Here is a 143287-nt window from a genome sequence, read left to right as displayed (position 1 = left end):
TGCTCACGTGGACTCAGTGCTTACCTGCATGGCTGGGGCAGCAAGCTAGCTAGGACTGGGGGTGGTGGGGACCTTAATTTCCCCAACAAAGATGGGTGCACACAAGTTGAGCTTCTCAGGAGGCCGGTGGTGTCCTCCTTTTGACAGAGGGCACTGTCACATCTCACAGGTTCCAAGATACCCAGAGTCAAGGTCATTGCTTTCCTAGGTAATTCTAGTAAAGAGTCGATGTCTCTCTTCTAGTCTGCCTGATGACCTAAAACTTGTGTATTTCTCCACTGGCATGACCACGTCTCATACTTGCGCTCTAAGAATGGAGAGCAGGGAGGGAGGGCCCCACGTGGGTGCAGAGTTGGCTCACCATTCACCATCCCAGACCCCAGAGATGATAGCGAGGCCAGGTGAGCACGTGTGCATCCGTCTTGCTGACCTTGGCCTGTGGGGGTGTTCCCTTCACCCATCACTCTTCCTTAATCCAGGCCATGCCACATTATGGAATTTGTCCCAACTCCTTGCAAGACAGGTGGCTGCCCTGAATTGATCCAGCAGGTACAATCGTTTCTGACAAACACACCTACAAAATTAATGAGAAGCTGGGGGAACTCTCCTGGTCACCAGGTGGGGAGCAACGCCTGCAGGGGCATCTTCCTCGGCCCCAGGGTCAGGGAAGCACCTGGTCTTGGCGCCACTAGAACCCGACTTCTAATTCTAGCCCTGCTACTCGTTGCCAGCTAGGCCACCTGGCTTAGCTAAAGGCCAGTTTCCTTAAAATTGTGAAAATGGTTTGAAATGATTGCAATGCCTACTTCCAGGGTCAGGAGGGACTTGCTCTCAACCTCCTACAAGTGCCGGGTCACCCCTTCCCTGCAAGCTGCCAGCCTGTGACTTGTACTATCCTCATTAAATGAGAAAACAGCCTTTCGTGGTTGATATCGCTATCATCTCCAATGAACAAGGAGGAACTTTGGTTTGGGGAGGTTTTGCAACTCACCCAAACTCACACAGCTGGTGGACCGCAGGGTTGGGACTCCAGCCCAGCCTGCCCGAGGGCAGAGTCCTCACCAAGTTCAAGGTCAGTTTCTTGAGGCTCCTGAACAGCAGTGAAGAGACAGCAAGAGGCACAGCTTGTCTCCACTGGGTCTGAAGCTGAGCTCCTGCGGTGCACAGAGAGAAGTGACCTGGGCCGGGCCAGAAGGGGGAGTTGGGGCTCCAGGTCAAAGTCCTTGAGGTAAATCTTACAAGATCAGCACTGCCCCACTTTTAACCCCGCAGCCACGCGGGTGGTCAGGACAACTGAAGCTCTCCTGGATTGGATTCCTACCTCCTGCTTTGCTTTGCCTTGGCCATCTGCGTCTGGGGTGACAAATGGGTTTCCAAAATGCAGAAGGAAATGGGCTTGATCCTCCCCAGCCAGAGGGGAGCCTGCACGACCTCTAGCTTCTGCCTCTGAGTCCTGGAGTCTCTGAGCAGGACGTGAGGGGCCGGCTGCACCGGAAGAGGAATGTGCAGGTTCCCCCAGGAACCTCCCAGCCAGGAGTTGGGCTTCTGCTAAGTTCTTCCTTAGAGCAGGGGAGGGCCTGGCTCTCAGAGGCACACTCCTGGCTTCTGATCGGGGAGTCAGGTGTTAAAAATGTCAGTCTCAGCACTGGGTGGGCCATAGGAGAGAAAGCTCAGGAGAAGGGAAGTACCAGAAGTTGCTCTCAGAGTCTGTGTCAGGGGCTCAAGAAACAAGCAGGAAGTGAGTGCCCTCAGTGCCCTCAGATGCTCGCAGCCCTGAGAGTACCAGTTAACCACTGCGGGAGCACCATGGAACATTTCCGGGAGATCCATTGTACAGGAAGCCTTAGGCATACAATCTTGTGTAATCTTGTAAGGAGGACACTTATGATTCCACTTCATAGAGTAGGTAACTGAGGCCAGAGGGAAGTACGAGGCTCCTCAGTAGAAAGCCCAAGATGTACTAGTCTGGCATCAAATTGCCTTTTCCACTGCATAATCGGCTTTCAAACTTTTTTTTTTTTTTTAAGTAAGAAACTCATCTGTTAAATGTCAATAAAATGCAGTATGTAAAGCAAATCAAAGTGGAGCTGGAGGGGCAGGAGTGAGGATGCCAGAGCATGTCCCCATCCCCACAACCCACACCCAGAACACGTTCCCATCCCCACAACCCACGCCCAGAGCACGTCCCCACCCCCACAACGCACACCCAGAACACGTTCCCATCCCCACAACCCACACCCAGAGCATGTCCCCATCTCCACAACCCACACCCAGAGCACGTTCCCATCCCCACAACCCACACCCAGAACATGTTCTCATCCCCACAACCCACACCCAGAGCACGTTCCCATCCCCACAACCCACACCCAGAGCATGTCCCCATCCCCACAACCCACACCCAGAGCACGTTCCCATCCCCACAACCCACACCCAGAGCACGTTCCCATCCCCACAACCCACACCCAGAGCACGTTCCCATCCCCACGGCCCACACAACTGCCCCTCTGTTGACAATTGAAATGTCCTTCCCAAGACACAAAGAGGTTCAGGCAGGTTCTGAACGGTTTGTCTGGCCGGAGGCTTACCCTCTGGGACAGATGTGTTCCCGGAGCTTCCTGGAAACTCAAGCTATTCCAAGCATGCCCTCAGGGTGCCGTGTAGCGCTGCTTCACTCCTGGTGGTGCACTCACTCTGGGCGGGCATGGATGCCTAACTCTGGCCACAGTGGTGGGTACACCTGGCCCCTGCCCTCATAGAGCTTAAGTGAGGAAGACAGCCTTTAGCTAATGTGTTCCTAAAAGATAGATCACATGCTGTGATCAAAGCTATGAAGGAAAAGATGGAAGTCAGGGAGGAGGACCTGACCTGTTCACATCTGGAAAGGGCACCCGTGAGAAATCCAGGCCCCCGGGCAGTGAGACCACTGGGAGAGGGGAGGGCTGGCGTCAGAGGGAGGGAACAGGACATGAGGAGTCGTGGGCCCCGCCTGCCCCCCAGTTATTCCCAAGGCAGGCAGAAACAGTCAGCTGCCCCCGGCACCAGCTGGAGGTCCCTGGGAGTCTTGATTTTCCTCAGTCGCCAAAGGAGTAAAGAGAAATTCTTCTAAAGGTTGGATTATCGCAAATCTAGGGCTCAGTGCAACGAATAATGAATAAGTGAAATCACGATGAAAATCAGAAATCATGATGCAAATTTCACGTGTCCACATAGGATTTAATCTAAATTCACCTAGGGCTGGTCTATACGTTAAAAAGATCTTTCTCCACTCCCCTGCTCTAGGCTTGGCTCTGCTTTCTTGGTCGTTTATTTTTAAAATATTTACCGAACACCTGGGTTGGGCAGAATGCTGGTTTCCCGGCATGTGCCTGGCGCAGAGCCAGGGCTGTGTAACCACTCAGGGCTCTCTGTGGAGCCAGGAGCAGCATCCTGCCCTGGTGCCCGCCCTGTCACCTCGCACATGGGTCCGCGGAAACTCGGCACTGAAGCGGGTCCAGGGAAGTCCAGGTGGCCACTCGGTCCCCAGCGCTGGTCCCCGGGGAGCCCTTTCTGCATCACACAGATATCAGTCTCTGGGATTCTGAGTGGATAGACGGGGCCTTCCTGACCCACCGGCTGGATACTCTGCAGAGGTTGAGGCTTCTGCCAGTGCCAACCTCATTCTGCTGCCCAGCCCCAGGGCACCTTCTGGACTCGGTTGAGATGACGCCTTTGGAGGAGCCTCTTCACCTGCCTGGGCGTCTCTTCTCCGATGCCTCCCTCCGTCTCAGCACCAGCGTGATGTCCCCATGCTGTCTGTGGGGTCTGTGTCCCCACCAGCATGCACGTTTCTTGACAAAGGGCCTGAGTCTTATTCATCCACATGTCCAGTGTCTAATGAGTGTGGTGCAGAGTAGGTGCTCAATAAATAAGTGTTAAATGAATGATTGTAGGTAAATATGCAGAGGAAAGTATCTTTATGCTCATTTATTCAAATAGCCATCCACCGTCTGTCTTATACACGCACCTTCTTGCACAGCCTCTCTCTCCCTGACCGGCCTCACCTGCTCACACTCACCCCCACTTGCTGCGTTAAGTCCTTCTGAGATCTCTCCCTGTTCTGATCCTGCCTGGAGTGTACAGACCCGCCTGAAGTCAGATACATGAAAGAATTTGTGAGCCTGGATGGGCAGAGGGGATGGTCTGGTCCCCTCTGCAGACCCATGCCCATCTCAGTCCTTGGCGGCTCCTTCATGTGGGGTCCCTGCAACATACCCTGTAAAGCAAGCCCATGTCTCAGCTTCCCTGGATCCTTGCAACAAGGCTGGGAGGTAAATGGGTTAGGTTCATTTTACAGGTGAGGAAACTGAGGCTCAGAGAGGCTGGGACTTGCATAAGGAACAAAACTGGAGTTGAGACCTAGGCTTCCTAAGTCCAGGCCAAAGCTCTTTCCATCGCGTTCTGGGAAGTAGAGACTGGGATAGGATGCCGCACACCACCCGTTACCCCCGAGAGCCAGAATTGCCGGCGTGAGAAGAAAACGCTCCATTTGTGGCAGAGGATTGAGTAGGGGTGGCACTGAGTAATCCTCTAAGCTCTCTGCTCTCTCTGCTCACCCCAGTCCACCCTGCTTGGAGCCCCTAGTAATTCTGCTTGGCAGCCGACTCTCAGTTTTGAGTTTTCATTCCACCTGGGGTTCCAGGAGGGGCAGTAACCTGTTTCACAAGTGCAGTGGGGGACAGAACAGGAGCGATGAAAGGAACAGAGAAAAGAAATAAGCGGAATCTCACCATCCCTCCTCCTGCACCCGCCTTACCATGACGCCAGGCTGGACCTGCCGGGCAGCCTTGACCCAGGTCATCAGAGAGGCTGATACACAGCCTTGTCTTCTCCCACTGTTGTTTTCAAAACCCCCATCAAGGGCTTGTGGGCCTCGCTCCTTCTCCACGTACCCTGTCTGCTGCTTCCCCAAAGGCTCCTTCCTCCTGAACGAAGGGCATGAATATTTAAAGACATTTTTTCAGCCAGTGCAGTCACATCACACTGCTGCTCTCTCTTCAAATTCTACCTCCAGAAAGTTTGCCAGACTGTCTCTGAGTGCCTGACACTCGCTGGTACAGAGTGCAACAAGGGGCCCCAGACCCAGGGATGCCCCAGAGAAGTTAGCCGCACCTCTGTGTCCTGAGGCTGAATGGCACACACGGAGCCCTGATTCTGGTCCACAAGCACCCTTTGCGGGCTACCTGGGCAGTCAGACCTGAAAACTCCCTCCATCCCAGTTATTGGGGCATGGGCTTAGGTAGGAGACGCAGAAGGACGAGGGATCCCAAACCGTAAAGAAATGATGAACGAAGCCCCAGAAACGCAAGACCCTGGAACCCAAGAGGAGAAAGCTCTGGGCACATCAGACCCAGAGCCAAAATAGATCCTATATTCACCAGTGCACCATGGATTCCAGCCTCGTAGCCACTTCTGCTGGCTCCCTCCAGCGTCTCTGATCTGCAGAATTACTCACAGCCCACCGCATCAAAGCTCTCTTTTATCAACAAAACACAACACTCCTCCGTGGATAACTTCTTGAAACTAGTCATTCTAAATGCTCTGGGAAGGGTTCTATCCCTCTGCCTGCCTGTAACCAATCAGCCACATACCACCAAATCCATTTCCAAAGTTCCGGGCAATTACAGCCTCTGGGCTCCCTGGCCTGGTGCCCGCCTGCTCAGAGCCAGGACCCAGGTTGTCAGCAACCCTGAAACCCAGCCACCAGTTTCTCCTCCATCTTCCTCAGAGACCCAGGTGCATCGAAATGCCACACTTACTGCATCGAGGCACTTGGACCGGCCAGACCACACCAAGATAGAAAACGCGGGTCAAGGCCAGGCTCCCTACCTTTGCTGAGGGTCCCCGTGATGAGCTTAAAGATGGTCTGGGCAAATTTCACGAACCCAAGCTTGCATCTTTTGGAGCAGCCGCTCATGGTGGCAGAGGAAAGGCAGGTTGTGTTGTCAGCGCCCAGAAGGGAGGCACCCACCTTGCGTGCCCTGGAACTTGGAGCCTGCCAGGTCGAATCCTGAGAGCTGGATGCACCCCAGAGGCTCCAGGAACAGCACAGCTGCCTCTGCAGTGAGTCCGGCTTCTGCATCCAGAGAGCCCACAGGCACGGTGTCTGTTCCCTTCCTTCCTCCCCCCAAGCCCCTCCCGCTGTCCCCCGAGTCCTCGACAGGGGAGGACCTCCAGATGCCAGGCTGGGCCAGCACCTCCAGGGCAGAGGGCGCTCCGGGGGGATGGAGGAGGAGAGGGAAGCTGAGCAGAGCAGGGAGGGAGGAGCTGGAGCTCTCCCAGGCTTTGCTGACTGTCTTTCTTACATGGCAGTGGTAATGTAGCAATTAATACCCAAGTCAGAAGGGAGGGGACTGCTATGCAAAAACGCTCCGCTCCACAGCCTCCCGGCTCGCTCTCCCGCTCTTTCCTTCCTGGTTAATCTAATAGATCAATTCTCTGGGCTGTGCCTGACTGGGACCTGGGAAGACTCCCCCCAGAGCAGGAGATCGCTGCTTAGCGCTCAGTGGAAAGTTTGCAGGCAGCCTCTGAGTGGCCTGGTTTGCATCACGGAGAAGTCGGGCCATGCGGGGAGCCCCGAGGGAGCTGGGCTGTGTGGCTCCCTGGCACCGGCAGCAGGCGCTGTCAGCCTCCGTGACTTGGAAAGTCAACGCCTTGGCTGCCTCCTAGCTCCAGGTACCTTTTCACCAACACCCCGACACACACCCACCCAAAGTCTGCTGTTCAGCTCCAGCTCCCACCCCTACAGAGCAGGTAAGAGTCTACCCTCTCTCATCAGGGCAGCAGAGGAGTGCAAATAGGGCTTTTCTGGATGAAGAAAGTATTCCTCAGAGGTGCACAGAGGCATGACTGAAATTCAAACAATTTGACCACAGTACAATACTCTTAGAAGTAAAACTGCAAGGTAGATGGCAAATGTGAACTCCAACTATGGCTTAACAAAAAGTCTGGCTGCCATTCAGCACCATAGACTATGTGTCTATGTTTCTACACATAAGGGGACATCTCATCCCACGCTCTAGACATGGCATGAACCTTCCCCATGACACCCCCACTTTACTTTCTTTGGTTATTTAAAGGGTTCCCATGGGCCACCACCATGGGTACCACCCACCAATGCACTGTGGTTTCATTTGAATAGCAGACATGAAATCTTCCTAGAGTTGAACTAAGCCACGCCTTGCGAATGTCTTTCTCCTCCTCGCCATCAGCTTGACTATTATCTGCTTCTCTGGGATGTTTGAGAGGATTAGATTGCTTAAGAGCCAGAGAAGGGAGAACACCCATTGATAAAATGCCATACATGCCAGAACTCAAGCTCCATGTCTAGTTTCTTCCCCATCTTCTTCAAGTTCTGGGAAAGTGAAACTTGAAATGAGCCTCAGCCCTCAGGGAAGTCACCAACGAGTTTCAGAGAGAGCCCGGTAGCACAGAGCCTTTCTCCCAACCCAAGTGCCCTGCACTCCTGACAAGCTGGCACAGTGTGACTCACACACTGTACAGAAAAGAGCCTCGGTGGAAAATACCCCACTGCATCTGATGTCATAGGGCAGGGGTTCCCAACCCCCAGGCTTAGATAGGAACCAGTCTGCACAGCAGGAGGTGAGTGGTGGGCAAGCCAGCAAAGTTTCATATGTATTTACAGCCGCTCCCAATTGCTGGCATTGCTGCCTAAGCTCCGCCTCCTGTCAGATCAGCCATAGCATTAGATTCTCATGGAAACATGAACCCCCCTATAAACTGTGTGCATGAGGGATCTCGGTTGCACGGTTCTTAGGAGAATCTAACGCCTGATGATCTGGGGTGGAGCTGAGGTGGTGATGCTAGCCCTGGGGAGTGGCTGCCACCATCTCCCATCACCCCCAGGAAAACAAGTTCAGGGCTCCCACTGATTCTGCATTATGGTGAGTTGTATAATTATATCATTATCTATCACAATATGATAGTAATTGAAATGAAGCTCACAATAAATATAATGCACTTGAATCATCTGGAAACCATTCCCCCTGACCCTCAGCTTATGGGAAAGTTGCCTTCCACAAAACTGGTCCCTGGTGCCAGAAAGGTTGGGGACCACTTGTCCTAAACCTTGAAATTGCTGTGTTGTTCAGTCTGTGTCTTAAAGTGAGGAAGGTCCCAGCTAAAGTGCACACGGTATCTGGAGATGTTAGTGGCACTTAGTCTTCCATACACTTGCTCATAAATCCAGTACTTGCCGATCTTACAGTCTGCAGTGTTGGGCTGAGCAACCAGGATGCAGGAAGCACTGAGGGCCCAGGATGCAGAAAACACCAAGCCAGGCACATTGCACGCACACACATTTGGTGCCCTCTGGACCTAGCGGTGGAGCAGATGCATCATGAGACGTGAAGCCCTTGTCAGGAACCATTTATCCAAAGAGTTCTGCTCGTTTTGCAGAGTCTTAGATCAGATGGAGATGCAGGGCAGGTTAGTGTGGAAAAGAGGAGGAAAGAGCTAGGGGGTGGAACAGCATCTACTAGGCAAGGAGCTGGCCGAGGGCAGCACTACCTGGGCACCAAAAAGAAGAAAGGTTAGAGAAAGATTAAAGGCGCATATGGTACCCATCTGATTGTTTTGCCAAGGAGAGTACTGGTCTCTGGATGGAGAATTCACTTCAGAGGACAGGGAACTCTCAGCTATGCCCAGCTGTTTCTCTCTTCCATCCCACAGAAGGGGAGGACATTGAAAACTGAGAAAAAAAAAACCAACCAACCATTAAAAAATAAAGCCTGTCACTTCACTGACATCAGCTGACCCTGAACTTGATCTTTCCGCTGGAAACCTGGCCAGGAATCCGGCTGGAGCAGGGAGTCCTGGAAGGCTGTCACCAGCATCTAATTGGGAATGATACGAGATGTCCGGGGAATCACATGGGTGTTTCAGCTTCAGCTCAGGAATCTGGAACCCCAACCTCTGAACACACAGGAGGAAAGAAGCAACCATACCCATTGTTTGAAGGGTCAGGACAATCTTATAAACAAGTACCTCATAAGTCCTCCAAGAAAGACAGGTAATGGTTAAGTCGGTGGATTTTGCACCAGGTATTTAATCATTCACCTGTTCATTCCACACCTATATATACTGAAAACATACTATTACCATGGCCTCGATCCAGGCACTGAGTATGCAATGGTGGGCAAAACACACCAAGTCCTGGGCTTACCCAGTTCCCATTCAAGTGGTGGAAGGACAAACATGTCAACCATCATGTGTATATATGAGACAGTGATTCAAAGAAAAAGAAAGCTGACTAAGTGGATGCTCCTATTTTACAGTGCCATCAAGGAAACTTTCTCTCTATTAAAATGACATTTAAAAAGAGATTCCAAACCAAATGTAAAGCTCCCTGGGGTAATAACCAACCATTGGGGCTGAGGAACAGCAAGTGCAAAGCACAAAGACAGCTATGAGATCCTAAGGTTGGCAATTCAGCAATTATCAAGTGAGCCAATGAGCCTCAGTTTTTCCTTCTGTAAAATGGGAAGAATAAGTCTTACCTCCAAAGCTTTGGAGGAGATTTACATGAAGTCAATGTGATTAATTTAGCTTCTGGCATAACAAACCACTTTGTTAGGGGCAAAGGTCATTACTGAGGTTCCAGCTGCTGCCACTCTGGTTGGTGGTGCCACCGCTCCTGCCCTGTTCCCTATAACAACCCCTCACTCTGTAGGTGAAACATCATGGTCACTGGGAATCATGGAGCCAGGCTCCAGTGTTTAATCTCCCCTAGTAGTAGCTCAAATACTAAGCATTTCAGATCCTCCTCTGAACACAGCAAGGCATCAAATACCTGAATCCTCAATCTTAAATAAATGACTCAGGCCCAGAGAAGGTCAGCAGCATCTAACACACCACACGGCAAAATCCCCAGGAATGTGGGGAAGGCGTCCGGTGTGCCAATCACATCCCCAGCAAGGAAGGCAGGTTGTGCCCGTGAGAATTCATGATGGGAGAGTATACAGAGGATCCTTCTCTGCTCAAAAAACACGCTATTCTGCAAAGAAGGAACAGGAGAGGCCACATGGAATTCAGATGGCATCAGGGAAATTAAACCATCAGCAGGCTTATAATTAGTCAGCCTCCCCCTACAGATGTGCCTTAGCCAAAGGAAGACAGCTATCTCTCCACCTGAAATTGTTTATGGGGATCTTCACAGGCTAGTTCCAGGGGGAAGGAGAGGCAGACGGTGGCTCCAGATGGTGTCTGGGCCAGGGAAAATGCTCTGACCTCTCTGAGTGCAAGGCTGAGAGAGGACAAACATACTGGTCTTTAAAGGGTGGAAAGGCTGTCCTCAAAATGATAATGATGACAGTAGGGCTCGTTGAGTGCCTTCTAAGTGCGGGGTGACTACTCTAAACACTCACTTTCCACATAGCTGATCCTTAGAACTCTATTACATTTCCTATTCTACAGGTGAGGAAATGGGCCCAGAGAGGGAAAGTAACTTGTGGGTGGTCACACAGACATCCTGAGTCAAGACCATCTGACTTTAAAATTTGTAGGAAGTTATTTAGTATCTCATCAGGGTTCAAAATTAAAGCGACTGGCAGTGTGAAGGAGACATGGTTTGCCTCATTATTAAAAGAAAAAAGCAGCTCTCCATTAAAATCGTAAAGTCCCCATCCCTGGAGGCATCACAGAGAGCAAATGGAGACATTTGCCCTGGAGGGAATTCCCTCCACCATGGTCGTGGGGGTGGGAGGCAGGCAGAGAGTAGGCACAGATTCAGTCGCAGAGCGTCCAGGAGACATAAGCCACACCAGCTATTTTAAAAGACAGCATTTCCTATAAAGACGTGTTCAGCAGGTATCGCAGGACGGGAAAGGCAAAGGGAGCCAGCGAGAATCCCCAGAGGTGGTAACTGCAGGAAGCAGCTTCTGCTCTAGTGCTGGGAGGGGTAGGGGGCGACCAGCAAAAGCACTGGGGTGCTCAGGACCGAAGCCTGGAGGAGGTACTCGGTGACTGTGAGATTCAGACCTTTGAGGAAGGGGTGCCCGCTGACTGGGGCTGGCATCTCTGAGGGGAGCTATGAGGTTGATTCTGGGAGAGTTTGGAAAAAGCATACTGGACGCTGGAAGCTGCTGCCACCTCTAGTGGACGGTAGTGTTGCCCTGGGACACGGATGGAGGCAGGAGCAGACTAGAAGGGATAAACACCCCCTGCCGCTTGCAGAGTGCAGCCCAGCACCAGGCAGCAGGGCAGGGAAGGGAGCCTTGAAGCTGGGGGTCAGTAGCCAGTTGACACAGTCCAGGTACCTTCCCTTCTAAAATTCTAGAACCCCACTAAGTGCCAGGCATTGAGGATGCACCAGCAAATAAGACAAAATCCCTTCCCTTGTAGAAATTGTGCTTTTGAGGTGCAGTGGGGGAGGGGTGCTTAGACCATAATCAAATTTATAAGGTAGAGAATTTCAGAACATGAAAATACTCTAAAGCAAATAGTGATTAGTGTATGTTTCTCTAATCAGCAGGACTGTCATTGAAAAGCTCATAACAGAACAACCACTAAGAGGAAAACAGCAGATTCCACTGGGGTCAGGATCATCAATAATCACTTGTCTCTCTGTGCTGGGTGTTGTATTTGGATTATCTGGGTTTTGTCACAAATTCATGATATTGGTAGTGTGATTTATTATACCCATTTTACAGATGGGGAAGTGGAGTCTCAGACAGACTTGATGACTCACCCCAGGGGAGGACATAGAGCCAACGGAACTAGTGACTGACTGGAGTCTGGGGAATGGGAGGGAGTCAAAAGCCACATGTATGTCTAGAAACAGAAGCAGGAAATGTACAAAAAGGATGAGGTTTGGGAAATGAAATGGTTACAGAGTCCGTTTGTTTTGGGGAGAGAAACGTCTAGCTCGCTGATGGAAATGAAAGTGAGGAACTCAGGAGAGAGGGTAGGACCTAGAATTCTCATAAATAAATGATTTTTCTTGCTGCTTAGGAAGAAAATAAATGTAGCATCCCAGTAGGCCAAAAATATTAGCATTTAAATACAGGCTTACACAGGTGGGGAAAAAGGCAACTTCCTTAGAATTAAATCAGAATTTTTCTTTCCTCTGAGGCCCAGAAAAGTCCATTCTGCTAAAGTGTGGTCTTCAGAGTGTTGCTCCATGTTCTCAGTGGGACTCCTGTCCCCTCCCCATTTTCATCATGAGAAAATGGTGCCTAAGAGTCGATGGAAATTCCTCAGCGCTGCTGGCCGGAAGTCTCTCAGGCTCATTTGTGTTGAGGGAGGGGCCCCTCACATTGGAGTCTCTTGTGTTAGAAGTCTGCAGGGCCCGGTGGGGGACTGAGGAACCACGGTTTTGCAACAGAACTGGTGAGAAAGGGGGTGTGCAGGGGCTTCTAGGGAAAGGACGGGAAGAGGCCAAAGGGATCCTTGAAGTTGCTCCTTCTCCATCTGTTGCCCCTAAATGCTGCCCCTTTGCCACGTCATTGACACATCTTGCCCAGTGCTGTCTTCCCCTGTCTGCTCCACCCTTGCTCACTATGCTCAGCTGGGCTTGGGGCCCCTGTCTTGTGTGATCACGGAAAGAGAAGAGCTAGCTTCGGTTAGATACCAAAGATCCCAGGTGTGGCCTGGCTGCCCCAGGCTGACCTCAGATAGCCATGCAAGTCAGGCTCATTACGTCTCACAGTTGCTTCCCCTTTGCCCCCCAGAGCCCCGGAAAGTAGGACACAACTCCACAAAGTTCAGATTTGGGGGCTGGGGTTCCAATTCCTAGATGCAGCTGATTCTGGATTCTTCTTTACTCTTACTTTCCTGGATCCTCTGGATCTTGCTCTTTGCATTCTTTAACTCAGCAAACCACATCACAGTCTCCCAGGACACAGACGTCACAAGGGCAGGAGTCATCCTTGGTTTCTCCCCATCCTCTCTCCCTCTGTATCACTGGCAGGATGGTTCCTTCCTGAGGCTCCTTGCCTCCTCCCAGTGACGGCCGACATTCCCCACCAGTCCTTGGCTTGCAGACACATCCCCCTCAGCTTGGCCTTGATCTTCATGTGTCCCTGTCTGTTTTCTCTTCTTATAAGGACAGGTGTCACTGGTCAATAGTCCCAAGTCATATGACTCCAGCTTAAATTAACTAGTTACATCTGCAAAGACCCTATTTCCAAATAAGCTCACCTCCTGAGGTTCCTGGTGGACACCCAGCTGGGGGGACACTGCTCAAGCTTCCCCTCTTTCCATTTCAGTTTCAGCTCCATCCAAGCTGTTGCCAGTTCGTGTCCCTTCTGCTTCCTTAGTGTGTCTGCAAGTGGCCCACTTCTCCCAGTGAATCTGCTCAGTCAGCCCCTCATTTACATTCCGCTGATGCCTTCCCACTGCCTCCAAAATCACACCCACGCTGCTCAGCAGTGCTTTCAAGGCTCTCGGCAATCCCACCACTGTTTATCTCCCCCAGCTAGTCTCTCCTAGGACGCACGACTATATTGATTCGCATATAAATGTGGACTCCTTTGTGTGTCTGTCTATTTGTTTAATGACAGCCTCTCTCCCTGCATGTAAGCATCTCAGAGAACAGGGAGACTGGCTCTCTTGTGCGCTTTTCGAGCCCATGCCTGACACGCACAGTGAATAAACTCCACGCTCCCTCTGGTCCCAGTACAGTGCTGGGCAGTGCTGAGAACTTCGATGGTCCAACAGAAGGCTTCTGATCCTGAAGTGATGCTGAGACTTGGGAAGACGGACCAGAGGAGCTGAGCTACCCAGCCAGAGACATAGGGGAAGGTGGTGCTCCCCCACTTTGATGGCCCTGATGAGCCGTCTGGCCAGGGGGACCACAGTCCTGGGGTCTTTGGAGACACTGCTGCTGTGGCTGAGAGGCTGGGGTTGGGGGCACGGTGATCTTTGCCACCTCTAGCCCCCAGTCGTGTCTTTCTTCCATCCCAAGCCCTCCTGTAACCTCCTCGAAGGTCCAGGGTTAACGTCTCACCAGCCCCTCCCTCTCTCACTCTTTCCAGCTTCACTGGCTCCCTGGCTGTCCCTTACACAGGCCAAGTGCGTCTCAGACTCAGAGTGTTTGTGCTGTGTTCTTTGGCCCGGAACACTGTACTCACACAAAATCCTTCTCACCTGATTCAGGTGTTTTGCTCACATGTCATCTCTGCACAGAGGTCCCCCCAACAACTTTATTGGGAAAGTGCCCCTCCCACCACTGATTCTCTTACCCGGTGGTGCAGAGTGTATCTTCCTTTAGGGCACTTGCCCTTTCCCACCTCTGTGTTATATGTGTCCCCCTGATGTCTATCCCACCAGCCTGCAAGCTCCCACACACAGGGCCAGGTCTGTTTTCTTCTGCTCCATCCACAGAGCCAAGGAAGAATCCCCACGTCCCCACAGTTCAGAGACAAGCTCCCTCTCCTTGGGGTTCTCGAGCTGCCATGCTCTTTTGAATAAATTCACCAGAACATGCTGGAAATTTTGGTCTGGTAGGGATCTTGCCTAGTTTAGAGCACCCATGGATAACATGAGTTTGGAGCCCATGAGACTTGAACTCACCATAATCACTCATTAGGTGTGTGCACTTAGCCAATTATTCCAACTCCCTGAGTCTCTGTTTTCTTATCTTTAAAATGGGCACAATCAGAATCGATTCTGGTGTTAAACAGATGGGGGCGACTATCTGTCCTGGTTTCCGAGGACTGAGGGACTCCTGGGAGCGCGGACGCGGTTACCTTCAGTGCTGAAATCACAGTAGTCTTGGTCACCCCTGGGTCCTGCACAGATAGAGAAAGACAATGGCTCAGATGGCAAAGATCTGCCTGAAGTGAGGAGACCTGGGTTCAATCCCTGGGTGAGGAAGGTCCCCTGGGAAAGGGAATGGCAACACGCCAGTGTTCTTGCCTGGAGAATTCCATGGACAGAGGAGCCTGGGGGCTGCAGTCCATGGGGTGGCAGAGAGTCAGACACGATAAGTGACTAACACCTTCACTTCCTTCAGTGAGAGGGCAGAGCCTGCATTTTTAACCCAAATTCTACACTGTCAGATTTTGGGTCACTTGATTTTATATTTACTCCATATATTGTCACAAATGACCCAAATCCTCTATGGCACCAAGGAGGGTGTCAGAAATAATAAAGAGGTAATCAGTCGTGGGTGGCCTGTACCCTTTGCCTCTATGACTGCCCCCCTCTCCTGTACCAGTCACAGTCCTGTCCCCTCAGATCCACTCATGGAGAATAGAGGGGTTGACCCTGACAAGACCACAGCCAGACCAGATACCCAGGTTCCTTCTACCTTCAGGCCACCCACCAAGGAGACAGGGAGAAAGGTCACGTGACCAGAGCCAAGCAACAAGTCAGACCCGTCCTTCCAGAAACCCATCCGGAGGCAGTGATGGAGGGAACCTGGAGGGGAGGCATTTACTAGTTAAATGAGTCTCTTGGAAGACTCATCTTCGTATTGGTAATTATATCTGTGCCCAGTGGGGCCGGCAGGATCCTGGGAGGTGGTGGACCGTGGGGCACGTGCATAGGCGGGGTGCCGAGTAGGGGCTGTGTCCCATACCCTGGTAGTGCTCACTGCAGATCCCAGAAAACCACCCTTGTCCCTGTGCCCAGCACCTCAAATGGCGAAACCAACTAAACTCGTAGAGGAATTCAAGCTCAGTGCCAACCTGGCATGTTCCTGGAAAGGCAGGAAGCAATGGCATGCCAAAGGGGATGTGAAGGCTTTCGGGAGTGGTTTGCCTTGTTTTTCTCCACCTAGCACCTAAGCTTGCCCACCTAAGTGGGGAGGGAGAGGCTCACTCCTTTAATACACACCCCACCCCTCTCCCCAGGTTAACTTTCCACTGCAGAATGCCAACACCTTTTAGTTTGGCATCGCCCTCACCTTCTAGTGAGCAAAGCAGAGGTGGACGTCGTCACTTGTCTAAGCCTCCTTTCCTTGTCTGTGACATGGTTGTAAACTAGCTTCCAGATTGGCAATATCCAGGTGAGGAGTAAATAAAATAATACCTAAGAAGTTCATTTCTAAATTGAGAATACAGAGTAGGATCATGTGATGAACCTCCTAGCTATGTCACCTTTCAACTGTTAAAAGTGAAAATTAGGAGAAAAGATTGAATTGCAAAGGAAAGCTCTTAAATCCCAGTTCTTCCACTCCTCACTCTGTAAAATGAGGCTACCTACACCCTGTGATTACTGTATTCAGTAAAATGTGTATAAGGACCCGGCACATGATAAGCACTCAAATAAGGGCAGCAATTAGCACTCACAGTTGCTGTTGTTGCTATTGTTATGATGTTGACCACTGTACAGATGAAAATCCCAAAGCCATGGCTGTCCTTCCAGGATGTTCTGATTTCTCGTGGAGTGCTCTGGAATCTGGAATGACGGTGAGTCCCACTGCCTAACCTCTAAGCTCCATCCACATCCCTTGACACTGGCCAAAGGTCTGAGAGCTGGGTGTCCCTGGGCTTCAGAGGTTCCAGAGCAGGAGGACAAAGGCCCGGACACAACGGGTCTGGAGTCATTTCTAGGGCCCTTTTACTTCTGTGTCTTCGGCTGAGTTGGAAAGTGTATAGGTCCTGCCTCCCCTAACATGTCAGTAAGCTAGGTCATCCCAGGACAAACCTTCATTAGATGAGAAAAAGCTTAATTAAGTTGGATTTCCTGACTTGAGGAGCTGAGACCCCTCCCTTTATGGGGACGGAGCTCTGTGCAGCCTTGGAGCCTCTCTCGGTGGCCTCCACACACCCCTCCCTGAAGAAGCATCAACCCTCACTCTTTCTCTTCCCTTACACACTTGAACGGGAAATGCAGAGATAGACACAAGACGAGGAGAGAAGGAAGCTATTATCCTCTCAGCTGGCACCCACGTCCGTCTCAGGGAAGGGAGTGCCTTTGTGGAGGTTTAGGTCCCTGAAGAAAGATCTAAACTGGGGGTGGGAGAGAGCTGAAGAAGGCTTAAGGGAGGGGAGACGGAGCCTGGCCCCAGGGACTGGGAACAGCCGAGGGGTGTTTAGGGAGACATCTGAACACACCTTTCAGTCATCTGTGGCCACGAGACACACTTCCTGTCTCCCTACGCTTCCTGCGCAGGCCTCGGCTACACACCAGGGGCCTGTCAGAACTGTTAAAAGTGAAAATTAGGAGAAAAGATTGAATTGCAAATTCTGATAGATTTGATGTGGAATAGGATCAGGGCACCTATGAGACCAAGCGGGGCCCTAAGCTGGCCTAGTTCAGGGTCAGCAGCTGCTCAGAGGCCCAGGGGTCTGGGAACACCCCGCCCTCCCTTTCCCCCTCCCCCGCCTCTTCCCCTCCCTCCAGCATCTACGTAATGATGAGAGCTTCGGAATGAAAGGGACCGCCTAGGTGGTGGTGGTGAAACGGAACATCCAGAAAAAGCCAGTGGAATCTTAAAGGATAAGGCATCTCAGCTGATTTCCTGGCTTCAAACATAGCGATACTAATATCAGCTTGTGCATTTATTATACTTTCCAAAGTGCTTTCCCTCATTTTGTCCCGTTTAACCTCAGCGTTTTGTTTCAGTTTTCAGACAAGGAGACTGCAGCCCTGAGAGGTCACGTGACCCATTGGAAGCGGCATTGCCCAGGGTCTGCTCCCTACTGCTGTTGGGACCTGTGCTGACTCAGCCGAGCCCAAGCCTCTGGTTGCAAGTTTGCTAATCGTTACGATGTTAAGTGACTCCAAAAATACTATGGGGGTGGCTTCCAGGAGGCAAAGCTGAGCCTGAAAATGGGGTTCAGGACCAACCTCTGTTATGACCCACCCCAACTCCCCACCCCCAGTCGGTAGGGAGCAGGAGGGTGAGCAGCCAGGGGCAAGCCCAGCTCTGCTGCCCAGCAGGGGAAGAAGTGCTTGTTTGGTGTAGCGAAGAGGATGGTGAGGAGCCTGAGGAGGGCTACAATGGGGCTGGAACCCAGAGATCTGTGTGTGCACAGCTGGGGGAAGCTTGGGGGCAGAGACAAGAGCCTCAGAAGAGAGAGCAGTTGTTACTGTGTTGGTTGGCACTAGAGGGGCTGTTTTTGACCAAGACTCGCTCAACCCCACCGTTTTCTTGATGAGGAAAGTGAAAGTGAAAGTCGCTCAGTCATGTCCGACTCTTTGCAGCCATTGACTGGTCCATAGAATTCTCCAGGACCAAATACTGGAGAGGGTAGCCTTTCCCTTCTCTAGGGGATCTCCCCTACCCAGGGATCGAACCCAGGTCTCCTGCATTGCAGGTGGATTCTTTACCAGCTGAGCCACAGGATAGCCCAAGAATCCTGGAGTGGGAGTGGGTAGCCTATCCCTTCTCCAGGGGGTCTTCCCGACCCAGGAATCGAACTGGAGTCTCCTGCATTGCAGGTGGATTCTTTACCAACTGGGCTATCAGGGAAGCCCCTGCTTGAGGAAGTCACACAGGCTGCTCTGTGGCTAGCGTGGGTCCCCCACTGTCTCACTAGAGGGAGCCCAAGTTCCTGCTCCCTGCTTGCAGCCCACCTGGCCAGAGGTGACCTTCCCTGGGGCTCCAGGGAAGATGCGAGTCAGGGGCTCGGGGGAGGAGCCACTCTGCCCCCTAGTAATGGGGAGATGTCAATGGACATTGGAAAATGTTTTCAGGAAGCAGCAAAGGCTAGATTTGACTGTAAAATGAGTGCGTTTCTACTCAGAATTTGTGAGATCCTACACCCCTTCCCTGGACCCTCAGTCGGCTTTCGCCCCCCCAGGACCAGTGGTCTTCTCAGCACGTCCCACCAAGGACAGGGTTCCAGGACCCAGACACAGTGACAGGGGTGGGAGAGGCTTGGCTGTGTGCGTAGTGAGGATCGTGAGACCCACCACCTATCAAGAAGGCAGTTTGAGTGGTGGTCAGACTTGTGGGCTCTGTAGTCAGACGATTTTGTCTCCAAATCTCCCCTAAATAGACATGACCGCCAAGGTACCAGGAACCTCTTCTATCTTGTTTACCACAAAATTCCCCAGTGCCCGGAATAGAGCCTGGCACACACAGAGAAGTCAATATTTTATGAATAAACCAGCGGCTCCAGTCTTACTGCTTCTTTAACCTTGCACCAGTCACTTCACCTCTTTGGGTCTCAGTTCCCTCCTCTGTTAAACAGGACAAAAGCCTGCTTACCATGTATGTGTGTGCGCTGAGTCCCTCGGTCGCGCAGTCATGTCTGACTCTGCGATCCCATGGACTGAAGCCCTTCAGGCTCCTTGGTCCTGGGGATTCTCCAGGCAAGAATACTGGAGTGGGTTACTATTTTCTCCTCCAGTGATTTTCCCTGGCCCAGGGATCGAACCTGAGTCTTTTGCATCTCCTGTATTGCAGGTGTATTCTTTACTGGTGAGCCCCCCGGGAAGCCCCATGGTGAGGATTAAAAGAGAGAACCCAGCTATGGCACTCAGCACTGTGCTTAGTGTGGAGAAAGTGTTCAATAACAGCAGCTAGTTCATAATTCGTATGCACCTGACACTGTGAGGTACTGTACATGCAGGCACACGCTTTTCTGCATGCATGTTATGTGTGCATTGATCAGCATGCATACATAATCTCAAGTTATCCTCCCAGGAGATGGTTCTATTATTATCTTATTTTTACAGTTGAGGAAGCTGAAGCCTGGAGAGTTGCTTCAAGAGACAAGTTGCTTTGCTGGTAACTGGTGTGGAACCAGAATTTTAAGGCCCAGCATCTTTGTTCTCACACTCAAAAATGTTAGCTTAGACTCCTTCTGGATTGGATACTCTGCAAACAGCAATGTACTGGTTTGGGTCGCTCAGTGCAGAAGACAAAGCAAGTCTTCAGCCATCCTTTTCTGCATATATGACACTTACTTCCGGGTGACCAAAGGTACCCAAGAAGTGATGAGCTGAATTGCCCAAGGATGCAATGATGGGTCATCAGGTATCAGACATGGGGCACAGCCTTGCATCTTGCTGCCTTGGGGAAACAGGATGCTTTCAAGGAGTTTACAGCCCAGGCTGGTGGGGGTGGGGGGAGTGGATCTTAGTTTTCGGCGTCTCTGAGCATCTCCCAGGTCACTAGCCACGTACAGATGCCAGTGTCAACCCACAGGCAACAGAGGCTGATACTGTAGGTCTCGGGTGAGACTTTGGGGCCTGAATCTTTGACAAGCACTCTGGATAATTCTATGCAAGTGTGCTTTCTGCTTTTGGAAATTTGGGGGGAAAAAAAGATCTATCAAATAGGTTTGTTCCCTAGAGTTATCTGTTAACCAGGAAGGGAGAGCAGACTTGGAAGCTTTTTGAGAAAGGAGGATGTCAAAGAGATGTCAGTTTCTGGGTAACTCCCCACCTACCACCACTTCCCTCCCCTCACCATCCCCCAAACACCATTCCGGTGGCCGCCCTCCAAAGAAGCACTGAGTTGGCTCCCAGGCAGCCACCCAGCCTTGCCAATGGGGCAGAGAACATTAAGCCCAGAGAAAGGGGAGGAATAAAGAATCAGCTCCTCCTTGTGTCCTGCTCCTCCACCTCCCCTTGTTTCCACTGGAAAAAAGAAAATTGCCATGTAATTGGTCTTCGACAACCCCTGCTGGTCTCGGTCCTTTCATTCTTGCTGAGATTATAATTAGGGACTCAGTAAATTTACATTGAAAATCCATGAGCAGCGCAGAGCCTTCATCTTTCAAGTGTTGTTTCAGGCACCTGCAAATGGTGCATGTGTGCATGCTCAGTCGTGTCTGTTTGCGACCCCATGGACTGTGTCCCTCCAGGCTCCTCTGTCTATGGAATTCTCCAGACAAGAATACCGGAGTGGGTTGCCACTTCCTACTCCAGGGGGTCTTCCTGACTTAGGGATCGAACTTGTGTCTTTTGCATCTCCTGCATTGGCAGGCGGATTCTTTACCACTGAGCCACCCGGGATGCCCCAGTGGTGCTCCCAACCAGCATGGGCAGCAGTGGCTGGTGAGTCCAGTGGGGACTGGGAGCACAGCCCCTTGTCTCCTGGCAACAGCACAAGAGCAGCAGATGGATGAGCCCTCGCTACGCCCTGGGGGTTCGGTCTGGCATGCTTTCTAAGCCTTGTTTTACTACATCCACCCGTGGAGGTAGCACTAGTTCTATTCCCACTTTATAGACAGGGAAACTAAGGCTCAGAGACAGTGATTTGCCCAGAGTCACGTAGCTGGGAGGGACAGCCAGACCTGAAGCCCACATGTCTGAACTTGCAACCCATGCGTTTTACCTAAGATTTGTCTGCTCAGCAGTGGACCAGGGGCCTAAATCCCGGATCCAAGTACATTTCAGGTTCTGGGGTCCTTGTTTCTCCCCTACTAAAGTCTGGGTGCAGTCGCAGCCTGCCCTGTGCCCTGAGGGGCTATAGGTCTGAGGGAGGTTCCGGGTGGGGCTAAGAAAGAGGAAGAGAACTCTCCCGCCCTGGAGCTATGGCTTCTCTCTGCACTGATCACTCTGCCTCCTACCCCTGGGTCCTTGAAACAGTGTCTGGGCAGGAGCACCCATCTCATCACCTCCACCTCCATTCCTCTGAGGAGGAGTCAGAGACCTCAGAGAGGTAAAATGACTTTGTCCAGGATGTCTCCGCCAGCTCTTGGCTGCTGGAGTTGGGGCTGGGAGCTTCCCGATGCCCAAGGCCGAGCTGCTTCTCTGCAGCTCTGTAGAGCTGGGCTCTGGTTCCAGGGAACGGGCCTGTCCAAACAGAACGCCAAACCAAGAAAGTAGGCAAGGAAGGAAAGTAAGCGCCCGCGTCTTGGCCGCCTACGACATGTGGGCTGTGAAAGAGAAGGGTGTTGGGGCCACCCTGTTGACGGGAACTATGGCTTTGCCTTTCTCAGTGTCTTGTAAACAGAATGTCTGTGTCCTTACCTGGTAGAGGGGATGTGGGGGTCAGCTGGGGTGACTGATGTACCACATGCCCCCAGTGCAGTGCTTAGTAAAGGTTGGTACAAAGCAAAACCATTCCTTGTTTCCTTGTTCAAAAGTGTACTAATATTATTAATAATTCTTATAATAACATTCAGTTCAGTTCAGTCACTCAGTCGTGTCCGACTCTTTGCGACCCCATGAATCGCAGCATGCCAGGCCTCCCTGTCCATCACCAACTCCCGGAGTCCACTCAAACTCATGTCCATTGAGTTGGTGATGCCGTCCAGCCATCTCATCCCCTGTCGTCCCCTTCTCCTCCTGCCCCCAATCCGTCCCAGCATCGGAGTCTTTTCTAATGAGTCAACTCTTTGCATGAGGTGACCAAAGTATCGGAGTTTCAGCTTCAGCATCAGTCCTTCCAATGAACACCCAGGACTGATCTCCCTTAGGATGGACTGGGTGGATCTCCTTGCAGTCCAAGGGACTCTCAAGAGTCTTCTCCAACACCGCAGTTCAAAAGCATCAATTCTTCGGCACTCAGCTTGCTTCACAGTCCAACTCTCACATCCATACATGACCACTGGGAAAACCATAGCCTTGACCAGATGGACCTTTGTTAGCAAAGTAATGTCTCTGCTTTTTAATATGCTATCTAGGTTGGTCATAACTTTCCTTCCAAGGAGGAAGCGTCTTTTAATTTCATGGCTGCAATCACCATCTGCAGTGATTTTGGAGCCCCCAAAAATGGCGTCAGCCACTGTTTCCATTGTTTCCCCATCTATTTCCCATGAAGTGATGGGACCAGATGCCATGATCTTAGTTTTCTGAATGTTGAGCTTTAAGCCAACTTTTTCACTCTCCTCTTTCACTTTCATCAAGAGGTTTTTTAGTTCCCCTTCACTTTCTGCCATAAGGGTGATGGCATCTGCATATCTGAGGTTATTGATATTTCTCCCAGCAATCTTGATTTCAGCGTGTGCTTCTTCCAACCCAGCGTTTCTCATGATGTACTCTGCATGTAAGTTAAATAAGTAGGGTGACAGTATACAGACTTGACATATTCCTTTTCCTATTTGGAACTAGTCTGTTGTTCCATGTCCAGTTCTAACTATTGTTTCCTGACCTGCATACAGGTTTCTCAAGAGGCAGGTCAGGTGGTCTGGTATTCCCATCTCTTTCAGAATTTTCCACAGTTTATTGTGATCCACACAGTCAAAGGCTTTGGCATAGTCAATAAAGCAGAAATAGATGTTTTTCTGGAACTCTCTTGCTTTTTCGGTGATCCAGGGGATGTTGGCAATTTGATCTCTGGTTCCTCTGCCTTTTCTAAAACCAGCTTGAACATCTAGAAGTTCATGGTTCACGTATTGATGAAGCCTGGCTTGGAGAATTTTGAGCTTTACTTTACTAGCGTGTGAGATGAGTGCAATTAAGGAATATTAATACCGCCATTCTAAAGATGGGAAAACCAAGGCTGACAAAGATTAGGGGACTTAAGACAAGCATCTTGAAAGAGGCAGGTCCTGGGTCCAGCAGGAGGCTGTTCGATCCCTGGCCTGTTCCCCCCCGCCCCCCACACAGCATGTCATCTCTAATCTGAGGGGGTGTCAGTAGGACAGGTATATCAGTGGTTGGGGTCTCTGGTCTCCCCAGGCAGACCAACCCGTGACCTGGCTCTCCAGGACAAGCCTCGAGGGGTGGGGTGCGGGGGGCCTGCTGTACATTTCAACCATCCAGCGCCACAGAGCAGTGAGGGTACAAGTTGCCTTGTAGGCCAGGAACAAAGGCTTGGGGACCTTGGCACTTAACTGGTCCTAGTCCTTCTTTGATTTTTTAAAAGTTTTATTGGAGTGTATTTGCTTTACAATGTGGTGTTAGTGTCTGCTGCACAGTGGAATCAGCCACACATCTATCCCTTCCTTTCTGAATTTCCTTTCCATTTAGGTCCCCACAGAGCACGGAATCAAGTTCCCTGCGCTTCACTGTTGGTTCGGTCCTGGTTCCCGTGGAGTCTTCCCTGGCTGCCAGTCACCTGCTGTGGGGCGCTTTCATTTAGTAAATAAGGAAATATCCCCTTTAACCTCTTTTCCTTGTCAAGGAAGGAACGAAGGGATGGAGGGAGGGAGGGAAGGAAGGAAGATGAAAGAGACTGTGGTTGATGAAGCGTATGTGCTAAAGTAACAGTTGGGACATTTGTATGATGGGAATATGAGTATATAGAGATTTTCTATTTTGTTTTTCTTTTAATATTATTGCAACTTTAATGTAAGTTTGAAGAGATTTCAAAATAAATTGTGAAAAAACTAAAACATTTCACCTGTCTTCAAATATTATTTGTGATTTTTAAACATATTCAAGAACGGTCGCTCTTCTTTCTTGCCCTTTGCCCTTTGGTGTTTTGGCCTCCCCGTCTCGCTCTGTCTTACTCTGCCACCCTCTTTCCCTCTGTGCTTCTGTCTCTGTCACTTGGCTTGGGAACATCGCAAAAATTAAGCTTGACATCAAGGCTAGCTTAGCCTTCTTCCTTTCTGACACTCCCCTCCAGAAGCCCCTCTACTCCGAATTTAGTGGCCGCCTGAATCAAACAGCAGCTCAGCACCTTGGCAAGGGTATCACTTTTTAAAAAATGCTTTTTTTAAGCCATGCCGTGAAGCTTGCGGGATCTTGGTTCCTTGACCAGGGACCAAACCTGTTCCCTTGCATTGGAAGCTCAGGCTCTTAACCACTGGACCACCAGGGAAGTCCCCAAGGGCATCACCTTTAAGTATCACTGTAATTTTCTCTGGTCTTAGAAACTCCCAGCTAAGCCTCTCTCCTCATGTTCCTAAATGTAAATAAACACGTCCCCAGCTGGGAAGGGCAGCATCATAAGCTGGCTGTGTTTGTGCAAAGCAAAACTTCTTAACCAGAAAGTGGCATGCTCCTCTTTCTGCCTGGGGCGGGCAGAGAGAGGACAGAGGACAGAGGAGAATGGGAGAGAACAAGCAGAAGGCAGGGGAGAAAGAGAGCGGGTGATTGAGGGGGAGGAGAGGTTGCAGAAGTACCCACCTCTCTCACAGCATCAGGGAAAAGCTGAAAATGACAGAAAAGCTGAGGCTGTGGAAAACCGTGTCATTACAGAGAGAGGGCGGAGTTTTCTGCACCATTAAGAGTGGCGCAGCATGCGCCGAGAGAGAGAGAGAGAGAAGGAGTTTCTGAGCTCCCTAAACCCCAGGAACTGTAAAACCACATTCTGCGTCCTCTCTCCACCCACGGCAGAGCTGAACTGGCCTCTGAGTCCAAACCCCTGTTCTGCTGATCTAGCTTTGTCTGTGGCAAATGCATTTGGGGCTTCTGCAGTTTTCCTGAGAAACAGCACATTTCCTAGGGAGTGAACACTACCACTGACACTGGTTCTTTTCAGCTCGAGGGACCATCCCAGGAGCAACACCTGGACCCCGCTCTCCTAAGGAGGAAAGGTCATGCAGTGATGTCAGAACCTCAGCAGGAAACATCCCCAGACAGGACCTCAAAGGTTCAGAGAAGCCTCACGCTGTTTTTTCCAGCCTCACCATAAAAGGGACGGGGGTGAGCCCAGGGTGACAGAGACGTTAGCCCCCTGAGCACACGCCGTGCTCCCACACCCCTGATGCTCGGAGCAGTAACATCAGGATCTCCGTGATTCCTGGGCCAGTCGGGGGCTCAGAAGGAAATGAGGCTTTCTGCCTTTCCACCCTTGGAGAAAAGCCACATTTTTGCTAATGCTCACCTTCTCTAGTTTGGACCTGGAGGCGGGGAGGGGAGAGAGGAGAGCGATACTACCCTGCCCTCTGCTGGGGGAAGCACAATGAAACCACACTAAATTCAGGGGCCAAGGAGCTTGGGTTTCAGGTTATCTGAGCGGAAACCCTCCTTCGCTCCACTTCCTGAGACTGTATGCTGGCCGGCAGAGCAGAGGCCACGGTGGACTCCTGGCGCTGAACTTGGGGAAACCAGGGCCCAGGACTCTGGACTCAGAATGGCCCTCCCCAGGATGCATGCTGTAAAACGCTTTCTTTTCTGATGAACCCTTACTAAGAACATATTTGACATGTTCCCCTTTCACCTAAGACTCAGACGTGGGCGTCTGCCTCGTCTGGGTTCAGTGAGGTGTCTTCCGTTTACTGAATTTCTCCTCTTCCTGTGGTTTGGCTGGGCAGTGCCATTTTGCATCAACTTGTTGTCTGGGATTTGTACCCTCCCACCTGCCCACTGGGCGTCAAGGGTCAACAGAAGCCCTCTGTGTCCTGAGATGGGCGCAGGCCCCTTTGGTCACCAGAATGTCCCATGGCAGCCTTCAGAGGCTTGGGATGAAAGGGCTTCAGGCAGGGTTGACCCCTGGGGCAGAGTTACCAAGCAGACCTATGGCTGCTTTCTCTTTTGTTGCTTTGATGATAATTTTGATTAATTTTCTGTTACACAGATGATACATTCATACATTCATCCTTAAAAACCACAACACAATTAGCCTCCAGCTAATAAAAATAAATGAAACAAAATAAAATAAAATCTGCAAAATGAAGTAGATCTTGCCTACCTTGTAGAGATGCTATAAACATTAAATGATGTGAGTTTAATACTTAAAAAAAAAAAAAAACCACAACACAGAACATTAGCAACAAAAGACCCACAGCCCAAATCATTTTGTGCCTTTTTAAAAAAATTTTTTTGCATAATATTTCATCTTCGCCAGTGACATTTAAGGCTTACTGGCTTCATTTGGTTTGTCTCCCTCCTCCCTGTCCCTATCAAGGATGGGGGCAGCCTGCGGGTGGTGACAAGAAGCGGTATGCATCATTTCCCCCTGAGAAAGGGCAGGAAACAAAAGATGCCAGAGGTGAGTCTTCCTGAAGACTCATCTTCCCCATCCCCAAGGAGCCGTGGAACAACTCTCACGGATTCAGGGAGGGTCTGGCCCTCCATGCAGGGCTCTTCCTCTCCTGCCACTGTGATGCTCTCGGGGGGAGGGCCACTGCCCTTTTCTTTGCTTAGTCTGAGATGATTTGAGGAAAGAAGGAATATTGTGTGAGCAATGGACCTGACCATCCTTCCTCATGGATCAACAAGGTAGAGGGAGGAGCGGGTGGGACTTCTTTATTCCCTCCCCAAAAGCAGCAGCAGCTAAAGGAAAGTTTGAAAGCCCCAGAAGCCAGCTGTGGTGCCGGATAGTAATGACCTCTGCTTCCTCTCCTGTTTTTCCCTTTGTACATAAGTGTGAACATACACAGGGCTTCCCTGGGGGCTCAGTGGTAAAGAATCTGCCTGCAATGCAGGGGATGTGGGTTCGATCCCTGGGTCAGGAAGATTCCCTGGAGAAGGAAATGGCAATCCCACTCCAGTATTCTTGCCTGGGAAATCCCACAGACAGAAAAGCCTGGCGGCTACAGTTCATGGGGTCACAGTAGTTGGACACAACATAGAGACTAACCCACCCATGCACCCCATGAGTTATACACACCCTCCCCCATCATCATGTGACCATGGGCAGACCCCTCGAGGAGCCTGCAGTTCACATTAGCCTTCCTTCCCCCACTGTTCCCCCACCACCTGCACATCCCCCAGACCACAGCCCTCGACCAGGAACACAGGCCTTTACCAGGAACAGGGGCCTCCGTGACTCTCAGACAGTTGAGCAGAGAGACTGTGCTCTTGCCCTGCAGGGTACAGATGTGGGAATTTCCCTCTAGATAAGGACCACACCTCCTTCTCAGCAACCGCGTGTGGCCCCAAGAGCGAGAGGGAGGTCTTATGCCCCCAAAGAAAACGGAATTGCCCGTGACTCATACCAGGCCCTGCTGGTTGAGAAATCTGCTTCCTGGGGTTGGGGGTGGGGGGGTGGAGCAGAACTGGGGCCAGGGGAGGGGTGTGTGTGTGTGTGTGTGTGTGTGTGTGTGTGATCTGCAGTTGGCCTTCTGGCAAAATATGGCAACGTTGAACTTTCCTGGGACCAGGGCTTTCAGAAAACCAGCTTCCAAACCATCGAACTATCCGTTCCTAGATGATCCTGTGGCCCAAAGTCTGTTTAGACTTTGTTTTAAAGAGCAAGACAAAAAGGACTAAATGAGAAGGAAAAATAATTCAGCCATGTGAATTATTCCTCCCACAATAACTAATTGAGAAGTTGAATGATCTGCTCCCGTGCGAGGTGGGGACAGGGGAGGGTGTTGTATGAGGTGGGCTTTCAGAGGCCCTTGGAGGCTGGGTCTGACGCCTACTCCCCTGGTGCCCCAGCTTTTGTCCTGTTTCCAAGCCTTGAAGAGACACCTTCTTGCCTTCTGAAGACTCCACTGCTTGTTTGATGTGCAGCTCGGCCTCTGGAGGGCAATTGGGATTGTCGTGTTGGGTCTTGAGGGAAGAGGAAGTGAAGCAGTTTCGACTTTTCTTTCTTTCTTTCTTTCTTTTTTTTGTGCTATTGTGGCAAATGGGAAATATCAACTTGGATAAACAAAATGGGGAAACAAGGTCATTCATGTAGTGATGAATGCTTGAGAAAGGATCCAAAATCTTAAAAAAATGTTTTTATTGAGGTATAGTTGATTTACAGTGTTTCTGGTATACAGCAAAGTGATTCAGCTACACACACACACACACACACACATGTTATTTAGTTGTTTCAGTCATGTCCACTTCTTTTACCACCTCACAGACTGTTGCCCACAAGCCTCCTCTGTCTACGAGATGTTCCAGGCAAGAATATTGGAGAGGGTTGCCATTTCCTACTCCAGGGGATCTTTCCGACCCAGGGATCAAACCCCGGTCTCTTGAGCCTTTGCTTGGGTTCTTTACTGTCTGAACGACCAGGGGAGCCCATATGCAGGAGACCTGGGTTCGATCCCTGGGTCGGGAAGGTCTCCTGAAGTAGGAAGTGGCAACCCTCTCCAGTATCTTGCTTGAAGAATTCCATGGACAGAGGAACCTGGTGGGCTACAGTCCATGACGTTGCAGAGTCGGACGCGGCTGAGCACCTAGCTTTTCTTCCATGTATATTCTTTTTCCATATAGGTGATTACAAAATACTGAGTAGCGTTCCCTGTGCTATGCAGTGGACCCAAAGGATCCAAAACGGGCTTTGACTGTTGCTAAACTTCCTGGCTTTCCCTGGTTCGCGCACGGTCTCTGGCCCTTCCCTCCACACTCATCTGTTACTTTGCTCTTCACTCAGGGGCCCTGAGGGACGGTGATCAAATCAGTCCTGGACTAGGAGGTAATATCTAGCCCTGGGCTGCCCTGGGCGTTTCTGGGCAAGGCTATTCACTGTCCTTCTGCCTTGGTTTGAAGACGGGACGTGGGGCCAAGGTGGCCACCTCAGTTTGTCCAACAGCAATGTGCCTGGTGCTCAGGACAAAGCTTGTCTCACCTGATACCAACCAGGTGGTCAGAGGAGGGCTCAAAGCAGAGACCCCGCACAGACAAACTGCATCTGAGACACGCTTGTGTCTCGTGTTCGTGTCTTTACTCACTGCTTCACCCACGCAGTCACACATGCCGCTAACTCGTTCACGGCCTGCAAGAAGCTGCACGATCTCATCCCCTGGGTGACCCCAGCCTCACCTCCTGGCCTCCCTCCTGTTGGCTCTACTCTTTCTACTCCTTTCTGTTCCTCAAATACCCAAGCTTGTTCACATCAGGCCTTTCTTCTCCTCTTCGCTTGGCTGTTCCTTTCTCACCGTTTGGGTTTCACACAAATACCACCTGCTTGTAAGGGAACTTGACTATTCCTTCTAAAGTAGCACCTCAGTGACATCACTTTGGTTAATTGACTTCGCGGTACTTCTCAGTTACCTATCTTGCTTAGTTCTTTCCTCCATCTGGCTGTTCCTAGTATATCTTTTTTATGATAAACTGATGAGCCAGTAAGTGAAATGTTTCTGTGAGTTCTGTGAGGCACTCCAGCAAGCTACTGGAACCTAAGGAGGGGGTGCTCATCTACAGCCAGCCCGTCAGAAGCGCAGGTGACAACCTGAACTAGAGGTTGGCCGCTGAAGTTGGGGGCGGGGGTGGGAAGCCTCTTGCAGCTGAGCCCTCCACCTATGGGATCTGAGGCTGTCTTCAGGAAGACAGTGTCAGAGTTTGAATTGGGTTATAGGACACGCTGGGATTCCCAGGGGGCAGTAAAGAACCTGCCTGCCAATGCAGGAGATGTAGGAGTCGTGGGTTGGATCCCTGGGCTGGGAAGATCCCCTGGAGAAGGAAATGGCAACCCACTCCAGTAATTTTGCCTGGAGAATCCCATGGACAGAAGAGCCTGGTGGGCTACAGTCCATGGGGTTGCAAAGAGTTGGACACGACTGAGTGACTAACCCACACACACATCGTACATCCCGATGGTGCCCAGGTGTTGCTTGGCGTTATGGGAAAACCCCCTCACACCACACACATACACGCAGACACACACACACACACACATTGGAATTGGGTCCACTCTTAGTACACAAGAATTATTTCTTGGAAAAAGGAACAAAAGAAGAACAGAGTGAGAAGTAAGCCTGACAATGTCAAGCAGAGTTGGGAAATGCTAAACTGAAGGATTTAGACCTCAGCCCCTTGTGGCTCAGCTGGTAAAGAATCCGCCTGCAATGAGGGAGACCTGGCTTCAATCCCTGGTTGGGGAAGATCCCCTGGAAAGGGAAAGGCTACCCACTCCAGCATTCTGGCCTGGAGAACTCCATGGACTGTACAGTCCATGGGGTCACAGAGTTGGACACGACTGAGCTACTTTCACTTCACAGAGAATGATGAGAAGTCATGGAAGAACTGATGAGACGTGTGTGTCTAACAGTCACCCTGCTGCAGCACCAGAAACATGTTGAGAAAAATTCAGGCTGAAGCTTCAAGACTCTGAACCTCATTTTGTAATCACTATTTTCATTTGCTTTTCTTTTTCTTAAAGAGTTCCTCTCTGCCCAATTGTAAAAGCAAGTCTGGAGCTTCCTCTAAATATGCAAGGTGGGGAAAGAATATGCTCTCCATTTGGGGCATGTTGACTTTGGGGCCAATTAAGGAACTCTAGGTGGAGATGTTCTGCAAGGAGAGTAGTGTGTGGTTAGAGCACAGGCAGGGTTCAAGGCTGTGTGAGCTTGGGCAAACCGTTTGATCTCTCTGTGTTCCATAAAATGGAATGATAATCAGAGTACCACCCTCCTACGCTTGTTGTAAAGATCAGATGAGACGAGGTATGGAAAATGCTTATACAGTGCCCAGCATATGGTAGGTCCTCAAAAGAAGCTGCACGTCAGCCCTTTGTATTGTGTGGGAAGTGTAGATGTGGGTGTCATCAGAGAGATGGAGACCTTGAGAGGAGTTGGATCATGCAGGAAGAGTGTGTTAAGGCATGATAAGAAGGTCAAGACAGAGCTTTGATATTTATCAGGGTGATCAGAGAAAGAGGAACCAGCAAGAGATGCTAACAAGGATTAGCCACAAAGGTGGGGGGAGGAGAGGGAGAACGCCACTGCTGACAGCCAGGCTGCTTGGGTGGACCTTGGAGAAACACCAGTGACCTGGGCAGAGGGCTTCAGCGAGAGTCGGGCACTAGGGATGAATGTGTGTGCAGATGGCAAGTGTGGACAGTGGCCTGAGAACCCCGACTGTGGGAAAAATAGAGGAACCGAGGCAGGGGAAGATTTTTTGTGTTTGATTCGTTTTGCCTCTAGAGAACTCAGTTCATCGTTTAAAGATGAAATTCACAGGCTTGGAGGGAGGTCTGTGAAGAAGAGTTGGTGGAGAGGATATGAAGATTTAGGAAAGCAATAAAATCGTGGGTGGAAAGTGTGACTGCTGTGGAAGAATTAGGGAGGGGAGGCTGGAGGGCAGAGGGCGGAGTCAGCCCTAAACAGCTCTTGAGACTGGAAGGAAGGGGCGAGGGTGGGAAGGTTATAAATAAGTTTGTAGGTAGGAGGACAGGAAGTGGGGGAGCTATACCTGATAGTCTGCTTTTGTCTGTGAAGTAGGATACTAGGTCATCTGCAGAAATATGTTAATATAGAGCATCTCTCCAACTGTGGGGCATATAGAAGCTGCAATTAAGAATCTTAAAATCTCAAGGCTGGGAGGTCCAGGGTTGGAGGAACCAAATTTGATGGGGAAATTATCAATATTTTTACAAATCACTTTACATCAAGTCATATAAAGCAATGAACATAGCACATCAAGTGAGGATGAGACCTCAGAGGTAATTTGCACATCTTTATTAGTACTATACAGTTCATTTTAATTTACGACTGTTTGCTTACTAGCTGCTTGAAGCATTTCGAGATCTTCCTATCCTGCAGTTTAAACAAAATGCTCACATATTAACTTGTAAAATTAGGAGTAATTTCAAACACACAACAAAGTTGGAAGAATTTCACCCTGCACATCAACATTATTCACCACCTAGCTTCTACCATGAACATTTTTCTAAGTTATTTATTTAAACAAACTTTAAATTTTAGAACGTTTTAGATTTAGAGAAAGCTTGTGATGATAATTCAGAGGTCCCTTGCACTGTTTCATCCGTGTATTAGCATCATGTATCAGTATAGTACATTTGTCATCCTTTTTTTCCTGCATGTGCTGGTTCATTTGTTTTTGGCTGTGTTGGGTTGTGTTTGGCGTTTACTCATGTCTGGTCGTGTTTGGTGTGCTGCTGCATATGGCTTTTCTCTGGCTGTGGTGAGTCGGGGCTGCTCTCTAGTCAGCGCATCCGCCTCTCACTGCAGCGGCTTCCCACGTGGAGCACAGGCTCTAGGGCACGTGGGTTCAGTAGTCGTGGCTCACAGGCTTAGCTGCTCCTCAGCATGTGAAATCTTCCCAGGTCAGGGATCAAACATGTGTCCCCTGCATTGGCAGGTGGATTCTTAGCCACTGGACCACCAAGGAAGTCCCACATTACATTTTGTTGTCTTCTCTCCTTAAGCTTGTGCAAGGTCCATCTAGTCAAAAATATGGTACTTCCAGTGATCACGTATGGATGTGAAAGTTGGACCGTAAAGAAGGCTGAGCACAGAAGAATTGATGCTTTTGGACTGTGTTGTGGGAGAAGTCCAAGGGACTCTCTACTGAGAGTCCCTTGGACTGCAAGGAGATCCAACCAGTCAATCCTAAAGGAAATCAACCCTGAATATTCATTAGAAAGACTGATGCTGAAGCTGAAGCTCCAATATTTTGGCTACCTGATGCGAAGAACTGACTCATTGGAAAAGGCCCTGATGCTGGGAAAGATAGAGGAGGAGAGGAGAACCACAGGAGACAAGATGGTTGGATGGCATCATGGACTCAGTGGACACGAGTCTGAGCACACTCCAGGAGATGGTGAAGGACAGGGAAGCCTGGCGTGCTGCGGTCCATGGGGTTGCAGAGTCGGATGTGACTGAGCGACTGAACAACTCCTTAAGTTTCTCTTGGCTGTGACAGTTTCTCAGACTCTCTTTGTACTTGATGACCTTGACAGTTTGAGGAATAATGATCAGGTACTTGGCAGAGTGTCCCTCAGTTGGGAATTGCCTGATGATTTTCTTTTAAAAATTAATTATAATTTATTTTTTCCAGTTTTATTGAGATACTGAAGTGTGTGAGTTTAACAGAAACAGACTCACAGACTTAGAGAACAAACTTATGGTTCCTGCGGGGACGGATGGGGGGAAGGGATAGTTAGGGAGCTTGGGATGGACATTTACATACTGCTATATTAAAACGGGTAACCAGTAAAGACCTACTGCCTAGCATGGGGAATCCTGCTCAATGTTATGTGGCAGCCTGGTTGGGAGGGGTGTTTGGGGGAGAATGGATACACGTGTATGTATGTCTGAGTCCCTTTGCTGTCCCCCTGAAACTATCACAGTATTGTTAACAAGCTATACTCTAGTGTAAAACAAAAAAGTTTAATAAAAAGATGTGTAAGTTTAAGGTGTACACTGTGATTATTTGATACACTTACATGTTGTGAAATGATCTCCACCTAGGGTTAGATAGCACCTCTGTCACCTTACATAATTATCATTTCTTTTTTGTGGTGAGAATATTTAAAATCTACTCTGTTAGCAGTTTTCAAGTATGGAAATACAGTATTATTGACCATTATTGCCATGCGTCATAATAGATCTCCAGAACTTATTCATCTTATAACTGAGAGTTAGTGACATTTGACCAACATCTCCCCATTTCCCTATCTTTCACCATTCTACTTTCTATTTTTATGAGTTCAGCCTTCTTAGATTCCACATATAAAGGATATCATACCACCTGTATCTTTCTCTGCTTGACTTATTTTTTAGTGTAATGCCCTCAAGATTCATCCCTATGGTTGCAAAATGGCAGGATTTCCTTCTTTCTCGTGGTTAAAGTAGTATTCCACTATATATTCCCTGTCTCTTTATCCATCCATTTGTAGAGGAATACTTAGATCGTTTCCATATCTTGCCTGTTGTGAATATGATGATTTTCTCATGACTAGCCTGAGGTTATAAGTTTTTGGAAGAAAGACTGTAGAGGTAAAGTGCCATTCACATCACATCACATCACATTAAAGGGATGAACTATCCTATCCCGTGCTTTACCACTGCTGAAGCTGGTCTTGATCACTGGCTGACACAGTCTTTATTAGGATTTTTCACTCCAAAGAGGGAAGTTACTCTTTCCCCCCAATTTCCACATATACTTATTAGAAGGAAGTCATTATGCATAGCCAACACATAACAGACTGGATATTTATGCTTCATCTTCTTGAGGACCTAAGTTTGTTTTTATCCTATATCGGTCCAGCAATTAGCCACCCTTCTATCCATCCATCCATTCATATTTTTTATACATCTCAAAATTAATTTAAAAATTTTTTTCTTTTGTTGCAAATGACACATGTGGAAAGGGACATTTCTTCTATGCCCCATCTAGTCCACACTCCAAGTTTTGATTGTATTCTATTTCTGACTGCTCTCCATCCCCCTGGGATGCCCAAAGCATGAAAAGCTCTCAGTCACGAAAAGGAAATAAGCCTGGGGTGATTAATCCATTTGTCCACCTGCTGGGCAGACATCTCCCAAAGCCCTTTGCAGGTCTCCAAGATTATAGTTTTGGTTCAGCCCCGGTAACACCTTGCTCAGCTTGTGTGGGCAGCGCCGCCCCCACCCTCTTCCCTACACTGTCTGAACCAGCCTCTCTGGCCTGTTCGTCCACCTCTTTTAGGGCTTCAAGGCAATAAATAATAAATAAATAGAATACATAATCCACTTCTACCTCTGCCGACCTTGTCTCAATTCTCAGCCCCAGTTCCCACTTTTACTCATTACCCCCTTCAAGAGGGACACAAAATTTACACATTGAAGGGAAACTCTCCATTTCCCAATACATATGCATACATTAGACTTGCATGTCGCATAAAATGAACTTGGAGTTGACAGATATGGTGTGTTTTGGAAGATATATACAAAACAACTGCTTCACATTTTGCAAATATGACAGATTTTAGATATTTTGTGCCAATGTTAGGGCTTCCCAGGTGGCACTAGTGGTGGAGAACCTGCCTGCCAGTGCAGGAGACATACGAGATGTGGGTTCGATCCCCGGATCAGGAAGCTCCCCTGGAGAAGTAAATGGCAACCTACTCCAGGATTCTTACCTGGAAAATCCCAAGGACACAGGAGTCTGGTGGGCTACAGTCCAAGGGGTCGCAAAAGAGTCAGACATGGCTGAGCAACTAAACAACAATGAAAAACAATCTTTGATGGCTGACCACCTGCAAAGTATACTGCTACTTCCAGCATTTAAAAAGCTTTGCTTTTTTAAATTAAGATATAGTAAAATTGATATAGTAAGATATAGCAAAATTGGTGTGCAGAATTCTATGAGTTTTAATGTCTAGGTTTGTTTGTATAACCAACCAACCACCACAATCAGGATACAGAACAGATTCCAACACTCAAAAAACCATCTTCTGCTCCCCCTTGGTAGTTGTCCTCTCCCAAGTCTCTAGTCCCTGGCAGTCACTGTTGTGTTCTGTACCACTGTGGTTTTGCCTTTTGCAGAATGCTATATGTAAGGCGTCTCATAGTATGTAGTCTTCTGAGACTGACTTCTTTCACTCCAAGTGATACCTTTGAGATGCATCCAAATGGTTGCATGTATCAAGAGTTCATTGTTCTTTATTGCTGAGTGGCTTTCCTTGGTATAGATATACCACCATTCTTGTACCCATTTGCCAGTTGGAAGATATTTGGGTTATTTTCACTTCTTGGCAATTATGATAGAACTGCTGTAAACATTCATGTACATTTCACTTCTCTAGGGCAAATACCTAAGAATGGAATGCTAGTTCAGAGGGTAAGTGAATATTTAACTTGATTACAAATGACCAAACTGGTTTCCAAAGTAGCTGCACCACTTTGCATGGTTACTGACAACAGAGGAGAGAGTTCAGTTGCTTTGCTGTACAGTCCCTGATGATGAGGGGCTCAGGGCTGGAGCTGGGACTTCACTGCTCCCCATGATAAACCTGCGGGGCAGGTCCCCAGGCCTGGAGCTGGCCTTCAGTGTCGGAGAGCTCTTGCGCTGTGGCCCCAGCTCCCTTACCCCAGCTTCAAGAAAGCCTGAGCTCCTGTGGAAGCACCTCTGGACCTCTTCTGGGTCTCTGGACGGGCTTAGCGCTTCCCTTTCTTACTTGGCCGCCACTTTTTGAGCTCTTCTCTGTGGCAAGCACTTTGCTGAGACCAGTCTTATTTTTAATTATTATTGTTAAACATTTAAAACATAATATAAGCACTTTCTTTTTCTTAATTATTATTGTTAAATATTTCAAACAACATAAATAATGATAAATCCCAATGTACCCCTTACCCCAATTTGATAAATTCATATTTTGCCCCCTTAGCTTCAGATTCTCTTGTTTTAAGAATTAAGACTTTACAAATACATTGAAGTCCTCCCCTCCCCAATCTCATTTCTCTCTCTCCCTTCCTAGAGACAATTGCTTGCAGAAGATTGGTAGATGTCATCCTCCTATGTTTTTATACACTTACTACCAATGTAAATATTCATAAAGAATATATAGTATTTTTTGCTTAGACCTTTTACCTTTTTTATTGTGATGGAAAACTTAACATGAAATCTATCCTCAACAAATTTTTAGAAGTACAATACATTTATGTTTGGGCTTCTCAGGAGGCGCAGTGATAAAGAATTCGCCTGCCAATGCAGGAGACACAGAGACGTGGGTTCGATCCTTGGGTTGGGAAGATCTCCTGGAGTAGGAAATGGCAACCCACTCCAGGATTTCTGCCTGGAGAATTCCGTGCACAGGGAAGCCTGGAGGGCTACAGTCCACGGAGTGTCGAAGAGTCGGACAGGATTAAGTGACTCAGCGCAGCACAGTCATCTCAGCTGTGTGCGTGCTTTGCTGGGCAGCAGCTCTCTGGAACTTTTCCAGCTTGTGTAACAGAAACTCTAGAACCCTGGAACAGTAACTCCAGATTTCCCCTTCTCAGCCGCTGGCAGCCACCAGCCTACTTTCTGCTTGTGCTAAGAAGTACCTGACTACTTTACCTACCTTGTGTCAGTGGAAATCAGGCAGTATCTATCCTTCTGTGACCAGATTATTTTATTTAGCATAAGGTCCTCAAGGTTCATTCCTATTGTAGCACATGACAGGATTTCATTCTTCTTTAAGGCTGAATAATTTGCATCCCCATGTCGATTACTTACAATAGACACATGTGGAAACAACGTAAATATCTATCAAGGGTAAACTGGTGAAGAAAGTGAGGTATATACATACCAGTGAATGTCACTAAGCCTTTTCCCTTTCTACACATTGTCTGTGTGCATACTACTCTTCCCACTTTACAGATGAGGAGATTAAAGCCCAGTCGAATTATTAGATGAGGGAGGCTTGCAAATTCCTGGTTGGCTTGCACACTGTCTCCCACACTCTCCCGAGACACACAGAAAGATTAGTGCTCTCCCACTCCTTTGGTCTTATGCAACCAGGCCCTCTTCACCAACACCAATAAGCCTTAGGGGACAAAGTAAGCCTAGTCTCACTCAGGAGAGTGGGCACTGGGGGATAGACAACTGTGGAATGCCAGCTTGCAGCAAAGTGTCCAGCATCTGAGAAGTGGGTAATAAATTTGCCCTGAATGCTGGAAGAAAGCAATGAGCAAGTAAGTGGAAGGTGGCTCAGATCTGAACTTCTCCAATGCCAGGGGGACATGCTTTGCCCATGCCCTCGGGTTAACACCAGTCTTGAATTTCCAGTCCACGGGCTTCCCAGAACTTCCCTTTGTATAGACAGAAAACTTGCCTCTATCATTTGCTCATTAGACACTGGATAAAGAAAGCCTATCTCTGTCACCCAGGCTTGGTTTTGTTGATACTGGCAGATAAAAAAATGGATGGCCAATAACAAGCAGAAGTTTAAAGATCATCCATCTTAACAGAAGAAGTGGTACCAAGAAGCTACCTCCCTCGGGCTGGCACATTAGCGTCCGGTATCTGGTCCAAGACTCTCCCCAGAGGTTCTTCCCCCTCCACTGGAGCCTCCAATTTCAGAACTTCGTGTCTTGACATCATGTCTTTTTGTTGTTGTTGTTTTGTCTAAGATTAAACACAATTACTTCTTCATATTTACCATTTTATTTTAATTCAATTAATTCTTAAAAATGTTATTATTGTGGTAAAAGTCATTTAATACAAAACATCCTGCATTAACCATATTTAACTCTACAGTTCAGGGGCACTGAGTACATTCACCTTGCTGTGCAAATCTCACCATCATCCGCCTCCTAAACCTTCCTCCTTCCTGAACTGAAACCCGTCCCCATCCAACACTCATTCCACCTCCCCCCGCCCCATCGTCACCCACAGCCCCTGGCCTCTGCCATATATACATTCCTATGTATAACACAGATAACTAGTGAGAACCTAAAAAGAAGACACAATCTGTTTGTAGGGCACATACCAAGTTAGCCTTAAAAATACATTCCAGTATGCACGGTGCTGTGCCGTTCTGAGTCGCTTCAGCCATGTCTGACTCTTTGCGACCCCATTGACTGTAGACCACCAGGCTCCTCTGTCTATAGGATTCTGCAGGCAAGAATATTGGAATGGGTTGTATGCCCTCCTCCAGGGGATCTTCCCAACTCAAGAGAACCTGCATTTCTTACGTCTTCTGCATTGGCAGGTGGGTTCTTTACCACTAGCGTAGCGCCGCCTGGGGAGCCCCCAATATGCATTAGCAATAGCAGGGTAGCCGTGTTAGTTGCTCAGTTGTGTCTGACTCTTTGTGACCCCACGAACTATAGCCCGCCAGGCTCCTCTGTCCATGGGATTCTCCAGGCAAGAACACTGGAGTGGATTGCCATTCCCTTCTCCAGTCAATATGCATTAGATGTAGACAAATACTGCTTGATTCCACTTATATGAGATACTTAGAATAATGTGAATTCATGGAGTCAGAGAGTACATTGGTAATTCATTTAATTTTTTAACTCCAAAACAACTTTTCCTCTTTCTGAGCAACATCACATGAAATCCTGACTTAGATGAGCTAATTGTATTTTTCCAGCATACAATAATGTGCGTGCTTGTGTGCATGTGCACAAAATCTAATATCTTTCAAACGTATGTATTTATCTGTGTGTGCATGTGTACTAAGTCACTTTAGTCGTGTCCGACTCTGAGACCCTATGCACTATAACCTGCCAGGCTCCTCTGTCCATGGGATTCTCCAGGCAAGAATACTGGAGTGGGTTGCCATGTCCTCCTCCAGGGGATCTTCCTGACCCAGGGATCCAAGCAGTGTCTCCTGTGTCTCCTGCATTGCAGGCAGAGTCGTCACTGCTGAGCCGCCAGGGAAGCCTGTGTTCGTCTGTATTCTAACTCAGATCGCTTTGTGTGACACACCAGTGGAGCTCTGCAAAACCAAGCTACGGTTCTGCAGCCCTGGGGCTGGCCGCACTGGATGCACAACTCAGGAAATAGCCTGGTGAGCGGGCCTCAGTGAGGAAACCAAACCCGAGAGTCATACTCTTTTTTTGATACTGTAACTCTAGATCCAGCCTGGCCAAGCCTAGACTGGATATTTCCTGACATGTGTGTGTTCAAGGAGGGGAGCTTTTTGCTTATGAGTTACAACCCAGAACTGGACTTCTTGATCTGTAAACTGGGGTCCAAAATCCCTAGTGATCAGACTATGTTTTTGGTTACAGGCAGCAGAAACTGACTCTACATTAAACAACAAATGGCATGCATTGAACAACTGTGGAGGCTGGGAGCTCAAAAAATGGAAGACGTAAGAACAGGCTTGGAAAGCGGGCAGCAGCCATGGGACCTCATAGGGTCAGGCTGCAGGACCCACGCTGCAGGGCCCCCCTCGGGAACCAAGTGAGGCGTAGATAGTGATCCAGGTGTTCCGGGTGAATACACATCTCTTCATCACCAGCTGAACCTCAAAATCTGGCTCTGAGTGTCCGATGGGCTGCATCAACAGAGCAGAGGGGTGGGGAAAGTTAACCCCGTGGTTCTTCTGTGTAATACACACTCCCCCGACCGTGGCCGCAGTGACCGGTGCAGCCCCCAGGGGATGTGCTGGGGCTGCTGCTGTCTAGCTGCTCAGTCGTGTCCGACTCTTTCTGACCCCGTGGACTGTAGCCCACCAGGCTCCTCTGTCCATGGGATTTCCCAGGCAAGAATACAGGAGTGGGTTGCCATTTCCTACTCCACCCAAGGGATGTGCACGGTGCTAATTGGAAGAAGGCTGCTGATGCTGGACCGCTGAAAGAGGAACAATCCTTATGCTGACCTTTCCAAGGTCAATTCCAATTATTTGAAATTAATTTGTACAGAGGACCTGATAGACTGCCTGGTACCTGATTAAATAATTCCATGGCCTGGGCAGATATATAAAAACCTTTAAGGAGAGAGAGAAAGAGGAACTCTAACTTTTAGGATTCTTACTGCCAGCTTGCAGTCTGGGGCCCAGCCAGCTTTAAGAATTATCTGGGAGTTTGCTAATGGGACAGACCCCTGGAACCTACCCAAAGATCTTAGTCCAGAGGACTCAGAGAGATCCAAAGATCTGCTTTTTCCCCAAGCTCCCCATTCAGGGAGCCTCGGACCTGGTGGCCTAGTCTGAGTTTACTTTTTCTTGCTATGGAGAAAGTTTGCTAGAACAAGTTTTATGAAACTGGGGCCTGCTAGGCCAAATAAAATTTCATAGGGAGTGTTAGGAAACCCTGAATTACAAAACACAGAATGTAGCAAATGTTTAAGGGAATTAACTCGCTAACACAGGCGTCTTTTCCCGCAGCGTCTTTTCCTGCAGGCGTCTTCTCCTGTGAGGGTAGCTGCTGTGCTGGATGCAAATCATTTTCAGTTTAACAGGCCTCTTAAAGGCCTCAACTAAGTAAACAAGTTGCTATATTGGCTCAAATCATTGTGCTTATTTAATGACAGTTCTAGCTACTGTGTGCTGAGGGCTCACTTGGTACTCTGTGCACTGGGTTTTACACACCTGATTACATTTAATTCCCAAGAAACCCCATCAGATGTGATATTATGGTTCTATTTCACAGCTAAGAAAACTGAGTCTCAGTAAGATCTTGCCCAAGTCAAGATCAGGATTCAAATCCAAGTCTGTGTGATCCTAGAGTCTATTAACCTCCGCGCTGTGTTTGACAGGACCATCAGGGCATTTTAAAATTCATTGTTCCAAGTGGGATGCTGATCCTCTCACCCGCCATCCTTGGTATACATCAGATTATCGAGGGTCTTCTAGGACTTTTCCCATATAGGTTAAAGTGAAAGTGAAAATTAGTCACTCGTGTGTGTGTGTCCGACTCTTTGCGACATCATGGACTATAGCCCACCAGGCTCCTCTGTACCTGGAGTTCTCCAGGCAAGAATACTGGAGTCGGTAGCTGTTTCCTTCTCCAGGGGATCTTCCCAACTCAGGGATTGAACCCAGGTCTTGCGCATTGCAGGCTGATTCTTTACCGACTTAGCCACCAGGGAAATCAAGCTCAATCGCTAGAAGCAGACTTCAGTCATATGGTTAAGGGAACACCTAAGGCCGCCTTGGCAGGAGAAAACGTCACGAAACGACAATACACGCCCGTGTGCCCTGCTGACTGGAGCCAAAGTGAACGCTTTCTTGGTAGAGAGAAGTGGGGTGAGATGTAGCAGAATTATAAACATTCACATCCTTGACCTAGCAAGTCCACTTCTAGCAATTTATCCTAGAGGCATGTGCGTGTATATGCTCAGTCGCTTCAGTCATGTCCAATTCTTTGAGACCCCAAGGACTATAGCCCACCAGGCTCCTCTGTCCATGGGGTTATTCTGGCAAGAATATTGGAGCGGGCTGCCAGTTCCTCCTCCAAGGGATCTTCTGGACCCAGGGTTCGAACCCGCATCTCCTGCAGCTCCTGCATTGGCAGGTTGATTCTTTGCCACTGAGCCACCTGGGAAAGTCTACTTCTAGTAATTTATCCTGCAGGCATAATCATGGATAAGAGAAGATTCATTTCTGAGTTGTTCATAATAGTGAAATTTTTGGAACCAAACTAAATATTCAACTGTAGGGAGTTACTGAAATAAATTCTAGTACCTGCATATACCAGGACATGCGATAGGCATTTTAAAAGCTGCTCCAAAATGACATTCAACCATATGAAAGTTGTTCACAATATGTTGCATACATTTTTTTAAAGGGGTTATAAAGAATTGTCCAATAAAGGACAGAAATGGTATGGACCTAAGAGAAGCAGAAAATATTAAGAAGAGGTGGAAAGAATACACAGAACTATACAGAAAAGATCTTCACGACCCAGATAATCACTATGGGTGTGATCACTCACCTAGAACCAGACATCCTAGAATGTGAAGTCAAGTGGGCCTTAAGAAGAGTCACTATGAATAAAGCTAGTGGAGGTGATGGAATTCCAGTTGAGCTATTTCAAATTCTAAAAGATGATGCTGTGAAAGTGCTGCACTCAGTATGCCAGCAAATTTGGAAAACTCAACAATGGTCACAGGACTGGAAAAGATCAGTTTTCATTCCAATCCCAAAGAAAGGCAATGCCAAAGAATGCTCAAACTACCGCACAATTGCACTCATCTCACATGCTAGTAAAGTAATGCTCAAAATTCTCCAAGCCAGGCTTCAACAATATGTAAACTGTGAACTTCCAGATGTTCAAGCTGGATTTAGAAAAGGCAGAGGAACCAGAGATCAAATTGCCAACATCCATTGGATAATCAGAAAAAAAGCAAGAAAGTTCCAGAAAAACATCTACTTCTGCTTTATTGACTATGCCAAAGCTTTTGACTATGTGGATCACACCAAACTGTGGAAAATTCTTCAAGAGATGGGAATACCAGACCACCTGACCTGCCTCTTGAGAAACCTGTATGCAGGTCAAGAATCAACAGTTAGAACAGGACATGAAACAGCAGACTGGTTCCAAATTGGGAAAGGAGTACACCAAGGCTATATATTGTCACCCTGCTTATTTAACTTATATGCAGAGTACATCATGAGAAATGCTGGGCTGGAAGAAGCACAAACTGGAATCAAGATTGCTGGGAGAATTATCAATAACCTCAGATATGCAGATGACACCACCCTTATGGCAGAAAGCAAAGAAGAACTAAAGAGCTTCTTGATGAAAGTGAAAGAGGAGAGTGAAAAAGTTGGCTTAAAACTCAACATTCAGAAAACTACGATTATGGCATCTGGTCCCATCACTCCATGGCAAATAGATGAGGAAACAGTGGAAACGGTAACAGACTTTATCTTTTTGGGCTCCAAAATCACTGTAGATGGTAACTTCAGCCATGAAATTAAAAGATGCTTGCTCCTTGGAAGAAAGGCTATGACCAACCTAGACAGCATATTAAAAAGCAGAGACATTACTTTACCAACAAGGGTCCGTCTAGTCAAAGCTGTGGTTTTTCCAGTAGTCATGTGTGGATGTCAGAGTTGGACTGTAAAGAAAGCTGAGCACCGAAGAATTGATGCTTTTGAATCATGGTGTTGGAGAAGACTCTTGAGAGTCCCTTGGACAGCAAGGAGATCCAACCATATAAAACATGAGGGTAATAGACAACTTGAAGGCATTTGGGTGTTGCAAGGCTGTCTCTCAGATCTCTGCCGACTGACCAACTCAGCACTCCAGACAGTGCCAAGGCTTCACTACATTCTAAACAGAGGTGCCTCAGAGACTTCCGGAGATACGAAAATCCCCATGTGCTGTTTCAGTTACGTCCTGAACAGTCTGATCTCCCTACTTGCAATTAGAGGGTGCTCTTGACTCATGTGCTTCTGGCCCTGCGGCCCTGGCTGAATCTACAGATCCCCCAGGTGTGTTTTTCAGGAGAAACCAAAAAGAAAGCTGAAGAGGCACCAGGTCTGGAAGGATTCCCGCATCCTGGACAGTGAGAAAGGGAAACGAACATGTGTTCTGGTTTCCCAAGGTCCTGCCAGTCAGGCTGTAGCAGAGCCTTCATCTGGGCCAGTCAGGCCTCATAAAGCCCCTCTGTGCCAGCAAGCCTGTCTCTCCTGAGACACTGTGTTGACCTGCCCTCAAGGAGACCCTCATCCAGTGGAAGAGGTGAGTGGTCAGATGGCCCCTGCTAGTTGGTGGTACATGAAGAGTGGGTGCAGCACCCCCTGGAAGCACCGAGGAGGGACCTTCACCTGTATTTGGAGGCTCAGGGAATCTTTCCCAAGGAGGCAATACTTAGCGTTGATATTCTCTTAGCATTGAATTGGAGAGCAGGTCCTTTACGCTTTCTCATAGAAGGGACAGCGTAATGTTCTCAATCTCCGTTGAATCATCTGAAGTGATTCTGAAGTCACTTTCTGGGTAAGTGGGGGCCTGGGGCTCTAGAACCCTTGTCAGATAATCAAACAAGAGCTAAGAAAAGTCAGGAAGGGAGGTAAGTCTGGGGATGTGGGGTACGACAACCAGACTCAAAGCCAGGCTTCGAGTCTGATCCAGTCTCTGATAAGGGGGGCTGGACCAAGAGGGAGAGTAGCAGCCAGTGCGGCTTTGGACAGGGGTAGGGAGGAGGCGGAGAGATGGAAGCGCAGGGAGCCATAGACGGTGAGCGCGGTGCAGCGCGGAGAACGGCCACCAGGGGGAGCTCGAGGTAGCCATTGCTACTGCAATTTGCTCTCTTGTGATTGTGGCTTTCTTTTTTCTTTTCTTTTTTAATTGGAAGAAAATCACTTTACAATGTAGCGGTGATTTCTGCCATACAAGAAGGTGAATCAGTCATAATTACATATATATATATATATATATATATATCTCCACCCTCCCTCTTGAGCCTCCCTCTCCCCCCACTCCACCCCTCCAGGCTATCACAGAGCGGCACCGGGCTGGGTTCCCTGTGTTATAGAGCAGCTTCCCACTAGCTTTCTGTTTTACACATCTTAGTTCCTCAGTCATGCCCAACTCTTTGTGACCCCATGGACTGTGGCCCACCCAGGCTCTCTGTCCATGGAATTCTCCAAGCAAGAATACAGAGTGGGTAGCCATTCCCTTCTCCAGGGGATCTTCCTGACCTAGGGATCGAACCTGGGTCCTCTGTGTTGCAGGCAGATTCTTACCACCTGAACCACTAGGGAAACCCATTTTACACATGATAGTGTATATATAAATGATAGCTGTATGTATGTCAATGATACATTCTCAATTCGTCCCACACTCGTCTTCTCCCGCTGTGCCCACCAATCCAATGCTCATTGCAACACTATTTACAATAGCTGTGATTATGGTTTTAAGGTTCTTCAGCCTTTGGTGTCAGGAGGAGTAAAACCCTTTACAAGACCCAACCAGGTATGGAGAGAAGAGAGGGACCAGCATAGAGGAAGTGCTGTTTGACATTAAACCTAACAAGGCTGGCAAGGAAGAACAAAGACGCCTTCACATGGTTAGTGGTTAAAGAGAGACACGCCACTCTGTGAATTTCCCCCAGGTCAGCCATGCACCCCGCTCTCCTGACAGCTTGCCTCGACCCATGGCCCCTCCTGAGCTGTTTCTAGTGACACATTTCCTTTGCTTCACATCTCTGGTATCCATCAGCGTGCGGGAACCTTCCCCACCACGCCGCCAGGACATCCTGTCCTGTGCTACCTCTCAAACAGGCTTGTGGTCCACGACCACTGTGTCTGTTGACAATGACCTCTGCGTTCACTGTTTACTTCTTGCCCGTTGGTTTCTCTCCCACTTGTTTGGCCAGGGCTGGAGCTTGTCTTCCTCATCCCCACAACCTGGTCCTTAGAACAGCGGCTGGCATGTGGTGGGGCTTGATTTTTAAAAAGCACTGAATGAGTAAAAAGTGATTGTGTCTAAGGGGAGGAAAACAAGCTCTAGAATCAGATGCAGACAAACCTTAGGACTGAGCCCAACTCCACCACTTACCCATGGGGTGAACTTTGAGTCTTGACTGGTAAGATGGGTTATGCAAAAATTGTGGATTTGCAAAGTGCCTAGTATATAATAGAATAAAGGTTCCAAAAGTTGGCTTTTAAATTTTATTAGTATGATAAAGAATAAAGAGGAGAATTTTGCTGTTTTACCAGAGGGGGGAATGGAACAAAGGTTCAGAATTGCCAGCAGGCGATCTGGAGAATTACCGCCTGCGTAGGTCAGGAAGAGGGGCAGGAAGGGGCAGGGTGGAGGCACCAGGTCTGAGGACCTGTCTGCCATCACGCAGAGGGAAGGGAAGGCTCAGTTGTCGGGACTCGGCCCTCGAGGGCAGATGGAATGAGGTTTCCCCAGGCGATCTGTGGGCAGGTACCAGAGCAAACGCGGGACCTTCATTGTCGCTCAGCAGTGTGTATGTTTAAGGGGAGAATGCTCAGTTCAGCTCAGTATCTCCACGACCCCCTCCCCTCACCCCCGGCCATGGAACAGTGTCTTGGCATCTTACTGGGCAAATTGCCCTGGCAGACAAACCAGGTTAGGCATCATGGGTTCCTGTTTTGTCTCTTTCATGTGATGCAGATGACAATCTGGATATTGCCAAAGGTCAGGCTCTCAGAAAAAGGGAAAGTTCAGCTGAACAAAAGAATGCATGCTGACAGTTGGTTTGAGAGAATCATGACAACGAAGCACAGAGAGAAAGATGCTTACTGAGAGTTCCAAGAATAAGGGAAAGAATTACAGGAGGCAGGGGAGAGTGGGGAGAGGACAGGACCAGGGTCAGGGCTCCAGGACCCTCAATGCTCTGTGGCTCCAGTACCGTCAGTGCTCTGTGGCTCCAGTACCCTCAGTGCTCTGTGGCTCCAGTACCCTCAGTGCTCTGTGGCTCCAGTACCCATAATGCTCTGTGGCTCCAGGACCCTCGATGCTCTGTGGCTCCAGTACCCTCGATGCTCTGTGGCTCCAGGACCCTCGATGCTCTGTGGCTCCAGTACCCATAATGCTCTGTGGCTCCAGGACCCTCGATGCTCTGTGGCTCCAGGACCCTCGATGCTCTGTGGCTCCAGTACCCTCGATGCTCTGTGGCTCCAGGACCCTCGATGCTCTGTGGCTCCAGTACCCATAATGCTCTGTGGCTCCAGTACCCATAATACTCTGTGGCTCCAGGACCCTCAGTGCTCTGTGGCTCCAGTACCGTCAGTGCTCTGTGGCTCCAGGACCCTCGATGCTCTGTGGCTCCAGGACCCTCGATGCTCTGTGGCTCCAGGACCCTCGATGCTCTGTGGCTCCAGGACCCTCGATGCTCTGTGGCTCCAGTACCCATAATGCTCTGTGGCTCCAGTACCCATAATGCTCTGTGGCTCCAGTACCCATAATACTCTGTGGCTCCAGGACCCTCAGTGCTCTGTGGCTCCAGGACCCTCGATGCTCTGTGGCTCCAGGACCCTCAGTGCTCTGTGGCTCCAGTACCCTCGATGCTCTGTGGCTCCAGTACCCTCGATGCTCTGTGGCTCCAGGACCCTCGATGCTCTGTGGCTCCAGTACCCTTAATGCTCTGCCCTTAGATGCTCTGTGGCTTTATGCCAGTGGCTTTCCCTCTCTGGGCTTCAGTTTTCTCAATGATCATCTGAGCTCCTCCTTCTCTCAAAAATTCATGCATGGATTCATTCAGTCAATAATATTCCCCAAGCACTACATTTTTGCTGCACAGTGCTTAGGTACTGGGCATTCGGTAATGAGCAAAACTGACAAAAAAAATCCACCCTTTTGTTTTCTGCCCACAGTAAACCAAATCAGGAAAATATGTTGTATCTTATTAATAGATCAGGATAAGTGTTACAGAGTAAAATGTGTGGGGAAAAGGGGACAAGGAGCCTTTTCTGAAAAGGTGACTCTGAGTCAAGACCTGAGGAGGTGAGGGAGTGAGCCAGGAGGACACTGGGGCAGAGTTCCAGACAGAGCAGACAGCAGTATGAAGGGGGTTCTGAACATGAAAACTTCTCATCTCCACTCCTTGTCATGCCACCAGCTCCCTGCCTCTATGCCTGCTCCCCACCAGTCCTCTCTCCACACGTGGCTGATTAGTGTCAGTCGCTCGGTTGTGTTTGACTCATTGCGACCCCGTGGACTGTAGCCCACCAGGCTCCTCTGTCCTTGGGATTCTCCAGGCAAGAATACTGGAGTGATACAAGAATACTTTCTCCAGGGGATCCTCCCACCCAGGGGTCAAACCTGAGTCTCCTACATTGCAGGCGGATTCCTTACCATCTGAGCCAGCAGGGAAGCCCTACGTAGGGCTGGGGCGACTCTACAAAATGTAAGTCAGAACCTATCACTTTCCCACTCCAAACCCACTGGGAGCCTCTACCACACTCAGAACAAATACCAAAGTCCTCCCCAGGGTCCGTCAGTGTCTCCGGAGTCACGTCCTCTCTCCTGCCTCCCTGGTTCACTCCTTCCCAGCTTCTCTGCTGGGATGCTGTTTCTGGAACACACCAAGCAGGCTGCAGCCTCACAAGCTTCACTCACAGCTTCTGCTTAGGTGTCCTTCCTGGCTGCCTAGGTCTGGCTTCCTGACTTCTTACAGATGCCATCTCCTCAGGAGGACCTCCTTGGCTGATCTGTCCAAGCCAGCACTCCTCATCCTCTGTCCCTTCACTCTGCTTCGTTTGTCTTCATAATATTTATCACTCTTTCCTATCATTTTATATATTTATAATATAGCTTATAATCGATCAAGTGTTTACTATGTGCTGAATGCTGTTCTAAAGATCCAAGAATTAATTTGTATTCCCCTAAACTCATTGAGGATGCTGTTCTTATTAACTACATTTTATAGGTTAATAACCAGAGATTCAGAGAGCTTAAGAAATTTGTTTAAGACATTTGTTTAAACTGGTGAGTGTCAGAGAGGATTCAAACCCTGGAGCTTCCATTATTGACTACAACCCTCTAGATCAGCACTGCCCCAAAGAGCTTGGTGATGATGGAAATATTCTGTGTCCAAAATGGCAGCCACTGGCTGTGTGTGACTGCTGTGTGCTTGAAATGCTTGTGGCTGAGGAACTGAAATTTTAATTTTATTTCATTTCACTTTACTTTCAATTTAAACAGCCACATGTGGCTAGTGGCTACCATGTTGGACAGCAGAGTCCCAGAGACCCTCATTTGTTCCTTTGTTAATGCTCGTTTCCCGCACACAGAGGGAGTTTCTCTGTGCCTCAGCTTCCTTATCTTCAGTTCAGTTCAGTTGCTCAGTTGTATCCGACTCTTTGTGACCCCATGGACTGCAGCATGCCAGGCCTCCCTGTCCATCACTATTCCTTATCTTATAGTAAGAGGCAAAAGATTTACATGATCTGAAGAGAAACCAGAGTATTTTCTTATCTTATAGTGAGGAAAATAGCTTATAGGGCTCTTATGAGGATGAAATAAACATATATATATATGGCTTAGAACATAGCCTGGCACAAAGTAAATATTCAATGACTTAATTATTATCATCACTACTATCTTGTCATTATTTTTATCATTATAAGACCCCATAAAACTAAAGGCTTTGTTTTCTGGTGAATCTCCATTATCTAGAATGTTTTGGCAAGTAGTAGGTGCTCAATACATATTTCTTAAGAGAATAAATAAGTGAATTGAATTGAATACAGGACTTGGATAAAAATCAACAGTCACAGACTCAAACTCTTTGGGGAGCTTGATAGGGAAAGCGAATGAGTGAGGGGTGATGGTATAAAAAGGAGGGAGACTGAGAACTGTGGAAACGGAAGGGAGCATGCCCAGGGAAGGTGTTCAAGGTCGTTTCCTGGGAGTGGGGACAGTGCAAGGAGCACGGTGGTCCAAGCAGCACTCCCATAACTGAAATACACCCACAGGTGGTGACTTTGGGGGGCTTCCTGTCTCTATAATGACAAGTCTCTGGCTCCATTTTCCAGAGGTTCAACTCTAGGCATCCTCTGAACGTGAAGCATCTAGGATCCAGAGCTCGGAAAGCCAGCGCCATAGAGGCTGCTGCTGAACGGCGTGTGGTCATCCAGGTTCTCCTGATCTCCCTGAGGAGGCAGAGTGGTGCCTCAGAGCTTACATGTGCCAAAAAAGAAAGAAAGAACGAAATGTGACTGGCTTCAGAAACAGGGACGTCAGTCTGGGAGCCCAGCTGACTTGACAGCAGTGACAGGGAAAGGGCATGTCTAGAAGGAAGTCTTTTCTCGGACAGGGTTTCTGTTCCCAACACAGAGCCTGGAGTCAGACTTCATGAGCTCACCCTGGGCCATTCACTGGTTTTCTTGAAGAGACCAGCAGGTAAAGTGACCCACACCATTGAGACTGTTATTTCTTGCTCTCCTCCCAGCCACGCACAGGTGCGTTTGTGCGGGCGCTGCTCATGTGAACGTCACACCAGCAGGGGCTTCTCCAACGTCAGCTCACCTCATTTGCCTTTCACCAAAGCCCCGGGTGGTAACATGAATCCTGCCCTAAGAATCAGCACCCTTCATGTGAGTCATAGCTGTGTGATCTGGGTCACCTCTGGACAGTAATTAGGTTGATGAGTTCTTCCGAGTGAAAGAGTCTATGTCATTCATTGATTCTAAATCAGAAGTGGCTCACTGGAACAGAACTCAGATGTGATTTCTTGGGCCCACGTGTTTGTTTGTTTCTTAAGTTAGTTAATGTATTAGTTTTCTACTGCTGCTGCAATAAGTCACCACAAATGCAGTGGTTCAAAACAACACAAATTCCTTACCTTACAGTTCTGGAGGGTGAAAGTCTGACATAGGTCTCACTGGGCTAAAGTAGGGGGCTATGTTCCTTCCTGAAGAGTCTAGGAGAGAATCCTTACCTTGCCTTTCCCAGTTGCTAGAGGCCACTCTTATTCCTTGGCTTGTAGGCTCCTTCCTCCATTTTCGAAACCAGACACGTTTCATCCCTCTTTTTCCTAAAATAGTCACTGATGATGTTTCCCGTTGACTCTTCCCTCTTTTGCCTCCCTCTTCCACTTCTAAGGACCCTTGTGATTACATTGGGTCCATCCAAGTTTTCAAGATAATCTCAGTATTTAAGGGTAGTTGACTATATTCTGCCTAGCACAGTAGACTGCATTTCCTTAATTTTTGCAACATAGACATCTTGCTTTCTATATTCTTTTTTTTTTTCATTTATTTTTATTAGTTGGAGGCTAATTACTTTACAATATTGCAGTGGGTTTTGTCATACATTGACATGAATCAGCCATGGAGTTACATGTATTCCCCATCCCAATCCCCTCTCCCACCTCCCTCTCCACCCGATTCCTCTGGGTCTTCCCAGTGCACCAGGCTCGAGCACTTGTCTCATGCATCCAACCTGGGCTGGTGATCTGTTTCACCATAGATAATATACATGTTTCAATGCTGTTCTCTCGAAACATCCCACCCTCACCTTCTCCCACAGAGTCCAAAAGTCTGTTCTGTACATCTGTGTCTCTTTTTCTGTTTTGCATATAGGGTTAGCGTTACCATCTTTTTAAATTCCATATATATGCGTTAGTATACTGTATTGGTCTTTATCTTTCTGACTTACTTCACTCTGTATAATGGGCTCCAGTTTCATCCATCTCATTAGAACTGATTCAAATGAATTCTTTTTAACAGCTGAGTAATATTCCATGGTGTATATGTACCACAGCTTCCTTATCCATTCGTCTGCTGATGGGCATCTAGGTTGCTTCCATGTCCTGGCTATTGTAAACAGTGCTGTGATGAACATCGGGGTGCACATGTCTCGTTCAATTCTGGTTTCCTCGGTGTGTATGCCCAGGAGTGGGATTGCTGGGTCATATGGCAGTTCTATTTCCAGTTTTTTAAGGAATCTCCACACTGTTCTCCATAGCGGCTGTACTAGTTTGCATTCCCACCAACAGTGTAGGAGGGTTCCCTTTTCTCCACACCCTCTCCAGCATTTATTGCTTGTAGACTTTTGGATATTCTTAAACAAAGATCTAGCAACAGTGGACCCCAACCTGGCCCCCATTACAGTATGGCAGCGATGAGCTTAGACAGAGCTGCTTCCCGTTTGCCCTAGTCCTTATAACCTACCTGCCTAATGTCCAGAATAAAGTACCATTTCCCCTTGCCCTGGGTTATTGTTTTTCCTACCAAGCTTGCTTCTCTCATCTGCATTTCTCTGCTGGCCTCTTCAGCCTTTGAGCCTGCAGCATCTCTTCTTAATTCTTAGGAGATGTCAACTCTACCATTCTTGTTGTCTGTCCATACCAGAAAAATTACAAAGCAGTGTATGCAATTGACCCTACCCCACATGTGACATGGGAAAGGGGAGCTCAGTGTTGTATGCAACTCAGGAACTCACCAGCTCATTGCTGGTCTTTGGGGAAGGAGAAATGAGTCAGATATGCTCACAATAGTGAACAATGCTAACAAGAACCACCATCTCTGGTGTGCCGGGGACTGCACTTTGTGCTTGCCATTTTATTTCACTGAGTCTTCACAATCACTTCTTGAGGTTGATGCTATTATTTGGCTTCCCCCATTTCCCTCTGAAAATTGCGGCACAGAGAAGTTAAGTTGCCCAATTTCACACAGCTGGTATGTAACAAAGTTGGGATTCAAAAGTGTTATTTTGACTCCAGAGTCTGAGTCTTGATTCCTATAAATTCTGCCTTTAGAGTGAAAGAATTGTCTGTGGTTGCAAACTTTTGAGGGATTAAACTTAGGAAGAAGAGCCACAGCAGAATGATTGTTCTACCGGGACTCCAGAATAGACTTGGATCCCTCTGAGTTCCCAGGCTCACACAGGAAGCCATGGAAACAGGAACAAAGACTCTCTGTCAGAGGATCCTGCCCTCGGGAGAATTCTGGCCTTGAAGTTGTCTAGGTTGTCCGGGCTGACTAAGTTGTCTGGGAGTACAGGCTGCTGGCAGGAGGGCCTGAAACTCTATAACAGATAACAAGAACAGCGGTAGAGGTTGGGGAGGAAGGAGGGAAGTTTATTTTGCAAGAACCTGTCACTTCTGTTGGCTTTTCTCACTTTAAATTTAGAACTGTGGACCTGTGTAACCTCCGTGGTTTAAAGATAAAGCAGACCCTCTAGTTCTCGACACGGGGGTGGAAGGCCATGGGTCTGCTGAGGTCTATCAGACAGCTGGCCACATGCTCTACATGCTCCCACCCAAGTTTAATTTGGGGTTTCTTCCTGTGGCAAATAGGAAACTGATTTCTTGCTAAGTGCAAATAGAGTCACATTTGCCAGAACAAACAGAGTGTAGACAATTCTTAATGGGGGCAGATGAGACCTCATAGGAGAAAACTGACCAAAGTGTCCATATAGCCTGGTGAGGACTCTGTGATTCAGGACCTCTGTGTCCCCACTTTCCAGGGACGGCCCTGAGGTTTGCCTGCTGTGCCAGTGTATTATTAATGTGCCCGTTCTACTTCCAGAAACTTCCAGCTTGGTCAGTAACATACCTGATCACGCTCCAATGGATAAGCATTGACATGGATACACTACGTGTAGAACAGACAGCCAGCGGGAAGCTGCTGCGTAACACCGGGGGCGCAGCTCCATGCTTGGTGACCGAGGGGACGGCACAGGGGGGGTGGAGAGGAGGTTCAAAAGGAGGGGATACACGTGTACACACAGCCAATTCACCTTGCTGTAGAACAGAAACCAACACAGCATCATAAAGCAGTTATCCTCAAACAATCTCTGTGAATAAACGTTTCAGAATAAATACTTGGTATCATGTTATAGGCATATCTCATTTTATTGTGCTTTGTAGATATTGCATTTTTTAAATTGAGGGTTTGTGGCAACCCTGTGTTGAGCAAATCTAACGGCACCATCTTCCCAACAGCATTTGTTCACTTCATGTCTCTGTATCGTATTTCGGGAGTTCTCATATTTCAAAGCTTGATTATGCTTGTTATGGTGATCTGGGCTCTTATAATGACACGCTGCAGTCTCAGGTTAGCATTTTTAGCAATAAAACATTTCTAAATTAAAGTATGTACATTCTTTCTTTTTAAACATAAGGTTATTGCACACTTAATAGACTACAGTTTAAATGTAAACATAACTTTTATATGCACCAGGAAACCAAAAATATCACGCAACTTGCTTTATTGTGAAATTTAATTTATTGTGGTGGCCTGAAACCAAACCTGCAATATCTCTGAGGTCTGCCTGCATTTGTCTTTTTTGTTTTGATTCCAAAGAGAAACAGAGAAAATTAATCAGTGACTGAGAGCATCATAGAAAGTTAGAGCTGAAAAGAAGCTCTAGAAATTTTCTGGAGAAAGGGAACAAACCTGTGACATCTGTATTTATATGCCAGACACAGTTCATGCACGAGACATGAGCAATTTCATTTGTCACACAATTGCCCAGAGAGATGCTAAGCATCATCAGCTTCTTTTAAAGATGAGGAAACTTCATTAAGGGCTCAAGGTCAGACACCCAGTTGATGGTATGCCTATGATTAGAATCTAAGCCTGGAATTCTCCATCTCTGGACCCCACAATCTCTTCCTTACCCCAGGCTGCCTCTTTTTCTTCCCCTTGACATTTTGGGGACAAATGAAAGAGGAAGGGCATTTGCACCCTGGAAGAGTTACGGATTTGTTGCTATTGTTGTGCAAGGATCTGAATGTTCTTGTCCCCCAAAGCTGACATGTTGAAACCCTAACCCTCAGTGTGCTGGTATTAGGAGGTGGTGCTGTTAGGAGAGGCTTAGATCAAAGCCTCTTGCAAATAGGATTAGTGCCCTGATAAAAGAGACCCTAGAGAGTTCCCTCTCCCCTTCTACCACACGAGGACACAGTGAGCATGTGTTATGAGCCGGGAAGGGGGCTCTTGTCAGAACACAACCATGCCGGCGCCTTGATCTTGAACTTCCAGGCCCGAGAACTGTGAGAGAACATTTCTGTTATTTTAAGCCACCCAGTCTGCAGTGTTTGTTTCAGCAGCCTGAACTAAGGCAGGTTGCAAGCACAGAACCCAACTTTGTGCTATCTGAGCAACAGGGTAGTTTATTAGAAGGATACAGGGTAAATCATATTGTTCAAAAGGATGGTTTAAGAACCAGACTTGAATACAAAGATGCCAGACAACTCCAGGAGTCTCCACAGCAGAGGGACATAGATTTCTTCAGGGTCTCAGGGTAAAATGAATGAGGGCTGGTCATTCTCTTCCTTACTTTACTTCTCTCCTGGGCCCCCATCCCATCTCCACTCAGCCTGAGCCAACCAAGCCTGTCATCCTAAGTGAGTGTCCCCTTACTTGTAGGGCACAGTCAGGGGATTCAGTGAGCGTCAGCCGCTAACCTGGCATCAGCATCGCTAAACTTGTTTGTTTGTTTGTTTAATTAGAGAAAAGTGTAGGTACCCCAAGAATCATTATTTATTTCTTTTTAAAGATCTGATGAAATGAGAGCTTACCATAAAAATAATAAAACTGAGAAGGAAATTAGGTTGTTTCTGTGCCTTGTAACATTTTGAAATAACAAGAGGAATTATGGCTGATAAAATTATATTATCGCTTATTATCAGGAAGCAACATCAGGACATTTTGTGGACAGTAGGAGCGTTAACATATGTCAAGGAGCTGTATACCTTAAACTATACAGATATGTCAAATGTATCTCAATAAAACCGGAAGATATAATGAAAAACAAAAAACACCCCCTAAAACATCTTACCAATGTTGTAAGATACCAATACAACCTATGCAAGGTTAAACATTTCCTCCCATGTAACAATGTTTCTCATGAAATTCAACATCAAATAATTTTTGATTCAACACTAACAATTTTTGGCATCTCTCTCTTCATAATATGGAAGAACAAATCCTTTGAGATTTTCAAGTTAATTTGAGATCAAAATTATATTTAGGGTTTGTATTGGAGAAGGCAAAACACCAAAAATTGTCAAAATGACAAAATATTTGAGAACTCAAAGACAAAAGATCCTTTCTTTCATAGCCTGAAGAATATGGTTGGTACAAATTGTTCTAGGGCTTCCCAGGTCACTCAGGAGTTAAGAATCTTCCTGCCAATGAAGGAAATGCAGAAGACACAGATTCCAACCTTGGGTCGAGAAGATCCCCTGGAGTAGGAAATGGCAACCCACTCCAGTATTCTTGCCTGGGAAATCTCATGGACAGAGAAGCCTGGTGGTCTATAGTTCACAGGGTGGCAAAGAACTAAGTGACTGAACACACACGCACACACAAACTCTTCTAGATAAACACTGGTTATTCACCAAGTAAAATTTCCATCTTTGGAAACAACATCTCTCAGTGGAAAGAGTTGTAGCATCAGACAGGTTTGGTTTCAAATCCTTCTAGTTATCTGTGAGGCCTTGGACAAGCATTTGCTCTTTCTTACAATTTGCAAAATGGGCATTTATGCCCCCATTTTCTATTTACAAAGAGCAGTCACATAGATCACATGGTATTATAGAAGAAGTTTCTAGAATTTCTTTTCTCCAAACCCTTGAGGTTTCACAGAAGGGTTAGATAGACAAATTACCTCTTTGCTCCAAAACCCTGATGCACTCCTTCTAAGGGATCCGTTGTCTCTAGGAACACGTCATGGGAAACGCTGACCTTCACCCATAGGAAGGGGTAAAGGACTGAAGAGGCCAAACAAGGTGCCTCTCCTATTTGGAGGGTGCACTCTGGGTCAAAAATCCCGAAGGTCAGATATAAACTGGTGGTCAGGGCACTGATATGATCAAGGAAGCCAACATCAGGGGGTCCAGAAACAGCATGGTGGCCACAAGCACCAGGACTACACTGAGGCAGGAACATCCAGAGTGAAAGCCAACAGCCAAGAGACTTGTCAAGACTGGGGAGACAAGTTGTGAGAGAATAGACAGAAATCTGCCCGGCCCTGAGTTGACACTCCCCCTCCATACTGACTCGCCATGGAAACTTGGGCAAGTGAATTCTGGTCTCTCAGGGTCTATAAATTTGTTCTCTACTTACTCATAGGTCTTTGGTGAGGATGAAATGTGCTGAGAGCTATAACAGATTTGACCTATGCTGGGCTGCTGGGCTTGTTGGCTGCAAATCTTCTCTTCATCTTAGAGGAAGGTGGAGCTTCCCAGGTAGCACTAGTGGTCAAGAACTCCCCTGCCAATGCAAGAGACGGAAGAGTAGGTTCGATTTCTGGGTTGGGCAGATCCCTTGGAGGAGGACATGGCAACCCACTCCAGTATTTTTTCCTGGAGAATCCTCATGGACAGAGGAGCCTGGCAGGCTACAGTCCATGGGGTCACGAAGGGTTGGACACAGCTGAAGCGACTGAGCACGTAGGGGTGGGTATGCTCTTCCAGGGCCCACAGCTCTCCCTGGGAGGGTGGGCTAGAGTGGGCCACAGTCCCTGTTGCTGGGCTTCGGGTAGCACTGTTTTTGCTTTTCTGACACGCATCTACCCCCCTCCATTGCCTTTCTCCAGCTTGCCTGGGGAAGGGGAGGAGGGGGGTCAAGGTTTTTTCTCCTCTATCAAGCTGAGAAGCCTGCCTTCCCCTCTCTGCCCACAGCCCACCCACCCTTGCGGGCACTCGGGGAGTTTCCCTTCACGGCAGAGCTATCTGGGGATAGGCTGCCCAAAGTGAAATATAGGGCAAATGAGGAAGACAGGCTTGACAGGAAGTCCAAATAAGCACTTCCTCACACCCACCTTCCACATTCTGACGCACCTCAGCCAAAACAGCCGAGAAAGAGACACAGAGAGAGGATTGAAAAATACACAATTTTTGAAAAGAGTGAAATTGTCAGCTCTGAGGAAGTGGAAACTATTGCTCCTCATTACCTCACAAGCACCAACTGGTTCATGCTTTCCTGCTGCACCTCCCGGGATGGGTGGTGACTCTGTCCAGGCAGGGGTGGACAGAGCGCAGGGCGGCCTGGAGAAGGGCTGCCCTGGGGCTCCAGCCTCCAGGAGCGTGGGGAGCGCGGGGCAGGCCTGCCCCTCCCGGCACCCGCGCCCCAGGCGGCCCCTCTGCTAGTGGACGGCTGCGCGGTGCCCGGGGCGGCCAGCTCACCAACGGCCAGGGCCCCGTCCTGTGCCCGCGTTGGAACCTCCTGTGTGGGTGGAGCCCTCAGTATCCAGAGGGGTTCCACACAGAGGGTGCCTCCAGTGCCGGCCTCGGAGAGCAGAGGGGAGAATGGGCCCCTCCCTGGGAGCTGACAGCTACAGCTCTTCTTCCCACTGTAGACAAACATGGACAGGCCCCAAGGAAAACTTCCAGGGGCGATTCGCCTTGGCCTCATGGGACCCATGGAGCCGTAACATGTTGATGGAGGTGAAGCTGGGGTGAACTCCTGTGAGGACTTCCTCTCCATGGCCCGCATGCCCCGAGGGGCCACCCTCTCTGGGCCACAGGCCCCCATGTTGTCTCTTTTCCCCAGCCAATACCCTCTGTCCAAATCACATCCGAATAAGCATGTCCTCCCTTCCACGTTCCAGCTCCGTGGGTCCCTCTCCTAAAAACGTCAACACGGGCTCTCCATCATGGTCTCTACGCTTCCATTCTGCCCTGGTGCCCAAGCGACAGCTCCTATCCCTGCCCACCCCCGCCCCCTGAGGTCGCAACCCACAAGCCTCTTCTAGCAAATTGCGCTTTTCTCACTTCTAAAATTAGCTGTGAAGAAAGGCAGTTATCTCCTCATCTAATTCTTCTGTGGGTTAGTAGGGAAAAGAGCTTCAAGTCTGGCCAGGGCGGGGTGGGTTTGGGGGCACATTAGGAGGTCCTCCCCCCACTCTGGGTTGCAGTGTGAACCACTCCATAGCCACTTTTTGTCTCTAAGACCTAAAAATCTGACATGTTGCTCCCTGCAAGATTTGCTTTCTTGTCCATAGGCTCTGTTGGATGTACATTAAGATCCCTACCCCAAGAACCCCGATCCCCATGTACTAATATGAATTGCTGTTATTGTGCACAGACCATTCACCATCACCCTAACCTGGAGAAAGAGACTGCAAAGCCTTAGAAGTCCTCCATAACCTTTCAGTTTGAGCAAAACCCCTCATGAGTTCTGTGTTTCCCTCTGGCTGGAGGAGAGAGAGATGGGAGAGGGTGTCCACCCCCCAAGCCACGGCTCTGTATCACCTAGGCTTACCTGCGCCCTGTTCTCTGCCTTGCTTCATGCTTGAAGTCAAGCCCGCTGTGAGCTGGCCCCGGCCTGCCTCGCCCCGGCATCTCCTCTGCTCTCATGACTGCCCATTTTATAGTGTGGAACTTGGGGCCAGGCCAAGTGAGCTGAACTGCCCCAGGTTACTCTCGTCTTCCTGCTATCCCGAGCCTCTCTTGGGGTCCAACTAGCCCCGCCCCTGGAACTTCTGGAATTCTCCAGCCAGGGACAGGAGCTGTGAAACTCCTGAGTGTTGGGAAATCACCGAGGGCTGGGGAAGTGGAAAGGCTCCAGCCTGAAGCAACCCACTTCCCCTTGCGCCACCTGCGCTCCTGGCCCAGCTGCCCTTTTTGGGGAAAGGGTTTGTGACCCTGCCGGAAGGGGGCATTGAAGACCTGCCTCGGAGAAAGTGCTGTGTCCTCTTCTTAACCAGCCCTGGTCACCAGCCTCGCCTGCTTTTCGTGGAAGGCAGACAGATAGAGAGGAGGCTGCATAGGCTCTGGAGACCCAGCCGGGTTTGAACCTCCGTTCCACCTTGTGCAATTTATGGAACATCTCGGAGTCCCAGGGTGGTACAGAGGTCAGGAGCAGGGGCTCTGGACTCAGAGAGAGTTGCAGACAAGACATGCTGCACCACCTACTTGCTGGGTGCAAGGGCAGCAAGAAGCCTCCCTGAGCTTGAGTTTTCTCTTTTGTGAGCAAGAGTGGTAACAGTGCCCACGATTAGTGCAGAGTCCTCAGGCTACTCCTTGGCACAGTGATTCTTGGTGATTCCCGTTGTCATCACTGTCATCCAGATTTCTTAATTGCTATGTCTCTCTTTTACATGAGTCTAGAGGTTGTCCCGGAGCAGGCAATGGCACCCCACTCCAGTACTCTTGCCTGGAAAATCCCATGGACGGAGGAGTCTGGTAGGCTGCAGTCCATGGGGTCGCTAAGAGTCGGACACGACTGAGCGACTTCACTTTCATTTTTCACTTTCATGCATTGGAGAAGGAAATGGCAACCCACTCTAGTGTTCTTGCCTGGAGAATTCCAGGGACGGGGGAGCCTGGTGGGCTGCCGTCTATGGGGTCACACAGAGTCGGACACGACTGAAGTGACTTAGCAGAGATCGTCCATCTTGGCCACATTCATAGGATAATTATTCCAAAAGAACCTCATGCTTAGCTGTAAGTTAATTCCAACTTCTGCTTTTCTGTAGATTTGGATTCTTGTGAGTATGGGTAAACATCATTTTAAAAATTGCTTCTCTTTCTGAGGATGATCTTGAATGTTCCTTTCCACAGAAGTGCACAGGTGTGGCATGTTTTGTTTGCTCATGAAGCATAGCCCAACACACACACACTCCATACCATGCCACATCACATCACACAGGGGTTCAGAATGCCTTCCCTCAGCTGCCTCTTCCAAGGCCCTGCTTAAATCCCAGGTAATTCCGTGATATCTTCTTTAACTTCTTTATGTGGAAGCCACTTATCTCTCTTCCTCTCTTTTCAGAAGGGCTTTTTATCACTTGCTGCTCTTCTGGGGATATAAAAAGTGAAGGCACCTCTCCCGTTCATGGTGGAAATTTCGATCAGCAGGCCATGTTTATGGGGCACACTCAGCCGCAGAGAGCACTGAGGTTCCTGCGCTGTAAGACGTGCTTGGCCTGGACTGTCTCAGCTGATGCCTCTGGCGCCCTTGGAGGTGAAGATGACCTTAGCTCAGATTCATGGACCACGTCCAGAAAGGTGCTTAGTCCGGGATAAAGGGCAGATCTCATTTACGTGAAGACCTGGCGAGGCTGGTGCATAACAATGAGATTGTGTATAAGATGGAAACTGCATGGCCAAAGCGATCTTTGAAAAAGCTTAAGGAAGGCATCACTTCAGGGGCCAGCTCAGTAAATGCAACAGACTCAGACAGTCTGTGTGTGTCTGTGGAGCACTAGATTGAGTGGTGAACTCGTGTTTGGATCCTGTGGTGTTACACAGATAGATATGTTTGCTTTTGACACTGGGTTCACCCTCAGTCAAGGAGATGCTCAGCTATGAGAAGTGCACAGGGTCTGAGGAACCGACAGAGAACTCAGACTCCCATCTCCTGTCTCCAGGGCTCTGCTCTTTAGATAGAAATGTGGCTGAATAAATAGCAGATAGAATGTCTAGAGGGAACAACAGTGACTAGACTATATGGCAACATCAGTAGCAATTGTTATTTTTTTCCTTTCTTAAGTTTGTCTAGTTAAACGCATCTAAAGTTTTATGTGCATATGAAGCAATTTTTCTGTTCCTGTTTTATACATATGGAAACTGAGCTTCCTAGAGTTTAAGTCCTTGCCTGAGGTTGCCCAGCAAGGAAACAGGTATATCTGAAATGAAGCCTGGGGATTGTCCTGCTGGTCCAGTGGTTAAGACTTCATGCTCGCAAAGCAGGGGGCCCAGGTTCAATCCCTGGTCAGGGAACTAGATCCCACATGCCGCACCCAAAGATCCTGTGTGTTGCAAGTTAAGACCTGGTGCCGCCAAATAAACAAATGAAGAAGAAGATGAAAGAAAGAAATGAAGCCCAGGTCTTCCCAGTGGTGCTCCAGTTCTGGACCCCAGCTCACTCACTCAGAGGATCCACTTGTGGTAACTATAAGGGGCAGCTAGAGAAGCTCAACTTTACACTTTTGAGAGAAACTGAGCGGCGGTTGGAGAGCACTAAAGGTCATGTTCCTTCCCCTTCACTGATGTGGGAGATTGTCTGTCTTTTAGGTGAACCGTCAAATTAGATTTTTCATCTGCAAACACCCACCCAGGCAGGAATGTGGGTTAAACATATGGATGCCAGGGATTTCAAAGGAAACCTACTTGGGTGTCTAAGTTCCCTTCATCGCTCCTCCTACTGGGCTGGGGTGGATGGGGCCCAGTGGGGAATTGCCAGCCTGCAGCTCTTTCTGCCTCTTGAGTCCCCAGAGCCGAGCTTCCTTGTTTACTTATTTAGGGCCCAGCAGAGGAAGTGGTAAAGGAAACTTGCTGAGTCGTTTTCTGAGAAGAGACCATATTTGTTCGCAGAGGAAGCTGTTGCTTTCTGGGATCTGGCTGCAACAGAAAGGACATCAGCTCCAACTAGGCTTTCCCAGAGGGTACCCGGGAGTTGGAAGAGCTGAAGACACCTCCACACTCTGGATTTGGGGTTCTCTGTCCATGGGTGCAGCGCCCGTGCTCAGCTGGTGAGCTTCATCCTGAGCGAGCAGCCATGGCATTCAAGAACGTGCCCTTTCGCTCTGAGGTCCTGAGTTGGGACCCTGACACCCTTGCAGACTATTTCAAAAAGGTGAGCCCTGCTCTTCGGGGGCTGGGAGGCTGGGCAAAGGGAGTGCAGGCAGAATGCGAGAGGCGTGAAAGACAGCGGGGAGCTTCCAGCCTCTCTGAGGGAGCAGCACTGAGCTCTCTGGCAGTATGTTCTGGGGAGAAGGGAACCTCTCAAGGGGCAAGTCCTACTACATGCTAGGATTGAGTCTGTCCTCTTCAAGCATGGTTGCGTCTAACTCACTCCGGGATTGCTATCCTACTGGCTCAGCTGCAAAATAAGCTCAAGGAAGCTAACTGGACCCAAGCCCCAGGGACTGCATGTGATGGAGGCAGGATTCCGGTCACACCTGTCCAGTTTCAACATGCCCTGAGACTCAGACTGCTATAACTGCTAGTGAGATCAAGGCTTCGTGCTCGAAAGGGAAATATGGAGTCTTGCGGGGTAGGAGAGAGGAAAGGAAGGGTGGAAGACTATGATGAATGATGCTGGAGATGGCGTCTGAGCGAGTCATTGCTTGTGACTTTGAAAGTCACAAGTGACTTCAACCACTTACCTAGAACAGAGTCTCATGGGAACTTCATGAGGGTCTTAGGATGCAGGCTGGGAAATGACATGAGCCTCAGGTTATAGCTAGGGAAACTGAGTACCCTGAAAAGGAAAAGATTTGCCGGGAAGGGTCAGGGGCCAAGCTTGTGGCAGAACTGAGACCAGAGTGTTGCTGTCCTGCCTTCTCGTCTTGAAGGAGCTCAAGAATCCTTGTATTTGGTCATCTGCTGGGGGGGCCATAGGTCACAGGCTTGCCTGGGCAGATCCCAAGCCACATGACCCTCTCTGACTATCCAAGGGATACGATGTCTCATGAGGGACCACTGAGCTCTTAACACTCCCATTTCTGGAGGCTGGCATCCAATTCAGTGGATACTCCAGAATATCACAAAGATACGGTTTTAAGTCATGACCTTCGATGTTTTTCCTGGTATGGGGTAGACTCCCTGTAACACATACCCAAACCCGGGGTCTACATGTGCCAAAGCATTTAGTGTCACAACTGTTCTCCCCTAAGAAAAATGTGAAAATGCTGAATTGGGTGTGGCACGATAGAGGCACAGCCCACAGATCCTGTATTTGCTGCTTGTTGTGCATCTCGTTTCTGTTATTTTTCGCTCACTGGAACTCATAATAAACTTAGATTTCAGCACAGCGGGTGCAAAGATCGTTGAGACAGCCGACTTTTGAAAGAGTCAAAAGTATTTATTCTAAATACTTTTCTTAAATGTAGACCAAATAACTGAGGGCCACAGTGAAATTTACTAAGATGCTATAAAGTGGCATATTAGATCAATAAAGAAAGGAGAAAAGAATTGAGAATTAGCAAGGGCACACTTGGGGACAGGCTGATGGGCCAGAGGTCCAGTCTCCAATCTGGGAAGGAGAATTGCACAACCCGGGGCAGCAACTGAAGAATCCAAGGGCAAAGTTCCATTTAGGACAGGGAGATGGCCTACAGCTCAGGATGATTCATGTAGATGCTCTCTGCCTGAATTGGGGGAAGAGAGAATTTTCTTCTTACAGACCCTAGACTCCAGATCACGTCCACAGAAACTGAACAGGTTCCCTTCCCAGCATGAAGGCAGGAACAAGGAGACTGAAGGGTGTTTGTGACCTAGGAAGTTCCAGCCCTTCTACAGACTCAGATAGACACCCTTCAAATACTGAGCATCTCACCTCCCCCAGAGAGAAAATGCTAAGTGAACTGACCGTGGAGTCCTTTGGGGACGGATCTTAGCCACCAAAGTCCTACTGGCAGAGGCAATTTTTCTTTCTTTCTTTTTTTATAAATCAAGGAATGTGTCATGTTTCTGATTTAGGCATGCCATTTTCTTTTTCTTCCTTTTAATTTTTTATTTCTTTATTTGACTGTGCTGGGTTTTAGTTGTGGCGTGCAGGATCTGCGTTGTGACATGCTGGATCTCTCAGTTGTGGCATGAACCCAAGCCCCCGATATTTGGAGTCAGCCACTGGACCCCCAGGGAAATCCCAGCAGGTTTACTTTCTAATGAAGCACTGGGGCCAGGGCCCCCTTGGAGGCACCTCCCCAACCAGCTCTGGAGTCAGCCATACCTTGGCTTGAATCCCGACTCTGCCACCTGCTAGCTTGGTGACCCTCCCTTACTTACTACACCTCTCTGTGCCTTGGCTTCCTCATCGGTAAATCAGAGATACTAACAGTGACTAACTCATGGGATTGTTGGGATAAATAAAGGAAATACATGTGTGAGGCCTCCAGCAGAGAGGGGGGCCGATTCGTGTTCGAGCTTCCCTTTCTCCTACTCTGTTCACTGGACCCTGGCTGGGGGCTCCCTGCAGACCAGCGGGCTTTTGTGTCTTACGATCTCAGACACGTGCAGCTCATCCTTTGTCTGGAACTTAAGCCCTTGAGGACTGAGGTCATGTTTTCTATTTCTTTAAGTCCTCTAATTCCTTTTGACTTAGCAGAAAGGGATCCTTGGACCATGCATTGGAGAAGACTCTGGATCAGAGCCATGAGATCTAATCCTCACTGTGCCCCCAACTCACTGTGTGACCTTCAGCCAGTCCCTTCCACTCTCTGGGCCTTAGTTGTCCTATCCACAACACCAGGTACCTGCTCAGAGCAGTACCAACCAGAGCTTGTCACTCATAAGAATCTTCTGGGTATACGCTAAAAAGACAGGGCTTCCCTGGGAGCTCAGTCGGTAAAGGATCTGCCTGCAATGCAGGGGACATGGGTTCGATCCCTGGGTCAGGAAGATCCCCTGGAGAAGGGAATCCTCCGGATTTTCCAGTATTCTTGCCTGGAAAATCCCATGGACGGAGGAGCCTGGTGAGCTATAGTCCATAAGGTCACAAAGAGTAGGATACTACTGAAGCGACTGAGCATGCGTGCATGCATGCTAAAAGGACAGAGGTCTTACCCCTAGGCCTAGATATTACTGACTCAGAATCAAACTTCCAGGCAGGCCCCAGTCTGCAGGACTGTCTGTCTGTCTAGAGTCCGAGTCAGCAATCTGCAAAATCAGAGATTCAGCTGATAATGCTGATGGTGAAATTGATGAATTAAAGGCAGTTGAATATTCCAAGAACAATTTCACTCAGTTGCAATATGGATAAAACGGGTGTTTGGGGCTATGCAGAAGCTGATTTCTTCCCAAGGACCACTAAATAATTTTTTCAGAGCTTTCTAATATTCACCCTACTCTGTCACACCGTGAGGTTCACAACAATTGCACTTACTCTTTCGATTTCTTGGCCATAAGGAAAGGTTATGATTTTAAGTTTGCACAAAAAGAAGGCCTCCACAAACTGTGAAATCCATACTTATGAGGAGAAGCTGAGATTCTCAAGGACAAACATTTTACCTTAAATTCTCTAGCTACTAACCTCAAATTTAGAGATATTTCAAAGGTAAATGCTTAGACTGTTGAGGACTAGGTCAAACAGACACCTGCTTCAACTGTCAATTGATGTGACTCTAGGAAAGCAACAGGTTCTAAAAATGATCATTCCCGTTGAGGCTGTAATTCTATTCTGAGACTCTAACTTTGACTATTTAAAATAGAAGAAAAAACTTTGTGCAAAAGAATATCTATGATGTTTTTCGATCTTGTAGGTTAAGCTTCTGTTAAGTCTGTTCACTTACCGTTTGAAAGTTTTACTGTTAGTAACTAAAAGAAGAACATTCCTGATAGAGATATTAAAGCCTTGATCCGAAGTCCAGGTGTCACCTCTGTCACCTGCCTATCTATGGAACCTTATATAAGTTACTTGACTCTGTGCCTTTGACTCTCCATTTGAAACATGTGAAGCTTAAATGATTAAAATTGGTTTAAACACTTAGAATGGTGCCTACCATGCAGCAAGTGTTCAGTAATTATTAGAAGTTTCAATTATCACTGTTACAGCAGCAGTTTTGGGAAGAAATTAAATGTTCAGCAATAGAGCAAATTAAAATAATGTTCAAAATCTCTTTGTAATAACATGGGGCAGTGCCTTTATTTTTCAAGAGAAAAAGTCAAGATAAGGAGATCGATTATGAATGATAACATTGATTATGTTTAGAAAGGTGCTTTGGAAAAACCACTGAAGGAGACACATTGCCATGTTCACCAAGGTTGTCTTTGGGTGACCAGATGATGGATACTATTTATTTTCTTCTTTCAATTCTTTTCTGTTTGCTGGAGGAGCGTATGGCCAGCCCTTTGCAGCCCTAACAGCATTCTTTCTGTACGGGTTGGCCTCAAAGCCTTCGACAGGCAATTTCTCCATTTTAAAGTCCCAAGAGGTTAGTTAGTGAAAGCAGGGCTGATGTAAGGATAGGGCCCCTGTGATAGACAGGGAGGGGAGCGGGGAGCCTGGCTAGCCACAAGTACCACAAATTGCTGAGCTCCTGGGGCAGGCAAGGAAGGGGAACCAATGGCATGAACCTGACTGCGCTGAAAGCATCTCCTGTCCTCTTTTTCAGCTAAACTACAAGGACTGTGAAAAGGTCGTGAGGAAACATCACATTGATGGGCCACGTTTTCTGGTGAGTGCTGGCTGCTAGTTCAACACATTATGACCAATACTATTCTGTAACTTTAACCAATGGCTGCAGAGCCATTGGTCTACCCTGCCTCAGGCTGCTCAGGGGCAATGCCTGTCTTCAGGATCCCGTACAACCCAAGGCCTTCTTCAGGGTTTTGTATGAGCACCTCTCCCATCACCTCTCAGGATCCTCCTATTTAGAATACCTCCCAGATCTTTCACTGACACTAAGGTACATTCTGAAGTCCAAGTGGAAGTGGGAATCAAATTACAGTTAACACACACACACACCCCTCTTGAAAATCTATTCAAATAGCACTCATACTCTGAGGCCAAGGGGAAAAACAGCCACGTGGGAGAATGGAAGATTCTCTTTTCTTATTTGTCACTCTAGGGAACATACTCACTGACTAGAATAAAGGTAGAATCACCCTCCTTATTTCAATTATGTCCCTCTTTCTCTTTACTAAATTCACATCATTGGTTTTGTGCCAATTAACACACATGTGCTATGGCTTTCTCCACTCCTTTATGTTGCAAAAACCTTCCAGTGTAATACTGCGATGCAGCTCCATATTAAGGACTAAGCCGTTACAGGGAAGGGGCTGCTGCTCCAATTGGGGTTTGAGCCACTAGGCAGCGGCCGGGAGGCGGTCTGAGCATTTCCCCTGGAATGACACTTCTGCCAATGGGTAATGGAGACCCTGACTGCACCGATCCAACCCTTTTGGTTGTGTTTCTTCATTGTTCAAAAACGAAGCAGGAACAAGCCTTCAAAGGTCTCATGGGGTCAGTGTTCTCAATTTGGATTTGGACTCAGTAGATAAGTCAAACTGTTTCCTTGCAAGACCTGGTCAGCAGAAGCGAGGAAACTGGGCTATGAGGTTTCAGGGATGGAAGGGGCCATAGAGGGTAGTTTTCCACCCAGTACACCAATCCATTTCCTGTATTGCATCTCTGCTACCAATAGCTTCTTGAATTCCTTTACTGATAGTCAGCTCACTACCATACACAGTCATCTGTTCCTTTCTGGGCAGTACTTAAGTCTCACACTGAGACCAAATTTATGCCCCCTTTGCTTTCATGCGCCATATAAGAGAGCTTCATTCACTGTTCAACATAAATCATTCAGTCATTCACCCTGCCATTCACTTAACAAGGACTTTCCTGGGCTCCTTTTATATGCCAGACCATGCCATGTGCTGGGAATGTAGAGATGATTAAGATGTGATTTCTGCCTCCCAGAAGTTTGTTTTATAGCAGAAAGTTATCTCCAGGAAGGCTCTAACCACCACTTCAATTGCAATTAGCGAAACATGTACAGAAATGTGATGGGATTTATTCTGTCACACACCTAGTAACTGGACTAAAGCACACATTTAATTTAATTTAACACCGCTTGAGTTTTTAACAATGCTACTTCTCTGCACTGGGCTTTAAGCCAATAGACTTTGAGCATTTAATTGTTATTCTTCTTGCAACTTATGGCTAAATCTGAATATTTAATTCTTTTAGCTTTTAGCTAAAAGATGCTTTCAGAACTGAGAACTGAGACTTCTCAGGGCTAAATCAAAAGGGAGTAAGACTGCTTTCTTAATGGTCCTGGTCGTGGCCCTGGGTGACCTCTAATAAGCCCATGCCCTCTCTGAACTTCTTGTTCCTTCCTCTGGAACGGAGCACACTGGACTGAGTGATGGGGTGACAGTCTAGCCCAGCTCTGGGGGGGTCCCCCCACCCCCTCTTGTGAGCTTCAGGCCTATTGAGACAGGGTTGTTGCCTTGGTTGAGGAGCTTTGCCTTCTCTACCCTGATATCTGGGATGTGCCAGGTCCTCAGAGAATACTGCTTACTCTCATTACTGTGTGAACAACAGGAAGTAGAAAGAGGGGCTCAAGGAGCCAGGGGAGTAGGGAGCAGAGCCCAGCCCTGCCCTGGCAGCTTCTGCTAAAACCGCCTTCCACGCCAGATGCTCTGGGTATGATCTGGGCGTTGCCCGGAGCTCTCAGCTGCCACCCTTCCCAGCGTTACGACGCCCCAGGCCATTCTGCTGTAAAGGCGGAAATGGAGGGCCCCAGCCGTCTTTACCCTCCACCCCTCCGTTTCTCTCCATTCTCTCCCTTTCTCCGTCCTTTCCTCCCTCCCGCCCTGCCTTCCTTTTCCTTCCTTCAGTGCAGGAGCGAGCAGCTCCCTTGGATCTGTTCTGCCAGCATTTTGTTTTCCACTGAGGACTCTGGTGAGGGCATGGGGGTTCTATGCTCCCAAAAGGCTAAAGTAGAGGAGGCCACGTGCTTGGAAGCTGTGTCAGTTAGAAAGGTGTGTGGCTGCATGAAAGAGAAACTGAACCACAGTGGCTTACCCAAAGAGGGGCTTATCTTTCTCAAGTGACAAGAAGTCTAGAGGTGGGCACTCGGGGCTAGAGAGATGCTAAAGGAGGTCATCAAGAACTCAGGCCTCACCGAGCCAATGGAAGCTCTCTGTGGCTTCTGTCCTAATGGCTATAAGATGGCCACTCCATCTCTAGGTATTACATCTGCCTTCCAAGCAGGAGGAAGAAGGGAGGGCAAAGAGTGAAAAATGCAAAGTGCCTGGGGATTGCATCCCCTTTATTTTCAGGGGTACTTTCCCGAAAGCTTTATTCAGTTAGACTTCAGATTATATCTCACTGGCCACAGTGGAGTCCCATGACCTTGGTCACATGCAAGAGAATCTAGGGTGTTAAATATTTTGAACTGGACACATTTACTGCCTTGAACAAAATCCAGATCCCATCAGTAAGGGAGCAAGAGAGTAGATATTGGGTAGGCAAGCGACAGTGTCTGCTACAACGCCTCTCCAGGCCGGGTCCAGTTCTCAGCTTTTCTTGCTCTCTTGTCCCTCTTAAGGACACACTCAGCACATAATCATATTCCTGTAAAGCCACTAGTCTAACTCCAAGTCATTGTACAAGTAACTCAGAGTTTCCAGACTTTGCTCAAGGTCTTTGAAGAAGGTAGAGGAGGGGGTTTTACACTGTTACATCACATAGAAAAATTCTCCAAACATCGTGTTTGTGTGTGCCCAACTGCTCAGTCATGTCTGACTCTTTGTGACCCCGCGGACTGTAGCCTGCTAGGCTCCTTTGTCGGTGGGATTCTCCAGGTAAAAATACTGGAGTTGGTAGCCATTTCCTCCTTCAGGGGATCTTCCCAACCCAGGGATCAAACTGGCGTCTCCTGGAATGCAGGCAGATTCTTTACAGCTTGAGCCATTGGGGAAACCCAAACAGGTTTACCATCTTCCATCTTTCCTTCCAATTCCTATCCCTGTTTCAAAGGCCTTTCTCTGTATTTCTAGTCACACTCACATGCTTACTTTTCATTCACCTGCTTCCTGAAATTCCCTCAGCTTATGTCTTTGACTCAACAGAAGAGAAGGCAACGGCCCCCCTGCCTGGTTCTCAGCATCTATCCCTCTGGCCACTCCCAGGAAGCCCTCCAATCCTCATGCCACACTGCTAACTTAAGTCTTGGTATCCTCCGTGAGAAAGGGGTGGTTCCAGGGGACAGAATGCCATGGCTCAGTGATGCTAAAAAAAAAAAAAGAAGTTAAGAAGTTTGATGAAAGTCTTGATTGTCTCAGGACTCTTGCCAAACCCTCCTTCCCAGCTCTGTCGCAAGGTCTGATATGGGGGCTGGGTCAGACTCCGTTCCTAAGAGCTGGAGTGGATGAGGCCATAAGCACATTTTAAGATGCCCCAGCCCCAGTGCCAGCTGGGCTTAATGGGAAGTTTGCCCAGCTCATCTCAGAAGGCAGCCAAAATCCTGCCAGGCAGCTCCCAGCCCAGAGCGGAAGAAGAAGCAAAGACACTAACTAACCTCCAACAGTCAGCCAGACCCCAGGACAGAGCTCCCCACCCCGGGACAGAAATTGCCCACCTAAGCCCCATTCATCACTCTTCAAAGGTCTGTCAGGCCCTGAGCCAAGCACAGGACACACTTCCTCTCGTTCAGTCCTCACGGCCCCTGAAACGGAGCTGTCCATATCGTAAGGTTCCCGCTATACAGACAAGGAAGCTAAGGCTTAGAGAGACTGAGTGTCTGTCCCAAGTCAGGGACTGCTAAGTGAGGGAACCAAGATTCTACAGCAGCCTGTCCGACTCCAGTGCTCCCTCCGACCACTGGGCCCCCAGCCTCAACTAGACCGTTAAAGGGCTCCCTACTTGGCCTCAGCTTTGGTTCTGTGGAGCATGTGCCACCCTCTTGGCTTCCCTCTTCTCTCTCCCTCCCCTCCTCCCTTCCAACACAGGCCACTAGGGCTCCAAAGGGCATAGATGTGGTAGGAGGAAGCTCGCAGGAAGGAAATAGCTCATGAAAGCCATAGAGCCGGGTCCTAGCCCCAGCTCCATTGCCTGCAAGCTGAAATCCCCTTACACCCCCGGGCCCCACTTTCTCACTAAAATGAAACAATGCTACATCACAGGGCTGATGCAAGGATTAATCAAGGTGTTGTAAGGAGGCAGAGTCAGTTCTTTACAAACATGAGTCTCTTTCTCCTTTCCCCTCTCAGTTCCCTCAAGACAGCCTCTTTTTGCTTCCTTGCATCTAGAGAATTCTACCAACACCTCAGGTGAAGGAGGCAGCTGGGCTGGGACGAGGCCACGGAGCACGGACTCCTCCAGGCCGGCTGCTCACCGCCGTCTCACATGGCGACCGAGGGCCTGAGGTCTGGGGTGGGGGGCTAGCGTGGCCATGCCCAATGAAATCTGAGTTTTGGGCTCCCTGTGACCCGACCTGGCCGTCCAGGGCCTGCGGGCTCCGGTGCCCCATCTGGAAGCTGCCTATTCGGTCAGGTGGATGGGGCCTCCTCTTGCGCTGGCTGCAGTCCCACTGTCCCCTGTCATTTCACATCTGAGGGCTCACCTGGCCTGGAGCCCTCCTGTGGTTTGTAACGACCGCTGTCTCCATTTCAGAGCCTGGCAGAGAACGACATCCAGAAGTTCCCTAAGCTGCGCGTGCCGTGAGTACTGGCCCGAGGACTGCGGTGGGACGGGGAGCAGACTGGGGAGTTGAGCTACTTTTCTGTCACTGTCAGCTTAGAATGGGAAAGCAATCAGGAAGAAAGAAGGCGAGAGCAGTGTTCGGGGAAGAGAAGCTCCATAATGTGTTGAGAAAAAGAAGTAACGGTTCTGGTCCGGCTGGTGTTTGGCTGCTCTTGCCAAAGATAAGCCTGATTCTGGACCGTGTTTTCATTTCCTCTCTCCCCAGTGGGGTGGGTTGGCTTTTGAAAATAGCACCAGAATCAAGAGATCTGAGGTTTCATCATGGTTTTCATTGCCAACCCAGTAATTTCTTCAGGTTTTTGGACCTCGGTAAAATGAGAGCATTGGACCAGATGAGTCTGGTAGTGGACTCCCTTTGGTCTGTCAATAATGACTATTTGGGGTGGCTGCCACGGGCATCGTGTTGAGAAGAATTCTGAGGAAAGGGGGACCATTTCTGAGGTCTGATGTGGCTGCTAAAATGTGAAGTTTCGGTGTACACATTGTGCCATGTTTTCTGCCCTTCTAGCAGAAGTCCCACACTCGGATGCTTGCAGGAGCCAAAATGAAATGTGTGAATGGGTCAGGCTGAAAAATACAGAGTCCAATCATTTTACCACATTTGAATAAAGCCTGAATATAGAGAAATATTTTTCTGCTGTAAGAAAAACAATAGGGTCTTAGTTGCAGCACTCAGGATCTTTCTTACATCAGCTGGGATATTTCGCTGTGGTGCGTGGATTCCCCAGTTGTAGTGCGCGGATTCCCTAGTTGTGGTGCGCGGATTCCCTAGTTGTGGTGCGCGGATTCCCGAGTTGTGGTGCGCGGATTCCCGAGTTGTGGTGCGCGGATTCCCTAGCTGTGGTGCATGGGCTCATTCGCAGCACTGTACGGACTTGGTTGCCCTGAGGCATGTGGGATCCCCAATCAGGGATCAAACCTGCCTCCCCTGTATTGCAAGACAGATTCTTAACCACTGTACCTCCAGGGAAGTCTCAATGCCTAATCTTTAAATTTATCAAGTAGCTAGAAATACAAGTTTTATGCAATATATCTCAATTTTTAAATGTTGTTAAAATATTTTTTAATATTTTGAATGCCAAAGTAAGCACCTTTATGGGCTAGATTTCGTGTGGGGGCCCCTAGTCTGAGACCTCCACTCCAGACACCCTCTGGGGTCCTTTCTCTTGCTCTAAACGTCTTAGGGCTCACAAGGATGAAAGGGAAGTAGGTCAGTGAAATAGGAGGTAAACAGCTTTGTGAGTAGGTAGAGCTGCCAGAGTAGCTCAAATAAGAAAAATATGACTCTCAGGGTTCCCTCATCTGGAAGGGTGAAGAAAAAGAAGGGAATAAGGATTTGCCTTTGGTACTGCCTGTCTCCAGGGGCCACTATTGTTGAAGAATAATTGATTTTAAAAGATTTTTTCCTAGTCCAAAATGGCTATTTAAATCTGAGTTAAATTAAAAGCTCAGGGACTTCCCTGTGGCCCAGTGATCTAACACTCCATGCTTCTGATGCACAGGGCCTGGGTTCCATCCCTGGTCAGGGGACGAGAACCTGTATGCTACAACCAGGGGTTCCACGCTGCACCTAAAAAGCCCACCTGCCACACTAAAAGATCTCGCATGCCACAACTACGAACCAGTGCAGCCAAATAACTAAAAATAAAGATTTAAAAAATAAAAAACATTCAGCCCCTCAGAGGCACTAGCCACATTTCAAGGGCTCAATAGCTAGATACAGTGATGACGATTATATTGGACATTATAGATGTGATGCCCTAGGAAAAGGCCACAGTTCTAGGTCAAGGAGAGAACTTAACATATAGCAGTGAGAACTGGTGGCTGGTGGGCCAGAGTCAGCCTGTAGACACGTTAAGCTGGATCCACACAGTGTTTTAAAATCAAGAAGTGGCATCAGGAAAGACTTTGGGGAAGAAGGGAACTTAACTTGGATCTTGAAATATATTGAGAGTGGTCAGATGAAAAATGATTGAAAGACTTTCTAGAAATGGGGACTATATTGCAAAGGCATGACACCAGTGTGTTTACTGGAACTGCAAGTAGGTCAGAGCATTGAGGTGTATACGTGGGGGAGTGAGCAGTAAAAAGACCACAGTAACTAGTTATAATTGTGAAGGATGCTTTGAGCTGTTATGAACCTGAGAGTGTTGGTGAAATGAGTTCACCAGGGGGAACACTGAGGTAAAACCTGCAATGCTGACTCTCTCCAGGGTGTGTAAAAGATGATGGAGAGGAGGACTCAGCTGGAGGCATGGAGCCTGGTTAGGAATGATGGCTATGATCTCACTATGAGACGGCAGCTTCTCCCAGGGCTGTGGCTAGGAAGATGCTGGAAGGAGGGAATTCAATCAGAGCAGTAAAAGGAAGCAGTAGAAGGAAGGAGATGAGGAAGGCACTTTCAACTGGGAGGATCATTTTTTTAATCTTAAGGCTGAGCTGAGCTGATGTCTGCAGTTCAACGTGAGGTGAAGGTGGGATATTTCTTCAGTTATTTAAAAACTAAAACAACAACTTGGCCTGCAGTAAAAATCCCACTCCAGTGTGTTTGCCCCCCAAGGCAAGTCACGAGGGCTATCCATGGAGCATGAAAGGTGAACTGGTGGGGAAGGCATCCAGGGAAGGTCTGGCAGCCCTGATCAGGTGATTCTGAGTGTGAGCATTGGTATAAAAAGTACCAATTTTCAGCTATACCTCTGTGAGCTCTGTGCCTGGGATAAGTCCTAGAGTACTCTGAGTTTCCAAGTGTATAAAATGAAGGAATGGGTTACATGAACTTCATTAGCACGTTCTTTTAAAAAGATATTATTTCAGATCTCAACAGGCAGACAGGAGAGCTTAGTGAGCAAAATGCAGGCTCTGAGATCAGACTAGTTGAGACCCAATTCTCCCATTCATTAGCTATGAGTCCTTGGACAAGTTATTACAGTTCCCTGAGCCTCAGCTTCCTCATCTGTAAAATGGGGACAATAACAGACCCTGTCTCACAGAACCAGTGAGAGAGTTAAAAGAAATAACGGAGATATAATAAAATGTACTGAAGAGGCATTAACTACTCCAGCCATTTAATGCAAAATCCCAATGAGCACCATTTCAAATTTTTACCAATGATTTTATCCTACTAACTGGGGAGGATGAAAGAATAGAAAGGCATGGGCTTTGGAGCGAGGCAAAGCCAGGTTCTAAAGCAGGCTCTGCCTCCTACCAGCTGTGGGACTCAGGCAAGTCATTTCAAGTCTGAGCCTCAGCTTCCTCATCTAGAGGAGAGGAAAGAAGGAACTCAGAGGGAGCAGTGTGTAGGGGTACGTGGGTAAGTGGGAGGCAGTCCACATAAGCTGCCTGTGTGTATAGATATTCAGGGCTCATTTGTTCCATTACTTTGTACACAGGTCCACTTGCCCTAGACCATTTCCCTAAAGGGCTATAGAAAAGAAATTGTGTTTATGTACAGTAGACCAAAACAAGATTACACTCCTCTGAATATCTCAATTTCCTTAAATTTGCTTTAAAAAGTCAGTACTAAATGGATTTTGTAAGAAGGCAGTTTCTGGTGGGAAAGTGTTCTCTGTCTGCAGACATAAGACTGTCTCAGGCATAGTTTCCCCCAGAGACCTCACAGAGAATGTGACGGAGGAGAGTTTTAAAATAAAACAATGTAACATCCTTTTAGAGGACCGAGCCTAGCACCTATGGTAGAACTGAGCATGATCTGGCTAAAATGATAGAATACATGATAAAATCTTCTGATGATCATCTGGAGTCTTTTTTTTTTTAACGGTGTAAATTTTTGTTGCTATTTTTGCACTGGATCTTTGTTGTTGTTTGAGGGCTTTCTTTAATCATGCTGAGTGGGGGGTACCCTGTAGTTGCAGTGTGCGGGCTTCATTTTGCTGTGGCTTCTCTTGTTGCAGAGCACAGGCTCTGGGGTGCAAGGGCTCAGTAGTTAATGGTGCATGAGATTAAGTTGCCTGCAGCATGTGGGATCCTCCCAGAGCAGGGATTCAACCCATGTCCCCTGCATTGGCAGGCAGACTGCTATCCAGTGTACCACCAGGCAATTCCAATGCTATAAATTTTATGTTTAAAATAATACAGTGTAACTTAAAAAAAAAAATAAGAAGAGGGTAAGGATGTGGTGGTAATGTAGGCAACAGATGATTCTCTTTATAACATTAATGATCACTGTCCCCATTATCCATAGTGGAATTAGGATGGAAAAAGCTAAGATCCAGTTAGAGAGACAAGGCAGTTGTGCCTGTTGATTTGTCTGTCTTCTGAAAAGGCTGTCATCTCCTAACCTCAGAGACAGCTCCCTGTCTCATCTGCTCAGCGCCTACCTAAGATATAAAGACAGCAAAGGATGGCGGGCAGGATGGAGGGAGGGTGCAGAGCTGAATGCAGCACTGTGTCCAGAACACGTGCTTAACTCCCAGCAGACTGGGGACAGGGCCGGTCCCTGTCCGACATGCCTTCCCTCCCGTTCATTGGCTGGAGCCCTGTCCAGGTGCCCCGTCCTCCCTCCATGGAAGTGCCTCCATTCCACTGACTGCCGCCCCTCCTCCTCAACGCGAGCCCAGAGCACCATGTCAAAAGCCAGCATGGGGCCTTGACAAACACCTCCCCCAGCGCCCTGCTGTCCTTGTTGGTAACACTGAGGACAACTCTTCCGGCTACTACACAAAATGACTGCGCAGCACAAGGAACATAAGACTTGTAAATCTGTCAGCGGGCGGGCAGGGCTGAGAAGGGGGAGACCCTCAGATTCTTGCCTCCCCGCTCACAGGCCTGGTCGCCCCTGGAGGCCTGAGTCTTGAGACCGATGTCCTGGCTTCTCCCTGGCTCCTCAGGTGACAGGACAGAATTTTGGAAGGTTTGACTCTTGGTTCACAGAAGACTTGCCTTTAAGAAGGAATTTTGTTCCTTTAAAGAAAGGTGAAATGCAAGTGAAAGCCAGATCGGGTGTGAGAACATGGGCTGGGGGGTGGGAGAGGGGTCAGGGTGATGTCAGAGAGCAGGGAGGGGGTGAGGGGTGGAGGAGGGCCTCTGGGCGAGGGGGCGGTATGCCTCTGAAACTGGGGTCAAGGGAGCAGCTCTCTGTCCCCTCAAGCCCTCTAGGAGACAGGGAAACCCATCTACAGCTCACACTATGCGGTAAGAAAAACATTTCAGCTGTGCACGAGACATATGATCACACAGGCAACAAAACAGAGTGTTCGGGAAATAACATTGACTCTTACTGGTGCTGTGGGCTCTGACACTTTCCATTCTGTTCTGTTTTCTTCCTCCCTGCCTGCCTTTCTTTCCCAGTTTCCTTCTTCCTTCTGTGTGACCAGCAAAGTTGATTTCAAGAGGCACTTGTGAGCCTCCACCCCCACTGGCAGAACACAGGGACCATGGGCAGGGAGCCCCACGTGTCCTGGGAGAGCCTACAGGGGCCACAACAGGACAGACAGCCTGAGTTCTGCTTCCGCTCCCCCACCTCACTCCCTTCCTCCATTTCTATTCTTTAAAAACAAGTCCAAGAAGACCAGATCACAGGAGTGATTTCACAAGCTTTCAGCCCACAGGACCCACCCATGTCTCTGGGGCGCTTGTTGTGACTGCATCCAGCGGCTCCCAGCCTCTCCTGGACGCTCTGATGGGTTAGTCTCCAGTGAGCCTGGTTATGAGTGTTTGTGGCTATGGGCAGGCCAGCCAAGGCTTCTCCAGCGAGGGCAATACCTGGCCTGAGGTCAGGCCGGGGACTCTGTCCGGGGTAGGAGGCTGCAGTCGCGCTCAGCAGGACCCCCTCCCAACCTCTGCACCGTCCAGCAGGACCAGAGGAGGCCTCCACCCGAGAAGTCAGAGACCCGTCCCCATCACACAGCGAGCTAGGGGTCTCGGCTGCCACGGCCTGGCTTCCTGCGGAAAGGTCCGCTCCGCTGCTGCGGCTAAAGACAGAGCGGAGAGAAAGATGTCTACCCGCTGCCCAGCCCCCGTCGGTCTCTCGCGGGGCTGAGTGCGGCCTGGGGTCTGTGGGAAGGAGGGAGAATGAGTCACCTCCGGCCACTCACTGTCGCCTGGTCTTCTGGGGGCGTGGGAGTGAGTGAGGGCAGCCACGAGGGTTTGCAGGCAGAGGTGCAAGAACCTCGGCTCTGATCGCCAGCACCGCTGCCCTGCGCACGCGTCCCCCGCAGCCGGCGGCCCCAGCCGCGGGGAGGGGGCGTTCTGAGGCCCCAGAGCAGGGGGGCCGGGGCCCCACGTCTGCTTTCAGGCTGGGCTACCGGCCCCTCTCCGGCCCCGCGGCTCTCAGCTCGCGCTGCTCTGTGGGGCTGCGGTTTGCCATTTCCTTCCTTCGCCAGTTAGAGCCAAAGCGGCCTCCCGCCCGGCTGCTGAAGATACCCTAAGGAGTTGCCTAGAGCAGCAGGTCTTTTCAAGATCAAAGCCGAGGCGCCCGCCGGTCAGGGCCACCCCGCTTCTCCCGGTGCCCTCCCTTACCGCCCTTACTGTGCGGGGGACCCGCCCCCCAGCACCCCCTACTTCAGGTCCTGCAGAAATGTCACCTCCTCCCAGAGGCCCGCTGGGTGGTTTTTCAATTGTAACCGCACTCGGATCCCGCCCCCTTTGCCCAGCCCACACCTCCGCTGTCTGCTTGTACACACAGCTCTCACCTTGAATTTCACTTCCTCTAGTGTACACTGTTTGTCTGTCTCCGCTAGCAAGTAAGCTCCTCGAGAGCAGGGATCTTTGTTTTGCTCACCGAGGTGCCCTGAACCCCAGCAGAGCTCCTGGCGCTTAGGTAGCCTGGAGTGCGCACTGTTGAGTGAAGGAATGACTGAATGAGGGTGACTGCGCCCTGACTGATGCTCTGTCAGAAGAGGGAGCAGAGGGACGCTCGTCAGCTTCTTGCACAGTCGCTTAAAGGAAACAGAGGAACCAGAAACAAGCAGTCTGGTGGGTAATTGGAACTTCCACTGGGAAGCTCCCCACCCCGCTTTACAGCATCTCCCCGTGCCGGGTGACGTCCCAGCAATGACATCGGAGGGAGGATGACAGGCTCCTCTCTCTCTGTCCTCTAATGGCCCTGCTCGTTTGTTAAAAGTCTGTCTGTCCTGTCACTCGGGCTTCCCTGGTGGCTCAGATGGTAAAGAATCCGCCTGCAATGCGGGAGATCTGGGTTTGATCCTTGGGTCAGGAAGATTCCCTGGAGGTGGCTATGGCAATCCACTCCAGTATTCTTGCCTGGAGAATCCCATGGACAGAGGAGCCTGGTAGGCTACAGTCCATGGGGTTCAAAGAGTTGGACATGACTGAGCGACTTAAGCACAGCACATCCTCTCACTCGAATGAGTGGAGAGGTTCTGAGCAGGTTACCGGGGAACGTGGTGAAGTTGGGGGGCAGGGGTTGGGGGCCTGGGGGATGATGAGGGAAGCAAGACGTGGTGGGGGCCAAGACTACTTTGCTAACTTAGCAATTTTGTTTTAGACCAAACTTGTGACCTTGCTGCAGTCACTTCAGCAGAAGGAGGGTAGACTCTGGGTCCTTCCCAGAGAGCAACAGGCGCCATAGAGCTATTCCCAAGGGGCCTCCGGCATCAGGGGCATTACCACGGGATGCGGTGTGCTGACAGTGTGGAGATGAGGGAGCCTGGCTTCTGAGGCTGCTGTGTGTTGCTGGGGGAGGGTGCCTGCTGTGCAGGCCAGTCTCTTCCTCTCTGGGCCTCTGTGGCCCCGCGTGTAAAATGATGCGGGCGAGACCGCCTCTGAGCCTCCTCCAGCTGCCCCAGGTCTCTCGGGAACACGAGCCTGTCGGCTGACAGTCCCTGGGTCTCCTCAGTGGTGCTAAGGGAGGCTGGAGTTTACGGCTAGGGCGTGCCAGAGGTGCCGTCCCACTCTGCCCTTCCTGCCCTGGGGTTTGGAGATTTGCTAGTTTACAACATCCAAGGAATGAGAGGGTCCTGGCCAAGGCAGGCCTCTGGGCACGGGTGATTCGGGGAGTCTCTCACTTTGCAGGCTGTGGCTAGATGGGGAATACCTCACCAAGTGTTTATAAGAATCCATGTCACCGAGGAGGGAGCGAAGGATGGAAGGAGATTTTAGGCCCAGGAAGTGCACTGAAGCTCTTGTCAATGAATGGCTGATTCTTCCAGGTCTCAGAGATGGATTGAAGAGTCTTGTTAGACATTGCTACAGGGATGTCAAACCAAGAGTCAGAGGAGCTCAGCACTGCAAATACTAGGACAATAAAATATATTGCGGTCATGTCCTGATCTTAAGGCTGCTGGATTTCAGAGGAGGAGGAGGTGGTGTGAGCTGGCCAGTCCCCATGGAGGGGCTCTGAGCTAGAGTCAGGAGGCTGAGCCCATGCAGAGAGCTTCCTGGGCAGGAGCAAGGGGATGCAGGTGGCAAGTTCTGTGAGAGAGAGAGGGGACTGACTGGAGGCCAAAGGAGAGGCCAGCTAAGGTTGGCTAAGTGCCTGAGGTCACATGGACCGGGGAATCTTCAGGGTTCAGGGGAAGAGGGCTGAAGTTGGAGAGAGAGAATGCTTTTATCACCTTACCTGTCGCTTTGTCTTGTAGGATTCTCAGTAAGTTAAGTCAAGAAATCAACAAGAATGAAGAAAGAAGGAGCATTTTCACACGCAAGTGAGTGGGGCAGTCAAGTGCCCAGGGTCACTTTAATGAGATGCAAAGAATTTTCAAACTCAAGTCTAAATGGGAGGTACAGGACTGGTTTTGCCCTCATTTTTGATCTGCAATAATAATAATCTTCCAGTCCAGAGGTCCCCGCTCTGTGCCCTGCATCCTGCCCCTTACATCAGGGGAGCTTCCCCTAGAAAGTCAGGTAGTCACAAGCTCCCAATTGTACCACCAATGTGACTTCAGTGATTTCCTGAATTTTCGGGTAGCCTGGCCTGAGTTTCAAAGCAACAAGCACAAGAGTCCTGGGTGGTGAGAGATAACCCTCCCCTGGGGACTCCTCTTTCAGGGCTGGACTAAGAGGGATATCTCCCCAAGTCAGTAGGGCTGTTAATGCCATGTTGCTTGCCTTTGCAGACCCCAAGTCCAGCGGTTTCCGGAGGAGACAGGTAAAGGTCTCTGGGGTGAGAACGATTCCTTTGGAGATGGGAGGCACTTCGGTTCTTCTGACTTCCGGTCCAGGTGGAGAGGAGGAGAGATATCACTCTGCCAGGCACCTGGCCATGATCCCCTTCCAACTGAGGCCCTCTGCACAGACACAGGGAGGGACTTTGCCGGGCGGTGCTTGGAACAACCTGGGTTTTGACTGAGCACCTGAGCAGAGCCGGTCCTCCTGCTCCTGAGTCTTTAAAGCAATTATTCACTTGTTAAACTCCACATCTTGTTAAAACGTAGATTCCTGGGTCCCCCCAGTTCCTGCAGAATCAGAAGCTCTAAGGATAGGGCCCGGGGAATCTGCATATTTTGAAGCTCTCTCAAGTGACTTTCACACACGTGAAAGGTTGAGAACCACTGCCTCTGGTAGAATGAGCCCCTCAGGTAGGAAGTCAGGAGCTGACACTGAGTTGCTGACCCCCAGATGTACAGGATGAAGGCAGGGGTTGGGGAGGGCAGCAGGCTGGGGAGCGGCTGACTTCCCTTCCGTGGCTTCAGTCGACACTGATGGCGATGTTGTTTTCCTCCACAGAGAGCCATGAGGAAGACAACGGAGGCTGGTCATCCTTTGTGAGTATGCGGCGGGTCCTCCCGGCTTACAGCAGAGTCTGGAGGTCCTCTGTAGCAGGCCCTGACGGAGCCCCGCGGGGTCAGGTGTGCTCTGTGACCGTCAGAGTGTGGCTCTCTGGCTTTCCAGCCCTCACGGTCTCTGGTCTCGTCCAGTCCTCTTGCACTCGGGGTGCGGGAGCAGTGGTGGAGGACACCCGCACGAAAGGCTGGGCCCTGAGCCACTCTGTGACGAACGCTGATGGCGGGCTGGGCTCGGCTGAGGCCTGCGGGGTGCTAACCCACTGCTGTTCACCGGGACCCCCCACAGCAGGGCCCTCCCCCGAAGCCCTCCTCATGTGGTCTACACTAGCTTTAAAGTAGCCTTTCTCATAGGCTTAAGTCCCCACTGGTGACACAGAGGGAAAGGGAGCTCAGAATGAACTATCGGCCCTCGAAAGACCTCAGGGATGGGACAGTCCAATTGGGTTTTATACTTGAGGGGTCATAATGACCCCTTTGAGAGTCTGATGAATTCTGTGCAGCTTCTCCCCAGAAAACTGCGTATATCATCACCACACTTGAAGCCAGACTCGGGCTAAGAAGTCTTTTACGGCTCGTAGCCCAGTCTGTTCTTTTTACAGAGGAAGCAGCTGAGCCCACTGCAGGACGTGACTTGTGTAGACCCCATGACTAGTTAGAGGCAGGCTGAGGATGCAGCTCACCCACCCTTAGTCCAGGGGTCCTTCTGGTAAGTGGCTGCCTCTAGTGCCTTTAGGTAGCAGGCACTAAACACCCCTGTTCTACTGGGATTCTGGTAAAAGCAAGCATTGAATTTGTAAAAATAAAAATAAAAAACCTGCTAGCTAAGTATGTTCTTTTTTGCATGAGAACAAAGGAATCTAACAGATTAATTTTGTTCCCAAGGGACAATAGACCAGAGTTTCCTCCCAAATATTTACATTTTCACATAGACTCTGTATCTTAGCCACTGCTTGTCCTGCAGTTCCTCCTGTGAGCTCAGTCTGAGGCTGGTGTCTTCCATGTTGTCTTTAAACAGGGAGTCCCCCCCCCCCCCAGCTGCTGCTATGACACTTGGGCTTCCGTGAAGTGCCCAGCACTGCACAGGGCACTCGGGCGGTGAGGATAAATGACCCTATGACCATTTTATAGCTTGGAGAACACACACACAGATCAGAATGTGATTTGGAACAAAAATGTACATAGGAATATATGAGCCGAATCACTGGAGAAACTAGTTGTTCTAGAAGCAAAGAGGAAAAGTCTATTGTTGAGAAAGGCTGATAAGGTAAAGGCCCGTTGGGAAGTCAGGAGCCATGGGTCTAGAGTGTGCAGGCTGAGAGATGGTAGGGAGGCCCTGCAGGTCTAAGGGGCAGTCCGCAAGGCCTGGAAAGGTGCTGAGGCTGTGGTTCTTAAGTCTCTCCCGTTCATCATCCTCTGCTCTCAAGTTGTAGTGACCTTGATGGCAGGACCAAGTCTTTTTTGTGTTCAGGAAGATGAACTCAAGCTCATCTTGGCTTCTAATATGTATTGAAATATATATGTGTCTAGGAATATATATGTGTATAGGAATATATATGTGTATAGGAATATATATCTGTATAGGAATATATATCTGTATAGGAATATATATGTATCTGTATAGGAATATATATATATATATACACACATATGATATATGTGCTGTGCTGTGCTTAGTCACCCCGTCAAGTCCGACTCTTTTCGACCCCATGGACTATAGCCCGTCAGGCTCCTCTGTCCATGGGGATTCTCCAGGCAAGAAGACTGGAGTGGGTTGCTGTGCCCTCCTCCAGGGGATCTTCCCAACCCAGGGATCGAATCCAGGTCTCCCACATTTCAGGCAGATTCTTTACCGTCTGAGCCACTAAGAAAGCCGGAAGAATACTGGAGTGGGTAGCTTATCCCTTCTCCAGGGGAACTTCCTGACCCAGGAATCAAACTGGGATCTCCTACGTCTCAAGTGGATTCTTTACCAGCTGAGGTACCAGGGAAGCCCATAGGATATATATGTCAAAAAAAGGCTGTATTCTCACCCAGAAAATTCCATGGACAGAGGAGCCTGGTGTGTCGCAGAGTCGGACATGACTGAATGACTGAACACACACATCTTTCAGTTAAGCTCCTTAGACAGTCTTCCTTAAGCCACCCAGCAATGCCATCAGGATTTCTAGGTTCTAGTGAGCACCTTTCCTAACCAAGTTGCAACCTCCTGCTGCTTCTCTCTGCACCCTCTTGACTTTAGAGAAATGCCCAGGGCTCAGTTAGGACCCACGTGACTTTGGCCTGAGCGTGATAAGCCCGTCATTGCTCGGCAGTTGGTGGTGTCAGGAAATCATGACTATAACTGTCCACTTTCATGGGCTGCTTCAAAGGCAATCACCCAGCCCCTAGAGCTTCCTTTCCCTGAGACCTACAGAGAAACAAATATAAACTACCATAAAAAAACTTAAAATTTATAGAGTCTCTTCCAAGAGAGCTAGCTGTCACAAATAATAAGCTGTTGTCTCTGTACACCCAACTCTCAGCAGAGACTAGCCCAACCCTGACTACCCCCTCTCAGGTACAACTTAGCCTGCCTTCAGTTAAGGGGCTTTGGTTGTCTGGTTTTCCCATCAGTGTGGCCTTGGAGGCTGTGCCAGGTTATGATGAGGAAAGTTTTGAGTATAGGCACCCCGAGAACGGGGCTTCCCAGGTGGCACAGTGATAAAGAATCCGCCTGCCAATGCAGGAACCTCAGGAGACGTGGGTTCTACCCCTGAGTCTGGAAGATCCCCTGGAGAAGGAAATGGCAACCTACTCCAGTATTGTTGCTGGGACAATCCTATGGCAGGCCCCTGTCCATGGGGTTGCAAAGAGTCAGACACGACTGAGTGTCTGAGCGCACACCCTGAGAACAGAACTGGCAATTAACCAGGGGCATCATAAATGCCCCTGCTGTTTAGTTTTCCTCTCGGTGATGCTTGAAGTGCAAAGTGTGTTTATTCAAACATAGTAAGTGGACATAGGTTGCTGTGTCCACCTCATTTCTTCTGCTTTTGCCTGCTGTGCAAAGAAATATGGGGGAAAATGCACTTGCCTAGGGAGTCTGAAGACCTTGACTGGGTCCTAAGACGACAGCTTGCTGGCCATGTGAATTTGTACTCCCTGCGCTCAGCGTCTTCATCTGGAAAGTGGGAGGAGCCAAGTGAGGACCACTGTGAGGCCTGGCAGAGAGATAGTAGATGTGGGCACGCCCACTGCCAAGGGGCCTCTACACACCACACTGCCCCATCATGCTGTTGGCAGGAAGAAGATGACTATGAAAGTCCCAATGACGATGCAGATGCGGAGGATGACGGTGACTATGAATCCCCCAACGAAGAAGAAGAGGCACCTGTGGAAGATGATGCCGATTACGAGCCGCCACCCTCCAATGATGAGGAAGCTCTGCAGAACTCCATCCTGCCTGCCAAGCCTCTGTCCAACCCCAACTCCATGTACATAGGTAAGGGCCCTGGAGCCCAGCCCCCAGCCCCACTGATGCACGGGAGGCCAACACCCATGCAGCAGAAAGCGTTGCGTGCTGATGCCAACTGACCGGCCGTGTGACTTTGGGCAAGTAACTCCACCTCTCTGGGCCTCCGTTTCCTTATCTGTGAAATAGGACAATAATAATACAGGCCATAAAGGTTTGCTGTGAAGTTTAATATTTATGATTTTCAGCCAAACCATTGCTAGTGGTGGCTGATATCAGGACTGAACTGCTGCTTGAGGGCATTTGGAAGGATCAGTTTATTTTGTGTGTTCCTTTGGTACTTAAGTACTTTCCTGTTCCTCCCTGTCTTGGACCAATTCATGATTATGTGACACTACTACCCACAGATTGTCAGGATAAAAACAACAATATTGAATGTAGTTTGACCATAACTTTAAACATTTTCAACAGTATTTAAGATTTTCATTGTTTACCTGTTCCTGTCAGCACATTTCTCCCTTGCTCATTTATTCATTCATCCATTCAACAAAAATTATTGGTCTCCTATTATCCAGGAATCATTTTAAATGTTGAAATTCAAAATTATCTGGAAAGAAGACACAGCCCTTGCTTCACGGGGCTTACATCCTACCAGAAGTGGTAGCAGAAAATAGCCACACACACACTTGCATAACATCAAACAGTAAGCCGAACAGTTGATGATCAGCACCACAGACATTAATGCCACGAATCCTTTAGGCTGTAGAACACTTGGCAATTTTAAAGTCATTTCAAATTTTGTCAGCATTTCGTGTTTTGAAGCACCCTGTATGATATAGATGACAATTACCAAGCCTGTTTCGTATTTAGGGAAACTGAGGTCCAGAGAATAAATAGGTAACTGATATTGAGTGTCCCATGCACGCCAGTGATAAACAGAATGAATGAGACAGTAGACAGTCCTCACCCTAAAGAATTCATAATTCAATCGGTGAGGCAACGAAATGATTGAACTAAACCATACTCAGGGAGACGTACGTGGGAGACAAGGCTGAGGCTATTCCCAGTCCAGGCTTGCTTCCCTGAGGACATATTTCAGTTTCAACTCAAAGGATGAGCAGGAGCTGTCTAAGTGGGGGTGGAGGTGTAAAGGCAAAGCACTCAGCAATGGCCAAGCAAAGGCGCTGAGGCTGGAAGAAGGGCAGAGGGGCTGGGAGACGGCTGTTGGGTGTGCAGGTGTGAGGGCAGAGGGGCTGGGAGACGGCTGGTGGGTGTGCAGGTGTGAGGGCAGAGGGGCTGAGTGACGGCTGGTGGGTGTGCAGGTGTGAGGGCAGAGGGGCTGGGAGACGGCTGGAGGGTGTGCAGGTGTGAGGTCAGAGGGGCTGAGTGATGGCTGGTGGGTGTGCAGGTGTGAGGGCAGGGGGCTGAGTGACGGCTGGAGCGAGTGTGCAGGTGTGAGGTCAGAGGGGCTGAGCGACGGCTGGTGGGTGTGCAGGTGTGAGGTCAGAGGGGCTGGGAGATGGCTGGTGGGTGTGCAGGTGTGAGGGCAGAGGGGCTGGGAGATGGCTGGTGGGTGTGCAGGTGTGAGGTCAGAGGGGCTGAGTGACGGCTGGAGCGAGTGTGCAGGTGTGAGGCTAGGCCAGGCTTGCCTGAGCTCTGAGCCCATTCTCTGTGGAGGAGCGCTGCCTCCCCAGGGCTGAGACTGGGTGAGGCAAAATAGGTCAGGGCACAAAAGGCAGGAATGCGCACAGTCCTGGCCTGGCCTTTCTCTGTCAAAGAGGCGGAGCGCTGTGAGTCTGTCAGCCTGCCCGGGGATGCTTCTGTGAGGATCAGTAATGTGAGTTTCTGTTCGGAGCCTGTGGTTTGGTAGCAGGAGCTGGTGACTGACTCCTCCCTCTGAGGAAGGAGGAAGTGGGAGGGGAGGACAACGCAGAGCACTAGTGGGGGAAGGAAGGGGACCTAGGGCAGGGTCCTCGTGAGCCACGACAGTGGGCTTGACCTTGCCCAGGCAGCTGGGTGTGCCTGCGTGTGCGGGTCTGCATGGCATGTACACGTGTATACCGTGTGTGTGCACCTACACATGCCCATATATGTAGGGGCGTGTATGTTTATTTCTTTACAGTTTTGTCTGAAAACACTCCCTCATGGTACTGGCTGAGTTCATTATCAAGAGGCTTTTTTTTTAATGCCTTCATCACCAAAACCCCTGATAAATGCTCAGTCCCCAGAGGTGAGGTGAGAGCTGCTTCCAAGTAAAAGAGTGAGATGAACGGGCAGGCACAGAGAAGGCAAGGGGCCAGGGGCACCCCACCCTGTATGACCCAGGTGTGGGCACATCTCTGCCATGCGTCTGGCGATGCACTGGGCCGGTGGCCCCACTCACCTTGGTGCAGAATTTCTCCTTCCATTTGGATGCCTTTATTTCCACAGACCGCCCCCCCACTGGGAAAGTGCAGCAGCCGCCGGTGCCCCCACAGAGGCCGACCGCGCTCCCTCCTTTGCCCGCGGGCGGCCGGACCCACCAGGTAGGCGTCATCCTTTTTCTTGTGCTTGTGTCTGCTCGATGACTTCCTCTGCAGGCAGGACAGACTGTAGACATCTGTATCCAACTGCAGCCAGTAAGAAAAAAATTACATGCAGGCTGGGAAACTCATACCCAAGTACAGTGGGCTTTTGTGGGGGTGAAATGCTAGTGGTTTTTATACGCAGCATCGTGCTATTTATCACTGGTATTTTCTCTTTATCATAAATGATACAAGCTGTTTATATAATAAAAAGTTTCCTTCTAATATTCATTGTGCTATTATTTCCCACTTTTGAAATAAGTGAAAACTGTAAAATAAAATCTAAGAGGAATAAGTAAATGACCCCTGCTAGTATTCGGGTCCTAGGCCTTCTCTTTGCTGAGAAAAGACTTGCACCACCTGCTGGCCAGCACCTGAGATTCCATGGACAGAAAGCTTGGGACCAAAATGTGCTGTGATGAATCCAGGGAGAGGGGCAGCAACCCCCTGCTTCTCTTTCTTCAAGTTTACAGTTCCAGATTCCATGGATCTAATTAAGTAACAGGCACACCTCATTTTGTTGCATTTGCTTTATTGCACTTCACAGATACTGTGTTTTTAATAAATTGAAGATTTGTGACAACCCTGCCTTGCCAGATGATGGTTAGCATTTTTAAGCAATATTTTAAAATTAAGATATGTATGTTGCTTTATTAAACTTAATACTATCACACACTTAATAGATTCCAATATAAATGTAGCTTTTATATACAGTGGGAAATAAAAAAATAATGTGACTAGTGTTGATGAAAATCCAATTAGCAATCAAACTAAGAAGATTAAAAGATAATTTTATTCTAACGTTGGGGACAGACTCTCAGAAGTGCTGAGAACTGCTCCTCCAGTCAGGAGCTAGAGATTCAGTTTCACACGTTTTTGAGAGAAAGACTCCTGTGTCATACTAACAAGTTAACATTATACACAAAGTTCATCAGAGCTGGCCAGGTGTGCATGCAGAGTAAGCCTTTAGTTCAGTGCAACCCCCTGACAGGATGAGAAAGAAATACTAAACTTAAAAATCACAGTGGTGATATTAGAAGAAAGGGACCATTTCCCCCCAAATTTGTTTATATCCTCCTGTCTTGAGGAGGTCTGGTTAATGCAGGTATATATTGCACAGTAGGAAAGGCCCATCACAAATGGGCACATACTGTATGTGTTTCAGTTCTGAGTTGGTCTGATTATCCTGCCATAGAGAAATTTATGATTTTCCTATTCACTAGCCTTATTTTGATTTTTGCTTTATTGTGGTGGTCTGGAACCAAACCCCCATTATCTCCGAGGTCTGCTTGTATCCAAAGAGACCCAGAGAAGTTCAGGCTCAGGAGTCCACAGCTGGAAATGTGCTCTCTCCACAAGGGACTGCAGCACTCGGACAGCCGTGGTGAATGCCAGGTCTCAGGACTAAGGGACACAGAGGACGCATTTTCCCCAAAGTTCAAAATCCAGACCACGCCACAGTTGGGACACTCTGTCTAAGAACAGATGGCTTCCTCCTGCTTTTGCAGTTTTATTACAAAGGGAGCTCATGGAGCTGACTTTATCTACATACGGGTTTTGCTCTTGAAATCTGCAGCTCACTCTTGGGATGCAGAATTTCATTCATTCCATCTAGGGATACTTACTGAGCAGCAGCGCCCAGCAGTGTTCTGGGAATAAAGCATGAACAAGACAAATAAGGTCCCTGTTCCATAAAATTTTCATTTGGGTTGGGGGAGATGAATAATCAGCAAGTAAAGAGATGCATAAACAGGGTGGCTTGAGTAATGTGTAGTTAGGGAGACAGGAGACCAGGGGACGTGATGGTGGGTGGAGAGGCGACATTGAGCTGGACAGTGTGAGACAGTTGTGGTGAGAGCTGGGAAAAGAATATTCCAGGCAGAGGAGGACACAAGCACGTAGATTCCGAAGATGCACAAGCATGAGATTTTGCAGGAACCGCAAGAAGGTACTTAGGGTGAGAGCCCAGTGGGCCCTGAGAGAGGAGTACACAAAGGTGATGGAAGGAGTCAGCCCAGGCAGGGCCTTTCAGGCCATGGTGGGTCTAGTTCTGTCCCTGATGTGATCGGAGCCACGAGAAAGCTTGGCAGAGCAGTGACATGCAGACGATGCTCTCCCAGAGTGTGGAACAGGGGGCTCCGTTCACGTGAGACATGGACAGGCACCTGTCCATGGGATGGAGAAAAGTGAACAGATTCAGACCTATTAGGGGGATAAAGCTCTCAGGGCTTGCTGACGGGTGGGAAATGCTTCCTAACACGTGGATTTCTGTTAAAGCAGCCGCTACCCCCACCCCAGCCCAACCACGAGGAGCCGAGCAGAAGTCGGAACCACAGAACGGCCAAGCGTGAGCATGGGGCCACCCTCTCTTGCCCACCTGCCCGCCTCCCCCAGCCCAATGCTCTTCTCTGTGAATTTGACTTCAGTCTCTTTCCCTTCCAGTCCCTGCTCCTTCCATAGACAGAAGCACGAAACCGGCCCTAGATCGTTCATTAGTTCCATTTGACAGAGAGCCCTTCACACTAGGTTGGTATCTTTCATATTTGTTGCTCAGTAATAGTAGCCAAGAAGAGTTGGACACGGATTGGCAGCTGAATAACAACAATGACAGCAACAATAGTGGCTGACGGGTGACTCAGCTGGTAAAGAATTCACCTGCAATGCAGGAGATCTGGGTGCCTTCTCTGGGTCAGGAAGATCCTCTGGAGAAGGGAATGGCTACCCACTCTAGTATTCTTGCCTGGACAATTTCATGGACAGAGGAGCCTGGTGGACTACGGTCCATGGGGTCACAAAGAGTTGGACATGATCAAGAGACTAGCAACACAAAAACAATAGTGGCCGACATTAATGCGTGCTTCTCACGGGCACCACCTCATTTAACTGCCGCCACAACCCTATGGAAAGGGGACTGTTAGAGTCAGCCTCATTGTACAGAGGAGGAAACTGAGACATGAAGAGGTAACTTCCCAAGGTCACTCAGATGCCAGGTGATGGGGGTGGAGACCCAAGCTCAGAGCTCCTGTCCTTCACCCTGTGCTGGGCTTGCTTCTCCACGGGGCGCCATTTGTGCACACACGCCCATGGTCCTCCTGAAGGACTATGGGGAAGCATCTGGGCTAAGAGGCAGAGGCCAGGGAGAGCTGTTTGCTGCCTCCTGAGCAGCTCACTGGCCACAGGGATGTTGCTTTTTCAGAGTGTCTCCTTATGTATGAGGTGGATGCTCTATAATGAGAAAATACTTTGTGAAACTCTAAGGTGCTATTCAGACGTCAGAGTCGTCTTCTGTTGCATGTATCACTGACCAAACTGTGGGTATGCTACAGTCCTTTCCTCCAGAATTGATCCAGAGTGTTCTTGGGTGGCAGCTACCTCTACTTAAAGCTACTTTAATTCAGTTCTAAAACTTAGCTACAGAGTATTGAGCACCTACTATGGGGCAAGTGCTTTAGCCACCACAAATAAGTTATCTCTGGGTGTCTTCAGGGGGGACTGATTCCAGGATCCCTGTGGATATGAAAATCCAGGGATACCCAAGTCCCTTATATAAAATGGTGTAGTATTTTCATATAACTTCTGTATATCCTTCCATGAACTTTAAATCATCTCTAGATTACTCATAATACTCAATATAATATAAATGCTATGTATGTAGTTGTAAATACAATATAAATACACATACATGGTTGCCAGTACATGGCAAATTCAAGTTTTGGTTTTTAGACCTTTCTGGAATTATTCTTTCCAAATATTTTTGATCTGAGGTTGGTGGGTATGGAATCCATGATATGGAGAGTTACTTCTACATTGTCTCTAGTCCTCCCCCCAGGCCCACAAAGGGAGGTGTATTATCATCCCCACTTTGCAGGTGATAAAGCTGAGGTTCAGAGAGGTTGAGTTAACTTCCCAAAATTGCAGAACTAGGTGCAGGATTTGAATTCAACTTGGATTTGAACTTTTTCTGGATTTGAAGTCTTTTCTGACTTCAAAGTGGATGCCCTGTTCTACCACGTCTTGCTGCAGTTGGAGATCCTGGACTTTCCTTGGGTGGGGGGAGCTCTGGGGAAGGAGTTCTGAGCCTTGAGGGATAAGGAACCTGGAATCCAGCCCCACCCTAGCCCTTCTTTAGCTACATAGTGAGCAAGGCATTTAGCCTTTGTGGCCTCTGTCTCCTCTTCTGTAGGCAAAATGTCAGTTCTTGGATTTGATGGTATGCTTGCTACAGTTTCCCTGAACTGCGTCATAGCTCTGCTGGTTCATGCCAAGCTATGTCAGCTATCTGAGTTTAAAATGGCCTGTGGCAGAGGGCTGGACACATTAGATGAAAGATGAAGAGAGAGGCTGGAGTTCAGACCCCAGCATTGCTTGCTACCATGAGCCAAAGTGTCAGAAAATTGTAATACTGATGTCAAATCTTTCAGGATCACTTCCTGTACAAAAGTTACCCTTTAAAAATATTTTTGTTTTTATTTAGGTTTCTTTTGAAAGACACCTTTTCTTGATAGTACTAGCTCTACCCTTGAACCCCTTATCCATGATGCTTTGGGAGAATTAACCTCTTAAAATGCTCAGACTTTTATTAGGAGGCTCCTAACATGCCCTGGGAATATGCATAAACCGGCAGATGTTTTTCAGAAAATCTATTCAGGCCTAATGATATAAATCTGTTTCCCGGGTATCCCTCTAAAGTAGGGTTTCCATATCAAACCAAAATTTTATAAGTAATGCACATTTTTATACCATCCAAACTACTCATAGGTAGTCAGTTCTTCACAGTGAGACAAGAGTCTTAGGACATATTATGGGCTGGACATGTATTCAGTCTTTAAGGAATAAATTGTGTCTCAAAAATGCAGCTCCAGGTAGATTATCACCACTCCCACAGAGTGCTGATTGAGCTGGGAGGTGGATGGAGGGGAAGAAAGAGGAGCTATCCAACAATTCTCAGCACCCACAGGCCATTGCTGGCCCTGCATATATATTGTCACCTGATCCTTAGAGCAGACCTACGCAGTTTAACATATAATTCCCATTTTACAGGTGAGGAAATTGAGACTCAAAAATTTTAAGTAACTTGCTCAAAATCATACAAGATTTGCATCTAAACCTGGCTGAATCCAGTTAACTAGTGCTTTTATTACACTGAAGACATAGGGTATTACTCTGGGGAACTTCGGACGGAAGAAAAAATACATTGTTTTGAATGACTTTACAACGCACGGTTCTCAGGTACACCGAGCATTTCTTCAGGAAGCCTACATGTCATCTGTTACAAGAGAAAAGTAAAAGAAGAAAAGGAAGGGAGGGTGGGAGGGAAAGAGAGGGAGACAAGAAAGAAAGAGAAAAACAAAAGCCAACGCAAAATGATTTGCAGCCCACCGGAAGAATCTCCTGAAACTCTGAACCCCAAATTAAATTTTTTTCAGGAACTAAATGCAATGCCTTATGCAATGGCAAGTGTACCACAGGACTGAAAGGAAGATTGACCGCTCTGTGGCAAATGAGTTTATTTCAGATATGCAAATAAACTTAGGCTGTACAAAGCAGCTCTTGGCCAATGAAAGAGGCACAAAATATCAAGAAGGCATTAATCCTTTTCAGCATCAATTATATTAAAACATTTTGGAAAGAAGCTCAGAATTCACAGTACTGCTTGCATGTACACAACACTGTGTTACGCTTGGGTGAAGTCACTTAATTTGTCTGAGACTATAAAATTAGGTGCTTTGTAAGGGACCCTCCAGGTCTAAAGCCTATGATTCCTCAACGTGTTGTGTGTGTTAAGTCACTTCAGTTGTGCCCAACTCTTTGTGACCCCATGGACTGTAGCCTGCCAGATTCCTGTCCATGGGATTCTTGAGGCAAGAACACTGGAGTGGGTTGCCATTCCCTGCTCCAGGGGATCTTTCTGACCCAGGGATCGAACCCGAGTCTCTTAGGTCTCCTGCATTGGCAGGCAGGTTTTTTTTTTACCACTAGTGCCACTGGGGAAGCCCATGATTCCTCAATGCTTAAACCCAATTATCCCTCCTAGCTGCTGGGATTCAGTTTCCTCAAAAGTTTCAAAGCTTAGCTGTTACATTCAAGGCTTATCTGCTGTTTGTCATTTACAGGAAAGAAACCAGCGATTTCTGACAAGGTGAGTTTTCTCCTGTTTTGTTTTGTTTGCTTTTTCTCTGTTTTGTGTCTTGTCTTTGTTCTGTGGAAAGTGCCGAGAATGCTCACGTATCTTCCCTCTTGCCTTGCAGCCCTCGGTCCTAGGGGGAAGGTGAGTGACTCTGGGTACCTGTGTGTTGGTACAGGGTGTGTGCTGTATGATTCTAGTTTGTTTCTCATCCATCCCTTCTCTCTCACTGCAGGCCTCCTGGGGAGCATTTGCCCAAGATCCCAAAGCCCCCGTTACCGCCAGCCACGGAGAGGCAGGACAGAGGCAGCCCCCTGCCAGGGAAGAAGCCGCCTGTGCCAAGGTAAGCGGCCCCTGCTGCTCGGGCTGTGGCGCAGAAGGGCTGACGTGAACCCCTGCCTCGTGTCGGTTAGCTCCATGCAGGGGCCCAAGACCACGGCGCCCTGGGTGGGAGTGGGCTCGTTGTGCCGCTGGGGGTTGAGGGGTGTTCAGACTTCTCAGGCTGGCTGTGGAGCACCTGGGTCACTTTACAGGACAAGGTGAGCTAGCAGAGAGGCGTAAACAGATGGTTCCTCTGGAGCACAGGGACAACACCGTCTGTGGAGACCTTCTCCACCAGTCTGAGTTTTGGTTGAATTTTCCTTCCACCACAAGGCGCAGCTCTGCGCCTACCATTTTATAACCATGCAGGCAGCGGAGAGGACGTCACTGTGGCCGCTTTGAGGTCTCTGTAAGCAGCTTCCTCACTGCTCAACCACATTTTATAGTGGCAGAGCACCTGTCAGCTCTAACATTTCTAACTTTACTATGCAGTCTCTGGGGACCTGTTAACCAAATGGCACAAACATCGCTGGGGTAGGCCCAACTCTGTTCCCTACTAAGGACAAAACCAAGGCTTCCATCAACCTCATCTGTGCAACCAGGATTCAAAATTATGACCCTTGCTTGGCTAATGTGAGGATGAAATCAGGGCCAGGGCTAGGGTGCACAGGTAAAATCTTAGCAACTGAGTTAATGTTTTAATGGTATATTCTAAAAAATCAAAATGTATGTCAAAAATATCGTAGTGAACAAAATAGCAAAGTTTTAAATAAACAAGATGAGATCATGTGAATCACTGATCAGGAGGCAAATTGCCAGCAAACTGCCCTCCTCGGGCCCTCTCTGTGAGGACACGATGCGAGCCCGTGAAGGCTGCTGCCCACCATGGGTCTAAGGCCGCCACCACCACATCTGCCCGGCCAGTTTGTGCCTCTGGAAAAGGGACCAAAGCAGCAGCTTTTCCCAGCTGTCTTTCCTTCACACCAACGGTGAGCCCCCGACGGCTGTTCTCAAACACCAGCAAAGGAGAATGTTTCCTCAAATGCTTATATTTGCTTGGAGAAACATCCACTCAGTGAAATTTAATAGCTACTAGTAGACTCCGGGAGTTGGTGATGGACAGGGAGGCCTGGCGTGCTGCGATTCATGGGGTCGCAAAAAATCGGACACGACTGAGCGACTGAACTGAACTGAACTGAAAGAGTTTGCTGACTAAACCTTTTTCCTTTAATGTAATTATTTGCTGCAGTTGCTAAACAGAATAGAGGTTTGCCTAGCTCAGCTTACAATAATGACAGAACATTGAGTCATCAAGCCTCCCTCTCCCCTGCTTTTCTGCTGGGTGTTTGGGGTTTTTTTTTTTTTTGCTTCCCATTTTATTACAGCTCAGTGGGTTTGATTTCTCGATATTAGATTAAGTGAAACTGTTTATATTCTTTGAAACTCTTTATGCTCAGTTCTTTTTCTTTGCCCTGATTCATTTCAGGCATATGCGGGGACCAGAGAGAAGAGAAAATGTAAGTACAGAATGTCATTTGGTGAATGCTTGGCCCAGGGAGACCAGCGTAGACTCTGCAGAGGTCGAGGCTCTGTCTCGGCCTTCACTGAAGTCCAGTGTTAGAAGCCAGGCCTACGCACAGTAGCCTCCTGAATACTGGTGTCTTTTGGGGTCTCCAGCTTTCCCTCCTGCCCCAAATGCTGCATGGATTAGCTCCTGTCCCTCTGAAGGTTCCTAGGGAGGCTGGGTTAAATGCAACCCCATTACCAGGCGGTAGTGAGCAAGGGGAGTGGCAAGTAGGTAGAAGGGAGGATAAAGTAAGGGATGCTCCAGAGTCTGGGCCTCCCAGAAAGTCTCTTAGGCCTGTTTTCCCCTTAAATACCTCTATGGCCTAAGAAAGAGTGTTTATGGAATGTATATTGTGTACATGTTGCCAACCTAGCTACTTTTGACTGACTGTTTGCCTAGGACTGCTCAGTTTTAGCAATGAAAGTCTCATGTCCCAAGAACTTCATCAGTCTTAGGTAAATGAGGACCAAGACAGTTAGTCACTCCAACTTTACATTTTCTTTGCATTGACTGTCTGCTAGGAGGAGTCATTGTTTCTCTTTCACTAATAAGAAATTGAAGTTTAGAAGGGTAAGATACTCATTGCAAGTTGCACAGCTGGGAGATAGCCAGGATTGAAATCCAGGTCTGTCTGACTGCCTCTGTACTGTAAACTGCCCATGCATGTTCAAGGGCTCAGTCCATAGGTGCCTGGTGTTTCATAGCTCTATGCTAAATGGTGTGCTTATTCTGATGAAGTGCTAAGACATAATGGAGATATGCGCAGATGAAGTGCTAAGATATAAGATGTAATGGACATGCTCCAGTGTGCTAAGGGGCATATGATCACAGGATGAGCTACGGAGGAGAAGTGAAGAAAGTGATGTATAAGGGTTGAAGAGCTAAGTGTGACTTCTTGGTGATGTGGTCACTGAATGATGGGGAAGACACAGGGTAGTCACCCCGAGGAAAAGCTCAGTGCCCTTCAGCCTCAGGAATGCCCTGACTAAGGCAGGTGGGTTGCAGTGTCCATGGAGCCTGTGGGAAGGGTGAGGACAGCAGTCTGGTTTCAGAGCCATAGGGACAAAGAGGAGAGAAGGTTGAAAATGAGGATGCTATCATATTCCCAAGGATCCCTATCTCTGGGAGGATTGACACTTGTTGTCATGAGAATCTAAAAATCTTACGTTTTGGACCAGAGGAGACCTGGCTGCAGCAGTGTCAAAGACCAGTTTCATTCTGGGGATTCCATAAGTCCATGTGCATTTACTTATGCCGCCCTCTGCTAGGACTCATTCCCAGCTGGCCAACCTGGATGAGTGATTCTGGCTATGATCCATCTTGCCTCATCTCAGTGGTAGGACCAAGGATAACAAAATTTTGTTGAGCACTCAAATATACCAGGCACAAGTAGTAACTAATTTAATCCTCACAACAACACTTGAGGGAGGTGCTTGTTCATCACTACTGTCCTAGCCTAACAAGTCCAGGTTGACAATTCTGGTCTACTAGTCAATGGCAAAATTATTTTTGCCTCTCTGAACATCATTTCCTATCTAAGGAGTAGAACATAGAGCCCCCTCCCTTATCTATTTCAGAAGGCTGTCCTAAAGATAAATGTGCTGAACCAAGTGGATATACCTTGGAAGCTATTTTCAAATCAGTAAGGCTGTATAAACTTGGACAAACTCCGGGAGATGGTGAGGGACAGGGAAGCCAGGCATGCTGCAGTCCATGGTTGTTGTGAAGAGTCAGACACGACTTGGTGACAGAGAAACAAGGCTGCAGTGCTTTGAACCAGAGTGGTCAATGCAAAGCAAAGACCCAGAGAAGGTTAAGCTTTGGGTCAGAGGGATTAGGTGTGAATCAATTTCTGTAACCCTTAGCAAGTTAGGCGTGCCTCCTGGGCAGCGTGTTTTCATTTGTAAAATGAAAATGTTAAATTCTTGAAGAGTTGCTTGAAGAATTGGATGAAATATTGCATATGAATCTTTGGGAGACATAGTAGATATCATCATTATTAGTATCTCTAGGCCCGTTTAGACACTTCAGAACCTATTTAAGTATATAAAGACTGTTTCAGATCGGAATTTCTTTAAATGATTTGTATTAAGGAATCATAAATTATTTAGCAAGTTCTGCCGTTCTCCACAGTACCTTTATTGTGGAGACACACAACTGCTAAAGAAAGAAAACAGAGGCATTACTATGATTGAGAAATGCATTTTTCTTTGAGAAATTGTGTTTTGATGATAAATTAATATCTCTTTTTTTCTCCCCCTTACCAGGATGAAGATGATGGTATGTTTAGAAAGACTTTCTTATGACTTGTAACCTTTCCTTTAGTTTTCTGCTCAGGGATTCAGATGGAATTAGTTAGTATAGAAACTCTGTAGAATCCATTATAATTGTAAAATTAGTATTAAGCATATGTATGCCAGTTGGTATACTGTATAACTATAATAAAATGGAATTACTTGGCTGGATTACCAAAGAGAACTGCTAAGTTCATGCATAACAGTGCAAATTATTAATACTTACTAAGTACAGCAAAATTGAAAATCACACGTACAGTATGATAGACAGCATTCCAGTATTTAAGCTCTCTAATGCATTTGGGTAAAGGATTACTCACCATATAAGAATGACATAGCATAAAATTTGTCTTTCATTAAAAAAAACTTGTGAATCATTTCTGAAATTCATATGGTTTCTAACTGACAATTTTCTGCCAAGTTAACATTTCAAAAATGAAAAAAAAAGTGTACTATGGAGAATGATGTGGAATGGCAGCATTTGAACCTGTGTTCTGAGGTGGTAAATCATGAGAAAAACCTTGTAGGGTGGGCATCCACCCCACCACTTCCTAATGACATTTGATCTTTTGAATTTTTGTATCTCCCTTTACACTAGCTGTTTCTAACCAGGGAGTAGTTTGGGGATGTATGTTCCTGTGACTCTTGGATTCTGACAATCTTTCCTTTTTCTTTTCCTCTGAAGTACATCAAAGACTTCCGCCCCAGCCATCACCTCTCCCCATGACCTCCAACACCTTCCCTTCAAGATCTACAAAGCCATCGCCCAAGAACTCCCTCCCACTAACTCACTCATCTGGAGGCTTCCCAGAAAGGTGTGTGCTGAACCATTCAGTTCCGACCTAGCATGACATCTGGGGCCACTGATATTGAGCTAATGTCAGCTGGGTTGAGGAAAAAAGAAATAAGCCACCAGTCTTAGGGTCAGAACATTTTGGGTCTTAAGAAAGAAAGCCAAACTGAGCATGAAGAATGCACAAATGCACATATAACTCACTGCTATCCTCTGAGTGCTGTGCCTGGGGAGAATGTCATGGCCCCAGACAGAATGGAGTCTTTGGCAGGAAGCAGGGAATGTTTTTAACTCTGTAGGTTAAAAACAAAGAAACAAACACTCCAGAAGCCCAATTAATTACTTGGAGTTCACCCTCCATCTTGGATGGGAATACCCATCCAATGCACCTTGCACTTAGCAGACATGGAATAGTCAGTGTACGGGCTCTGTCCCCAGCAGGTCTGTTTTCTCAGTAGCAAGAGTGTTTCTCAGGGCCCGTGAGGAGGTAGAGACAGGAAGAAGACTCAGGGCATGTCTCATAAATAAGCCCTCAGGCTGTCTCCTGGCACCCCCGAGGGTTCACCCACCAGCCTTTGGGCTCCTCTTTTCCTTTACTACCCAAAGGGAGAGGCCTAGTCCCTCCCCTGAGGATGGAAGGAAACTCACCCACCAGCAAGATCCTTCTGGTCTGCTAGATATCTGGAAGGATTCCCAGTTTTTTTCATGTACCCCGGGTGCCTCTTGCTCTGATTTTCTGCTTCTTCTCACTCTTCCGGTTGTTTTTCTTCTTCTGCCATGTCTGCCACTTTCTTATGCCACCTCATCCCACCCTGAGCCCAGCCCTATCCTTCGTTCTTTCAAAACACCACTCGCACGAGATTTCCGAACAGAGCAGGCCTATAGAAAGTTTGGCCTAAAGGGTGGGGAAAATGCCCCTCAGCGTGGAGCAGACAGAGTTTCAGGGCCTCCCCGCCACTGTCCCTGCAGATGCACTTTCTGCCTGCTGCAGCATGGCCGAGCCCTCTGTTTCTGATGCCCTCCCTGCTCTGTGTAGACCACTGGGCCCCGGGGATTCACCATCCCTAACGACATGCCCATGGAATATATTTTCCTAACGGAAAGAGAAGCATTCTCCCAGAGAACGTCTGTTGTGCTCCAGACTCAGAGTCCTCAGACTGCTGCTTCCTTTTTTAAAGTAGCTTTTAAGGCTCTTTACACTGTTTTCTTGTTGCTTTTGTTTTTCATCTTGAAAAGCTTGTTAGACTTTGGCACGGTCTTCCTCAGACGGGAGTGAAGTATGTTCAACAAGTTCCTTCTTTTTGCCCTGCCCCCATGGTTTCAGGGAGGGGGTGAGAAGTAATAGCCAGAGAAGCAGCATTTCCCCAATTCAGGCTCCATCTCTGACCCTTGAACCCCAACCTGACTTAAAATCTGTCCTTTTTTTGTCTCCACAGTAACTGTAACTTTTCGCAGAGTGCCTCCCTGCCACCATACTTCTCTCAAGGTTTGTACTCTGGGCTCTAGTGACCTACTCTAGCCAATATGCCGTCATGAATGGATGTCCCAAAGCCTTTTGGCAGAAGTTTTGTTGTTTCCTAAAAGCATCTGACTTCCTCATTCAGTACTTCCTTATTCAGAACTTCAGTTTCTCAAGTGTACCAAAGGTTGCTGTAGTGAGAGGATACTCCACACAACAACACACACACACACACACACAGACACACACACACACACACAGAGACACACACAGACACACACACACACTCACACACAGACACACACACACACAGACACACACACACACACAGACACAGACACACACAGACACACACATACACACACACACTCACACACAGACACACACACAGACACACACACACACACACACACACACACAGACACACACACACACACAGACACACACACACAGACACACACACACAGACACACACACAGACACACACACACACAGACACACACACACAGACACACACACACACAGACACACACACAGACACACACACACACAGACACACACACAGACACACACACACAGACACAGACACACACACATACACACACACTCACACAGACACACACACACAGACACACACACACACACAGACACACACACACACACAGACACACACACACACAGACACACACACACAGACACACACACACACAGACACACACACAGACACACACACACACAGACACACACACACACAGACACACACACATACACACACACTCACACAGACACACACACACAGACACACACACACAGACACAGACACACACACACACAGACACACACACACACAGACACACACACAGACACACACAGACACACACACACACAGACACACACACACACAGACAGACACACACACACACAGAGACACACACACACACATACACACACACACACACAGACACACACACACAGACACACACACACACACAGACACACACACACAGACACACAAACACACACAGACACACACACACACAGACACACACACACACACAGACACACACACACACACACACACACACACACTCTCTCTTCCACAGGAAGGCGGCCATGGCCTTTATCTTCCCACACAGAACTTTTCTTCCCTGCTGTTTTTATATGATGCTTAGGATAGCGCTAGCTTTCTCTGTAGTTTTGATTTCTATAATGAATCTAACCTGTAGTGCTAGTTGAGGAACATGTTTAAAATACAGATTAAGAGACCCCAGCCCCCAGGATTCTGATATAGTAAGTCTGGTTGAAGACCTGTATTTTTTAATAATACCTCCTTTGGGTGTCCATGGTAAGTATTTCTTGAGAGAGTCCTCAAACTTTAAAATGCATGCAAATCACCTGGGAGCTATGTTAAAATGCAGATTCTAATCAGTGGGTCTTGGATGGGAACCAAGGTTCTGCATTTCTAGTAAGTTTCCATGTGATTCCCAAGTTCCAATTTCCCAGCTGGTATTGCTGGCTCATGGACCACTTCAAATAGAAACAAAGGCCTACACGATAGGGCTAGCTGTGTTTATTTTTTATCCTTAAAGACTTGCAAGTGACTAGCACATGGTAAGCACTTAAAAATGTTTGTTGAATGACTGTCAAATGACTATGGAGAGTCACCCAACTCTAGTAAACACTTTTTTTTTCTCATGCTAGGAAACACATCTTGTGTTACCAGATTTTCTGATTTCTTTTTCAAGAAAAAATAGAAATATGGCTTTTAATGTGAAATTTTTAAAGGTTGACTTAAGACTTAAAAATTCTGTGAGGAAAAAATAAAACACTTTTTTTTTGTAGTCATGTACACATGCAGGAACACTAGTATGTGTTATAAACAGAAAACTAATAAGTTTAAATTTTAACTTAAGAGTAGACTCTTCAGGAGCATGTCTATTACATTTAGTTGGGTACATCATGCCATATATGTGTGAGATTCTATTGCTGATACCAATGAAACCCAGTGTTTTCTAAGCATTTTCAGTGTTTCCTAAGCATTTTAGGATATAGTGTCTTTATTCACTACATGGTTTCCACAGTCCCCCCACCCCCACCCCTCAGTGGCCACAACTCATTATTTTGTAAACCTACTTTGTGTTCCTTGCCTGGTCCGTCTAGGCATCTGAGTTTCAGACACTTCACTTATAGCAATATCTCCCAAAGTAAATTCCATAGACCCCTGCTTCTATGAGTTGGTGGTAGAGATTATTGATATAGTTGGCTATTTATTATTATTTTTTGAATATAATCATCCCTCTAATACAGGAGGGGGGATTGGTTCCAGGACCCCCACCGATATCAAAATCCAAGGATGTTCAAGTTCTTTGTATAAAATGATGTCGCACAGTTGGCCCTTCACATCCACAGCTCCACATTCACAGATTTGGCTAACCCATTGGTTGAACCAATCTGTAGTTGGCTGAATTCACAGATGTGGAAGCCATGAATGCAGAGGGCTTACTCTACTACCTTAATAAAAATTGATCCCTTTTCTTCTAAGAGTGCCAGGACACCAGGTCCTCAGTCTAACCCACTGGCTGCCCCAAGGTCAGGAAGATAAAGGATGTGCTTTATAGTGGCTAAAAACCTGTCCCAGTTCCCTTGAGGATCTAGATATTAAGGGTGGAGGGTGACTGCAATGAAAAGTAATGTCATGAATAGTGACTCTGTGGTGCTGACCTGCAGATGCAGATAGAGAATAATTCCTCAATTCTAAGACAGCCATGCAGTATAGACCTTCATTACATGACTTTCTCATATAGCTAGATTTCATTCACTCAACCAACATTATAAAAGTGCCTGCATGTTGCACTGCAAAGGTGGGCATGGGGAAGGTCTTTTCAGGTACTGGGAGCCTTAAGAAGGAAGATCAGCAGCTCAGGCTAGCCCCATCTGCATCTCGAATAATCCTGACCAGGAAGAGTTGGACTCTTCAAGAAACTCTCCCCTCTCAGGGACCCTGGGGCAGGTGATTTACCCTTCTGTGGTATATTGTAGATGAAGTAACAGACCTGGTGCAGAGCCACCTGGAGTGCTTGTTAAATGCAGGGTCCCCCTGGAATTCTCTTTTTTACACAGTCATATTTGGGAATCACAAGTTCAAGTCCTGGCCCTGCCACTAAGACGCATGATGTGTTTAGACTCTTTGGACCTTTGTTTCATGATATTCAAAAAGAAGATAATACCCACCTTGTGGGGTTGCTGTGAGGATGAAAGGTCGTGTACACAGGTGCCTTAATCAGGGCCTGGACAGAGCAGTGCTGAAAAAATATCTGTTGAATGAACAAATGAATGACGCATGAATTATTAAGAGAACATTCAACTCATGGAATTTACCAGCCTGTAATAGCTGTTCTTGCATATAGAGACAAGCTTAGCAATTGCAAATCAACATAATCAAACCTTTCCTGAGATGGAAACACATTCTCTTGAAAAATTTCATGGAACTGTCAACAAGGAAAGAAAGCATTAGAGAAGGTGAGGCACAAGTGCTGGGTAATGTGCAGACTCCAACACAGACTTCCTGATGGATCAAATATTGTCAGGGCCTCCTTCTATGTGAGTCTAACAATTCTACTTCTGTAAGAAATTTGGTCAAGAACAACAGGTAGTAAGCTCTGGCTCTGAAAGCGAAGAATATTCTCAAGGTAATTTCACCTTATCTTGGGTAAGTCACATTCCTTTTTGTGAAAATGAGAACATAATTATCTTCGCCTCCACATTGTTACCACTTGCTGGTATATATGTAACGTGCTCAATTAAGCAAACAATCAAATGTGCGGTGTAGTGTCTCAGAATTTCACTGGCATGGCTGCAGAATAGGGCCCGAGCAGCCCTTGTGATTTTGAACAAGTGAAAGTTCTTTTGGAAGCTGTGGTTTCTTGAAATGTTAACTGCTGGGAACAACTACAAGGGCATTGTCAGGGAGGGGGGTGGGATGCAGTGATGGGTTATGACTAGAGAAAAATTGCTTAAAGTAAATTAACGTTCAAAATGCTATACTTTCACAGGCTCTGGCAACAGACCACTTCCCAGAGTGGAAGGCAGGAACTTCTCACCAGTCCCAAGCAAGCATCGACCACAATCCCCTGGGGAAGAAGAGGTAATAAGGCATATGTTCATATTTTATTTCTACCCCAGCAAATGAATCATCAGCATCTCCCACTGAATACTCTCCTATACTTTTATTTTCTTTTAGTCTTTATTTTTTTAGTGAAAAATATTGAGAGGAGAATTCAGTTGAAAAATACATTATTTTTCCTTGATGTTTCTCTTCCAATGGCAAATGTGTGTTTCACATTAAACAGTGAGAAAAATAATTCTATTTTTCATCTGTTTCTTAGTTTATGACATAGCACAAGTCATTTAACTGCTCATTAACCCAGTGTTTTTCATTAAATATATTATTATACTAAACTGAAGAAATTATTACATCTAAATCTTTCCTGATTAGAGACTCCATTATCTACAAATGCTTATTCACCTCTGCCTTGGGAATGAGTCTATGATAAAAAGCAGTTCACACAAAATATCTTATATTTAACTTCACCTGAATGATTCTATATTCAAAGTTAATAACACAAGTGTTTCAAACTTCATGGAACTGAGGTGGTGATTTATGGAAATGATTACTTGGAGGCTTTTTTTTCCCACTTACTTATGTAACTACAAAGTTTATTCCATTTTTTTAAAATTTACATTTTCAGAATTCATTAAATGAAGACTGGTATGTTTCTTATATTACCCGAACAGAAGCAGAAGCGGCTCTTAGAAAGATAAACCAGGTACTGTGCTACAAATTCATTTTTTTAAGTATAAATAGAAGAAAAGAAATGGGACTGACTTTTCTTGAGTACCAATGATGGGCTTTAGATACTGGCTTCAAGCTTGCTTTTCATAGCTGCTTTTCAAGTAACAACAGATTTTTAGTTTTACAACCTCTCTTCCTACAGTTTGGATAGATCATCCAATAAAACAAAACCCAGGGGATGCAGTGGTAAAGAATCCGCCTGCCAATGCAGGAGGCATAAGAGACTTGGGTTCTACCCCTGGGTCAGAAAGATCCCCTGGAGGAGGAAATGGCAACCCACTCCAGTATTCTTGCCTGGAAGCTCCCATAGACAGAGGAGCCTGGTGGGCTACAGGCCATGGTGTCTCAAAGAGTCAGACAGACTGAACATACAATTATGGGCTAGGGGTTCTGCTGGGTGACATTCATGCTGTTATACCAAAGGGTACCAATTAGTGCCAGCTTCTCACCTACTAATGTCCACAGCGGTGACTCCTAGGACCCTGGGAAAAATTTTAAATTAAGGTAGTCATTTGATTGGTGGACTCTTAGGAGATTTTATTAATGAAAACGGTCCATCTTTTCACAGGAACCACACAGCATCAAAAGGAAACTCTTTCCTCCAAATTTCCAACATCTTACTAGTTGTATCTTCCTCTTGACACCCCATCACCATCCATATCAATGTGGAGGAACCCATATTGAGACAGAAAACAGCAACTTTTTGTCCTTTTCCCTAGAAATTTCTAATTGTCATTTAATATTAAAGGTCTTAAACCAGATTTCCTGTCTTCCAGTACTGAACACTAATCTTAAACCTATATATCAAAGATGGGAAGGCAAAGATCCTTCATCTTTCACATCCTTCATATCTCGAGACTACAACAAAAGTCCTCAAGCCTCAAGCTTGGTCGCGCTTTTATTCTTTTTTAATGATATGAAGCAGTTAATGTTCATCTCCCCATCTTTTTATAAAAGTTATTTATTTTTGGCAGTGCTGGGCTTTGTTGCTGCTCAGGCTGTCTCCAGCTGCGGTGAGCGAGGGCTGCTTTTCGCTTAGGTGTGCAGGCATCTCACTGCGCGGCTTCTCTTGCCGCAGATCACAGGCTCCAGGCACAGAGGCTCAGGAGTTGCCGCTCCCCGGCTCTAGAGCACAGGCTCAATCATTGTGGCACGTGGGCTTAGTTGCTCCAAGGCATGTGGGATCTTCCTGGACCAGAGATTGAACCCACTGGCAGGCAGATTCTTAACCACTGGACCGCCAGGGGATTGCACATTGAAATCACTTGAGGAGCATTAAAAAAAATTCTGATTTTACCTGGAGAGATTCTGATTTTATTAGTCAGGGATGCTATGTGGGCTCTGGAAGTCTTCAAAACTTGAAATTCCAAAGTGAAGCCAGAGCTATGAATCCACAGGTATATTTGTTTAACAGAGATGTTTTGACTAGAATTTACTCATTCAAGCTGGAATGAAAAAAGAACAAAGGAAAGCCATTATTGCAAATTGATCATCCTGATTTCAATACACAGAAGAAGGAGTAATTTAAAGGAGTTCTTCCTAATTCATTCTATTTTAATATTAGATCTTTATAGTAGTATTATAATATTATGTAGCTAATTTATGAAATGAAATTTTAAAGTATAGGACAGATCACCACACTATTTTGGTAAACATCAAGAAAAAAGGATGATACACATTGGATTTTTTTCAGGTGTTTGATGATGAAACGCAGTATCTGGGCACCATGAGGTTTTAAAATGGGTCCATTTCTTAGGTATTTGGGTGTATTCTGACTTTTACCGTGGAAAGAAAGTGCATAGAATTAACTCTCAGGAGCAGGAAGAGATACCTTTAGTTAACCACTAAAGTCCTTATTTTGCTGGCTCTGTATCCACTCAGCCATCTATTGTAAAAGAGATTCCTTTTTCACTGAGAGACTTCAAAGAGGTCTTTTCGAAATTTGGGAATTTCTCCAATACAATCTCTGCTGCCTCTTTCTTGACAACCAAGAAATCCATGACACATGGGATTACCGCTGTTTGGGGAACTAACTGTTCACTAAATTGTCAAGTGGTAGGTTTCCATATCTCTAGAGGATTGCCTGCTGCTCTTAGAGGCAGCAGAATTATTGACTTTTGCTACTTCCATAATAACAAGAATTTATGCTTTTAGGATGGCACTTTCCTGGTTAGAGACAGCTCTAAAAAAACCATCTCCAATCCATATGTTCTCATGGTGTTGTACAAAGATAAAGTTTACAACATCCAAATCCGTTATCAGGAGGAAAGCCAAGTTTACTTGTTGGGAACTGGACTCCGAGGGAAAGAGGTAAGGGTTTCAAGTTGTCAAACTCCCCCAGTTTTCTGCGTGTGCCTCTCTGCACACTACCTGTACGGAACCTGGCTGTGGCCTTCTTTTCGGGTCCGTACTGCCCGGCAACTTTAGAGTTAAGTTGCGTTAGTGAAACCCTGCATTTACTGGAAGGAAATAAAATGTTAACAGTGTCTACCTCTGCCACAGTGTCTTTTTTACATCTTTATTCCAACTACTCTAAAATCACATGTGTAACTTTAAAAAATGTTTAAATTAAAAATATCATTAGACAGTGCCAAACGCAAGTCCTTCTATGACTCAGAAGTGAGTTAAAGTCACCTCTGTGACATGATTTTGATGTAAGGGTACAGTGTACTTATAAGGCCGTGTCTTAAATGAACATCTGGAAAAATGACTTGGGTCATTTCTCCCTAAAAATGGAGGTTAGGCCAATGAAGCTGTGCAAATTGCCGAAAACATTTCCCTCTGTTTCCCCAAGGTGTATGCTAGTCCCTTTGGGGGTAGTGATGAGAACCGTGTAAAGAAAACCTTTCAGGGTTGCTCTTTGCAAAGGAAACTATGGCTAACCTAATGCTTCAAATGTGTTTTTTTAACTTCAAAGTTCCAGGAGGAGGATCAGCTGTAGCAACCATTTCCAGAAGGAAACACAACTTACCCATAACTTCTACTTCACTCCAATTATTTTTAAGTTATGATTATGTACGCCAGTAGAAAAAAACGCATGATTTTGGTCATATGTTTGAATCACTGGTTCGGGGTGGGTAGAGCTGCATAGGTCCCGTAGAAGCAGAGATGTCTGCTCTCCAGGATCTCTACTGGTCTTGTGTGGAAACACACAAATACAAACCACTCATTGCCGTTGCCCTGGAGGGAGGCACCTAGAAGAGTAGTCTTGGAGGAAGTGTGCAACTCTGTCTGGGGTACCTCGGTAACATCTGACTCATTTCTAAATGTACGGATGGGGGTTTCTCAGTTTGGCCCTCAGGGAAAGGGTGATACAGGTGACGAATGAAAGGACTCGCTACAGAGCCCTTGTGAGTGTGGAGGTGGCAGCGGGAACACAGCAGATATCATGAAGGAACGACTATGCCATACTACGGATATCATCTTCAGACAACAGAGATGCTGTCTGACCTCCTGATTGCTTATATCTCCTAACATTATTAGTGATTTAAAGGAGGGACACAGAAACCAAAACCAAGTCACAAATAGAACAATCCTCCTGAGATCCAATGACTGGTGTCCTTAGAAAAAGAGGGAGATAAACGATGAGGCCCCATATTCAATAGCCTATGATAAACCATAATGGAAAACAATATGAAAAAGAATATACATATATCTTAATCACTTTGCTGTACATCAGAAACTAACACAACATTATAAATCAACTATATTTGAATAAAAAATAAAAAGAATAATCCTAAGGTAAAGCTATCATAATTAGACTCTCCCTCTATCTCTCTCTGTATATAATATATATAACCCCCTACATGAAGTTAAAAATACATATACGTAAATACATACTATGTCTTTTATCCATAGTTTGCTGAATGTTGGTGAGGAATTTTTTTCAAAGTTCTGTAGCAGAAATCAAAATCTTTGCCAAATTTTACATAGACTGATAATCCTCATAGTACAAGAGGTAGGGCATTATGCAGATTAAAAAAAAAACTGCGAAATTCATACTACACATTCCAATGCTGATTTTCTTCCTGTGTTGACTCTTTCAGGACTTTCTGTCTGTGTCAGATATTATCGACTACTTCAGAAAAATGCCGCTTCTGCTTATTGATGGAAAGAACCGAGGTTCCAGATACCAGTGCACGTTAACGTATTCTGCAGGTTATCCCTAGCAAGTTAGCCAAGCAAATGAACCTTCCTCCTGCCTCTGTCCCACCATGGGAAGATCAGTCAACCTTGGTGAACGGCCAAACCCTTAGGACTGAATTGAACCCCTTCAACATGAACAGAAGGGTTTTGTCTTTTTACTTATGAAAGTGTTTGAAATGAAGACTGTCAAATATCCCATAATTTATTTATTTGTCTTCAATGTTTGTGTAAAGTGCATGAGTAATAATGTTCACACTTGAAGTCTAACAGTGCACTGTAATGATTCATTTTTAAAACATGTGTATCTTTGAATACCCATGTCCAAGTACATTAGTTTGCACACCTATAGAAACAATTTGGGGCAAGTTTAGAAACACTGAAATGGTAACAGATTTTGATAGCACATGAAACTGATTTTTTAACTAGCCAATCCTTTGTCAGTCAAAGGCAATCATCAATTTTATATGTATAATTTGAAAATTACTAAAATTCAGTTTCTTGGCAGCAATAATTTAAGAAGCTTCAAAAGCATTTCATCCTTTCTTATTTCATGTTTTTGCTGGAGGGTGGGGATTTTTTGTATACTTTTTTTATGAAAAAGATAAATGCATGTTGGAATAACTTCCTAGAATTAAAATTAATTTGCCTTCTGCTTCACTTTTTGCTTCCTAAAAGAACTTATTGACTTTATTTAATTATTTAGCTATTATTTTCCTGTTTTAAAGCAAATTTAAGCTACAAATACCAAAAGAAAACATTTTAAATTTAGAATGAGACTTTGGCATCAAATACATCGGATTTAATTTCATCACATCTGACATCCTCATCCTATCTCTTCCACCTCTACCCAACTCCAAAAGTATCAAGTGATGTGATTTTTATCAACGTCTTCCTGGGAAGATGAAATAGCAATTTCTGTATAACATGGAAAAGTTTAATAAGACTTTCCAATTAGATACCTTTCTTCTATGTTTATCCCCCGTGCCATCTGTCATAAGGCCATTATCTTCACCCTTCCCCAAAAGGCTTTATAAATTCTTCAAAGCAATTCAATTCTTTCCTTCAATTTACATACCTCATTTAATAAAAAATAGTAAGCAATTTCACAAGACGAAAACTTCACATTCACTTAAGTTTTCCCTTTTGAGGCCTTGGTTGTTATTCCACAACTTGTATCAATAACAAAATTTTTTGTCTTCTTGGTTTTATCTATGAGTTTTATAAGCCACAAATGATATCTTGTATTTTAATTTTCATGAGCTTATAGAAAGACCACTGGAAGAGATATTGGAAGTCATCTAGTTAAAAGTGATGATTTGCCAAGATAACGAATCTGTGGACTTTTTATCAATGACGACAGACAAGATGCTTCACAAAATTTCATCCTTATTAACTAGAAGTTCTCAAATCAGGACCCAGAACTCAGGGATTCTAAAACTGAAAAACCTGCTTCATTTACAACGTGTTTATTCAATAGGATATTCAATAAGCATTTATTTCATGTTTATTCTGTGCACTGAGCTGGGTGCTGGGTACTGAGCATAGAAAACTCGACGGGTTCTGGTACGGAGTGAGCTGACCTTGTGCCTTGCTTCATGGTATTCTATACTTAATGTTCAAAAATTTCTAAAATGAAGAACAGTAGATTTCAAAGCAACTATCTGGTAGTGAATAATGTTTACAAGGTAAACAAATGCTTATTATTTTAAGTTGCTGTTGGTGGAAAGGGGTAGGAAACCTATTCCACTGCAGTAACTGAAATGAGCTGAGTATCTGGTGTTTTTATGACTAGCAGTCTTCCTCCCTTCTTCAGGCCATGGCGACTCTATTCTTTTGGTGAGGGCTTTCTTTCTCTAGAGGGTTTCCCAGGTGGCTCAGTGGTAAAGAATCTACCAATGCAGGAGATGCAGGTTCGATCCCTGGGTTGGGAAGAGCCCCTGGAGGAGAAAATGGCAACTCACTTCAGTATTCTTGCCTGAGAAATCCCATGGACAGAGAAGCCTGGTGAGCTACAATCCATGGGGGTTGCAAAGAGTTGGACACAACTGAGTGACTGAGCAGGATGCCTGCTCCTTTTCCACTGACCTGGCATAAATCCCAGCCTCACCAAACATAGTTGCTTAGAATCCATCTTAATTGAAGCTGGCCCAGTCAAGACCCTTCTCTGGATTGTTAAACACAGAGGCTAAGACAGAGGATCTCTCTTTTCTCTGGGGTCTCCAAAAGATAATGCTGTAGATCCACCATACCTCTACTCTCTTCTACCTGTTATATGGAAGTGATGAGTTTTTAATAGGAAAGGATGTAGACCAGCGCACAGAAACAGAACCAGGGCAGAGATATCTGATGAATTAGTGAAGGCCCTGAACTCTATCCCAACCATGAACTCTCAAGGCACATGACCTAATAATGATTCAGCTAATTTGAGTTGTTTTTGACACTTGCTACCAGGAGACACCTGATTAATATAAATCCATATCATACATTTATAATTTGGTAACTCTGTATCAACCTAAGCCAAATTCAAGCATAGAGGATGGGATGAGCAGTGCTCCATGACCAACTTCCTATGTAATACTCTTGCCATTGGTGAAATAAATTAGCCATTTCTTGGAACATTAAAACAAGAGAAGCCTACCAAAGCATGAAATGATTATTTACAATTCAACACATTTTTTATTTTTTTAATTGAATATATTAGTAAACTCAATTCTCCTATAAATGGGTTAATTCAACAATAAAAAGTCACAAATTTCAACAAATAAATAAAAAATCAGATTAAAAAACTATCAGAAGCAAGGGATACATCTGGCATTTTAGACTCTTCAAAGTGGGGGCTGTTTCTTTCTGTTCCTTTTAAGTCATCTGTCTTCACGGGATGACTGAAATGTAGGGTAAGGTCACAAAGCAGTAACTGGGTGAGTTCTGTGTAAAAAAAAGAAAATTAATAATGTAAGACACTATATTGTAGCACATATGTCACAGGCAACTATTATTACTTTAAGTTGCTATTTCCTAATTATTAATTTTGTTTTTTAAGTGATTATTGCTTAAACCACAATTTAGATGTGCCAAATTTTGACTTAGAGTCAAATTTATACACTGCCAAATAAACATGATATAGAAGCTTACTAGAAGGGTTCTTTAGCTCAAATTGTCAGCTGTTTTACTACACTGCAATTTGATTTATGCAAGTTTATGTATTTTTTAAAATTACTAGTTTTATCTGCTATATATATATACAGTATAAAGAACCAAATAAAGCATGTTACAAAAAATAGCAGCTCCTATCTCCCAGAGGTAACCACTTTTGACATTTTTGGAGCTCATTTTGTTTTTGTGGGTTTGTGTGTGTGTGTGTGTGTGTGTGTGCGTGTGTGTGTTGCATTTTTGTTTATTTTGGGAGGGGTGGTATTTAACCTCCATATCTCTAAATGATATTCATATTTTTTTCTCAATTTTGGGTATTTGCTTCTGACCACAGAAGATTAAAATATAGCTCTTTTCATTTATCCCCATTCCCCCAATATACTTGAGTATAATTTTTCTTAGCTCAGTATTTAATGTTTAATTTTTTTGATTATATATTCTTCACAGTTGAGTCTTGTAGAACATTTCCCTTCCTGCAAGCTTCCACCCAACCACAGTTAATAATTGTTTCCTTTTTCATTGCTTAATTACCATGGATATATTCCAAATTTCCGCAGTTGGGTAAATCTCCTCCCTGTATAGTCGAGAGCTCTTACTGTTCTGTTGTTGAGGGTCTCTCCTCTCCTAGATCCTTCTCATCAGCTCTAGTTTGGACTGACAGCTCTCTAGAAAGCTGTCCAGTTCACATCTCGGGAATTCCCTTCACCACTATCCAATGGACTCCTTTCAGCCCTCCCTCGTGTGGAGTATCTTTCTTCCAGAATCTCATGTCTCTCGCGCTCGCTCTCTCTTTTTTGGTCTATTCCTTTGGTGGAATGCAACCAAGGTAACGTTCTAAGGCAGGGAAATGTATATGTCTTAGAGTCTCTCTCTACACCAATGCTTAACAGATTGACTGGCTGTAACAATCTAGGCTGGACATCACGCTTCTTCAGATTTCCAAAGGCAGCGCTGCACTTTCTCTTAGCTGCCAGCGTCTCTATGGGCAAATTTCACACAATTCTAATTCTTAGTCATTGTTTCTCTTTAAAAGATTTAAGAATCATTTTGTTCTTCCAGTGTTCTGAAATTTTGTAGTATTGCATTTTAGTATAAGACTATTTTCATCTACTGTGCTGGGCTCTTTCATTGTAAAAAAATATATCCTTCAGCTCTGGAAAATTTTCTCGGATTATTTATTTAATGAATTCCTCCTCATTCATTGTCTGTGTTCTTTCTTTCTAACACTCTACTTATAGGAAGTTAGACTTCCTTGTCCATCTGTTTTTTTTGCTCTGCACTCAAGGGAATTTTCTTCATTTAATCTTTCAACCCTTCTCTAGAGTTTATTTCTATTGTCACACTTAATTTTGTTCTCCAAATATTTTTATAGTATCCTATTCCTTTTTCATGTGGCATCTTCTTTTACTTCTCTGTGGATATTAACTACAGTTTCTTAGAGTTTTTAATTTTCATTTGTAATCTTTTTCTCCTCACTGATTGAATCTACTTATTGGTTCCATCTCTGCTTTTCACATTAGATGGTTTCCTCAAACATCTTTTTTTTCCATAGTTGTCTGCTCATATTTAAGACTATAGTACTTTTAGTCTTTTTAAGACAACTAGAATTTCTTTCCCATGGCAATTATTGTGTGGTGATCTGGCTGGGTGTTTTGTTGAGGATAAACAAAAAACCTGATAAACCTAAAAACTTAGGTCTTTTCTCTTAGGCTTATCAGATTCCTGAAATGAAAATCTGCCTGAGTATATAAATCTGGCTGCCAATGTTTTGTAGCCAAGTGGGGAAAGAAAGCTATGGGTTTTTTAAGTCAGTATGCAAACTTTGTCTTAAGACCCTTGTTTTTAGTACTACTATTTCCTTCAACTTGTGAGACTTTAAGTCCCAGATCTACCAGTTGTGTAACTCTGGGAGTTAGTTAATCCCTTTATATCTGTTTCTATATCTGTAAATGTCAATGGTAATATTTCCAACCTCATAAGGTTATTATAGCAATTCAGTCCATTTATGTAGAGCTCTTGGAAGAGTATCTGAATTATGGTAAATGCTGTAAGTGTTAGCTATTGACATTAATACTTCTGGGAGAAAGTGGGTGTAACGGAGTGTTTATTTAATCTTCCATGTTTACCAGAAGTCTACCTTCCTAGTCTGGCTCTATTAGTCCTTTGTATCTTCACTGCCTGCCTATCCCACAACTTTTCAGGAAAACATTGATCATATTTATTCTATTGTACTTCATGAAAGAATAACTGCCAAACTAGAACAGTCAATCTAGTTTGAGAAGAATCTAAAGCTTCTCTAATTGTTTTAAATGAGTGCAAGCATCCAGAATCAATTATTCATTTAATAAATGTTGGCCAAAAGCCTATTATATAAAGGCACTGGGTTAAGAGCTAGGAATAACCTTAAGGGATGGGATAAGTAAGCAAACATACAATTACAATATAGTATGATAGGTGATATGACAAAGTAGAAGAAATGACATACTGGCTTAAAAAACATTTTTGAATGTTAGTAACTGTGACTAATAAGTAGCAGTTAACCTGGTGAGGAGGAGGTGGGGAGGCAACCTGTGGAGGTGGAGTGGGCCCTTTGGGAGAATATGCATGTAATAATTAAGGCACAGCCACAAAAAAGAGCAAATGTGTAGATATGCAGGTAGTTCAATGTGGTTGGAGCCTGGAATGTGCAGGGAATGAAGAATAATGTAGCAGAAAGGAGAGGTAGGCAGGGTCTGATCTTAAGGTCTTATAGTCCATTCTAGGAGGTCTGGACTTAGTCCTGAGGACAATGATGAGCCAATGAGCATTTTCAGCAGATTTATATTTCAGAGGGTAATCCTTGCTGTTGAGATTGCTTTTGAGAGATGATGAATTAAGCAAAGGTAACCCTATTCCTTTACATCAGACTCCTCACAGCCTCTGTTAATATGTACTGTGAATTTGTGACAGAATTACCTAGCATAAAGCCCTTCCCAGAATTATTTGATCATCAGTTCACTGATTCCATTTATAACATCTATTAACATCACCTGAGACAGCAGTGTTCCCCGATCAAAGTCCATGAAATGCTTGGGAAATGCTTCAGTCAGTTCAGTTGCTCAGTCATGTCCAACTCTTTGCGGCCCCATGGACTGCAGCACGTCAGGCTTCCCTGTCCATCACCAACTCCCAGAGTTTACTCAAACACATGTCCATTGAGTCAGTGATGCCATCCAACCATCTCATTCTCTGTCATCTCCTTCTCCTCCCACCTTCAATCTTTCCCAGCATCAGGGTCTTTTCAAATGAGTCAGTTCTTTGCATCAGGTGGCCAAAGTGTTGGAGTTTCAGCTTCAGCATCAGTCCTTCCAATGAATATTCAGTCCATCCTTTAGGATGGACTGGTTGGATCTCCTTGTTGTCCAAGGGACTCTCAAGAGTCTTCTCCAACACCACAGTTCAAAAGTGTCAATTCTTCAGTGTTCAGCTTTCTTTACAGTCTAACTCTTACATCCATACATGACTACTGGAAAAACCATAGCTTTGACTAGATGGACCTTTGTTGGCAAAGTAATGTCTCTGCTTTTTAATATGCTGTCTAGATTGGTCATAACTTTTCTTCCAAGGAGCAAGCGTCTTTTAATTTCATGGCTGTAGTCACCATCTGCATTCTGGAGCCCCCAAAGTAAAGTCTGTAACTGTTTCCATTGTTTCCCCAACTATTTTCCATGAAGTGATAGGGCTAGATGCCATAATCTTAATTTTCTGAATGTTGAGTTTTAAGCCAACTTTTTCACTCTCCTCTTTTACTTTCATCAAGAGCATCTTTAGTTTTCTTTGCTTTCTGCCATAAATGTGGGAAATGCTTAGGAGAATACATGGAAAAACCTAACAGGCACTCCCTACTTGGATTTTCATGGTTAGAAAAGTGACCAGTGGGTGAAAGGATAGGGAAAAGATTTCAGCTAGTCCATGATGAAAAACTGTCTAATATAGAATAGACTGGTAACAGAGACAGTTTTCCAACACAGATTTTTTTCCAACACAGGAAATGTTTGGTCAAGAATAGATGAAATATTCAATCACAAAAATTCTACATGCCTGGACTAACTAACAGCCACTTCCCCCTTCTTCCTGGGGCACAACTTGATTGCACTTGAGATGATCCTCTCCCCAGTTTCAGTAGTACATCCTGACTGGTCTAAACTGGTTGTGGCAGTCCTAGTCTCCTTGGTGGTAACTGCTGTAGGAGATACATGTGGTGCAAATCTGGCCAATGAAAGGAAAGGGAAAATGTGCTGGAGGGATCTGGAGAAAGGATTATTTAAAAAACACAGGCAGAGTATGTGTCTGTATGTGATTATGTTTGCAGGTAATGACCACAAGAAGTGACAAACAGAGTGAACATAACAGAGCAGAAAACATGAAAACCTAATACCTGATGAAAGCTTTAAAACCCTGAATTCACTTTAGGGTTGCCCAGCCTTGAATCTTATTATTATTTCTTTATTGCATAATCAATGTTAAGTTGGTATTTTCTTACTTGTAGAAAGGTCTCATAACTGACACAGAGGATGTCTTCATATATCAAGAGTCGTCATAAGAACAGTAACTACATAGTCAGTGATTTTCATGGTTAGAAAAATGACCAGTGGGTGAAAGGATAGGGAAAAGATTTCAGCTAGTCCATGAAGAAAAACTGTCTAATATAGAATAGATTGGTAACAGAGAGAGTTTTCCAACACAGAGTTTTTTCCAACACAGGAAATGTTGGGTCAAGAATAGATGAAATATTCAATCACAAAAATTCTACATGCCTGTAATAAAATTACAGAATATGTCTGTAAGGTGAGTGATTAAATATCATGATCTATAAGGTCTAATCCACTAGAATCATCAATTCACACAATCAAGCAAACTTACAAGTTTTGACTTAGAAGGAGCTTTAGAGACTTAGTAATGATTAATGGATAAAGATACTGAATTTTGCAGACTGTGACATCACTCTGTAATAGTTTGTTGAAGGGAAGGATGGGGAGTAAATTTAGAGGGGTTAGTTAGACATCATAAGGTTTCTATAAGGAGGAGAATGGGGCCACTGAGGATGAGATGGTTGGATGGCATCACCGACTCCATGGACATGAGTTTGAGCAAGCTCCAGGAGCTGGTGATGGACAGGGAAGGCTGGCGTGCTGCAGTCCATGGAGCCGCAAAGAGTCGGACATGACTGAGTGACTGAACTGAAGCTTTTTATAAAATGTCGGGGGTGAAAATTCAAGTCTGCTATCTTTCTGGTCAATGCTCAAATATAATGCATTTTCAGAGATCTAGTTCATATTACACTGTAAACATTGCTTAAGAAATAGAGAAATCCTAATGAACAGGCTTCAGCAATACGTGAACCGTGAACTTCCAGATGTTCAAGCTGGTTTTAGAAAAGGCAGAGGAACCAGAGATCAAATTGCCAACATCTTCTGGATCATCGAAAAAGCAAGAGAGTTCCAGAAAAACATCTATTTCTGCTTTATTGACTACGCCAAAGCCTTTGACTGTGTGGATCACAATAAACTGGAAAATTCTGAAAGAAATGGGCATACCAGACCACCTGACCTGCCTCCTGAGAAACCTGTATGCAGGTCAGGAAGCAACAGTTAGAACTGGACATGAAACAACAGACTGGTTCCAAATAGGAAAAGGAGTACGTCAAGGCTGTTTACTGTCACCCTGCTTTTAACTTATATGCAGAGTACATCATGAGAAATGCTGGGCTGGAGGAAGCACAAGCTGGAATCAAGATTGCTGGGAGAATTATCAATACCTCAAATATGCAGATGACACCACCCTTATGGTAGAAAGTGAAGAAGAACTAAAGAGCCTCTTGATGAAAGTGAAAGAGGAGAGTGAAAAAGTTGGCTTAAAGCTCAACATTCAGAAAACTAAGATCATGGCATCCGGTCCCATCACTTCATGGCAAATAGATGTGAAACAGTGGAAACAGTGGCTGACTTTATTTTTCTGCGCTCCAAAATCACTGCAGATGGTGACTGCAGCAGAGAAATTAAAAGACGCTTACTCCTTGGAAGGAAAGTTATGACCAACCTAGATAGCATATTAAAAAGCAGAGACGTTACTTTGCCAACGAAGGTCCATCTAGTCAGTGGTTTTTCCAGTGGTCATGTATGGATGTGAGAGTTGGACTATAAAGAAAGTTGAGTGCCAAAGAATTGATGCTTTTGAACTGTGGTGCTGCAGAAGACTCTTGAGAGTCCCCTGGACTGCAAGGAGATCCAACCAGTCCTTCCTAAAGGAGATCAGTCCTGGGTGTTCATTGGAAAGACTGATGTTGAAGCTGAAACTCCAATACTTTGGCCACCTGATACGAAGAGCTGACTCATTGGAAAAGACCCTGATGCTGGGAAAGACTGAGGGCAGGAGGAAAAGGGGACATCAGAGGATGAGATGGTTGGATGGCATCACCAACTCAATGGACATGGGTTTGGGTGGACACCAGGAGTTGGTAATGGACAGGGAGGCCTGACATGCTGCAATTCATGGGGTTGCAGAGTCAGACACAGCTGAGCGACTGAACTGAACTGAATGAATAGGCAAAATTCAGTTACATCCCACCAGAAGCACAAATTGACTACTCTTTATAACAATGACCTGCAAACATTTTAATTCAGTGATTCCTACTTACCATTCATTTTTTTTAGCTCCAAAGAAATTGTGTTAATGTTTTTAATTATGGCTTCCACATTTAGTTTATGGTCGGTAACATTATTCTTAATCATCTGGTTTGAAAAGAGAAACAATGTATAAATCAGAAGTGTGTATGTATACTTTAAAAATACTCAAATTTTCAGCATTTCTGGAAGAAGAAAATCTGTTATTTAAGAACTAAAATTTTAGTGAAATTATAGTTTCTTTAAATGGTTAGAATTCTCACACAGGAAGTCATTAACTTGGTACTATTTTTCCAACTGAAAACACCTCTAACCAGAATTCTTAGGATGAAGCTGCTTCTTTAATCAAACCATATCCATACAATGGAGCCCTTACAATGGAAATGCAGATGTCTCCATTTCAGAAATCCTCAGCATTTACAAAATTACCTTGTGCCTGGGTGCTCAGTTGCTTCAGTCCTTTCCAACCTTTGTGACTCTACGTGCTGTATCCCACCAGGCTCCTCTGTCCATCAGATTTTCCAGGTAAGGATACTGGAGTGGGTTGCCATGCCCTCCTGGGTCTCCTGCCTTGCAGGAGGATTCTTTACTGCTAAAACACTGGGGAAGCCCATAAACTTCCTTACAATTTAACAATCTCATATTATCTTCTCTAATTTTATTTATATAAGCACCATTTTCCAACTTGTGCTTGAATGACAGGATCCAAATATGATTTATTTAAGTACATATTAAAGCATAAAATAAGACACAATTATAATTCCTTGACTAAGAAGATGGCAACATGGACACTTGTACTTTAGCTTTGGGAGTTAGGGCAATGCATATTTTAATTCAGCTGAGATACATTAATCAACCGATTACTCCGTTATATGTACAAAACATAATGTTTAGTCAACTGTGTCAGATATAAACATATGGAGATGTTTCTAGGTCATTCACTAGAAACTAACCTTAGTCATTCAAATATCTCAAAATAGCTTGAATAAATCACAATTAGTGCACACAACTTCAGAAATACAGAATATGGGAAGTTATGCCTTATGCTGCTTGTCCAAAAAAATGAGAACAAACTAACCTTGGAATCAATTCTTTGTGCCTGCCTTTTCCTGAGTCAAGGGAATTTATCCTATTTCACTCACTTCAGAGCAACTGTAAAAGAAATAAATTGTTTGCTCTCCAGACAATGAATAAAATACACTTTGCATCCACCTACAAGCCCCTAGGCACTCAAAGTCGAATGACAGCTATCTTACTTGGGTATAGCAAAGTCAGATATACAGGTCTGAGGAGAAAGTAAAGATGATAAAAAGCAAAGGAGGTGGGGTGGAGATGGCACAGATCAAGAACCTTAAAGAAATAAACGCAAAAATAGAAGTAAAAACCCTGAGGTAAGTAGAAACTAAATGGAAGGAGAAATGCCCAAGAAAGTTGACCCTCCCCACTCTGGGTTCCAGTTATCCAGGACCCTCAGGTGCCCACAGGTAGGTGGGGTCAAAGGGCAGCGTGGTAAGGAGACCCCTTTGGACTAGATCGAGGCCAGAGCTGGTCAACTTCCCCAGGAAGCTCCGTCAGGCCATCACTCTTGAGACTGGAGAGGCCGGCCAAGCGGCGTTTCTCGAGGAGGTGGGAAGTGGAGGCCAGGATCGGGGCCCAATAGCACTGGAGCCCTCCATACCATAGACTGAAGGCATGAATGCAACTAAGGCACTATCCAGGGACCAAAGGCCAGGAGGCCAGGCCGTCCCCGTAAAGGGGGATCATTATTCCCTTCTTCTAAAAGCCACCCCCTCCTTCTCAGTCTGACTCCCGGGAGGAGCCTCAGGTCTGGGGCCACAGTCTAGGGTCTGAAGATGGCACCTGCGGCAGTCTGAAGATTCCGCAGCCCTCAGGCTCCCAAGCGAGATCGGAACAAAGCGAAACAGACTCAGTGTGGCCACCGGACGCGCCCGGACCCCCCCACCCCCCCCACCCCAGCCAACCATCCCTTCTTGACTCAACACACGACCATGCCTGTGAGGAAAGCGGGCTCTTGGGAGCCACGGGCTGAGAGACCTTGCGAACTGCACTGGGGCCAGGCTGAAGATGCAACTTGAGGCAGCCTGGACAGGTCTTCACCTACACCACACAGACCAAAGACGGATTAGGATTATTTAAAACCCAGTAACCCAGGCCAGCCCACAACCCTGAACCTGTGGGGACGCACCAATTTCTCGCTGTTAAGCGGGGAGAGCGTGAGCTGGGCCGAGGAAGTGAGACTGGGCTTCCTGATTGGTCAGTGTCCGCTCCTGGTGCATCCTGGGAGTTGTAGTCCCAGGCTAGGCCCCTGCAGAGAAAGTTCTCGCTGTGTGGCAGGAAGTGACTAGCACTACTTCATGGGCAGAGGAGGACAGTGAGAAGGCATTTTGCCCACTGTGTGCCAGGCGCTGGGCTAGGTGCTTTACAGCTCTTGTTTGCCTTTAATTTTCCCAGAATAGGAGTGTGGTTAAGGTCAGACTCTGGACTGAAACTTCTTGGGTTTAAATTCTACTCTGCTTTAGCCATAGATGTCCTCAGCTATCACATGAAGATAATAATAACTACTGTCCATCTTCTTTTGAGAGTTAAGTGAGATAATGCATCACATTGGACTTGGCAGATGATGTGCTCCATAAATGTTAGCTATTATCACACCCATAAATCTGTACAAATGAGCTGAGAGGTATACACTGGTCTCTTGCCAAGTAGAGAAGTTGGGATTCAAGCCATCTCTGCTGGATTCCAAGAGGAATTTCTGTCACCATTGCCTTTGAATTGACTCAGAGATTTTTCTTGGTGCCCTCAGGAATTGCCTTAGACTTGATGAACTTCAGATTCAGATTTTACACAAGTCCATCTTCTCTAAATCTTCCTTATTTGCACTTACCAGCCTCTTGAACCAGTGGGTTCCCAACAACTTGCAACACATAGTCTGTTTTTATTTTATATCCGACCTGGTGACTCAGATGGTAAACCATCTGCCTGCAATGCAGGAGACCTGGATTTGATTCCTGGGTCAGGCAGATCCCCTGCAGAAGACAATGGCTACCTATTCCAGTATTCTTGCCTGGAGAATTCCATTGACAGAGGAACCTGGTGGGCTACAGTCTTTGGGGGTCACAAAGAATAGGACAGGACTGTGCAAAGAACACTTTAGTTTTTCACCACCTTCCTTTTAACACTAGAATTTGTTGTCTGGTGCAGAGTTAGATGAGGAAGGGCGTAGAAGGACTGAGTTTCTGAGCTTCAGTCCTGAGGACAGGTAGCTATGCAATCTTGGAAAACAGTAACTTCTTATCTCTGAATCTCAGTTTCCTCATCTGTTTCCTTGTGAGGGAGATGGGCCCAATCAGTGTTTTCTAAATATCACTCCTTATGGGGCTGCTGTTACGATTGCTTGCCCTAGCTATGTAACACCTGTTTTATTACTTTAATATTTTAAATTTACTTTCATTGACATTTAAATCTACTTAATTTTTTTTAATATCATGGAGTTTAGCATGATAATTTAGTATGGAGTAAAACTTAAGCAGAGGAAATAGGAAAAATGAAGACCATGTAAATAAAACAATCATCTAGATATTTTATTTCTTGAAGACCCTAATCCTGAAGCCTGATCTCTTTGTTAAAATGTGTTAATATTAGAGAAATGTTAAAGTTAGTCTAGTACAAACTGAGACTTTCTTCTTGATATAGTCAGAAGAACTGAAAGAGTTGGATGGGGAATAACTCTAACAGTGTGATTACACATTGTTTAATCCCTCTGTCCCGTATAAAACAGCTGTCAGATCCTTAGTAGTATATGTCCCACACATTGCTGAACATAATATTAGCTGCTGTCCAACATACCATCCATCCCTGAAGACTTCTCTATTCTGTGGAATCTAAAATAAGAAAGCAAACAAATGTATGTAACAAGATAGAAACAGATTCACAGATACAGAGAACAAACTAGTGGTTACCAGTGGGAAAAGAGGAAGAAGGGTGGGGCAAAATAAGGGTATGGGATTAAAAATAAATAAGAGACAAGAACACAGCACAGAGAAACATAGCCATTACTTTATAATAATTTTAAGTGGAGTACAATCTGTAACAATACTGAATCCTATGTTGTACATCTGAAACTAATATAATGTTGTAAATCAATTACACTTCAACTGTATTAAAAAAAAAAAAAAAAGACTTCATACTCAACCTGCTCTGCTGCTGCGGCCGCTAAGTCGCTTCAGTCGTGTCTGACTCTGTGTAGCCCCATAGACGGCAGCCCACCAGGCTCCCCCGTCCCTGGGATTCTCCAAGCAAGAACGCTGGAGTGGGTTGCCATTTCCTTCTCCAATGCATGAAAGTGAAAAGTGAAAGTGAAGTAGCTCAGTCGTGTCAGACTCTTTGCGACCCCATGGACTGTAGCCCATCAGGCTCCTCCGTCCATGGGATTTTCCAGGCAAGAGTACTGGAGTGGGGTGCCATTGCCTTCTCCTCAACTTGCCATGGGTATCTTCAAAACTTAATCCTGGAAGGCCTTTTCCAGAATTAACCCTACCCAGTTCTGCAATTTCAAACTCTCTGACAGTGCTTCCCTAACTCACCATTTTAACTGTGGACACTTGCTAGTGTCAGAGTCTTGCATTTTCTTATTTCTGATATGTGTGCTGAGCATTTTTAGATTTATTTCTCCAAGTGGTGAAAAGGGGGACAAAGAGGCACAGAAGCTCAGAAAATAAACACTCTTTCAGAGGCACCCCAGGTGGCGCTAGTGGTAAAGAACCCATCTGCCAAAGCAGGAGACAAAAGAGACTCAGGTTTGATCCCTGGGTGAGGAAGATCCCCTGGAGGAGGGCATGGAAACACGCCCCAGTATTCTTGCCTGGAGAATTCCATGGACAGAGGAGCCTGGCAGACTACAGTCCATGGGGTCTCAAAGAGTCAGGCATGACTGAGGCAACTTAGCAATTGTTAGAAGCTTTCATCTTCTGGAGCTCTTTCAGGTAGCTGTTATCACCCCAGCTGTACAGAAAGTGAAGCTTGAGCTTAGTGCATACTCAGGGGCCACAAGAATCAGATTTAATCTCAAACACAGATCCTGTCTGTGAGATTCCAGAACCTTCTGTGCTTTTTGCTGAACCAAGTTGTTTCCCGGACCAGGATACCATCTCTTGATACATGATGTAAACAAATACATCGTGGATCCATAATGTCAGGGGCTTCACAGATCATTAAATGTGAACACACACACACACTAATACACACAGAAATGTATAAATATGGAGTGACCTCTGAATGAGGGACATTAACAAAACAAAAATAACTTACACTGATCTATACAAGCAGAGATAATTCAACATCAAAAAGGAAAGAAGAAAAGGAAGGAAGATCATAATAATTTCAGGATAAAAATACGTTAACAAATATCTTCCCGGATGTGTCTTTTTGCCTCTCCTTAATTGATGCAGGCTAATGAAAACTTCACATCAGACCTGCGTGAATTCAGTTGTGTGTTTGGAAACTCCACAAAGACAACAGCAGGAGAAAAGAAGGTGTTTAAGAGAAGTAGGGTGAAAAGCCTCGGCGGGCTGAGATAGCATTAAGGCTGACAGTTATGAAAATCAAGCAACGATGGGGGCTGGAGCTGAGCAGCATTTGGTGTCTCCCGGGCCCCACTGTCCCAAAGACACTGAATCCACTCATTCACGGGGTGCAGCAAGTGTTTGCAGGACCTGCTTCAGCTCAGACACCTGGACTCAGACTCTGTTCACAGGACTTTTAATTAAATTTAAAGACCTTCTACCCACTATAGTGCTGATCATTTCTTATGAGTAGGTTCAAACTTGGGAAAAGACCATCATTAAACCTTTTATTTAAAAAGAATTAGCTTTGTGTTTCTTTTAAATTAATGTTAAAAGAGGAAAAAAGAGATCCAGACTCAGAAAAAGATAGACTGCAATAATATATTTTCCTCCATAAAAATGTCTTGGAACAATGATGATTACTTACTGACATGCTTTTCCTCCTCAAGTAGCTATAGATTCTCTCTTTTTTTTTTTTTTACCCCCTAAGAACATAAAACTTTAAAAGCATGATCTGCTACTTAAGGCTTGAGACCATTATAGATGAGGCCCTAAAATAAATCTATCTTCCTTAATAAGTTTGTGGATCCAACATTTACTGAAACCCAACACAGGTTGCTGTTGTTGATGCTATTGTTAATCAAATAAGGGAGATTAAAAAGCTGGCAAATTCCCCCATCAAGAGAAGAGCTGTTATAGAACAACAAGGTGATTAAGCATTTTATGGAGCCTGGTGTGAGTGCCTCAGTTAGTTTTATTACAAATTCTTGACATAAAGTTTCCATTTCTAGGAAAACAAATTGAGTAAATTATCTCATGTCTTCCCCCTGCTCTCAGAGCTCCCACTCCCATCCTCCCCCTGCTCATTGTAAATTACAAGTGCTGGTCTCTGTCTGAGGGCTGACTTCCTGCTCGAGCATCAGCTCCTTTCTGAATATTGCTTTACACAACTCCTGTGTAAGCAGATGTGGCAGGCAATGAGCACATGCTCAGATCATTACCCAAGGAGTATGACCAGTGTCCAGAAGATCAAGGACATTCTCGTGCATTAGAAGAGCCAATGCTTTCCTCAAGGCCCATCAAATTAAGGAAGGAAGACAGTGCAGAACTTCTGCCTCTGGTGGTCTAAAGTGGAGGTGGGGGTTCCTGCCTTCTGTCTTCTGTAAGCAGCTGAGGTTACATTGGACACAGTCATTTTCTTTTCTCTGAAAGAAACACCTCCAACTTTAGAAAGAAGTTATTGGGATATATGTGTACATATTGGAGAAGGGCATGGCAACACACTCCCGTATTCTTGCCTGAAGAATCCCATGGAGAGAGGAGTCTGGCAGGCTACAGTCCATGGGGTTGCAGAATCAGACACAACTGAAGTGACTTAGCACATGTGTACATATAGCTGATTCACATTGGTATAGCAGAAACTAACACAACATTGTAAAGCAATTATATTCCAACAAAGAAATATATATATGTGTATATATATAGCTGAATTTATATATGTAGCTGAATCACTTTTCTGTATACCAGAAAGAAGTTATTAACAAAATACACATAGCTCACTGCATTAACTAAAATATTTTGATTTCTAATTAAGAAATTATTTTATGTAAAAATCCTGCTGTCTGTGACAGCAGAAGTGGACCTTGAGGATATTATACTCAGTGAAATGAGCATAATTCATCTTTTAGACAGAGAAAGATGAATACTATATGCCATCACTTATATGTTGAATCTAATGGAATGTAGAATGGTGATTACCAGGGGCTGAGTGGTGGGGAAAATGGGAAGATTTGGTCAAGAGGTAGAAGTTTTAAGTTATAAAAGTTCCACGGATCCAATGTACAGCATGGTAACTCTAGTTAAGCAATACTGTGTTGTCTGCCTGAAAGAGAGTGGAGCTTTCACGCTCCCCCATCACAGCTACAAAATGGTAACTGTGGGGACTGAAGAGTGAGCTCACTCGCCTGGCTGTGGTAACATGTCACAACACACACACGCATCAGGTACCACACCGTACACTTTAAACTCACATAACGTTATATGCGACTATATCTCAAGCCGGGGGAAAAGAAATTAAACTTCTGTGCCAACATTTTCCTCTGAAATAGGCAGTTATCCAAACAGAGTTGCCAATAAAATATGGGACATCCAGTTACATTTGAATTTCAGTTAAACAATTTCAGATAATTTTATTATTATAAGGATGTCCTGAATATTGTTTGGCAGATAATTATATTAAAAATTTATCTAAGAATCTAATTTAACTGGGAATTATGCACTTTTATTAGCTAAATCTGGCAACCTTATGCCCAAAACACTTCAACCTTGAAAAGCAAAGCAAACAGTCTGAAGGACTGTAGATTCAGTAGGTATGGAAGCCAAGAAAATACTGAGACTTTCCAACTTGATGTCTAAAATTAAAAAATGCATACACTTACTGTGCTAGAACTTGGCTTCTTCTTCACTTCAACATTCTTACAATGCAAGAAAGAGACTGGGTTTTTGAGAAAGCAGATGGACAAAAGCTGTCAATATTCAACACGGTGCTATTTTTGACAGTTGCTTGCTATGCCTGTTTGCCTCAGAACTCTTTGCACTCAGCTTTTTAGGAAATGCCGTCATCCAGCAAAGGCATATTCATGACACACGTTGTATTTATTTTCAGAGATCCACCAATCAGAGGAAACCTTCTCTCTCCTTAAATAAGATGTTTCTAATTCTATCATGTCAGCTCTCCATCTCCCAACAATACTTCCTTTGTTTATTAAAAACATAGATCCTGATCAGATGTTTCTCCCTCTAGGCATTGCCCCCATCTCCCACACTTCACCCTCATCAGCCAGCCATGAAATGACAGATGAGTGCCTTTATGAAAAAAAATACATTATGTTCATGAAGTCAATGACAATAGACTCTAAGTGCATACTCACATTTTAAATGAAAAAATGTATATGTGAAATATCAATAACTTCAGATATGCAGGTGACACCACCCTTACGGCAGAAAGTGAAGAGAAATTAAAGAGCCTCTTGATGAAAGTGAAAGAGGAGAGTTAAAAAGCTTGCTTAAAACTGAACACTCAAAAAACAAAGATCATGGCATCCAGTCCCATCACTTCATGGTATATAGATGGGACCACAGTGGAAACAGTGAGATTTTCTTTTCTTGGGCTCCAAAATCATTGCGGATGCTGCCAGCAGCCATGAAATTGAAAGACACTTGCTCACTGATCTATGGAAGGCGTGGTTACTGATGCTGTCGTTTATTTCAAGGCCCTTTCGAGTGAAGCACTTGAGAGACTTCAGGCGTTTAACGAGTCCGCAAGGCGCCCTTACAAGAGCACAGATGAAGCTGACGATTGGCGCAACCCCAGCCGTGAGCCCAGGGACGCTTCCAAATACAAGGCAAAACAGGACAAGATGAAGGCTGACAGAACTTTGTAAAGAACTGAATGCTCCAGTCCTCTCCGTGAAGAAAAGATGGCCTTCTGCAAGTCACCCAGAAAGAGCTCCTTTCCTCCACCGAGTCTGAATGTGGCGCTATACATCATCCAGTGCTTGAATGCGTATTTTTCTCCATATAAACTGGACCTTTTCCGCAGAAGTTTCCTGTAGCTACTTCATAGCTTCCACTAAAGTAGTATCTTGAGTTATTTTTCATAGTACATTGCTGCGGTTTGGTTGGCGCCTGTCATAAGGGGACACAGAGCCTTTTTAGCGCCCGCGCCCTCATACTTCCATCTGCTTTATCATAGACTGTCTGCAGCCTCCCCAGATCGCTCACCTCCCTCCTCATTCCAGATACAGCCGATCTCTACTGCTGCTCTTTGTGACCAAATACCATGTTGGTCCCAAACCACCAACTAAGGCCTTGGGGCGTCTGGAAGTTGAAGACGTCAGTTGAACACGTCTTGATATTCTGGTCCCAGGGCCCTTCCTCTCTCTTACACATCCCTCCTCACTCTCTGCTTTGGACTCTGGCCTTCTTCCATCAGACCGGTTTCTCGTTGTGAGCTGTAGGTACTTTCATGTTAGATCTCCCTCTTAGGTGCATTGATTTCATTTTGAAATTCATTTGTATACTTCCATTCTGTTGATTAAAGTGTTCCAAAAGTTGAAAAAAAAAAAAAAAAGATTTTCTCCTTGAAAGAAAAGCACAGACAAACCTAGACAGCGTATTAAAAAGCAGAGATATTACTTGCCTACAAAGGTCTGTCTAGTCAAAGCTATGGTTTTTCCAGTAGTCATGTATGGATATGAGAGTTGAACTATAAAGAAGGCTGAGTGCAGAAGAATTGATGCTTTTGAACTGTGGTGTTGGAGAAGACTCTTGAGAGTCCCTTGGACTGCAAGGAGATCAAACCAGTCCATTCTAAAGGAAATCAACCCTGGTTATTCATTGGAAGGGCTGAAGCTGAAGATCCAATAATTTGGCCACCTGATGCCAAGAGCCAACTCACTGGAAAGACCCTGATGCTGGGAAAGATTGAGGGCAGGAGGAGAAGGGGATGACAGAGGATGAGATGGTTGGATGGCGTCACTGACTCAATGGACATGAGTTTGAGTAAGCTCCAGGAGTTGGTGATAGACAGGGAAGCCTGGTGTGCTGCAGTCCATGGGCTCGCAAAGAGTCAGACACGACTGAGTGACTGAACAACAGTATCGTATGTGCTTAAGAACAGGTGTGGAAAATAAACACCTAAATGTTAATGGTTATCCCTGAATTGTGAGATTTATGGGTGATTTATTTTCTTTGCATTTACTTATTTATTCTAGCTTACTTATTTACTCTTTATCACCTTGCCACCTGGGAATCTATAAATCTAAGGTAGGGCTCCCTATATCTGCATTTTAGATCCCTCCTCTTCCATTTTAATCTAGGTGAGCTGTGGACCATATTTCAAGGAATATGACTTAAGGCTGCATTGAACATCTTTTACCTATATCAAATAGGTATAACTTTTACCTATATCAAATGTGTGGTCATAGTTGAAACTTATTTTGGTACTGATGACAGAATTCAGTCATAATATATATATATATATTCTGGAGAAGGAAGTGGCAACCCACTCCAGTATTCTTGCCTGGGAAACCCCATGGACAAAGGAGCCTGGTGGGCTGCTGTCCATGGGGTCACAAAGAGTCGGACATGACTGAGCAACTATCAGCAACAACTATCTATCTATCTATCTATCTATACACACACACACACATACCTGTGTGTATATAATTCTCAGCCATATATCATGTCCACTTAACTTCCAGTTAAGTGTTTGGGACAGAAGCCCCCCCTCACACAGAAGACAGACTCACGGTGTTGCTTGATTCTCGGAGGTAGGAAAAAGGAGATGGATAGTCCAGCTTCAGGTTCTTCCTCATTTAGGTCTTTGTTTCTTCTCTTTCCTAGCCTTTCTGGTTATCTGCTTCCAGTTTCACTTGCAAACTCCAGTACCAAAGTCTGAGATTTTTACATGGTTTTCTTTTCTTTAATACTTACTTTTTTGGGGGGTGCACCTAGTGGCATGTGGGATCTTAGTTCCTTGACCGTGGCTTGAACCCTTGCACCCTGCAGTGAAAGTGTAGAGTTTTAACCACTGGATTCACATTTTTATGTGTACTATTTTGTGCTAAGAAAAGCTCCCTCCCGCTCGCTCCGCCGCCATTCCCCTGGTCTTGGAGACCGCCACTGCTGCCTGAGCTGCTTGCTGTAACACCCCCACTGGCTTCCTACTGCTGCTCTTGCCCCCAGGATCTGCTTGCTCTACACACTGCAGCTGGATGTGCTTTTTAAATGTCAATGAGATCATGTCATCTCCTGCTCAAAGCCCTCCAGTGGTTTCCTATAGTCCACTTCAGAAGAAGCACAGAGTTCCTGCCCTGGTCTATAAGTCCATGTGAGTTCCAGTCACCCTTTGCCTGACTCTTCTTTCATTCCTAGAACATACCCACAGCTGTTTTGCAGTTGTTTCCTTCTGACCCTCCCATAGTGGTTTCTCTTCATACTTCAGGGTTCAGAGAAGCCATCACTGGCCTCTAATATCACCCCATCATCTCTCCCAGGCCCTTATTTGTTTCTATGTAATACTCGATTTCATTTGTAATTTTATTTTTTTAATTTATTTTTTTAAGTTTCTGTTTCTGTTTACTTTTTAGTTTCATTGGGGTAGACCTCTTTCGCTATTGCTGTATCTCTTTTATAAGGGCAAGAAGCTATCATCTTGTTTACTCTTGTCTACTCATCTCTTATCATTATAGCTTACGCCTAGCATAATTCCTGGAACATAATAAGGGCATAAACAATCTTTGTCCAGTGACTGAATGAAGGAGTTGGCCTGCTACAGTGGTATCCTTAGACTCAGAGAAAACAGGGTGTACATTTTGCCTGGCAGTGTCCTGGGCCCTCAGCACAGCCCTGGCAGCAGAAGTCACATCTTTGTGGCTTCTAAAGCCCTCTGAATGAGGGACAGCTCCTGTGGTGGCCAAGGAGACAGTGGATGAACCACAGAATCTAAACACTGAATATTCTCAGTTCTGTGTGCTTTCTGATTCATTCTGGTGCATAGACCAAAGTTCCAAGAGAGCAATGATAAGCACACTCATGGTTGTTCTAGAAGGCAACAGGCCTGAAAGCTTCACAGCAGCCTCGCGTGGTATGGGGAGAATTACGAAACTTGTTTCTCAAGAAAGAACTCTCTTGGCTGTGGATAGTCATTTGAATAAAAATCAAATGACTTCGGATCTGTCCAAAATGAAGGATGTTTTAATACTTTGTGTGTAAAAACACTGATTTTTTGCTTCTTTTTTATTAAACAGATTTTATTATTTTTCAGAACCTTGTCAGCGTAATCATTTTATGGGTGGATGAAATATTCAGCCCTGTTGCTGCAAGAGCTCTTTCACAGCAATTACCTTGTGGCATTTTTGCTGTAATTAGGTTTTCACCGAGGATTTTTCCCTGGGTCTCTGTAATAAATGAAATATGACCAGAATTTAAATTTGTCAATTACAAGCAAGCACAGTGCATAAACACACAACAGAGCCATGAATTCCAAACTGCAGGCTGTTGCTGGGGGGCAGATGCACTGAAAATTAAAATGGAAATAAAACTACTGACTGGCAAGTGAAAAGTGGCCCCCAAAGAAAGCAGATCTCCCCTAACACTCATGCATGATTCTACCCAACAGGGCGAGCTCTTGATTACAAATTCTTCACCGTGAAACTGACAAATCAAGCAGAAAGGAGTGAATCTGTGTTAAAACGATTTACACTGGCCTCTGATCTCTTGCTCTGGGTCTTTCTATATTTCTTGAGTCTAGATCAAAAGGATTTGGGGCATGGTTGGCCAGAGTCCCATTGCCTTGTGCAGCCTAATGGTGGTCAAGGATAAACAGATTTGGGACAGGATCAGCTACTGCCTCCCACTAGCTCCATTTTCACTGGCCTGCCTTCAATAGTTGCTCCTGTGGGGCCCTCTGCTGGCCATTCCTTGTACAGGGGGAAATTCTAGGAGAAGGCAATGGCACCCCACTCCAGTACTCTTGCCTGGAAAATCCCACGGATGGAGGAGCCTGGTAGGGCTGCAGTCCATGGTGTCGCTAAGAGTCGGACACAACTGAGTGACTTCACTTTCATTTTTCACTTTCATGCATTGGAGAGGGAAATGGCAACCCACTCTAGTGTTCTTGCCTGGAGAATCCCAGGGACGGGGGAGCCTGGTGGGCTGCCGTCTGTGGGGTCGCACAGAGTTGGACACGACTGAAGGGACCTAGCAGTAGCAGTACTGTTGAGGACTCTTGACAGATCCTTTATTTCATTAAACAAACCGCAAAGCAAGAGCCACTTTTTTTTGAATTGCATGTCTTAAGCAAAGAAAAATAAACACATTTTTTTGTAAACTTACTGAGTATCATGTGTTTATTCATGCAACAAATTTTTCCTATGTATCTCTTCTGTGTCAGTCGTATAGGGGTAAGCCCAAACTGACAGGTCTCTCGCTGGTCTGCATGTAGACATGGACAGCTCACAGTCTGGAGGAAGAAACAGACCATAATTCACAAATGGCACAGTTTAATTAGGCACTGTCATATAGGGTGTGTGATGTGGTTGAGGCAGCTTTCAGAGAGAATGTCCCTGGGTAGGGACACTTGGGCTAAGATCAGAAGGAGAGAAGGACATTCCAGGCAGAGGCAACTGCATGTTCGGGATCAGAAGACAATCCTAGTACACGAGAGGGTTTGAAGGAATGTCCAGCAAGGCTGGAGTGCCGGGAGCAAGGGGATACCTAGGGCAAGAGGAGATGGGAGAAGGGGGCAGAGACCAGATCATGGAGGTTGTGTGGAGGGATGGCATCTCTCCTGACACCTGTGGGAAGCTACTAAGGGCTCCCAGGTGAGGATGGGAATGATGGTGGCTGACAGGATCATAATTTGTGGTTTGGAAAGATGACCCTGGCTTCACGATGGGGGACAGATTGAAAGAGGACACGAATAGGCTCAGGAAGCCCAGTTAAGAGTTTAGTGGGATAGTCCACGTGACAGTTGGCAATGCTTTGTTTAAAATGGTGGCAGAGGAACTTCCTTGGTGGTCCAGTGGTTAAGATTCTGCACTTCCACTCCAGGGGGCACGGGTTCGACCCCTTGTTGGGGAACTAAGATCTTACAAGCTGTGTGTGTGCTGTGTGCATGCTAAGTCGCTTTAGTCATGCCCAAATCTTTGCGACCCTATGACTGTAGCCCGTCAGGCTCCTCTGGCCATTGGATTCTTCAAGCAAGAATACTAGAGTGGGTTTCCATGCCCTCCTCCAGGGGATCTTCCCAACTCAGGGATCGAACCCACGTCTCTTATGTCTCCTGCATTGGCAGGCAGGTTCTTTACCACTGAGCCACCTGGGAAGCCCATGCTATATGAGGAATGGCCAAAAAATAAAAAAAATCAAAAAAAATTTTCTTTTTTCTAAATGGTTGCAGAGAGATGGTAATGAAATTAAAGAGCATTTAAGGGGTAGAATCCGCATGGACTTGGTGATGAGTGAGATATGGTGGGAAGAACAGGGACAGGGTCTGCATTATCTCATTTAATTGTTAGAACCTTGCAAAATAGCATTATCCCCAATTAACATATGAGGAAAATTTCAGCTCAGAGAGATTTAGTGTTGGGCTTGAGATTACTCAGCTGGGAAGTGGGCAGGGTCATATGCCAACTAGTCCACTGCAGTGTCTCTGAGATCCCTTGGGGTTATTTACCCCAAATTCATCACCCCTAGGTACTCTCAATGTACCTTCAACTTCTTGAGAACACCCTAAAATGCTTGCTGTATTTGTTTCCTTGTCTTTCTTTGCTGCTAGATTGTCGAAGCTTCAGCCTTGTCCTGGACTGTCAGTGATTAGTCCAGGGCCTGGCTCAGAGTGGGAGCCAGGGAGACTTTGTTGAGTGAATAAGAAACTTTCATCAGTCTCCTATGGAAGGGAGCCAGGGCAGTGTATTCTTACTGACCTAATTCTCTCTTACACCGGGACCCCAGGTTTGGGACTTTTGTTGGATTTGAGGTAGAGGTAGATGCCCCGCTCCCAGGGTAAAGCGATTGGAGATTCATTCCCTGTGGACCAGAACCCTAAGATAAGAACAACAGGAGAATTAGGACAGGAGGCTGGACCCTCCCCAGACCACATATTCCTCATTCTCGCATCCAGGAGACCTCCCTGACCACACACATGCAGAAAGACTCCTTGGATGTCAAAGGAGAGTGATGCTAATTAGTGCCAGGCTACGCACAGGCTTTTGTGATTGGATCCATCTTGGCTAAGAGATGTGTGTGCACACATGGGACGATCCTGAGATACACCAGACATGGGCTGTGAACCAGGCAAATCAAAATGACTGTCAAAGGAAACCCAGAAGAAATGCCCCCGTAAGTGATTTCAACTACCACAAGGGGGCGACTCAAGAGCCCTCTCGCTGAGCTAGCTTGTGTGTCTACCCACACACACTATACTCCTTTTCCTCCCAATAAACACCTTGTTTCACTGCTTTTCATTTTTGCGGGAATTCTTTTTGGCAAAGCCAAAAGGCCCGCGCCCTTGTGACCAGCCTCTGGTCTAGTGGTTAGGATTTCCTGCTCGAACCTCTGCGACCTGGCCTCCGTCTCTGGCTAGGGAGCTAAGTCCCACTCCAAGCTGCAGCAGGTTGAGACCTCCAGAGAGCAGAATGCTCAAAATGGATTTTCAAGAAGGATTTAGAAGCTTCTAGTATGGTTAAAAAAGCACAGACTTCAAAACCATGTGCCTTTGGACTTCTATCTTCGCTCATCAGTTTATAGGCTGCATGTTCTAGAGTTATCCTTTTAATCCTTTTAGAGTTATCCTCATGTCCTCCTGGGGAAAGTGAGGATAATTTGAGTACTTACCTAATTGGGTTGTTTGAATATTGCATTTGATCATCTATGCCAAGGGCTTGACACGTTAGTATATAAATTCCTTATTTTTGGAGAAAAAAATTGTCAAAGTGACATGGCTAGCCAAGAAGTTGGATGAAGCTGGGAATTTCTCTCCATCTGGCCTCAAAGTTCCTGTCACTTACAGACTTCTCTTCCTGCAGTTTATTCTGGAATAAGGAGAGAGGAAGTTGGCTCTCTGGGGGTCCCTGACAAGCTGACAGATGTCCCTAAGGCAGCTTTCAACAGAGAACTCTTCTTTATTGTTATTATTATTCTTTGTGATTTACAGCATGTGCCTACAAGCCTCTGGGCATGATCGTAGGTTAGGAATTAATAAATCATATCTGGTTCTTGCTTAATACATGGCTCCCACAAAATTAAACATGGATACAAGAAGGGGGACCTAAGAAAACAAAGTGTCCCAAGGCCTGGATTCTGGGACACAGGAGGCTGTGGGAGGAACAATACCCAGCCAGAATTGCAGTTGGAGCAAGACAGGTAGATACCAGATGGAGCAAGACAGCTACATACCACATGGAGCTGAGGAGCCTGAGCGCACGCCAGAGAGCAGCAAGTCCTTCCTTTAGATTCAAGGAATCCAGAAGTCTGGGATCATACATGAAAGTGCAAGTCACTCAGTCATGTCTGACTCTTTTGTGACCCCGTGGACTGTAACCTACCAGGCTCCTCCGTCCATGGGATTTCCCAGGCAAGAATTCTGGAATGGGTTGTCATTTTCTTCTCCAAGAGATCTTCCAGACCCAGAGTGAACCCATGTTCCCTGCATTGGAAGGCAGACTCTTTACAGTCTGAACCACCAGGGAAGCTGGGATCATATGTGCATGGATTCAAATCCTAACCACGTGACTTATTTCTGTTAGTTGAGCCAAGGGCTCAAGGGCTCACAGCTGGTTGTTTACAGAACTAGATTAAGATGAACCCAAACCTGTGAGTGGTTCTCAGTCATTGTAGGAAAGGGAAAAGAATTTTCCCTCTATTCTTCTAAGTTCTTGGCTAAAACTCCCTGTAATATAAAGATGGGCTTCCCGGGTGGCTCAGACAGTAAAGAATCCACCTGCAATGCGGAACCTGGGTTCAATCCCTGGATTGGGAAGATCCCCTGGAGAAGGGCATGGCAACCCACTCCAGCTCTTGTCTGGAGAATTGACACGGACAGGAGAGCCTGGTGGGCTATAGTCCATGGGGTCGCAAAGAGTCGGACACGACTGAGCGACTAAGCACAACAATATAAAGACAGATTTTATTACAAGAGAAAAACAAACAGAAGTATAGTAACACTGTTAGAAAACAAAATTCAACTGAGTAAATTTTAAAGCTCTACTGGCTTTATTCAACAATTCATGAGCCAGGCAGCATCTGAGCCAGCAGGTAGAAAGGAGCTCTGAGGAGCTGTACAAGATGAAAGACTTTTATAGGGAGAAGGGAGCAGGAGCAAGGGTGCTATACTAGGTAAAGAAGTATAGGTTGATTACCTTATGGTTACTTTCTTTTAGGTGCTGGCAGGGGCCTTTCAGGCAGATCACCCCACTAGTGCCAATCAGGTGATTCCTGATTGACTAGTTTAAGATTCCTCTTCTGTGAGAGTCAAAACTATAATTTTTTTAAGTCTCAGTTTGGGGACTTGGGGCTTAGCATAAGTAACTCCATTTTAAGTCTGCTGTCCTTTTTTTTCTTTAACCCTGCCCTTTTGGACCTCTCTCCCACAAATCCCCCACCATCCCACCTCTCTAGAGCACCATGGAGCCTGGCGCTGAGCTGTTTGTGCTTCAGAGCAGGTTCCCACTAGCTGTCTCCTTTAGACATGACAGTGCATGTGTATCAGTCCCAGCCACCCACGTCATCTCCCCTGTGTCCACCTGTCGGCTCTCTACATCTCTGTCTCTATTCCTGCCCTGCAAACAGGTTCATCAGTACCGTTTTTCTAGACTTCACATATATGCATTAATATACAATGGTTCAGATCATAAAGAATCTGCCTGCAGTGCAGGAGACCCATGTTCAATCCCCAGGTTGGCAAGATTCCCTGGAGAAGGGAATGGCAACTCACTCCAGGGTTCTTGCCTGGTGAATTCCATGGACAGAGGAGCCTGGTAGGCTACAGTCCATGGGATTTCAAAGAGTTGGACACGACTGAGTGACTAACACACACACACATGGTATTTGTGTCTTTCTGACTTACCTCACTCTGTATGACAGACTCTAGGTCCATTCACATCTCTACAAATAACCCAATATTGTTCCTTTTTATGGCTGAGTAATATTCCATTGACCCTGATGCTGGGAAATATTGAAGGCAAAAGAAGGAGGTGGCAGAGGATGATATGGCCAGATGGCATCACCAACTCAATGGATATGAATTTGAGCATACCCCGGGAGATAGTGGAGGACAGGGAAGCCTGGTGTGCTACAGTCCATGGGGTTGCAAAGAAATAGACATGACTTAGCCACTGAATAGCAACAACAAATATTCCATTGTATAAGTATACCACATCTTCTTTATCCGTTCATCTCTCAGTGAACATTCAGGCTGCTTCCAGGACCTGGCTACTGTAAATAGTGTTGCAAGAACATTGGAGTGCATGTGTCTTTTTGAATTACGGTTTTCTCAGGGTATATTCCCAGTAGAGGGATTCTGGGTCAAATGGTAGTCCTATTTTTAGTTTCTTAAGGAACCTCTATACTGTTCTCCATAGTGACTGTATCAATTTACATTCCCAGCAATTCTTTTGTTTTTAACAAAATGTATTCCCTGTATATGGGCTTTCCTGGTGGCTCAGATGGTTAAAGAATCTGCCTGCAATGCGGGAGAACTGAGTTTGATCCCTGGGTTGGGAAGATCCCCTGGAGGAGGGAATGGCAACCCACTCCAACCACTATTCTTGCCCTGAGAATCCCGATGGACAGAGGAGCCTGGTGGGCCATAGTCCGTGAGGTCAGAAAGAATTGGACACGACTGACCGACTAAGTACACAGCATACACATAACTTGTGCACACACAGGAGATACCCAGAGGAGCTGAGTAGCTCCCTGGGATGGCCCAAGCCTCCACTTTAATACCAGCTTACCCTAAAGACAAAAGAAAGAGGGGGAGACTGACTGGTTAAGGAAGGTTCCCAGGAAAGACACAGTAAATAAGAGTGAGATTCGCTGTGAAGATTTAAGTCAGTGCCTTCCTTATTGACCAGAGTTTTTTCTGATTTAGAGTCATCCTTGGGATTCCCTGGTGGCTCAGATGGTAAAGCGTCTACGTGCAATGCAGGAGACTCGGGTTCGATCCCTGGGTCGGGAAGATCCCCTGGAGAAGGAAATGGCAACCCACGCTAGTACTCTTGCCTAAAAACTCCATGGACCAAGAAGTCTGGTGGGTTACAGTCCAAGGGGTCACAAAGAGTCTGATCCAACTGATCGACTCATTTTTTTCCTCTTCCTGGTATAGAGAAGGAGATGTCTACAAATAGAGATGTCTTTTATATAAATGTTAATGTCCTTACATAAGGGCTTTACTACTCTGTTTAAGAGCTTCTTTTGAGTCTGCAGTTTCTCAAAACAATCAGTTCAAAATAATCCTTATACCAAAAAGGTATACTTTGGGGTGGCATATTTTGCTACCCTTCACCATCATGTTATACTATTTATGAGCATTCAGTTCAGTCGCTCAGTGGTGTCTGACTCTTTGTGACCCCATGAATCGCAGCATAGTATTGCATATTTGTTATTGTTGTTTAGTTGCTAACTGTATGACTCTCTTGCAACCCTATGGACTATAGCCTGCCAGGCTCCTCTGTCCATCCATGGGATCTCCCAGGCAAGAATACTGGAGTGTGTTGCCATTTCCTGCTCTGGGGGATCTTCCTGACTCAGGGATAGAAGTCTCGTTCCCTGCATTGGCAAACAGATTCTTTACCACTGAGCCACCAGAGAAGCCGCTTCCTGTTGCTTAAATATTTACTGCATAACTATGAGTTCCTTAAAACAAATGCCTAGTATACACAAAGGGCTCAATAGATGCATGCTGAGCATTTTACTGCCTTATACTTTTCACTTCTGAAATTCTCTGCCCCCTCAATACCCCGCTCCCACCCCACAATTACATTGATCACCAGAAAAACCGCTTTAGAGAAAAACATCTTAATATCTTCACAAATTACCAAATTCACAATACGAAAGTAAATATCGGCACAGTGTGGGGCTGTCAAGCGTCACATCCCTCTAGTCAAACTTTCCTGGGCTAACTGTCTTATTGATGACTGACTTTTTTCCCTACTCCTTGATGGCCACTTTTCGCAGTGAAATAACGGTTTTAATCTTAGGAGACTTGCCCCATACATGCTGCAGAGTCAAGTGGTGATGAAGGGAGAGCTGGGCTCCCTTACTCCATTCCAAGGAGAGCAGGATTCAAATTCTCTCCACCACAAAGCGTTAACCTGTCACACACTAACCCCAGGGATGCTTGCCCAGAGTCAAAACCAGTGAGCCCCGCACCAGGTGTCAGGGGTGTTCTAGGGGCCATTCCTTCCCCAAGGCCAGGTCAACCTTCTTTTGGGCCACTAGCAAAGTCTCTCACTTTAATCCTGAGTTTTCTAACATTGCCCAAGATACTGGAGCAGAAAGTGGTAGAGTTGGTTTCAAACTGATGCTGTCTACCTTGGAGTCTGCTCTCTTGGTCCTTGTGACATTGCCTTGAAGGATAGCAATAGATGTGTATGGAGCTCCTATTCTTTGCACAAAACACTGGAGGTTTTACATGTTCCATTTAAAAGTCATGATTGGCCTCGGTAGACATTTTCATATGTCTTAACCTAGTCAATATATCATTTTTAATGTAAATTTTTCCTGGTTACAAAACCAAAACTATCCTGGAAGACTCAGAAAAGTGCCCCGAAAGAAAAACAAGAGATCAGATCACCAGCAGTTTCTCCATGTAAGACGTACTGCTTGTATGTTTGCACAAAGTCTACTGGTGTTTCCCTCCTCCTATTCTGTAGCTTTAGGAAAAGAATTTTCCTTCAAATGTCCTCATATTTAAGATAAGGGGAGGGAAAGTTCCCTCTGTTATCCTTTCCAGAAAGGAACCCAGTAATTCCTATTATGTAAACTCTTTCAAAGAAACAGTCTGTTCAAAACTGTTGCTAAGCCATTTGTTGCTATAGCGATGCTTGGCCCTGGAGTGCAGTAAACAAGCTTCCTGACCCAGCCTCTAAACAGAAGCCACCATTATCGCCCCCAGAGCTTTCCAGAGGGGCTCATTTTGCCAAAGCTATTCATTTAAATTAGCAGCTCCCTTCTTAGTCATTACTATTTCTTTTGCTTCATATCATGCTTTGCCAGGGGGCTGAAAAAGCAGTGAGGACAATACATTGAGATGCGGAAGGTTGGTGGCAACTCCCCTTTGGTGGGAGGCCTTTGGGGATCTGAGGCACATGTGGAGTCTTTTCTTCTGGTGCTATCTTTGCTGGGCACACTGTCCACCATCTTGGATGCATGTCACCCAGGGCAAAGCAAGGCAGGCTTCAGGCTTATGTGTTCAATTTAATTATATCGAGAAGTCTGATGATACCATATTTAACCAGCCCCATGTAACTTTGTTTGAACTAAACATATTGAGACAATCTCATATAGAACATATTGGAAAGCTCTTTGGAATGTTATGTACAGCTGCAAAATATTACAGCTGAAGGGATGCAGATTGGTGATGGGGAAGATATTCAAAGTAGAAAACATACATTATTTCATTTGATTCTGGCAACAATCCTATAAGGGCAGGCAGTATCTTTTCTTTCCTCTTTTAAAGATGGGGAACACATGTAAATCCATGGCTGATTCATGTCAATGTATGGCAAAAACCACTACAATATTGTAAAGTAATTAGCCTCCAACTAATAAAATTAAATGAAATAAATAAATAAAGATGTGGAAGCAGAGGCTTAGAAAGATTAAATGATTTGCCCAAGATACTAGAGCAGAAAGTGGTAGAGTTGGTTTCAAACTGATGCTGTCTACCTTGGAGTCTGCTCTCTTGGTCCTTGTGACATTGCCTTGAAGGATAGCAATAGATATGTATGGAGCTCCTATTCTTTGCACAAAACACTGGAGGTTTTACATGTTCCCTTTAAACGTCATGATTGGCCTGGGTAGACACTTTCTTACCTGTTTGCCAGACAGTGAAGCTGAGGCCCAGATATACGGTGTGGCCAAGGTGGTCTAGCCAGGAGCAGAGTGAAACTTGAACTCATACTACTTGGCTTCAAAGCTTGGGCTTCTTCTTCTGTACAGCCTTGCCTGGTACCTAAAAACCATGAGGACTACGGCCCTCCATGTACAAATGAGGAAACTGAGGCCTGGAAATACAGTGACCTGCCCAAGGTCATTGTTTAAGGTCCAGAGACCACCTCCCTCTGGCTTGACCAGAGCTCCTTTGCTGGTTTGATATGCAAAAAACTTTTTAAAATAGCCAAACCCCAGGTGACTCCTAAGCAATGGCACTTGAAGAGTGGTTTATTACAGGATTACAATGAAGTTGTGAGCTATTTCTGCTCTATTTGGTCATCTCTTCTCCCTAACCTGCCTTTGTCAAGCCTCACATTCATGGAAATTCATCTTGGAAGGGAAGCATCAAAGTGGTTCCTCCCAATGAAGTTTCTGATATCAGGTCTTATTTATTATCCCTGCTCCCCCTCTGCTGGGTCATCGAAGGTGGTGGTGTCACTTCTGCTTCCAAAGATCACATCTCCTATTGATCATGCTCTCAAGTGATGTCTTGTTCCAGGTTCTGGTAACTGCCTTCTCCCCGTACCACTTCAGGCTGTGGACAGAAATGGTGCCACACTGTTTCTAGCCATGGTGTTAATATCCCACAGCCTTCTTCTTCATCCAATCTTGCCTACATCTTTGTAACTGTCTCTCCTCCTATCATCCAGTTTGAGTGTCTCCCACCTGGACTCTGACTGATTCACTCACCCAGTTATTCTCTGACTCATCCTCCACTTTATTTTCTTCCCCAAAGGTACCACAATCACTAATTGTTTCACATATTACGAATTTTCTCTCTCAATGTTTTTCTCCCTTCTATAATATCAGCTTCAAGAAGACCAAGACTTTATTGATTTACTATCAAATATTTCCTCCTAACATCTGGTTGGCCATCTTCTCAGTCCAACTGTCAGTTTTGCAGGGAGTTTTCAGGGAGACCTCTGGAATGACTGGTTGTAACTGACGGTAATGTTGGTGGCCACCTCCACTGAAAGGTCCCCTCCGAGAGTCTTTTTTTAGGTGAGCGCAAAGGTGGCATTTCAGAGCTCTGTCTGACCCTGATTGCTTCTTTGGATTTGTCCTGGATGATTCCCACTGCCATGATGCTGACTGTCAGGAGCATAGGTATCATTGTGCCAAGATCAAATTACTCTCAACTAAATTGAGTCTACCTGGTATGTGCACCGAATAGGGCCGTGGTGCTTTGGCAACGCCCTCTAGAAAGGAAACCCACCCGTGCAGAACACGATCTGCCTTCAGCTGCTGTCCTTGGATGTTCATTGTCTGGCAGAGCACGTTTGAGGAACCACATGAGAAGAAATGAAAACCTCACCCACAAGTCCATCCAGATGATCTGTTCAAGGCCGTTCAGGAGGGGCCATGGGACCTCCATTTATTTGGTGCCAGAAGGAGGACTCCCACTTCAGACACATAGTGACCAGCACTCCCAGCATCAGGCAATCCAGGGACGCCCCAGCTGCTTTCTGAGGATAGTCTAGCCTCCACTTCACTGGCTAAGGCTTGCAGTCTCTCATCAGCACAAGAGACAGGTCATGTTGAGTTTGAGAGTTTAGGCCCTGGAGTCTGGTAACCCGGTT

At 46.4% G+C, this 143287-nt stretch overlaps 3 protein-coding genes and 1 long non-coding RNA gene across 18 annotated transcripts in view; 1 reads left to right on the top strand and 3 right to left on the bottom strand.

The window, feature by feature from the left end:
* The window catches only part of KCNIP1 (potassium voltage-gated channel interacting protein 1), a 394479-nt gene extending 388171 nt beyond the window's left edge, over nucleotides 1–6308 (bottom strand). The window contains exon 1 of the mRNA XM_043887543.1: nucleotides 5866–6308. Within this exon, the coding sequence (XP_043743478.1) occupies nucleotides 5866–6118 (253 nt within the window). The 5' untranslated portion in view covers nucleotides 6119–6308. The remainder of the gene's footprint in view (nucleotides 1–5865) is intronic.
* A 45836-nt stretch (nucleotides 6309–52144) lies between these two features.
* On the bottom strand, nucleotides 52145–59549 carry LOC122683722. Its single transcript, XR_006337796.1, has 4 exons — nucleotides 59423–59549; nucleotides 57284–57430; nucleotides 53765–53952; nucleotides 52145–53234 (listed from the first exon to the last, which is right to left on the bottom strand). It is a non-coding gene; the product is annotated as an uncharacterized LOC122683722 (long non-coding RNA).
* Nucleotides 59550–62353: 2804 nt separating this feature from the next.
* LCP2 (lymphocyte cytosolic protein 2) lies at nucleotides 62354–110251 on the top strand. 4 transcript variants are annotated; one of them, XM_043887370.1, is made up of 22 exons: nucleotides 62354–62740; nucleotides 67221–67283; nucleotides 72230–72276; nucleotides 80878–80943; nucleotides 81355–81386; nucleotides 81965–82002; nucleotides 85306–85504; nucleotides 87905–87999; nucleotides 89398–89433; nucleotides 90319–90385; nucleotides 90481–90564; nucleotides 94152–94177; nucleotides 94287–94306; nucleotides 94398–94505; nucleotides 95970–96000; nucleotides 98318–98330; nucleotides 99030–99159; nucleotides 100574–100623; nucleotides 104649–104740; nucleotides 105345–105422; nucleotides 107603–107758; nucleotides 109495–110251. In XM_043887370.1, the coding sequence occupies exons 1-22, from the start codon at nucleotides 62663–62665 to the stop codon at nucleotides 109615–109617; spliced, it is 1632 nt and encodes a 543-aa protein (XP_043743305.1). In that variant the 5' UTR covers nucleotides 62354–62662; the 3' UTR covers nucleotides 109618–110251. The 4 variants fall into 4 exon arrangements, with proteins under 4 accessions (XP_043743305.1, XP_043743304.1, XP_043743307.1 ...); XM_043887369.1 differs by having other exon boundaries at nucleotides 90316–90385; XM_043887372.1 differs by lacking the exon at nucleotides 89398–89433 and having other exon boundaries at nucleotides 62357–62740.
* Nucleotides 110252–112250: 1999 nt separating this feature from the next.
* On the bottom strand, nucleotides 112251–127548 carry C25H5orf58 (chromosome 25 C5orf58 homolog). 12 transcript variants are annotated; one of them, XM_043887380.1, is made up of 6 exons: nucleotides 121613–121732; nucleotides 121415–121524; nucleotides 120485–120558; nucleotides 119836–120006; nucleotides 119421–119514; nucleotides 112251–112519 (listed from the first exon to the last, which is right to left on the bottom strand). In XM_043887380.1, exons 5-6 carry the CDS (start codon nucleotides 119512–119514, stop codon nucleotides 112368–112370), a joined length of 246 nt encoding a protein of 81 aa, XP_043743315.1. In that variant the 5' UTR covers nucleotides 119836–120006; nucleotides 120485–120558; nucleotides 121415–121524; nucleotides 121613–121732; the 3' UTR covers nucleotides 112251–112367. The 12 variants fall into 12 exon arrangements, with proteins under 12 accessions (XP_043743315.1, XP_043743316.1, XP_043743310.1 ...); XM_043887381.1 differs by having other exon boundaries at nucleotides 121462–121524; XM_043887375.1 differs by lacking the exon at nucleotides 119836–120006.
* Nucleotides 127549–143287: the final 15739 nt, after the last annotated feature.

Source organism: Cervus elaphus, chromosome 25 (assembly GCF_910594005.1).
Source record: "Cervus elaphus chromosome 25, mCerEla1.1, whole genome shotgun sequence".
Classification (NCBI taxonomy): Eukaryota; Metazoa; Chordata; class Mammalia; order Artiodactyla; family Cervidae; genus Cervus; species Cervus elaphus.
The sequence above is the reverse complement of the archived record's forward strand: the minus strand, read 5'-3'. Positions and strand labels throughout refer to the sequence as shown.

Bases quoted from the DNA above. Each gene is read 5' to 3' on its own strand.
- C25H5orf58 (XM_043887373.1), bottom strand. The intron at 112,520-119,420 runs GTAAGTAGGAAT...TTTTTTACACAG, and splicing joins GGAGCTAAAAAAAATGAATG to AACTCACCCAGTTACTGCTT.
- LCP2 (XM_043887369.1), top strand. From the start codon at position 62,663: ATGGCATTCAAGAACGTGCCCTTTCGCTCTGAGGTCCTGAGTTGGGAC. The intron at 67,284-72,229 runs GTGAGTGCTGGC...TCTCCATTTCAG, and splicing joins TTGATGGGCCACGTTTTCTG to AGCCTGGCAGAGAACGACAT. The intron at 89,434-90,315 runs GTCTCAGGACTA...TTTCTGTTAAAG, and splicing joins ACAGCCGTGGTGAATGCCAG to CAGCCGCTACCCCCACCCCA.